General features: G+C 42.5%; 1 protein-coding gene across 3 annotated transcripts; it reads right to left on the bottom strand.

The window, feature by feature from the left end:
- Positions 1-38416: 38416 nt before the first annotated feature.
- Positions 38417-142885, bottom strand: LOC140494704 (phospholipid phosphatase 2-like). 3 transcript variants are annotated; one of them, XM_072594206.1, is made up of 7 exons: positions 142640-142885; positions 142117-142215; positions 69527-69678; positions 67649-67923; positions 59475-59532; positions 44190-44366; positions 38417-41249 (listed from the first exon to the last, which is right to left on the bottom strand). In XM_072594206.1, exons 2-7 carry the CDS (start codon positions 142169-142171, stop codon positions 41109-41111), a joined length of 858 nt encoding a protein of 285 aa, XP_072450307.1. In that variant the 5' UTR covers positions 142172-142215; positions 142640-142885; the 3' UTR covers positions 38417-41108. The 3 variants fall into 3 exon arrangements, with proteins under 3 accessions (XP_072450307.1, XP_072450306.1, XP_072450308.1); XM_072594205.1 differs by lacking the exon at positions 142640-142885 and adding an exon at positions 142352-142620; XM_072594207.1 differs by lacking the exon at positions 142640-142885 and adding an exon at positions 142385-142620.
- Between the last annotated feature and the right edge of the window lie 1294 nt (positions 142886-144179).

Below are 144179 nucleotides of genomic sequence, written 5' to 3'. Positions count from 1 at the left end.
TCTAATGAGCAGAATAAATGTGTACAGTTCAATTGGCAAAGAGTGGGAGCAGATTTAACATGCTGTTGGGAGGCAGGCATGCTGCAGCTTGTGTTAGTTGAGCAGTTTCCTTTTTTTAAAAAAAAGCATTTATTTCAAATATTTTGACATGATTAGCTAATGCACAACTGAATGGGGTTAAAGAGTTAGAAAGCTTGTAAAAATTTACATAACGTGGGAATTAAAAAGTGCAAGTACCATAATCAGGTTCTAATTGTTTAATTGAAATGGCTGTTTGACTAAAGCAGCTCTGCTCTCCTTAATCAACTATTAATCAAAAGCTCCTTCAAATGTGCTCACTGTGTTTCACTCTGTAGCTTGTCACAAATCCAGAACTATATCTTGTTCTGTAAACTAATTAGCTGCATTCAGCACCATTTCTTGCATGCAAATTGAGGAAAATTAGTCATTAATTTCATGCCACCTGGTTGTCTTGCTTGGGAGCTGTCTTAAAACAAAAGTGCTTCTGATTCAATATTCTGCAGGGGTAACAGGCTGTGGGAATGTAGTTCTTGGACTAAATCCAGAGCTCCTCCACATGGCTGAGCTGATGAACCCATAAGTGCTTTTAACAACCTTTTCAGTCTGTGGCACAGTTGGCTTCCACAAGCTCCAAAAGCACCTATGGTCACCATACTCTTGACCTAGGTAATAGAATTTTGACAAGTTAATAGAGTTAATTGCAATTTGGGCATGTGTGTGTGTGTGTGAGAGAATGTGTGTATGTGAACGTGTGTGTGTGTGAACATGTGTGTATAGAATGGGCGTATGTGAGAATGTATGTGTGTGAATTTGTGTGTGGGTTTGTGTACAATGTCTGGAGAGAAGAGAGCACACCTGGAGGTGCAAACCTATCGTGCTCCATCTAGTCCATGGTAGACAGGCAGGTGGCTGGAAGAACACAGCAAGCCAGGCAGCATCAGGAGGTGGGGAAGTCAACGTTTCGGGTGTAACCCTTCTTCGTAGACTTCTCCACCTCCTGATGCTGCCTGGCTTACTGTGTTCTTCCAGCCTCCTGCCTGTCTCCCTTGTATTCCAGCATCTGCAGTTTTTTTGTCTCCTCAGAGTCCACAAGCAAAACTAAAATTAAAATGCAGTTCCTTCCCTTATCTTCTGGCCTCATAATACATTGCCAGGCAGGTTTGTCACTCTTTCTCCAGTCAGGCTTCTCACTAACATTGCAGATCTGTATCTGGCTGAAGTAATTTTACATGTTAAAGAGGACTGTGCTACCTTCCTGTTGTTGTCTCATTCACTGGAGCAGGTTTACATCCAAATGAAGTGAAAAGGTAACAGGACCAGAGTGATAAATGAGTGCTGTGTTGGCCAAACGTCTGGTTTTATTCTGGACAGTCCAGTTTTTAAGCAAGTCCAATCACTGTCTGGTACTGCTGAATTCAAGATCTGAGACGGTTACAGAGAGTGGTGAACTCGTCCCAAACACTCACAAAGGCCAACCTCCCATCTGTAGAATCCATCTACCAGGCCCGCTGTCAAGGAAAGGCCGCCAGCATTCTCAAAGATCCATCCCACTCTGGCAGTGTTTTTCTACAACCTCTACATTAGGGAGAAGGTACAGAAGCCTGAACACATGCACCAGCTAGTTTTGAAACAGTTTCTACCCTACTGTTGTTAGAATCCTGAATGAACGCATAAATGCTTAACATTCGCCTGTACTTGTGTTTTTGTTTTTGCTGCTGTTTACCTATTATTTACTTCTCTATGCTACTTAAGTCTGTGATCTGCCTGTATCACTCGCAAGACAAAGCTTTTCACTGTGCCTCGGTACACGTGGCAATAAATTCAATTCGATCCTCATCCAGTCCTTTGTCCAACTGTTCTTCTCTCTGTTTGGGCTCTGCCTTCACCTATCATTTAATCTTTACCCCCTCCCCCCGACTCTGTCTTTTACACATAATTGCCACTTTAACACCCCACGCTGTTCCCAGGCCAGCATCTCTGTCTCAGGCCTACTGCAGTGCTCCAGCCAAGCCCAGTGTAAGCTGAAAGAACAGCACCTCATTTTCCACTTGCAGACCCTGCAGCCTTCTGAACTCAATATCGAGTTCAACAGCTTTAGGTCTTGCGCTCTCCCATGTCCTTACCCCAACTTCCACAAACCAGTCCTTGCTCTCCCATAGTCTGCCACTCCACACAAATCATTGTTTGCCACTAACAGTCCCCATTAATAGCTACTCACCTCCTTGCTGGATCATTATCCACTTCTTTATGTGTCCAACTGTTCTCTCTCTTTGGGCTCTATCCCCACCTATCGTTTACTCCTTATCCCCTCCCCCCATCCTATCTTCTGCATAATTTTCCTAGCAACCATGAGTTCTGAAGAAGGTTCACTGGATCTGAAGTGACACCTAACAATGACTGGACAAAATAAGATAGAGCCCATTTAAGAGAGAGACGAGGCAGTGTGTTTTTTTTCCTCTCAGAGGGTTCTGTGTCTTTAGAATCCCCTTCTTCAGAAGGCAGTGGATGCAGAGTCGTTAAGTTAGAGAATCCCTACAGTGTAGAAACAGGCCATTCAGCCCATTGAGTCCCCACCACACCCTCTGAAGAGCATCCCACCCAGACCCCCAACCTAACAGTGTAAGCCTGCATTTCCCATGGCTAACACACACACCCTGAACACCATGGGTAATTTAGCATGGCCAATTCACCTAACCTGCACATCTTTGGACTGTGGGAGGAAAGCAGAACATCCTGGAGGGAAACCCATGCAAACATGGGGTGAATGTGCAAACTCGACAAGGACAGTTGCCCAAGGCTGGAATTGAACCCAAATCCCTGGGGCTGTGAGGTAGCAGTGCTAGCTACCCTTATATATTTTAAAGGCAGCGATAGATAGATTCTTAATTACCAAGAGAATGGAAGCTTTTTGGGGATATGTAGGAATGTCGAGTTGAGGTTAAAAGCAGACCAGCCTTATTGAAGCAGGCTCATAGGTCTGAGTGATCTACTCTGCTCCTTATTTGTGTGTTTGTAAATGAAGTAAAAGGTTTGAGAACTGGGCACTGCAATAACGCCAAACCTGTCAAATAAAAAGCAGATGGTATTAAAAGAATATGAAATTACCAGACAACAATGAAAATGGTTAAATATTTGAATTATTGGTTCACTATTCCTCAGTCTGCTGGTTAAAACAAACCTGATCTTTGATGAAATAATAAGTAGACAATTGCCATTGGAATGTTTCTGCTAATGCCAGCAGCAGTCATTTCCAGTTTGTTAAAAATGCAAAGCTTTCAGTTTGTTTTGGAATAGAATCACAGAATTGTTACAGTGCAGCACATGGCCATTCAGCCCATTGTACTTGTGTAGGCTCCTGAGGATTTCGCCAAACTACAACTTTGTAAAATTGGTGTTGATGTTGAGAGCATTGTTGGTTGGCGTAATGGTCCCACAAAGTGTCAGTTGCTTTTCCAGCCTGTTGACGCTGATTTGTGCTGTGGCTCCTATTCCTCTGGACGATGCTGCGCCCATGGACTCAGGTCTGCATTATTCTATCCTCATGAATTCTATCCTAACAATAGGGATTGGGAATTAAGGTAGCTGAGTGTGCATCTCTGCATATCTAAGAGTCATCATCATCATTGGTGGTCTCTCACAGATGAGGTTGACTCTCTTCCACTCTCAGGGTGAGTCTGTAGGTGGGTGTACAGACTGCAGGTTCTGTTACACTTGGGACTGAAGATAGTCACAGGGAGGGGTGGGGGCATTGATATGGCATGTGTGCTCCTTACAGTGTTTTCTCCCAGCTTCCACTTTTTTCCAACAGCAAGTCTTGAGGTGCTTCATGCCTTCCCGGATGCTCCTCCTCTGCTTTGAACAATCTTGGGCTGATGTTCCCAGGTGTCTGTGGGAATGCTGCACTTCAGCAGTGAGGCCTTGACGGTCTCCGTGAGGTGCTTCCTCTGTCCACCTGGGGTTCACCTGCCATTTCGGAGCTGGGAGTAGAGCACCTGACTGGGGAGTCTCGTGTCGGTCATGAGGACGACGTGTCGAACCCACTGTAGCCGATCAAGATGACATCAGTGCCTCGATGTTGGGGCTGTTGGCCTGGTTGAGGATGCTAGTGTTGGCGTATCTGTCTTCCCAGCAGAATCACAGGATCTTGCGCAGGCAGCGTTGGTGATACCGCTCCAGCAGCTTGAGGTGTCTGCTGTCTCAAAACTGTAAGAGTATCTAAGAGTAACTAATGACTGACGCTCAGACATTCCTGGACATTCATTATTTATATTATAATGTGCAAAATATGGATCACATCTCTCTCGTACAGTTCTTCTGTTTATCTCTTTTTAGAGTCTCAGTAGAATGTGATTGTTGATATCAGAGTTACATCGACACATAGACGTTAATTATTAACATACTAATTCACATTGTACCGTAGACACCAGCAATCAGCACCATTTTAAATGTGGCCTATTGTCAATTGTCTAAAGTATCTGATTGTCTCAGGCCAAAGGGCTGTTTCAAATGGAAATGGTGGATCTTTGAGATTAATAGATGCTGATTGCCTATTTAGAAAGAAACTGGTTACATTGCAAACTCTGATCAATTCCAAGGGCAATGGATCCCTGGGAGCTGATCAGAGTTTGCAATGTAACCAGTTTCTTTCTAAATAGGCAATCAGCATCTATTAATCTCAAAGAAGGTGAGTGGTCAATTATTTTTGGGGGCCCTGGAAAAGCAGAAATGACTCTTCATGGCCTGTGACCCCAGGACCTCATTAATTTTGTGATCGCAACGCCAACCCTTTCCTGCATTCTGCTGCTCCCTCTCCAACTCCAAATTGCAGCCTTTAAGCCAGTTAGCTATATCAGGAAGAATGATTTGTACCCTATGAATTGTCTTTTGAACTTAAGTGAAGCCAGTGTTTAAAATCAAAGCATTGTTACATGAAAAAGAAATCAATGCATTGGTAAGATCAATAGTTTAGGTGGAAGTGGGGACTAGAGGTGCTGGAAAAGCACAGTAGGTCAGGCAGCATCTGACAAGCAGGAAAATCGACATTTCAGGCAAAAGCCCTTCATCAGGAATGAAGCTGGGAGCCTCAGGGGTGGAGAGATAAATGGGAGAGGGGTGGGGCTGGGGGGAAGTTAGCTGAGAATGCAATAGGTGGATGGAGGTGGGGGTAAAGGTGATAGGTCAGAGGGGAGGGTGGAGCGGGTATGTGGGAAGCAAGATGGACAAGTAGGACAGGTCATGAGGGCAGTGCTGAGCTGGAAGGTTGGAATTGGGATAATGTGGGGTAGGGGAAATGAGGAAACTGGTGAAATCTACATTGATACCATGGGGTTGGAGGGTACCAAGGTGGAAGATGAGGGGTTCTTCCTTCAGGGGTTGGGTGGTTAGGGAGTGGCGATGGAGGAGGTTCAGGACCTGCATGCCCTAGGTAAAAACTGATGAAGGGCTTTTGCCCGAAATGTTGATTTTCCTGCTCCTTGGATGCTGTCTGAACTGCTGTGCTTTTCCAGCACCATTCTAATCTAGAACCTGCATGCCCTTGGTAGAGTGGGAGGGGGAGTAAAAGTGTTCGGCCACAGGGAGGTGAGGTTGATTGGTGCGGGTTTCCCAGAGATGTTCTCTGAAGCGCTCTGTGAGTAGGCTTCAGAGAACATCTCTGGGACACCCGCACCAATCAACCCCACCACCCTGTGGCCGAACACTTTAACTCCCTCTCCCCCTCTCCTGAGGATATGCAGGTCCTGGGCCGCCTCCATCACCACTCCCTTACCACTCGACGCCTGGAGGAAGAACACCTCATCTTCCACCTCCAACCCCATGGCATCAATGTGGACTTCACCATTTTCTCATTTCCCCTCCCCCCACCTTATCCCAATTCCAACCTTCCAGCTCAGCACTGTCCACATGACCAGTCCTATCTGTCCATCTTCCTTCCCACATACACTCCACCCTCCCCTCTGACCTATCACCTTTACTCCCACCTCTATCCACCTATCGCACTCTCAGCCAACTTCCCCCGAGGCCCACCCAACTCCCATTTATCTCTCCACCTCTGAGGCTCCCAGCCTCATTCCTGATGAAGGGCTTTTGCCCAAAACATCGATTTTTCTGCTCCTTGGATGCTGCCTGACCCACTGTGCTTTTCCAGTACCACTCTAGTCTTGACTCTAATCTCCAGCATCTGCAGTACCAACGTCTGCCTAGCCACCTTGATGGGCTGAATGGTCTACCTCTATTCATATTTCTTATGACAGGTGCCTTCACTTCCCAATATGTACTCCAATCAATCTTTCTTTTTTGCAATTTATATCAGCACTGGGAATAGAGGGATTGAAATATACAAATAGACTAGGTAAACTGAGACCTTTTTAACTGGAGCGTAGGAGGTTGAGGGGTGACTTTCTTGACAGTTATAAAAATCATGCTGGGTATAGATAAGGTGAATGACACAGATCTTTTCCTGAGCGTGAGGGAGTTCCAAACTAGGGGGCATATTTTTAAGGTGAGAGGAGAAGGAGTTAAAAAGGACTTGAGGGCAACATCTTTTACACAGAACGGTTTGTGTGTGCGATGAACTGCCAGAGGAAGTGATGGATGCAGATACGTTTACAACATTCCAAAGTTTTGGATAAGTTTATGAATAGGAAAGATTTGGAGGGATATTGGCCAAGTGTGGGCAAGTGGGAAAAGTTTAGTTTGAGAACCTGGTTGGCGTGGATTGGTTGGACCGAGGGGTCTGTCTTCATGTTGTATGACTCTATGACAATGCCTTCAGCCAACCCAAACTTTCACCAGGATTTAATTTTTTACATTAAAAAAATTCCTGCAAATTATTTTAACTGAGAACAGTAAGAGTCATTGCATTCCAAAGCAATTCATTTTCCAGGGAAAGCACTCAGAGATACTTCTGAAAGATAATGCTGAAAGGGCAAGGGAGTGAGACTAATGGGTTATCTTTACCAAAAATTGACACAGGCTCAATGGGCGAAATGATTTCCTCCTGTGTTGCAACATACACTGAATCGACAACAAGATACTATATAAATGCATATATTTTATTTAATGATCAGATGAATTTGGGTTTTAATCAGCTTGGTCACTAGATGGCATGTTTTACTGAAGAACAGCTAAGTATTCTTTCCTATCTTGAAAGAGGAAAGTCCTTCCCTTCTCAAGCTACAGAATAGCCGAAGGATCACTGACATTATTTTATGGGGCTGATGGGTATGCCTCTGCCTTGCCATTGTAACTTTCCTGGAAGCCCAGCAGAAATTAAATTTACATGACTAAATGGGGTTTCTGTTGACTTTGATCCATGTCAATAGATAGGGGGACCTCTGAGGATGTTTACTGGCAGAAAAGTCTTCTTTTGAAAAATACCTGGTTAGCGACCAATGTTCTGACTAATTCACAGTAGTGTTTGTTTACACCATCTTACCAGCGTTGGGACATTGGTCTGGCTGACTTAGTAATACTCTCATCAGATTCAGGCTGAAGCTCCACTCCAGGACTTGAATTCTAATACACATCATCATATCACTGTTATACTGACAAGAATTCTATGTTGTTGAAGGCATTTGCCTATGGAAGGGCTTATGCTCAAAATGTCGATTCTCCTGCTCCTCGGATGCTGCTTGAATGACTGTGTTTTTACAGCACCACACTCTTCCAGCACCTCCTACAGTCCAGTCTCAGTACTGCATTGGAATATCAGCCCTCGTTCTCCTTTGTGCTCCAACCTCAGAGGGAGATCCAACACCAGACCTTGCCACTTAGGTGCATAAGTGCCAGCAAGTGAGTCCCAGCTGTGACACAAGGGAAGCTCCCCATGTAGCTGCATATGTTCAGCATTATTACAGTGCTTTGCATTGAGATATGGAATTAAGCTCACTCCAGGCCCATCTGACATCAACATTATTCTTACCCTGGTTTTGCTGTAGTTGAATTGAATGAATTTGTTTCAGAAAATAACACTTTGGAATAGGGTGCCTGAACAGTTTCTATATTTATATATTTATATGTGATAAATATAGGATGTCTGCAAGGAACAGGGGCTGCCAGGACTGGTTCCCAAAGCTTTCCAACAGTACTGTTCTCTTCAAGCTCATGTTCGAGTTTGTATTAGACTAATTAGTTAGGATAGATGACTGTGATTTATCGACAACTCTGTTATAGCGTCATATCATGTAAGAAATTGTGTTCTTTTATCATGCAACAATTCCTATGTTCCTCTGAGTCCAGCCATACCATACCATAACAACCAAGTTCACTTTCAATAAGAGTTCCACAGATACTGAGCTGAAGAGCAATGATAAGGGAAGGATGTTGGAATGGAGCAAAGAGGAAAGAAATGGCTGGTGGACAGAGAAGTGAAGGGAAGAAAAGAAATTAAGGAAACTACTTGGGGATAGGAGTGGGGGAGAAAGAAAGGGAAAAAGAGACACATTTGATGGTGAAGGCAAAAGGGAGTAATCATCTCATTAATCTTCTCTGGTAATAGTTTTGTTCAATGACTTGTTCCGTTCATGTCCCTTTACTGATGAAAGGCGTTTGCCCGAAACATCAATTTTCCTGCTCCTCCGATGCTGCCTGATCTGCTGTGCTTTTCCAGCATCACTAAAGTCATACATAAGCCAGGCTAAGTAAGGACACCAGGTTTCTCTCTCTAGAGGACATCACTGAATCAGATAAACTTTTACAACAATCCAGTAGTTTTGTGGTTACCATTTCCAGTAACACTTTTTTGTTCGAGATCTATTTAACTAATTGAATTAAAATGTCCCCAGCTACCATGTCTTACTTGAAGTTATGTCTCTGGAACATAAGTGCAAACCTCTAAATTCAGTAACATAGCCATTACGTGATCACATCCTAACATCTGCAGACACTCCCTTATTAATGATCACTTCAAAAAGATTCAACTAATTTAGCCATAAATACCATGAGCATACCTATACAGCTTACCTCTGCTCAGTTCATATTTGCTCATGGACTTTGTCACTCTTTTCCTTGTGACAGATTCTAATAGTTTTCTACAACTGACAGTCATGAGTCATTGAGTTATGCAGCACAGAAACAGACTCTTCAGTCCAACTCGTCTGTGCTGACTAGATATTCTAAACTGATCTAATCCCATTTGCCAGCATTTGGTTCATATCCCTCTAAACCCTTCTAATTCATGTACCCATCCTGATACCTTTTAAATATTGCAATAGTACCTGTGTCCACCACTTATTCTGGCAGCCTGTTCCATTTGTGCACTATCCCTCTGTCTGAAAAAGTTGCTCATCAGGTCCCTTTTAAATTGTTCCCCTCTCACTTTTAACCTATGCCCTTTAGTTTTGGTCTCCCCTACCCTGGGAAAAAGACGTTGGCTATTCAACCTATTCATGCCCTCATGATCTTATAAATCTATACAAGGTCATCCTCAGCATCTGATACTCGAGGGAAAATAGCCCCAGCTTATTCAGCCTCTCCCTACAGCTCAGACTCTCCAATCCCAGCAAAACCTTGTAAATCTTTTCCGAACCCTTTCACATTTAACAACATCTTTCCTATAGCTGGAAGAACAGAATTGTACACAATCCTCTAAAAGTGGCCTCATCAATGTTCTGTACAGCCACAACATGAAGTCCTAACTCCTATACTCAGGGTCCTGACCAATGAAGGCAAGCATGACAAAGACCTTCTTCAGTAGCCTGTCAACCTGCGACTTCGCTTTCAAGGAACTATGCCCTGTAGTTTCCTCAAATCCTTTGTATGATGGTAACAATTCAAAGATGTGATGCAGAGAGCTTTGGAAGATTCTAGTCAATCCTTCTGCAATTACCTGACCCAATTCTCTTTCCACCCTGGAGATCCATCCACCTCTTTATTCTAGTTCACAATCATTTCACCATTGCAAGTTAAAGAAAAAAACATAGTGAGTCCAGTAAGTTCATCTGCTCATCTGGCATTTTATCACTTTGTTGTACAGGAAAAACAGACACAATCTGCCATTTGCAGATTGCAGCTTTGGCCACTTTGTGAGCTCATCAATGTTGTCTATGTTTAAAAGAAGTAAGATTTCAAACAAAAGAAGGAAATACTATTTACTCTGGGATTTCTCTTCATGTTGTCTGGCCATGACAATTTGTTAGTGGCCAGATTGATTAGCTAGCCCAGAGCGCTGTTAAACTGGACTTGCAGGAGAGTGAGGCTCCAGGCATTAGGGTTTGATGGGGATGGTGTCGAGGAAACTTTATTTTTAGTTGAAAAGAGTAGAAGGAACTTCACTTTCTGCTTAAATGATAAAGGGAGGTTTATTTTCACAGTAAAAGAGTTGACACCCAGGTTATGTTCAAGTGAACATGGGTTTGAATCCATCATTGCAGATGGTGGCATTTGAATTCAATAGAAAATCTGGAATTAAAAGTCTAATGACGAGTATGAAACTGTTGTTAGTTTTCGGGAAAAACCCATCTAGTTCACCAATGTCCTTTAAGGGAGGAAACTGCAGTCATTACCTGGTCTGGCCTATACATGACTCCAGACTCTGCAATCTCGTTGACCCTCTGGGAAATTATGGACATCCAATAAATACTGACCATGCCAGTGAGGCTGACATCCTGTGAATGAATTAAAAACTAACACTCAGCTTTCTTTCTTATCAAACATGGCACGCACACTAATGGTTGGGAAATTTCGATGTGAAATTCAGAGCAGGAACCAGGCAACTTCAGCTTACTGCCAGCTCTGGGGAAGCCTCTATGACGCTCATTCAAATAACATCTCAGGTCACATTCCATAGCCACCAGCTCCATAATCAATGCTCATCATTAATGGATGTTGGCATCTGACATTTGCCAACTGCGCCTGGATATCATGGCACCTCTGATATACTTGCAGGCTGCCTATGAAGTTCAGCGTAACATTTCAAAGCTTACCTGAACATAACATTGAAAAATCGCTGCTGCGAAAATGCTTTGCATGTGCAGACAGATACCCAGCTCACGGACTGGACCAGGCTGCATCTCAGGGCTGCCGGCTCATGTTCTTAGCATTCAGTCACTTAGCGCCTACCTGCGTGCTTGCACTATCAACACTTAGCCAGCCCAGTGTGATGGTAAACTCGACTTGCAGGAGAGTTAGGCTGCAGGCAGTGGAGTTCAACCCTGTTTATTTTGAGAAGGTTGGTGGTTGTAAGAACCCATTATTGGAATCAGTACTGATCCAAATAACAACATGGTAGGCACCGCCAAATCATGCAATTGAAATGCTATCGATCCTTCTTATCTAGCAGCAAGATGCAAGATGCACACTTGTTTTGCTGTGCAATAGAGTCGTGAAATTAGGAAGCACAGAATTGGACCATTTGGTCCATGCTGACCAAATCCTTCCTGATGAAGGGCAATTGACCAAAATGTCGATTTTCCTGTTCTTCAGATGCTGCCTGACCTGCTGTGTTTTTCCAGCACCACTCTAACCTTGACTCTAATCTCTAGCATATGCAGTCCTCCCTTTCGCCTATAATCCCACTCTAATTAGTCACTCCTGTCTGTGCTTGGCTCATATCTCTCCAAACATTTCCTTTTCATGAACTTATCTAAATGCCTTTTAAAAGTTGTAACTGTACCTGCATCCACCACTTCCTCAGCAAGTTCATTCCAGACCCAAAGCACTCTAGTGTAAAAAATTGCTCTCATACCTCTTTTGAATCTTTTAAACTCTGACTGTCAATCAGTGCAGTCAGCAGATAGTCAGGCAGCTTGCCTTGCTGGTCAGCAATCCTCAGGCACTGGAGAACCAGGAGATAGCATTATGGCAGTGTGGTTTGATCCATCTCACCTCTGCACCATTAACCAGCAGCTTACACAGAAAACACAATGAGCTGTGCAGCAAACAAGGAACAAAGACTCTGAGGAGTAGCCCTTAGTGAAGTCCTTGGGGGTACCTCTCAGGAGGTCCCAACACAGTAGGTCAAGGGCAGCCTCTGATACCAGTCCAGGGGACTGGCCACGATTGAAGTGTTTCAATCAGTCGTCAGTTTTGGTCACCAACCTCTGGAACAGGATGGTCTGATAAATTTCTCAGTATTGCCTGCATCATGCAGACGGAATTAAATATATTTTAGTCAGGCAATTTTTTTTGAAGGTATACATAGGTTTATGATTGAGTTTTCAGGAACTTATGTACAAATCTGAAGCGATTTCACAAACAGAAATACAATCACAGATTTTATGCAGCATCAACCTATATTCAAGATGATAATAAGGGAGGAAATTTTATTCAGTTCTTTAATGTACTGTAATATGTTGAGACACTTGAAAATATTTGAACAAGCAGCAGGTTGTGTACAATCGGACAAATCTCCAGAGACCTAGTGTAGGCAAGAGAGATAAGGTCTTCTTGTCCTATCAAATACTGTTTCTGTAACCCAAGAAGAAAATTCTTCTTAAATTTGAACTTGTTGAAAAAACTTGTTAGGAAGACAACGACATAGCAGTATTATCCCTGGACTGTTAATCTGCAGCTCCAGGTAATATTCTGGTGATCTAGGTTCAAATCCTGCAGATGGTGGAATTTGAATTCAGTGACAATTGTATAACCATAAAGATTGCTGGGAAAGTCCCATCTGGTTCACTGATAGCCCTTAGGGAAGGAAACTGCTGTCCTTCTGTAGTCTGGCCTACATGTAACTCCAGACCCACAGCAATGCCATTGACTTTTAACTACTTTCTGGGAAATTAGGGATGGGTAATAAATGCTGGCCTAGCTAGCAACACCACATCCTGTTAATGAATAAAAAATATCTAAGTCACTATGAACCAACACATTGACTTCATCTGATAGTGGAATTAGGCTGACATTGTCTCTTCATTGTCTTACCATTTTGTTCCAAATGTTGGTGTAAAGAGGATTGTTTACCAAGAGGGAATCAAAATGTCAGACTCGTGGGTCATTATGATCCCCAGCGGTATTGTTGTCACCTTGTTAAGTGTTAAATTGAAGAAGCTTCACCTGGGATCACCAACGCTACCCGAGAATGTCGATGTCAGTGTGTTAGCCCCCAGGCTATTCATCCCCAACGTCATTTCAGCACAAGCTACTCAGTAGAATTTGTGGAGCTAACAACCTGGCTGTTTCCTCACTGGGAAATTCTGCCCATGTCAAAATATTATTCATAGCATTTTCATGTAGAATCCATTTATTTTTATGAGTCAGCGCGCAAAGTAGTTCAAGGGAGCTTTGAAGATGTTTAGACTGGGAGGAAAGGGTGAGTGGTATGGGAGGGGAGCTGGAGTGTAAGGGTAAGGGTTCAGGGAAGTTTCATGATACAGTACAGTTCCTGGCATGGCCCCATCTTCTTCCCTAAGCACAGTATTTCACATTAAAGACCCTTGATATTCACTCAAGCACGAACTCTCTATAAAAAGAAATTAAAACATCTGTGAATGCTCATTTTTGTTTTAATACTTGGTTTGCCAGTAATGATGTTAGGAATGGGAGAGTGAGGATTAGCTTGACCTTTCAAAAGGATCTTGATGAACCATCATTCTTCCATTGATTGGATGCGTTTTCTGATGCAGAATGAATGATTTTCCTTCAACACTCCCCTGCTCCATTGCTGTACCTTCTCCAGGAAAGTGGTGGAAAAGGAGCAGGAAAAGTTCCAAGAAAATTCAATCTCATTGCACCTATCTGTAAAGCAATGGATGCTTGAAGCTGTACATAAAGATTTGCACTTATGCAATGCCTTTTATATTCACTTCGCATCCCAAAGCACTCAGAGTCATTAAGTTGTACAACACGGAAACAGACCCTTCGGTCCAATTTGCCCATGCTGACCAATTATCCTATATTAATCTTGAACCATTGCCAGCATTTGGACCCTTCCTATTCACGGACCCATCAGGATGCCTTCTAAATGTTGTATTTGTACCAGCATCCATCACTTCTCTGGCAGCTCAATACATGATAATCAAGTACTCTTTATTTTGATGAGCAGTCACCCTTGTAACATAGGAATTGCAATAAAACCTTTTGCACACGCAAAAACAGCAACATTCTCAAGATAGATCATTTGTTTTTGTGATGTCGATTGGGGGAGGATGGCTAGGGCAATTCTCCTAGATTAGACTAGATTCCCTACCGTGTGGAAACAGGCCCTTCATCTTACCAAGTCCACACTGAACCTCCGAAGAATAACCCACCCAGACCCATTTCCCTCTGACTAATGCTCCGAACATTTTGGGCAATTTTAACACGGCCAATTCACCTGATCTGCACATTTTTCTTTTGAGTTGTGGGAGGAAACCGGATCACCTCGAGGAAACCCATGCAGACACGGGGAGAATGTGCAAACACCACGCAGTCGCCAGAGGCTGGTTAATCACACACCACCAGGTTATAGTCCAACTGGTTTATTTGGAAGCACAATCTTTGGATTGTGGGAGGAAACCGGAGTACTCAGGGGAAACCCACGCAGACACAGGGAGAATGTGCAAATTCTACACTCCTCTTCAAAATATTGCCATGGAACTTTTTTTACTGTTTTCCTTTTGTTTCTTTTGTGAGATGTGAACATTGTTGGCAAAGCCTGTGTTTGTTGCTGACTCCTAATTGCTCTTGTCTTACATCTATCCAAAAGTGCTGATGGGAATGAGCTAAAAAAGGCAGCACTTCCAATAGATAAATGCAGTGAGTCTTGCATTTACATTTCAGTCTACGTTTAGTGCTCTGCAAGGTGTTGCAGAATGGGAAGGTGCTACTCAGCAACAGCTCAGACAAGGGCCTCACTTTTATGTTCTCGCTATTGAAGCTAAAAGCATTACAGTTAGTATTCATAAAAGGCTATGCATGTTGTCTTAGTGATTTTCCGCAAGTAAGAGGATGCAGACAGTCATCAATTCGGAGGTAACTCCCATGTGCATTTTCAAAGCAACCATCATTATTGTAAGCCGTTATACTGCCTTTAACATGGTGAACCAAGCTCCTGCATTGACACAGTTGGCACAATACAGCAGGTATTACTGACCAGTAGGAAGATTACTTCACATGGGATCAGTATTGCTGGGCTCGGAAATGGGGAAGGAAGTAATCAAGATTGAGCCACCACCAAATTAACTTGAATATGCTGGAACTACATGCGTGTTCGCATCAAGACAAGACTTGTAACACTCCTCTGCAGAACAGCCTGCCCTCACTGTGGTATCAGGTCACCTGGGTGAAGTAGCGGAGCAAGGGGACCAACCATTTAAAAGAGATGGGTGACTATATTGACAAACTAAAGGAGAAGGAAAGGGAAAATATAAGGTGTTATTTAGGTCAAGTTTTAATCCAGGAATGGGGAGTAAATCAATAATGGCATCCAGTAATTCTTTATTAACAAACTGACAGACTTTGATCATCAGTTTTACACCTGCATCATAAAAAACAAAAACACACACAGGCTTGAGACTTGAGTAACACCCACTGTATTGAAGCTTTCCATGTTAGCATCAGCTGCCTCAAATCTTTCACCAGTAATCTGCCTTCTCCAATCACTGCGCTACCACAAGTCACCTTTCCTTTTCAAAAAATGGTATTTACAACAAATCACTACTGCCTCCACCACTCCATCAGCTCTGCGACGATCTTCCGAAACCTATCAGAATTGGGCAGCACATGAACTGAAGGGTTTCCATCAGAAGGAGTCTGGCCTGGAACTGGATGAAGCCAACATACTGAAGGACCTTGAAAAAGAAAGGGAAACTGGAGACAGCACATTAGTTGGAACTCTGGCAGTGAGATTAAAGATAGGATCTGAAAAGACTGGTTAATACCCAATTTTGAAAGTCCAAGAAGTATGCATGATCTTCTTGTTCAGGAACTAAATTGTATATTGTTCCTGTTTCAGAATATGCTTGAAGTCACCAGCAACATCCTTTGTGACTTCAATCGCGTGTCTATATTACTTCTTGTTTTGCTTGGGTCCTTCATAGCCTTCAACACAGTAAAATAAGCCAATATCTCTTCACTTCATCTTGTCTGTGACCACAGTTACCATTTCATCTAACCTCCTCCATCACTGCCTGGCATTTTAAATATTCCCGGAGTTGTTCCAAGCCGCAAACTGTGGGACACAAGCTGGAGAGGATACTTTAGCAATGAGTAATAATGTTATTCTGTAATTATTCCCCAACTTCAGGGAACTTCTGAATAGGGCTCTTTGTTCCAACTGTTGAAATTACTATTGGAACTCCAGATAAACTTTCAATCACTCTGCCAAACCCATGTGTTTAAGAAATAATTAACAGTTTTTTTTCTTACATTTAATTTTTGCATTTGACCAATTATTTTAAAAAAAAGAAGAGAAGGAGAAAGGAGACAAGACCACTCATGGCTCAACTAATACAATAGGCATTGACCTTCATGCTCATACTCCCAATTGCCAATAATTATTAATTGCTTGGACCTTGCTTGGGGCAAGCAGAAATAGAAATTTATGAAGGCAATTTCAGGAAAATTCAAAGGCTCTCCTCTGGCTCAATGTTAACTTTTATTTATATAACTCCTTATATCTGGACCAGATAGATTGGTACCTCAGGATAGTGTGCAAAGCAGTAGATGTACAATGGGCTAACTTCAGAAAAGAAATAATTCAGACCCAGTCAAGTATATTCCCTCAAAAGAGAAAGGTAGGATTAACAACTGCAAAGTGCCCTCAAGGACAATTAATGCAAAATTAAATTCATTGAATCCCCTACAGTGTGGAAGCAGGCCATTCAGCCCATTGAGTCAACACTGACTCTCCAAAGAGCATTTCACATAGCCTCACCCCTACCCTCTCCTTGTACCCGACATTTCCCATCATAATCCAGCTATCCTGCATGTCTTTGGATTATGGGAGGAAACCAGAGCACCCAGAGGAAACTCTTGCAGACGCAGGGAGAATGTGAAAACTCCACATAGATAGCTGCCTAAAACTGGGAGCAAACCTGGGTCCCTGGCACTGTGAGGCGACAGTGTTAACCACTCAGCCATCATGCCACCCTTAAGTTAAAAAAAGAAGTGCGCTTGTTACAGGTGTCAGATAGTGCGATTGCGAACTGAGTTGAATGCAGGAAGTTCAGAAAGGAGTTGAAAAAGAAAATAAAAGAAGCCATAAAATGATTCTGAGGAAATAAATTTGGCATTTAATATGAAGGGAAATCCCAAACTTTTCTGTACACACATCAATAATACAAAGGTGACGTAGGAGGAGCAGGGCTGAGTAGGGGCTAAAAAGCAGCAAGATGCTTGGCTGGGGTATTAAATGAAAATTTTTCATCTGTCTTTACCTATTAAGCAGATGCTGCCAGGCCAGGGTAACAGAGGAGGAAATTTAGTCACTGGAAGGGTTTAAACATAATGTGGAGGATGTTTCGGATAAGCTTTCTATACCTAAGGCACCAGATGAGATGCATCCAAAGATATTGAAAGATGTGAGAATGGAAATTGCAGTCACTGAGCATAATCTTTCAATCTTCTCTGCATTCAGAATAGCACTGGAGGATTGGAAAATTACAAACATGACATCTTTGTTCAAAAAAGATTGTGAAGGTCGACCTGATAATTACGACCAATCTGTTTAATTTCAGTAGTGGCAAAACCTCTGGGAACAAGTATTCAGGAAAAAAAAAGTTAATAGTCATATAGAAAAAAAAGAGGATGATTCAGAACAGTCAACATGAATTTGTTAAGGGAAAATCGTAACTAACTAATTTGCTGGAGCTTTCGCAAGGAAATGGTAATGGAAAGGTTGATGAGAAAAGGCTGTTGATGTGGTGGATGTGGACATCCAAAAGCCTGTTTAATATAGTGTCACCAACAAACTTGTGAAGAAAATGTAGGTCATGGAATTAAAGAGACTGCTGCAACATGGACACAAAGTTTAATAGGAACTAGTGAGTAATGTTTAATGGGCATTTTTCTGTCCAGAAGAAGTTTTGTAGTTTTAAAATAGTAATGAAAAAGAATAGACCAGATCTAAAAGTTGAAGTTCTAAATTAGAGGAAGGCTAATTTTGATGGTATTAAGCGAGAACTTTCAACAGCTGATTGGGGGCAGATGTTCGCAGGTAAGGGTACGGCTGGAAAACGCGAAGCCTTCAGAAATGAGATAACGAGAGTCAAGAGACAGTATATTTCTGTTAGGATAAAAGGAAAAGCTGGTAGTTGTAGGGCATGCTGGATGACTAGAGAAATTGAGGGTTTGGTTAAGAAAAAGAAGGGAGCATATGTCGGGAATACACAAGACAGATCGAGGGAATCCTTGGAAGAGTATAAAGGCTGTAAGAGTATACTTAAGAGGGAAATCAGGAGGGCAAAAAGGGGACATGAGATAGAGCAAATAGAGTTAAGGAGAATCCAAAGGGTTTTTACAAATACATTAAGGACAAAAGGGTAATTATGGAGAGAAGAGGGCCCCTCAAAGATCAGCAAAGTGGCCTTTGTGTGGAGCCGCAGGAGATGGGGAGATACTAAATGAGTATTTTGCATCAATGTTTACTGTGGAAAAGGACATGGAAAATATAGAATGCAGGGAAATAGTTGATGACATCTTGAAAAATGTCCATACTACAGAGGAAAAAGTTCTGAATGTCTTGAAATGCATAAAAGTGGGTAAATCCCAAGGACCTGATCAGGTGTATCCTAGAGCTGTGTGGGAAGCTAAGGAAGTGATTGCTGGGCCCCTTTCTGAGATATTTGTATCATTGATAGTCACAGGTGAGGTGCTGGAAGACTGGAGGTTTTTTAACATGGTACGTCTATTTAAGAAAGGTGGTAAAGACAAGCCAAGGTGAGCTTGACATCTGTGGGGGGCAAGTTGTTGGAGGGAATCCTGAGGGAGGATATACATGTGTTTGGAAAGGGAAGGATTGATTAGGGATAGTCAACATGGCTTTGTGCATGGGAAATCATGTCTCACAAACTTCATTGAGTTTTTTTGAAGAAGTAACAAAGAGGATTGATATGGACAGAGCGATGGACGTGATCTATATGGACTTCGGTAAGGCGTTCGCCAAGGTTTCCCATAGGAGACTGGTTAGCAAGGTTAGATTTCATGGAATACAGGGGGAAGTAGCCATTTGGATACAGAACTGGTTCAAAGGTAGAAGACAGAGGGTGGTGTTAGACGGTTGTTTTTCAGACTGGAGGCCTATGATTTGTGGAGTGTCACAAGGATTGGTGCAGGGTCCACTACTTTTCGTCATTTATATAAATGATTTAGATGTGAGCATCAGTGGTATAGTTAGTAAGTTTGCAGATCCCACCAAAATTGGATGTGTAGTGGACAGTGAAGAAGGTTACCTCAGATTACAATGGGGTCTTGATCAGATGGGCCAATGGGCTGAGGAGTGGTAGATAGAGATTAATTTAGATAAATGTGAGGTACTGCATTTTGGGAAAGCAAATCTTAGCAGTGCTGATACACTTAATGGTAAGGTCCTAGGAAGTGTTGCTGAACAGAGGCCTTGGAGTGCAGGTTCATAGTTCCTTGAAAGCAGAGTCACAGATGGATAGGGTAGTGAAAAAGGTGTTTGATATGCTTTCCTTTATTGATCAGAGTATTGAGTATAGGACTTGGGAGGTCATGTTGTAGCTACACAGGACATTGGTTAGGCCACTTTTGGAATATTGTGTGCAACTCTGATCTCTTTCTTATTGGAAGGATGTTGTGAAACTTGAAAAGGTTCAGAAAAGATTTACAAAGATGTTGCCAGGGTTGGAGGATTTGAGCTATAGTGAGAAGTTGAACAGGCTGGGGCTGTTCTCCCTGGAGAGCGGAGGCTGAGGGGTGACCATACACAGATTTATAAAATCATGAGGGGCATGGATAGGGTAATTAGACAAGATCTTTTCCCTGAGGTGAGAAATCCAAATCTAGTGGGCATAGGTTTAGGGTGAGAGGGGAACGATATAAAAGAGACCTAAGGGGCAATTTTTTCACGCAGAGGGTGGTGTGTGTATGGAATAAGCTGCCAGAGGAAATGGCAGAGGCTGATACAATTGCAACATTTAAAAGGCATTTGGATGGGTATATGAATAGGAAGGGTTTGGAGGGATATGGACCGGGTGCTGGCAAGTGGAACTAGATGAGGTTGAGATATCTGGTTGGCATGGACGAGTTGGACCGAAGGGTCTGTTTCTGTGCTGTACATCTCAATGATTCTATGACTCTAAGATCAATGCACCAATAAAAGATTAGTGTCAGGGGTTATGTTGTTCTTGGTCAAATAACAGGAGAAGTATGGATAGGACTGGCTACTTCAATGATCTGGGAAAGACAACAGGGACACCAGCATCAACGGAACCAGTGCAACGTGGAATGAGAAAGTGAACATTGCAAAATGAAAATCTTTGTACAGCACCTAGAGCTACATTCACTAAATTCAGAGGATGGTCTTAAATATTAGTGGTGAGCAAGGTAATGCAGTTCTTCCAGCATAAGATGCAATCAAACTTGAATTCCTCACTCCACTGAAATTCTGATTTCTGCAAGGGTGAGAGATCAGATAGGGAACGTTTCATGTCAAAGCATCAATATGAGCACCATCTTCAGACTGGGATCGTGTGGGCCCATTAACAACTGAAACTATTTTCTTGGCATTGAATCAATGGGCTGGGAACAGATCAGACATGCAAAACCATTGCGAAAAATGGACCCTTTCACAGTTGCTGCCTATATCTGTTCAACTTTGAGGATCAGGATGCCTTTCCAATCTCAAGCGGCTGTCTGATCATCTGGGTTACCCACAGATGTTTAAAACAGGCACAGACCTACATTTTAACCCTAACCACCCAGCATAAAGAGGGTGGGTGAGAAGTTTCAATTGCAAAAATTGAACTTCCAGTCCCATTGCTACTGAGTCACACATGAGTGCCAGTTCAACTGTGGCACTGAAACATGAGAAAGCCACTCACCAGGTACCCAGGTCATGGATCCATTGAGGCCCCATTACTATTTTATCTGGGCAATCTGAAAGTCCTGGATCATGACCAACCCACTGTAAACATTCATACTGTTGGACTCCGAATCTGACTGATCAGGAGCTGCTAAAGCATTTCTTTGGGAACTTCCCTGAAGTTAAAAGTTTGAGGAGGTCCAATGCTACACAAGGTGTTGGTAAGCCAATTTTTACAATTGTTGTCTCATATTTTGGCGTCACTTATTCTGATTAAGCTTTCTTTGCTTTTCATGTGTGTTAGTGTCCTTAATTTACTCCAGTTGGAAGGTTGTATCATAGAATTATAGAATTATAGTGTAGAAGCAGGCCATTCGGCCCATCCAGTCCATACCGACCATCCAAAGAACATACCACTCTATCCCTGTAACCCTAAAGATGAGGGACCTCATCAAATTCTTTAGTAAAGTCCATGCAGACAATATCCACTGCCTTACCCTCATCAATCATCTTTGTCACCTCCTCAATAAGCTCAATCAAGTTTGTGAGACAAATTCTCCCTGCATAAAACCATGTGGACTACCCTTAAAAAGTCTATTCTCCAAATGCCAGTAAGGAAGAGGAGGTGGTGTAGCTTCAGAAACCAGGATGAGCAGAAACCGGGCTGTTAGAGTGCAGCCAAGCAGATCAGGGATCAGTCACCAGTGAAAGCTTTTCACGAATCTTCTCAAGACACTCATCTGAAAACAGATGAAAGGGTCCTCTGTTTTAGTAGTCTTCTTTCCTGCCTTTATTATGCGTTAAACAAACAGTGAAGTCATTCAGCTCATCTCTTCATCATTGGCATCCTGACAATGCAGACTAAACCAGTTGCCATGGAAATGAACCCCCACCCTCACCTCATGTGAACAAGGTGGTGAACTGAAGATTGAACTGAAACGTTTTGACAAACAAGAGCTTAACCCCTTGGCACTTTCCTCCTGCCTCTCTCAATTACCCCAGTCAGAGGTGGGAGCTGAGCTGGTGAAAAGTTGTTCTTATTCATGTTTTGTGCTGTCCAGGAGCTGGTCAATTCTGGCTTCTTGAATTTGAGTCAGCCAGCCAGACACTGACACTTTTGGAACTGTCCTGAATTGACAGGAACGTTGACAATTTCAGATGGTAAACTCTGCCCCGATATTTTCGAATGGCAGCTGTTGGTCATTCTTCTCCTTTGACACTTTCCACTGCCTCTTGATTCATCTGTTTATTTCTTGTTCCATTACCATGTCCTTATGCCTTGCACCACCTCTCATCATCCTGCCTCCTATCCAATCACAGAGCCCTCTCTTTTGTTCCGTCCTCTGTTCCTCCCTTTCACTGTGCCTCTGTGCTTGCTTCAAATCCAATGCATCTTTAACACTTCCCAGTTCTGACAAAAGATCCACCCTGAAACATTCTTTATGTTCCCCTTTCCGTACTTGCTGCTTGACCAACTGAGTATTTGCAACATTTTCTGTTTTTATTTCAGATTTCCAGTGTCTTGTCAGCTGCTTTTGCATTAAATTAGGTGGCTTGATTACACAAGTGTCATGCATTTATTTGCTCTTCTCTGTACTTTCTAACCCCCTTTTGCTCTCCCTAAGGGTAGGTGATGGCCTAGTGGTGTTATCACTAGGCTATTAATCCAGGGACCCCAGGTAATGTTCTGGGGACCTGGATTTGAAAACCCATCATGGTAGATAATGGAATTTGAATTTATTAATAATCTGGAATTAAGAGTCTAATGATGACCATTGTCAGGGGAAAAACCCATCTGGTTCACTAATGTACTTCAGAGAAGGAAATCAGCAATCCTTAGCTGGTCTGGCCTAAACATGACTCCAGACTCATAGCAACGTGTATGACTCTTCACTGCCCTCTGAGCAATAAACGAAGGCTTAGCTAGTGATACTTTCATCTTGCGGATGAATAAAAAACCCCTCTATTTTCCAGCTTATAAAGACACATCACATTGTTTGCAGATGGAAAAGAAACAGAGCTGCTTTTCTAGAGAAACAATCTGATGAGTGGTATGGGATGTTGGGGAGGGAAACTAGTTTTCCAGTGGGGCGGTTTAATGGTGAATGGAACAATGTGGACATGTGACATCCATATGAAGCTTTAGTTGGTTTATAAAATGTGCTTAGGTACCAGAGCACCACAATATTGTGTCGTACGGTTGCCAACATTGTTTTCAGGCTGTCTCATATGCTGTGCAATGCCGACATTGACGCAGTCCATCCATGAGGCATTTACTTATCTCCAGTTAACTCAAGTCCAATACAAAAGTCGTCAGAAACAAAAACAGAAATTGCTGATGCAACTCAGTGGGTCTGGCAGCATCTGTGGAGAGAAAGCAGAATCAATGTCTTGGGTCCAGTTACTCTTCATCAGTATTCCATACCAGTGAGGGGGTCATCGGACTCGCAACATGAGGTTGGTTTCTCTCTCCACAGGCACTGCCAGGCCTTCTGACTTGCCCCAGCAATTTCTATTTTTGTTTCAGTTCTCCTGCACTCACAGTTCTTTGTTTCATTTTTATAGAGAAGTTGCCAGGCCTTGCTGAAACCGGTAGTGTCAGTGTACTGTTCTTAGCATATTGCAGTGGCTTTCTACTTAGAATCATAGTCGTAGAGATGCACAGCATGGAAACAGACCCTTCGGTCCAAACTGTCCATGCCGACCAGATATCCCAACCCAATCTAGTCCCATCTGCCAACACCTGGCCCATGTCCCTCCAAACCCTTCCTCTTCATATACCCTTCGAAATGCCTCTTAAATGTTGCAATTGTACCAGCCTCCACCACTTCCTCTGACAGCTCATTCTATACCCGTACCACCCTCTGTGTGAAAAAGTTGCCCCTTAGGTCTCTTTTATATCTTTCTTTCAGGAGCTGCACATGTGGAACTGGGTTACTACTATAGACTTTGCTCTTTGTGAAAGGAGCTATTTCATTTTGAATTGCTTTCTGATGGATGTACATAGTACTTAAGCACATTATACAGCTATTATCTCTATAAGTATACCTTCAACTTACAAAATCCAAGTCCTTTCTTTATGTTTTATGAATCCATTTTTCATTTCAGTGTGCATTCACACAGTAACGTGTATAATTGAGCATGACAAGTTCTATTAAGTTATTCACTTCTATGGGTAAAATAGTAAATGAGATCTTTTTTTAAATGGTGAGAGGCTGGGAAAATATTCATATTCAGGAGGATTTCATGGCACATTTTGATACAGCAAGCAATTGAGAAAGCAAATAATGTGTTAGCCTTTAATATGAAGCGATTGGATCTAACAGTAACAATGCCTTGCTGTTAAGTGGAACACAGTGATAGTTGAAAATATTTCCCCTGCAGGAGAGTCTAGGACTAGAGGACACAGTTTCAGAATGGTGGGTCTATCAATTTGGATACAAGGAAGAGAAATTACACCACTCAGGGATTATGAATCTTTCAATTTCTCTACACCAGGGAGCTTTGGGTATGTTCAAGACAGAGATTGATAATTTCTTTGATACAAGGAGAATTGAGGGAAATGGAGAGGGTGAAGGAAGGTAGAGCTGAGGTAAAAGATCAGTGACAATCTGATTGAATAAGCAGAATGCTCAACCGGCTGAGTTGCCTACTCCAGCTTTTATTTCTGATCTTACATGTTTTATGAAAAATTTCTGCCCATGGTTTATTAACTTTCATGCTTTTAGAAATATATTCAATAAATAACACAAGGCAAACATCACAGCGGTGACTTTTTTGGGGGAGGCGGGGTATGTGTTGATTGTACCATTACCCAACCCTTAGTCAAAAAGTTGGCTAACTTGAAAGCTGGCTGTCCTGCAATGGTAATAGGCCAAGGTACCAATAAAACCTGCATGAAGGACATCCCGACTCAGGGACAGGAGGTCCCACTCTTGGAAACTGCCAGCCAATGTGAATGACCCCAGCAACTCTGTAGTTTCAGCCTAGCCAGCAGCAAGTAGTGGCCCTTGCTGGGAATTAAACATGTCTCCAGGGTGAAGACTTAGAGTAATAGAGTCCTACAGCACGGAAACAGACCCGTTGGTCCAACTCATCCATGCCAACTAAGTTTCCCAAACTAACATAGTCCCATTTGCCTGCATTTGGCCCATATCTCTCTAAACATTTCCTACTCAACATACCCATTCAAATGTCTTTTAAATATTGTAACTGTACCTGCATCTATCATTTCCTCTGGCAGTTCATTCCATATATGAACAGCCTTCTATGTGAAAAAGTTGTCTCTCAGGTCCCTTTAAATCTTTCTCCTCTTACCTTAAAATTATACCCTTTAGTTTTGAACTTTCCTATCCTGAGGAAAAGGCCTTTGCTATTCACTGTATCTACGCCCCTTATGATTGTATAAACGTCTATAAGCTAACTCCAAAGAGTCCTGTACTTCAGAAAAAAAATCTCCAAGTCTATCCAGCCACTCTTTATAACCAAACTTCCAGCCCCAGTAACATCCTTTAAGATCTTTTCTGTACCTGTTCCAAATTAATAATATCCTTCCTATAGCAGGGCAATCAGAACTGTACTCCGAAAGTGGCCTCATTAATGTTTTGTACAACGTAACATGACGCCCCAACTCCTATATTCAGTGGCCTGAGCTATGAGGAGAAGTGTGCTAAACGCCTTCTTTACCACTCTGTCTACCTGTGACACCACTTTCAAGGAACTATGTACCTAAACCCCTCAATCTCTCTGTTAGACAACATTCCTCAAGGTCCTACCATTATAAGGTAAGTCTGAGCATTGTAGTTCAGGACTGTTTGGAGCTCCCAGCAATGGAGACAGAGAAGCTGGGTGAATTTGGGTTTTCAAAGTCAGAATAGTGGAGGCCACCATCTTGATGAGGTTCCCCCGATGGTCACAGGACAAACTTCCCAAAGGAGGGACCCCACACCCTTCCCTGTACCTTCTCACCTTTACTAATGGATTGAAAACAGCCATTCTGGCCATCTTCCCCAGACACAGGTCTTATTGAGGCAAAGGCAGAAAAAGGCCCTTAAGTTGCTGCTAGTATCATTTGGAGGCCTCAAAAGGCCTAAGGCTAAGCGGGCTGAATGACCCATTACTATCCCCCTCTAATGTGACAGGGCAGGTTACTGGGGGGGATGTTTGGAAGGCAATAGAATGGCCATTTACTTTATTTTGTTTACCCCTCCTCCCCAACTTTTAAACACAGTTTCAGGGTCTGCAAAAATCACCTCCTCGTGTCAAACAAGGCCAGTACCCTCGTGGGTATCAGATATGTCACAGTGCAATGTACTTTAAAGACAACACAGTCTCTTTAAATACAATTTTTTGATGATTCTCTGATGAATGAACTCAAAAAAAAGCCTCAGACTCCACAAGGCAGAACACTGACAATGTAGATAAAAGCAACAGAGTGACACCAAGCCTGGGTTTAATAGCTTGAAGATTTCAATAGACAATAGACAATAGACAATAGATGCAGGAGTAGGCCATTCTGCCCTTCGAGCCTGCACCGCCATTCAATATGATCATGGCTGATCATTCCTAATCAGTATCCTGTTCCAGCCTTATCTCCATACCCCTTGACTCCACTATCTTTAAGAGTTCTATCCAATTCTTTCTTAAATGAATCCAGAGACTGGGCCTCAACTGCCCTCTGGGGCAGAGCATTCCACACAGCCACCACTCTCTGGGTGAAGTAGTTTCTCCTCATCTCTGTCCTAAATGGTCTACCCCGTATTTTTAAGTTGTGTCCTCTGGTTCGGCACTCCCCCATCAACGGAAATATGTTCCCTCCTGCCAGAGTGACCAGTCCTTTCATAATCCTATACGTTTCAATCAGATCCCCTCTCAGTCTTCTAAACTCAAGGGTATACAAGCCCAATCGCTTCAGTCTTTCCGTGTAAGGCAATCCTGCCATTCCAGGAATTGACCTCGTGAACCTACGCTGCACTCCCTCAATAGCCAGAATGTCTTTCCTCAAATTTGGAGACCAGAACTGTACACAGTACTCCAGGTGTGGTCTCACCAGGGCCCTGTACAGCTGCAGAAGCACCTCTTTGCTTCTATACTCAATCCCTCTTGTTATGAAGGCCAGCATGCTATTAGCCTTCTTCACGACCTGCTGTACCTGCATGCTTGCCTTCATTGACTGGTGGACAAGAACACCCAGATCTCTCTGAACAGCCCCTTTACCTAATTTGATACCATTGAGGTAGTAATCTGCCTTCCTGTTCTTGCCACCAAAGTGGATAACCAGACATTTATCCACATTAACCTGCATCTGCCATGCATCTGCCCACTCACCTAACTTGTCCAGGTCACCCTGTAATCCCCTAACATCCTCATCACATTTCACCCTACCACCTAGCTTTGTGTCATCAGCAAATTTGCTAATTTTATTGCTGATACCATCTTCTATATCATTTACATATATTGTAAAAAGCTGCGGTCCCAGCACGGATCCCTGCGGTACCCCACTGGTCACTGCCTGCCATTTCGAAATGGAGCCGTTAATCACTACCCTTTGTTTCCTATTAGCCAACCAATTCTCTATCCAATCTAGTACTTTGCCCCCAATCCCGTGCGCCCTAATTTTACTCACTAACCTCTTGTGTGGGACTTTATCAAAAGCTTTCTGAAAGTCCAGGTACACTACATCCACTGGATCTCCCTCGTCCATCTTCCGAGTTACATCCTCAAAAAATTCAAGAAGTTAGTCAAGCATGATTTCCCCTTCATAAATCCATGCTGACTCTGTCCTATCCTGTTACTATTATCCAGATATGCCGTAATTTCATCCTTTATAATAGACTCCAGCATCTTTCCCACCACTGAGGTCAGACTAACTGGTCTATAATTTCCTGCTTTCTCCCGCCCACCCTTCTTAAAAAGGGGCACAACATTAGCCGCCCTGCAATCCTCAGGAACCGACCCCGATTCTATTGAACTCTGGAAAATAATCACCAGCGCATCCACGATTTCCCGAGCCACCTCCTTCAGTACCCTGGGATGCAGGCCATCAGGTCCCGGAGACTTATCAACCTTCAGACCTAACAGTCTCTCCAACACCAAATCCTGGCAAATAGAAATTCCCTTAAGTTCAGGTCCTTCAGCCACTGTTACCTCAGGGAGATTGCTTGTGTCTTCCCCAGTGAACACAGATCTGAAGTACCCATTTAATTCCTCTGCCATTTCTTCGTTCCCAGTAATATATTCCCCTGCTTCTGTCTTCAAGGGCCCAATTTTTGTCCTAACCATTTTTTTGCCTTGGACATACCTAAAAAAGCTTTTACTATCCTCCTTTATATTCTTGGCCAGTTTACCTTCGTACCTCATTTTTTCTCTGCGTATTTCCTTCTTACTAATCCTCTGTTGTTCTTTAAAAGCTTCCCAGTCCTCAGTTTTCCCGCTTATCTTCGCTAAGTTATACTTTTTCTCTTTTAACCTTATATGTTTCTTTACTTCCCTCGTCAGCCACGGCCGCCCATGTCTCCTCCTGGGATCTTTCTTCCTTTTAGGAGGAAGGAAAGAAGCAGGGCAGTGAGGCGAGATTTTAACTTCTTGTCTGGTTTGTCCTGAGGCAAAGATGAAGATGGGCTTCATCAAATTTGGAGACAACCACCTGATGAAGGAGCAGCGCTCCGGAAGCTAATGCTTCCAAACAAACCTGTTGGACTATAACCTGGTGCTGTGTGATTTTTTAACTTTGTCTCATCAGCGGTGGTTAGTGGTTCTTCACAGGGTACATGGGTGAACGTGAAGGCTGGTTTGCAACTGCTAGGTTCTGATAGGACAGTATAAATGATTGGGTTTTGAATTAGTTGCTGGTTCTTTCTGTTTCTGTTTTGCATGTATTTTAGAGAAGGTAGTGTCATTCTTTATTTGTTTGGACCAAGTGCAGCAATCCCAGGTAGATCACACCTGGCTGTTGACTTCGATGTCAAGGCTCTATGGAGCCTTAATCTTTCATTTGAGTTCATTCATCAGTGAACCAAAAAATTGGATTTAAAGAGGCTCTGTTGTCTTTCAAGTATGTTGCACTTTGATACATGAGACACGAGGGAAGATATTCCTGGTTTGAGATGAGGAGGTGATTTTTTTTATAGCCGCTGAGTGAAGGGTTAGAATGTCAGCGTACTTCCTTTTCACTGTCATGGGAGAACACCCCAGTCTCTTATCGAAGATTTGGTTGGTGAATGTCAGACATTCTGGCTACACGACCAGTCCAATTCAATTGTGTCTGTCCCAATATGGTGTTAATTTGTAGGCGAGAGTTTCACTGCTTGGTATTTCAACTTGTCATATGATTTTCGGAGGGGTCCAAATGCTGTTTAACTGAAAGTGGTTTAGCCTCTCAGTATAATGGTGGTTGACAGGCCCAAGTTTGGCCACTGTGGAGCAGCACTAGCAGGATTATTTGCTCTGTAGACTTGGTGGGTTGTCCTAGAATCTGAATCATAGAGACATACAGCATAGAAAAAGACCCTTCAGTCCAACTTGTGCATACTGACTGGATATCCTGAATTAATCTAGTCCCAGTTACCAGTATTTGACTTATATTCCTATAAACACATCCTATTCATGTACCCATCCAGATGCCTTTTAAATGGTGTAGTTGTACAATTATATGACTTCCTCTGGCATCTCACTGATCACTTTCCAGCATTTGGTCCATAGCCTTCAATGTTATGATATTTCAAGTGCTCATCCAGGTACTTTGTAAAGTGTGAGGTTTCCTGCTTCCACTACCCTACCAGGCCAGGCTTCCAGATTCTCACCAACCTCTGACTGAAAAATATTTTTCTCAAATCCCCTCTATACCTCCTTATAATTATACCCCTTTATGACTGACCTTTCAAATAAGGGGGACATTCACTTTCTATCTATCCTGTCCATGCCCCTCATAATCATCAACAACTCAGTCAAGTCGTCCTTCAACCTTAGCTGTGTTGGCTAGACAGCTGGTTTGCAATGCAAGATGATGCCAATAGCATGGGTTCAGTTCCCACACCAGCTGAGTTTACCATGAAGATTCTGCTTTCTTAGCAGAGGCATGGTAACCCTCCGGTTAAACCCACCTGTCCATTGACAGAACAGTTCCATGAGTGTCTAGGACAATGGTCACACACACAACCTTCTCTGCTCTAAAGAAAACAGCCCAAACCTGTCCAGTCCCTCTTCATAGCTGAAATGTTCCAACCAACATCCTGATAAATCTCCTCTGCACCCCCTTCCAGTGTTTGTTCCTGACATTTAAAAAAAAGATGCAGTGCAAACTTAGAATTGTTCCAGACTTATTGTTCTGTCCTATTCTCGGACATTCAATCTATAAAAAACAAAGAGATGTTTATCTCCAAAGGTGTATGACTCCCAGAGGGTAGAGAAATATATTCTTTATTTCTATGGCATTAAATAAATTGCTTCCTACTGTCCCTGAGATACTGAGCTACTGCTTTGCACAGACTTTGGTCAAATGCTTACTCTATGAAGTGTTTGTTTCTGTGAAATGAATAGATTATTTTGTGCAGCACTCAAGAAAAATAAACTATGCTATTTGGAGATGCTACCATTTCTGGGAAAACAAACCTGCCCTTGTATTGTTTTGGAATGATGCCAATTAAATTTAAGTAAAATAGCTTTTCTCAGAAATATATTTAAGCATAAGCAGACAATCTCACAGATAACATTTACATGCCCTAAACCCTCATTTAAAATGGAGACATGCATGAGGCTAGATAAACACAGTTGTCTGGAAATTGGTGTGTGCCCAAATTTGGTATGAAGGCAGTGGTAGAAATGCCATGGAGCCAAGAGACTGACTTGCTGGGTGTGCTCGACAACAACCTACATTTATATTGCGCCTTTAACTTATCAGAAAGAAATCCCAACGTGCTTCACAGGAGCATTGCAAACTGAAGTCTGACACCAAGCTACATAAGGAAATATTCAATAATTAACAGCTTTATCAAACCTTTCAGGCAAGTTTTAAAATTATGAAAGTGAGAGAGAAAATGAAGAGGTACAGGGGCAGGTGGTACTCCAGACCTTGGCAACTTCAGGAGCAGCCACCAGTAAAGAGGTGACTAATAATGAAATTGTCTTTTGAAGAGGACAAAAGTCAGCCAGTGGATGAGCCTGAGAGAGTGAGGAATGTGTGTGGTTAGGAGTGTGGGAGCGGGGGTGAGTAGCTGATCGTGGCGTTGGCGTAAAGACAGATGAAACTCTCTTTCTCCTCTTCCCCCCAGCTCCGTATCCAGGCAAGTGGAAATGATGCTTTACCTTTGCTTCCATGGCACCTTTCCTGTTGTTAATTATTACTGAGAGCACTCAGTTGGACATTTCCAGTTGGCAGACCTCAATCAAGGGCCAAATCAATATGTGATCAAATTTAATTTAATTTATTATCATGTGTACTGAGGCACAGTGATAAAACTGTCTTGTGAGCAATACAGGTAGATCACAGAGTTAAGAAGTATAGATAAGTAAATAATAGGTAAACAGTGGCAAAAACAAAAACACAGGTACAGACGAATGTTAAGAGTTGGAGAGTCCGTTCAGTATTCTAACAATAGTAGGGTAGAAACTGTTACAAAACTGGCTGGTGCGTGTGTTCAGGTTTCTGTACCTTCTGTGATGCTGTGAATGGTTTTGGAACCAGCCAAATGACACCGAGTATAGCTAGTCTGACTTACAAAGACAACTTAATGGAGCTATATCATAGCATGAGCCAAAGCCTTCAGGTAGGGAGGGGAGTGAGGAACAGGAAAAAAAATAATGAAAAGTGTGTAAAAATAGATATAATCTTATTAGATATGATATGATTGGACTTTTACATTGCTGACTCCAACCTGTCGGGCTTCTTTAGACATGAGCAGAGCTCAGATGTCAAGGAGAATTTTATTGGAATACTGCATTCAATTCTGGTCTCCCTTTGATAGGAAAGATGTTGTGAAACTTGAAAGAGTTCAGAAAAGATTTACAAGGATGTTGCCAAGGTTGGAAGGTTTGAGATATAGGGAGAGGCTGAATGGACTGTGGATGTTTTCCCTGGAGCATCAGAGGCTGAGGGGTGACCTTATAGTGATTTACAAAATTATGAGGGGCATAGATTGGGGGAATAGTCAAGGGTAGGGGAGTCCAAAACTAGAGGGCATAGGTTTAAGGTGAGAGGGGAAAGATATAAAAGGAAAGTGAGGGGCAACGTTTTCACGCAGAGGGTGGTGCGTGTATGGAATGAGCTGCCAGAGGAAGTGGTGGAGGCTGGTACAATTACAACATTTAAAAGGCATCTGGATGAGTATTAAATAGGAAGCGTTTAGAGGAATATGGACCAAATGCCGGCAAATGGGGCTAGATTAATTCAGAAACAAAAACAGAAATTAGTGGAAAAGCATCTGTGAAGAGAAATCAGAGTTAAAGTGCCAGGTCACCAGATCCAAAATATTAACTCTGATTTCTCTTCACAGCTGTTGCCAGACCTGCTGAGCTTTTCCAGCAACTCCTATTTTTGTTGCTGATTTATAGCATCTGCAGTTCTTTCAGTTTTTACTTAAATTAATTTAGGGTCTCTGGTCGGCCTAGAAGTGTTACTTCAAAGGGTCTGTTTCTGTGCTGTACAATTGTATGATTGTATGCAAGGTTTCTTTTCAAATCAAAATACTTTCATTCATATTTGAAAAACGAGATGTACATTGGGTGAGAAAAATGTGACTGGCAATTGGCTGGCCTCCCTGCTTCTGAACCAGGACCTCTAGGTTTGAGTCCCATGCATGGCCTGATGGCCAAGGTGTTTGGAAACTGACTGACAAATCATTCCCATACACACCAATGGCAAGTGGCAGGAGATTCCTGGTCAGCCATGTGGTGGAAAGTAAGCTGGACACTCCACCATCACTCATCTCATAGATCCAGACTTAAACATTTTGTAAAAGTGCATGTTACCATAGCAACTTGGATTCTGAATGAACTGCAACACACCTCCATCATGTACAGGGAGATGTCTCAGTGCATTTTGAGGGCAAATTTAGCAATATGATCCCAGCTGATGGCAATACAGTACATGTCAGATCTCAATATGGATCCTGGCTTTATAGAACAGAAGGTTTTTTTGAGACTATCTTGTGTATTAACTGTCTGGCACTTTATCAAATGCCTTTTAGAACTACAACATCTACTGGTTCTCTTTTACCTGTGTTACAGGTTATATTCTCAGAAAATTCTAATTAATTTGTTAAATAGGATTTAACTTTGACAAAACCATGTTGAGTTTTTCAAATCATATTTTGCTTTTCGAAGACTTCCTTGATCATAAGTCCCAGTACTTTCTCAATGACTGATGCTAGAATAACATGTAGTTATTTTCTATCTCCCAATCTCTCTTGAACAGCAGGAGTTACACTTGTTAAGTTTCAGCTTTCCACAGATCATGCCTTACCTGCTGAGCAGTTCCTGCATTTTCATTTTCTTGGCAATGTGGTGCAGTACATCACCCATACAAGCAATTGGCTGGTGAGGAGGATTAGAATCGACTGATAATATCTCCCCCTTGTGGTCCAAATCACATTAGAGAACCAACAGAGAGATGAAGGAAAATGACTTTGACAATTGACCTGAATAGTACAAGGAAGCTGACATAAGCTTGACCAGTACAGCGATGTTTTCACCTCCCCGAGCCAAGCAAACACTGGCAGCCACAGAAGATGGTGGATTCAAGGCTGGAGGCATGTGCGTGCTTCCAGGAAGTGAAGAGAATGCTTTGGTTTACCAAATAAGTTCGAGGAAGACTTTGCCTTACTTGTAACAGTTACACCTGGAGATGGTAGCAACAGGTTGGGTATCCTAGAGGAGATGGTGAAATTGAGCTGGATGTGAAACAGATGTGAAAGCTGACTCAGCTCCTGGATAGCATCACCAAAATAATAATATTAAAATTAAAGATAGGAGGACGGTATCAAACATAAACCATCTGGAAAACAAATTGACAAATTATAACTGACATTTTATTCTGAGTATACTTGATTCTTCCCCACTTTCTGTCTTTGTTGATATGGAAGACCCTGAATCCTGAGAATAGGATTAATCTGAAGCTCAACTGCTTTTCTCGTAAGGCATAATCCAGAGGGAATCTAATTTAGCAACTGTATTTGTATAACATTTCTAATGTAATAAAACATTACATTTGCAGGAGTGTTATAAATTGAAATTTGATGCTGAACCACATGGATACACTTTGTTGTTTAAGTGGGGAGATCATTGGGGACTTGCAGGGGGTGTGGGAGCTAAGGGGAGTGGATGGGTGAACGGACTTGGTATGATTTCGGACCCAAGCAAGAGTTTTAGATAAGCTGATGTTTCCAGAAGGTAGAATGTGCGATACTGGCCAGAAATGTACTGGCACAGACACTTTAGACATAACAGTGGCATGATTGAGGCTTGCAGCAGCAGGTGAGCTAAGATGGAGTAATTTCACTTGATGTTTCTGAAGTGGAATTAGGTGATGAGGTGGTCAAAACCTCATCTCAAATATGACACCAGGTTTGCAACAAGACCTGGTTCAGCCTCAAGGCAATGGACAGGGACAGAGTAATGTACTGACCAGATGTCAGCAGCAGACAGAGGCGGTGCCTCTTGAATTATTAGGGACTATCTGGGTAGAAGGTAGGAACTAGACAACTAGTCAACCCAGAGATGCTACAGGAATTGCAGGAGCCAAGCCATCAATGGACTGCTCTGTAAATTGAATGTAAATAGTATGTTGGAGGTGAAACTGGGGAGTCCTTGCCAGAACTGCAAACTGAAGCATCCTCTTAGACTTATATTTTAGATTTAGTTGGGGTCCTTGTTGAGAGAATGAAACTAGATGGCATAGTTTAAGACATCAATCTTTAAGACAAAGCTGAGGAGAAATTTATTTTCTCTCTCAGATGGTTGGTCATGAGTGGAATTCTCTTCCCCAGATGGTAGTAAAGACTGGCTCTTCAAATTTATACAAGGCTGAATTAGATAGACAGGGGAGGCAAGAGTCGTGAAGTGCAGACAGGAAAGTGGACTTGAGACAAACATTAATTTCCAATTCTGGAGATCGCTGATGACTTTGGAGGATCTTGCAGCTGGAGAGAAAATGACAGGGAATGCTTGTTGAAACTACAATCAGAACATCATGGCCTATGGCAGCAGCAAATGGTCCCCTCTTCATCCTATATTATGGTGGACTTGGATGGTGGGGGCAATGTGAAGGCTGGAAGAGAAAATGTTTTAAGAGGCCCTCCCATTACTTCACATTCTAAACAAAAACGGACACAACCAGCAGAGAATAGAGAAAAATTTGCATGCATGGATAAGCAAGTCATTATTTCTCTCTAGCTCCAGGCCTGAAATAGTATCTACAGAGAAAGGAATGTAAACAGAATAAAAGGTTCAAATAAGCAGAAATTAAAATTTCTTTTGCAGCAGTGGAAGAAGCCTTTTTGCAATAGGAAAAGAATTGAAGGAATTTGCATCAGCACAGCAACATGACTAGGAGCTGCAAATATGTTAAGTGCATAAAGATAGACACATTAATCTATTTGGAAAGGCAGCATTACTGGCAAAAGGATGACAGGACAGCTATCAAAAAGATGGAAGTAGTAGGAGGGAGAGAGCTGGCAGAAGCAATCAGTAGAGATAAAAGCAATAATTGGCAACTGTCACACCAAGTCAGATCAAGATGAAGGGATCAATGGGGAATTATTCAGGCAACTACAAGAATTGTAATGTGGTGATTACAGGGAATTTCAGACAGTCTGAAAGCAAACGAAGGATGACAGTGAGTAGGGAATGAAAATAAATAACCAGTTATCATTTGAGAGGCAATGGATGATTGAGAGCATGGCACTGGGTGAATAGCCAGCTTTTTGTGCAGGTTTAAGATAAACTTGAGCATTGATTTGCAAGTGGAAGTGCAAGTAGAGGTCTCATCCTATGTAGATGTTGTCTTCATCCTCAGTGTCCAGGCAGGAGGGTCTTGCCCAGATACAACAGTCTCCTTCAGCAGAGGCTACAAGCTCAGTACCCCACAGCCTGGTGTGGCGTTCTCATCCTGGCTGCATCTTCAGAGTATTCCATCGTTCCTTAACTGACTTTCCCTAAACCCAGGAACCGTTTACTGAACTTTTTAAGTCTTGTTAGTTGTTAAAAATTATGACGTGTGACTTGTCAATGATGTAGGTGCCATGGTGGGCTGACTTATGAAACTTTTCACTTGTGTTGTTTATGGAAAAATACACATTTCTATTCTAAGTGTATAAACATCAAAGCTTGGGAGTGAGGCACGACCTACAATTAACTTTAAATAGGAGCTGCTTATAAAAGAAGTGAAGGCAGCATTTGGTACGCTTGCCTTTATTCGTCAGTGCATTGGGTATACGAGTTGGGAGGTCTTGTTGCAGTTGTACAGGACATTGATGAGGCCACTTTTGGAATATTGCATTCAATCCTGGCCTCCCTGCTACAGGAAGGATGTTGTGAAACCTGAAAGGATTCAGAAATGATTTACAAAAACGTTGCCAGGGTTGGAGGGTTTGAGCTATTGGGAGAAGCTGGATAGACTGGGACTATTTTCCCTAGAGTGTCAGAGGCTGAAGGGTGATCTTACAGAAGTTTATAAAATCATTAGGGGCATGGATAAAGTAAATAGACAAGGTCTTTTCCTGGGGTGGGGGACTCCAAAACTAGAGGGCATAGGTTTAAGGTGAGAGGGGAAAGATTTAAAAGGGACCTAGGGGGCAGCTTTATCACACAGAGGGTGATGCGTGTGTGGAATGAGCTGCCAGAGGAAGTGGTGAAGGCTGGCACAATTACTACATTTAAAAGGCTTCCAAATGGGTATATGAATAGGAAGGGTTTACAGGGATATGGGCCAAATGCTGGCAAATGGGAATAGATTAATTTAAGATAGCTGGTCATCATGGATGAATTGGACTGAAGGTCTGTTTCTGTGCTGTATAGCTCTATGACTGCAACAGAGTATGGAGAAAATGTGCTTAGATTAGCAGAGACTAATATCCTCTATTAAAAGTCAGCTCTGAGAATGGGACAAGACCAGAATGCCAACAGCTGACTCAAGGCTGAAGCACCCATGAAGAAACCAGACACTTCATGCCTTGGACAAGTGGTGAACATCAGATCAATGGAGAAGTGAGGTAAGACCATTAAGTGACCACAAACTACTTAAGGGTCTTAACACATCTGAACAGGTGCATTAAAAATGTGTAATGTCACACCTCTGGAAATGGGTGGGATTTCAACCCAGGCCTTTAACCCTGAGGTAAGTACACTACTACTGCACCATAAAACCTTATTTCACTCTTAACTCATAGTAGACCAAGAAGGTCATCGATGGATATTCTTGCCCAGAAATTATTTGGTAAGGTACTAAAAAAGGGATGAGCATCACCATGCGGCCAACCTATCCAATTAGTTCCCCTTCTTGCCCCTTCCAGAGAGGGGAAGATCATGCCCTAGGTGTGATATGATCTTCAGTGATGAAAGCTTCTATGTAATATAAGCTAAATAAAATACATGAGGTTTGGTTACTGTTTCTCTTACCATATTTATCAATTGAGACCTTCATATAAAGGGTTGTAAAGATATGGATGGAAGTGCACCCTGCCAGAAACAAAAAGCTGAAGTTTTAATTTGCCTTAGTCTAGAGACAATCCTGAAAACAAACACACTTACCAAACAGAAAAGTGTATCAGAGGGTGTGAAAATGAAGGTGAGTGGATTTCAGCGAAGATCTCTAAGAGGTCAAGTGTCAGATTTACTCTTTGCCATGGAGTCGTCCAAGGTCATCTGCTGGTCTAGAACTGGATCATGGTGCTCGTCTTTTACCAAGGAGTTATATGTGGAGAGCCCAACGATGCTTTGAATACTAGACTGATGAGCCATATTCTCATTGAATGATGGAACAACTTTCATTAGTTAAATGATGTAACTCTTGCTGCGTTCTGAAAGGAGTTCCATTGTTGAGACTCCTTGAAAAGTCGAGTTATGGTAGGAGATGGTACAATCAATCAATCATTCACAACAATAAAACAGCAAAGATATCTGGAGATGAGGCAGGTGTACTTTGGGACAGACAATATCTTGTATTGGATTGCTAATGCCAGTCTTATTTAAAATATCTAATCTCTTGGAACTCACTGGTGATTGTGCACTAAACAATGGGTTAAATAACCATTTATGAAATAGTAACATCACTCCAAAGAAGCTTCCGTGTACATGTATTTGCAGCCCAAATATTTAACTGTACTGAGCTATCACAAAAGCAGAGAGGTGCAAGACTCAAAACTCGATTCACACTCTCTAGTTTAGCTTTGTGGTAGATTAAATTTCTGAGGTGCGAGTTTCCTCTTGCATTTCAGCCAGACATTCAAAAGTAACCAGAAACAATTCAATTGAGAATATGACCACATTATCACCAAGATGTTAAAAAAAAACACTTTAATGCATCATTAATAAAATCTCTCATCTTTATACTGCATTTATAAACAAGAAAATGAATAAATTTCACCAGAAATACTATTTTTTACCCACAAACCTAAAGTAACTTTACAATTAATTCAGTGAGCTTGACCGCGCTATAAAAATTTGAACTGTACTAATAGTTTTGAAAAAAAGACTGCCTTAAAAAATGCACATAAGCTTGTGAATATTTAGAGGAATTGTGAGACTTTGTTTTTACTTCTTTGATTTTATAAAATAAGCTCTACAAATAACTATTATATATGTCATATTATTTTGTGTATTGGTGAAGTATAATTCTGGACCTGAACAATTTTGCACAACAAGATAAATTTCATTTCCCAAATTAGGTTTGTTAGTGTCTAGAACACATATGTAATTATATACAAAATAAAAAAGGCTTTAAGGTTCAGTTTCAAACCAAACATTTCAAGAGATGTTGACACATCTGCAGTGAATGGGATAAAATAGAGTATGGTTACATCTGCAATACCTGTATATAGACATTTAATGTGCCTATATAAATAGGAACACATGCCCTCTAATTTCATATTTGCTTATTTTATATCCAAATGCACAAGTATAAGCAATGTGGAGCTCAATCTTCTGGAACTCATTTGAGATGAGAGTAGAGACAAGTGGATCATGGTTCTCCTTTGGGCAGAAGACTTGGTACATAGAGGTTAAAATGGCTTGTCGCTCATCTCAATTAGCACCCTATTGGCTTCCTCACTTTGAGAAATTTTGGCAACTCCATTAGGTGTTCAGAAAACAAACGTGCAATATTTATATTTTATATAGGAAACCTTGGCAATGTCTCACTGTAGATCTGGAGCTAGTTAGGTGCCATTACGTCCAAAGTTTTGGAATGTATCTCTCTACTATGCTGTAGCTCTGTCATGATACAAATGCAAGCCTTGTTACAAATGCAAAGTTTGCTCTGAATTCTCATATGGTCTTCATAGAAAATGATTTGAATAGAATTAGCAGTGAACTTTGATCTCATGGCAGTTTGAAATATCCTCACAGTAACATCATACTGGGTATAAAAGCTAGGGTCAGTCCATTACATGTACAAAAGTAACTTGATAAGAGCCTGTCAGGATCAAGATTGTTAAGATGTTTCACTGCCAAATAGCTGCCATTTTCTTTTAATATAGAATAGAGACCACGAAAGGGAAGCTGATCAAGGCAATTCTTTCAGGGAGTCTTCCACCTCCCTGCTTTTGTGTTAGCTCAGCTTCTGTTTATATTAAAGTTAGTGGTTACACTATTGCTTGGATTATTCAGTCTCTTGTCTTAGAACAAGGAATTAATCTTTATTCCAGTTCTCAGTGACTCAACACACTCATTAAACAGCTAAGAAGGGTAAAAGGGTTCACTGAAATAATTTGTCTTGCGTGCTTCAGAAGATATTACTACTTAAAGAGACTGTAGTATTATTGGATTACAAATTGTAAACACATCAGTCCTAGATTTGGAACTTGGCAGTAAAGCATTCAGATTAAAGCATGTGTTCAAAATCCTTATCAATTAAATTCTAATCAGGTTTTATACTTTCAATTTTCTTTCTTCCTCTCCAAAGCTCAGTGAGCAATGCTGAGGATTGTTGCACAGCTATGAGGACCATTCCAAGCTAAGTCTAGTCAGTCAGTGATAGCTCATTATTTGCTTACAGAAGGATGGACATATCAATGTTGAGCTTAATGCTGTCCATAAATGATGACTGTGGAAATCACATAACCATGATCAGGAACAGAAAGGTTAGGCTGCTTTATGTCCGTCCCTAGCTCACCCTGAGCAGTGGGTGCAAACAAAAAGAGAGCAAACACTGAGCAAACGTTGAGTTTACAGAAAGCAGCCAATTCAGCCAAGTCCTGAACAGTCTATTGTACGTTAGAGGAAGGGTGGGGATATCGAAATCTCAGCAGTGCAGGCAATCTAAGTTCCTTTTTTGTTAGTGAATTCTCAATGAGTCGCTTACCAAATCAAAATCGCCCTCAGTGGTGTTTCACAGAATCAGGTACAAGTTCGGTCAAGTTCTCCACTTAAAACATACAATTGCAAGGAACCTGCTGTGTTTTCTCCATCTTTGACTGCACATGAAGTTAGCTAGCGGTCTAGTAAGGGGTAAATAGAAAGACTACAACAAAAAAAAAATGAGGACAGCGGAGAGAAAAATCAGACAGCATTGTCCTGAGTCATGCACACAAACCTTCTAACAGAGAGCAGCATTAGCAATCATCTGGCAACAGATTCAGCTTTCCAACTCTATCTACATCTTGCAATCAAAACACAGCACAGGGCATCAAAAGAATGGGTTTCTTTGTTGTTTGAAAAATGGCAGCCATGCAAATTTTGCAAAATGCCTTTAATATGAAGATAAGGTTAATATGTTCTGGCAAGATGTTTTTGCAGTGATGAATACAGCAACAATATTCATCTGTGAGCCTCTCTGTATCCGGCCTCATTGTCGTAAGTATATAAAAAGTAAGTCAGTGCTCCTTTTACCCCAGAGACTGAAATGTGTCTTCAATGCTGAGCCACAGTAAATAGAACAAAGTTTAAAAACACGAAGGAAGGAAATTCCAGGCTCCCTTTAAATGCTTAATGGGAAAAGCATTGTTTCTGTGGCAATGGAGTGGACATGGATCAGTCAGGGAATGTGTCGTGTTCCATAGTGATTCATAGGCTCAGTTTCAGCTAAAGGAATGTTGGGTTTTCTCTCTGGCTCTGAAGTTTCAAATACATCGTTAGACAGGGGTCTGTCTTTGTAGAAATCTGAAACATATCGCACCTGTTTTGGAAAAAAAAGCATTAAATCAATAATTTTATTTTGGATGATGAGATCATGTACACAAAATCCACAAATACAGCTGTGCTGCTGAGGTCTTCTTTTAATGGAATCTCATTGGAAATGTTGGAAAGCTGTTAGTGAACTATAGTGCAATATCAAGTTAAAAAAAACTATTGTATATAGCCTCAGATTTTAACTGCCAGCTTCCTTCTCTGAACTCAGCAAGTTGAATGATCAAGATTTGACCAGGAAAACATCAATCGGCCCGAGAGATTTCACAGAATGATCAATGTCTGGTCATTCATCAATTAGTGGGACAGGTTTTGTCACTAACATTTATTGCACAGAGAGCTGGTAAATCATAGACTTGAATACCCTGTGGCTCTTCAACAACCTTCCAAAGCCACTGTCACCTGGCTGGCACAGTTGTTAGCACTGCAGCCCTACAATGCCTGGGCCCTGGGTTCAATTCCAGCTGGTTGTGTGGGGTTTGTACATACTCTCAGTGTCTGTGTGGGTTTCTACTGAGTGCTCCAGTTTCCTCCACAGTCCAAATAAATGCAGGTTAGGCTGATTGGCCGTACTAAAATGAGGAGAAAGTGATGCTGGAGATCAGAGTGGGGTGCTGGAAAAGCACAGCAGGTCAGGCAGCAACGGAGGAGCAGGAGAATTGACGTTTCAGGATGAAGGGCTCTTGCCTGAAACGTCAATTCTCCTGCTCCTCGGATGCTGCCTGACCTGCTATGCTTTTCCAGCACCCCACTCTCGTACTAAAATTACTTGTAGAGTGCAGAGATGCGTAGCCTACGTGGATTAGCTATGGAGATTGCAAGGTTACAGGGATCGGGTAGATCTGGGTGGGATGCGCTTTGGAGGGTCAGTGTGAAGTCAATGGGCCAAATGGCTTGCTTCCACACTGTAGGGATTCTAAAGAGAAAGGCAGTGTTGGAATGGGAGTTCCTTTAAAATGGGTTTTTCCCAGTATTTCCTGTGTCCCATGAAATCTCATTTAGAGAGATAAGAGTCAGAGAGATGTACAGCATTGATACAGACCATTCGGTCCAACCCATCCATGCCGACCAGATATCCCAACCCAATCTACTCCCACCTGCCAGCACCCGGCCCATATCCCTCCAAACCCTTCCTATTCATATACCCATCCAAATGCCTCTTAGATGTTGCAATTGTACCAGCCTCCACCACTTCCTCTGGCAGCTCATTCCATATCCGTACCACCCTGTGTGTGAAAATGTTGCCCCTTGGGTCTCTTTTATATCTTTCCCCTCTCACCCTAAACTATGCCCTCTAGTTCTGGACTCCCCGACCCTAGGGAAAAGACTTTGTCTATTTATCCTATCCATGCCCCTCATAACTTTGTAAACCTCTATAAGGTCACCCCTCAGCCTCCGACGCTCCAGGGAAAACAGCCCTAGCCTGTTCAGCCTCTCTCTATAGCTCAAATCCTCCAACCCTGGCAACATCCTTATAAATCTTTTCTGAACCCTTTCAAGTTTCACAACATCTTTCAATAGGAAGGAGACCAGAACTGCATGCAAAATTTCAACAGTGACCTAACCAATGACCTATACAGCCACAACATGAACTTAACTGCTGCTATAGCAGTAACTAGCCCTTGAAATCTAGTAAATAAAGACAAAAAGGTACAAGAAAAGCCAGAAGGATCAGTAGGATCATAAAGGTCCATTAAACCAATGTCAAAGATTTATATGGCATAGTGTGTATCCTTTTATCCTTGCAATATTTGCAAAAAATAGGAAGACTTAGTCTTGGAAATGACAACTAACCTTCAGATGAAAGTGGGCAAGGGGACAACAGTCATGAGTAACTGTCCCACGGTTACTGGCTGAAGAAATTAAAATGGGTCACTGATACAGTGTAAACCAGCCAACCTTAGAAACATGACACATCAAGAGCTCAGAATCAGAGTCTTTGCCTAGGAGCTGTCTTCTTCAGATGGACCAGAAGAGAGTGAAGGAAGAGTTCCCAAAGACTTCAATTAAAGAACGATACGATATGCTGCCTTCACAACTGTAATAAGATAGACATTCTGTGGCAACAGTCTATATGTCCCCCTTTTTTAAAAAACATCCTCAGTTGTCACAGGTTGTATACTCTTTGTCTAATCAACTAATATATCATATTCACACTCCTACTTCTTAATAAACATATTAAACTATCCAAAAGTTCTTTACGAATGTTTGTCTACCAATATTAGGAATCTGTGGTCATGAAACCACTCTCCCCCCCCCACCTCCAAATTTTACAGCTGACACATGCAGAGTATCACCTGCACACTCCCCTCTAAGTTATGCACCGTCCCAACTTGTAACTCTATTGCCATTTTTTTATTGTTGCTGGGTCAAATTCCCAGAACACCCTTCGTAACATTAATGTAACCACGCACCTACTCCCTCATGGATAGCAGGATTTCAAAAGATTTGCTACTGAAGACCAATTACAGATGGCCAATGGATGCTGGTTATGCCAGTGACACCCGCATCCCATGTACAAATAACAAAGAAAACATGAAGGGAGGAGCATGGATGAGATGATCTGTACAGAAGTAGGATTGAAACTATTTGACTGATCTTCAATATAGAGAGAAAGAAGGGCAAAGACATTGGGATCCAGGAAGCAAAAACAAAGTTCTGTATATGTCAGACACTCTTCATGTGCAAAATTCGATTGCTGGCAGAATGTTTCACTGGAGAAGGACTCTAGTAAAAATCTAACTCTTGATGTAATTTAGTATTTGTACACAGATCGGAGCCGGAACAGTAGCTGAACTCTAATGTCTGCTGTTAGGGGCATTACAAAAATCACATGCATGCATAAAACAATTCAATGGGGTAGTGAAGTTAGTACTTCATTTATTTTGAAACCATGAAACATCAGAGCAATTGTGCCTTCAATACTCACAATTAAAATAGCAACAATAGCTCCTTGGAGGAATCCAACTAACACATCACTCCAGTGGTGTCGGTAGTCTGAGACACGGGTATAGCCCACATAAATTGCAAAAGTTAGCAGGAAGAACTGGATGGTTGGTCGCAAAAGCCTGGCCCATTTTACATGCAAGCGGACCTGCAAATACAGCTAGGAGGAAGAACAAAATAAAATATATTAATGAAAGTTGTACATTCTTCTCTATAGGTGAATAAAGAACTTAATATTTCAACAAATAGATTTGTAAACTGTAACAAGTCAGCGCAGGACAGATTGCAGAATCTGCAAATGGTTCAGAATAATGAACAAACTTGTCATTTACATCGTGCTTTCAGTATCCTCAGGGCCATCTTGTTATGTAAAACCAATTCACAAACAGGATGATCCCACACACACTGACTGTTAACAGAACCCAGTGATTATGGCATCTTTGACATCCTACTGAAATTGGCACAACTTTCATTTAATATCTCAAGTGAAAGACTATTTCTGACAGGAAAACACTCCCTTGCTACTGTACTGTAGAGTCACCCTGATTATGTTCTTAAATCCTGAATCACAGTCTGGATCCACCTTCTGACTCAGGAAAATAAGTGATTCCATTGAGATAAGGCTGTTTCCTATTGTGAATTCATGACTGCACTGGTAATGCATTCAGTAGCACTGTGTGTCGTAAGGAGCCAAATAGGTTAACTCCTAAATCATTAAATTAGCAATAACCAAGGCACACCAGGTCCACACAGGTAAGAATTAGTCACATGGTCCAATACTGCAGTGTTGCAAAGGTGAGAATCTATTTACGGTCACCTGTTTTAAAGCCAATACTGGATTTAGTAATTGTGCCAAAGGAAAATCTTCACTAAAGTGGACAGTGAGAGCCGTTTTCCTTGGATGGTGATGGCTAGCGTGAGAGGACATAGCTTTAAATTGAGGGGTGATAGACATAGGACAGATGTTAGAGGTAGTTTCTTTACTCAGAGTAATAGGGGTGTGGTACGCACTGCCTACAAAAGTAGTAGACTCGCCAACTTTAAGGGCGTTTAAATGGTCATTGGATAGACACATGGACGAAAATAGAATAGTGTAGGGCTAGATGGACTTCAGATTGGTTCCACAGATTGGCGCAACATCGAGGGCCGAAGGGCCTGTATTGTGCTGTAATGTTTAGTGTTCTACATTGTGTGTTTGAAGTCACAAGCACCAATTTATCTCTAAAAATGATAATATGTAAACTATACATCTTTCATCACAATTTGTTAATGTACATGGTCAGCAGGAAAGCCTATGAAATGAGAGATTGAGTTCTGACAGTTATACCTGGCATCCATCGTTAAGACACTCCATATTTATTGAGGTTCTTTCCTTTAATCTTCCATTGGATGTGGGCGATGTAGGAAAGGCTAGTATTCATTTTCTATCCCCAATTTTCATTGAAAGGAGTGACTGGCCAAGCCATTTCAGAGGACAGCTAAGAGTCAACTATATTATTGTGGATCTGAAGTCACACACAGGCCAGACGGAACAAGGACAGCAGATTTCCTTCCCTACAGGACATTAGCAAACCAGGTGGGTTTTTACAATGAGTCAATGAAGATTTTCACAGTCACTATGACTGACACTACATGTGTGGATTGCTTGAGAAGTGAAATAAGTACAGACGTCTTTCTGGTGTAACTAGAAAAGTCAGAAGTAGGTTTATTGCATGACCGCAACTATTTACAAGTGACATTAAAAGATCTACATTAATACAGACACTGTCAGGAGCACACTCGCCTCCGATCACTCCCTTACAAACTCCTGGTTGACACTCCCTAAGTCCCTGCAACATGACCAGAGTTCATAATGCCCTCAAAGACATGCTAACCCTTTCAGGCCACACACAAGTAGTCATGAGTGTAAGATGAAAAACTTGGAGTTTGTTAAAGAGAGACACAATGTTTAACTTTTTCTTGCAGATTTATTAATGGAATTTAAATTCCACAGATTCTATTGACAGATTTGACTCTATTCCCCCACATCATTAGCCTGGACCTTTGGATTTGTGTCCTGTAATATTACCATGAAATTGCCATATTCCCCTAACAAAGGGGCACTTTCAACAATTGTAGCAAACACTGACTGAGAATTTAACTAAAAATAAAGCTAAAGACAGTTAATAAATGACAGTACACAAAGAACAATTTGCCTTAACAGCAAAAGGACTACAATCTTCAACACTGTGCTACTCAGAAGTATTGCTGATGTTGACGATTGGCTTCAGGAGTCCAGGAATACGTATGAACACGTTGGAATGTGTTGTTTACCCACATGTGCGCACTCAGGATTTGCTGGCTTTCAATCAAGTTCATGCCTTAGTTAAAATGTACTGAAGAAAACAGGGATTCAGGTTCGCTATTAGATTTGATTTATGTACTGGGTTAAATCCAGCAAGAAAATTATTTAAAGGTCAACTTGAATGGAAGCAAATTCACAACAGAATATATACATCTCAAGCCAACAAGCAGAAAGCATTTAGTGGTCTGGGGAGATGGGCCAGTCTGGGGAAGGTTCCAACCTGCATGTGATAAAATACTCTTTTTTTTCCCCAACAGTTCGTTAACAACACAAAAACGTATTTAAACCCTCACAGAAAGCACACTTTCTATGCCAGGGACAATATTTCCTGTGTGGCAAAAGAAAAATATTGCAGATTCTGAGCATCTGGAATAAAACACAGAAAATACTAAAAAACTTTGGCAGGTCAGCATCTGTGGAGAGTGTTACTGTTGTAGATGAGATCACTGAATTACATTACAGCCTGGTAAGGGACCAGTAAAACAGACGTAGAGAGAGACAGGAGAATTATGAAGAGAATAAAGTCGCAAGATTCCATTGTTTTGATCACAAAACAAAGGACAGATTTGAACAATAAGGCAATCTGCATACATGTGGAACTTATCACAACACCCAGAATTAAAGTGTGGCAAAAAGATGGATTATATCCTGCAACAGAACACCCCACAGCATCTATGCAATTTCAAATGCCACCACAATAAAACCCACGGATTTCTTGGCAACTTCATCTATATAATAACGATATCAAATTTTGTTAAATTTTATATTTGCATTACTATTCTTCATTTTTGCCGATCCAGCCTTCAAATGCTTACTTGAGAGTTATGTTATCATGGACGACCTCAACAACTGCTCCCGTTCTGGCTGATCACATGGTCGGGGGTTCCAGTTGCTCTGGACTCCAATACTGCACTCCAGTACTTATTCAATAGACAATAGACAATAGATGCAGGAGTAGGCCATTCTGCCCTTCGAGCCTGCACCGCCATTCAATATGATCATGGCTGATCATTCCTAATTAGTATCCTGTTCCAGCCTTATCTCCATACCCCTTGACTCCACTATCTTTAAGAGCTCTATCCAATTCTTTCTTAAAAGAATCCAGAGACTGGGCCTCCACTGCCCTCTGGGGCAGAGCATTCCACACAGCCACCACTCTCTGTGTGAAGTAGTTTCTCCTCATCTCTGTCCTAAATGGTCTACCCCGTATTTTTAAGTTGTGTCCTCTGGTTCGGCACTCCCCCATCAACGGAAATATGTTCCCTCCTGCCAGAGTGTCCAGTCCTTTCATAAGCCTATACGTTTCAATCAGATCCCCTCTCAGTCTTCTAAACTCAAGGGTATACAAGCCCAGTCGCTTCAGTCTTTCCGTGTAAGGCAATCCTGCCATTCCAGGAATTGACCTCGTGAACCTACGCTGCACTCCCTCAATAGCCAGAATGTCTTTCCTCAAATTTGGAGACCAGAACTGTACACAGTACTCCAGGTGTGGTCTCACCAGGGCCCTGTACAGCTGCAGAAGCACCTCTTTGCTTCTATACTCAATCCCTCTTGTTATGAAGGCCAGCATGCTATTAGCCTTCTTCACGACCTGCTGTACCTGCATGCTTGCCTTCATTGACTGGTGGACAAGAACACCCAGATCTCTCTGAACAGCCCCTTTACCTAATTTGATACCATTGAGGTAGTAATCTGCCTTCCTGTTCTTGCCACCAAAGTGGATAACCAGACATTTATCCACATTAAACTGCATCTGCCATGCATCTGCCCACTCACCTAACTTGTCCAGGTCACCCTGTAATCCCCTAACATCCTCATCACATTTCACCCTACCACCTAGCTTTGTGTCATCAGCAAATTTGCTAATGTTATTGCTGATACCATCTTCTATATCATTTACATATATTGTAAAAAGCTGCGGTCCCAGCACGGATCCCTGCGGTACCCCACTGGTCACTGCCTGCCATTTCGAAATGGAGCCGTTAATCACTACCCTTTGTTTCCTGTTAGCCAACCAATTCTCTATCCAATCTAGTACTTTGCCCCCAATCCCGTGCGCCCTAATTTTACTCACTAACCTCTTGTGTGGGACTTTATCAAAAGCTTTCTGAAAGTCCAGGTACACTACATCCACTGGATCTCCCTCGTCCATCTTCCGAGTTACATCCTCAAAAAATTCAAGAAGATTAGTCAAGCATGATTTCCCCTTCATAAATCCATGCTGACTCTGTCCTATCCTGTTACTATTATCCAGATGTGCCGTAATTTCATCCTTTATAATAGACTCCAGCATCTTTCCCACCACTGAGGTCAGACTAACTGGTCTATAATTTCCTGCTTTCTCCCGCCCACCCTTCTTAAAAAGTGGCACAACATTAGCCGCCCTCCAATCCTCAGGAACCAACCCCGATTCTATTGAACTCTGGAAAATAATCACCAGCGCATCCACGATTTCCCGAGCCACCTCCTTCAGTACCCTGGGATGCAGGCCATCAGGTCCCGGAGACTTATCAACCTTCAGACCTAACAGTCTCTCCAACACCAAATCCTGGCAAATAGAAATTCCCTTAAGTTCAGGTCCTTCAGCCACTGTTACCTCAGGGAGATTGCTTGTGTCTTCCCCAGTGAACACAGATCTGAAGTACCCATTTAATTCCTCTGCCATTTCTTCGTTCCCAGTAATATATTCCCCTGCTTCTGTCTTCAAGGGCCCAATTCACTGGAACAATTCCAGCTTTTCATTAACAACTAGTTTCACCAAACTGGATACGCCCACAGTCTTTTCTCTGAGCTCTAATCCGAGGCAAACACTTTCTTAGCTGCACTGAACGTCACACCGCTTCCACTAACATTGAGCCAGAAAGCCATCCCATTTTTTTCATTGCCAGTCAACTGCTGGTCCCCCTGCTATAGGAAAAACGCCGTTCAGCTTGAAAGGGTGCAGAAAAGATTTACAAAGGTGTTGCCTGGTGTTATGGACTAAGTCAGACCACTCAAAACATTCTTAAGCAGACAGCCCCAGATCATACCTTTGCAATTTGTTTCGGTAAGTGTACAATGAACATTACCCAGGGTAAGATAGCTAGGTTGACTGCTAGATTTTAAAACAGACAAAGAATTATTCACAAAATTACACAATGAAATATAACAGAATAAAGAACCCCTACAGAACTCAGTCTATCCAACTTAATTATGCTGTACCGAACATATACAACAGTCCCAATTTATATTTTTTTAAAAAAGCATAAATGGAACACATGCTTACAGGTTGAAGGCCTGAAAAGAGAGAGAGAGTTTCCACACAGCTCCCTGATAACTTCCAACCAGTTCAAGACTAAACTAAAACTGCTCAGCTCAGCTAGAGAGTTGACCACTCTCCTTTCTTTATACAGGTCACTTCTAAAACATGACCACTTTGGCTTGAAGTCTCATCTGTTTGCATATAAACAAAAGGCCTCTCAAAATCCTTTTCATCTCTGTACCAGACCAGACAGATCAGAGCTTGGCCTGGTTTATTACCCCTCTGAGAAAAATCAAGGACAGAGTATCCTTGAGATAGAGAGAAAATCCTTTTTAGAGAGAATAAAAAAAGAGACTTGCTTCGGTGACACTGGGTTGGAGGGTTTGAGCTATAGGGAGAGGCTAAATAGGCTGAGGCTATTTTCCATGGAGCATTGGAGGCTGAGAGATGACCTTATCGAGGTTTACAAAATCATGAGGGGCATGGATAGGGTGAATGGTCAGGGTCTTTTTCCTGGAGTGGGGGTGGAGGGGAGTCCAAAGCCAGAGGACATAGTTTTACGGTGAGACAGGAAAGATTTAAAAAAGGGACCTAAGGGACAACGTTTTCATGCAGAGGGTGGTGCGTATATGGAATGAAAAGAAAACAACACCCCAAACACTGAGCTGACTCCTGTTTCTGTCCAACTAAACGGTGTCTCCAGAACTGGTCATCAATGACCTTTAAACAGTTCTGGATGACCTAATGTAAAAACAGGGTGCGAGGCCTGCCCCTATTGTACGGCTGAACTAAGGATTGCTATCCAACTAATTGGAACTCCACGTTCTAAAGTACAACATTGTTCCAGAATGTGGGAAGTGGATTTTGTCAGAAGAGTAATAGTGTTTGCATTTCAGGTTGAGGGCCTGAAGGGCTCTGGTGAAAGGATTTCTCTCTCTCCACACAGATGCTGCCAAACCTGCTGAGCATTTCCAACATTTTTCTTTCCCCCACCCCCACAACAGCATTGCTGTATTTCTACAGCCGTCGGCAACGCAGACTTGTCAATGAATTTTCTGAACTGCCAATGTAATGTTTTTCGGATTTATGGAAGAAAAATCACAATATGCTTGCTATTCAGGGAAATACACATTAAAAGCCAGAGTAACAGAAGAGGACAAAGTAAACTTGAGGTGGTGACAAAAGCCATTGACAGAGAAATACAGCAACAATGGGGGATGAAGACAACATGTCTGGTGATTTTAACGGAAAGAAAGAAGAGGAAAAAAGTAAACATACATCTCTTTTCATTGTCACAGAGTATTGGTTGAAAAGAATTTTACAATTAAGTACTTTTGAAGTGTAGTCACTGTTGGAGGACCCACAAACAGCAATGAGATAGTATCAAAGGGATAACAGGGATTACAGGGTAGACAAGGCAAATGCAGAGAATATATTTACCCTCACGGGAGAGTTTAGGAACTGAGGATATAGTTTCAGGGTAAAAGGGTGCCAAGTGAAGACTGAGATAAGGAAGAATTTCCTCTCTCAGTGGGTTGAGTGTCTCTGCAACCTCTTGACAGAGAGAGCTGTGGGAGGCAGAGTCTTTGTGTATGTTTAAAGCTGAGATAAATGGACTTTTGATCAACCAGAGAATCAAGAGTTAATGGAAAAGGGCAGCAAGTGGATGTGATGAATGTCAGGTCAGCCTTGTTCATACTAAATGGTGGAACAGGTTTAAGTGGCTACACTCCAGTTTCTATGGTCTTATAATGATTGGATTGTCTGTCCTGAGAGATGCTAATTGGAGCCTGGAGATGGAGACCAGCTTTACTCTCTTTCAAAATAGCACCATGGGATCTTTTCCATTCAGAGGCAGCAGATAGACAATAGACAATAGGTGCAGGAGGCCATTCTGCCCTTCGAGTCTGCACCACAATTCATTATGATCATGGCTGATCATCCTTAATCAGTATCCTGTTCCTGCCTTATCTCCATAACCCTTGATTCCACAATCCTTGAGAGCTCTATCCAACTCCTTAAGTGAATCCAGAGACTGGGCCTCCACACAGACACCACTCTCTGGGTGAAGAAGTTTCTCCTCATCTCAGTCCTAAATGGTCTACCCTGTATTTTTAAGCTGTGTCCTCTGGTTTGGCACTCACCCATCAGCGGAAACATGTTTCCTGCCTCCAGAATGTCCAATCCTTTAATAATCTTATATGTCTCAATCAGATCCCCTCTCAGTCTTCTAAACTCAAGGGTATAAAAGCCCAGTCACTTCAGTCTTTCAGTGTAAGGTAATCCCGCCATTCCAGGAATTGACCTTGTGAACATACTCTGCACTCCCTCAATAGCCAGAATGTCTTTCCTCAAATTCGGAGACCAGAACTGCACATAGTACTCCAGGTGTGGTCTCACCAGGGCCCTGTACAGCTGCAGAAGAACCTCTTTGCTTCTATACTCAATTCCTCTTGTTATGAAGGCCAGCATGCTATTAGCCTTCTTCACGACCTGCTGTACTTGCATGCTTACCTTCATTGACTGGTGTACAAGAACATCCAGATCTCTCTGTACTGCCCCTTTACCTAAATTGATTCCATTTAGGTAGTAATCTGCCTTCCTGTTCTTTCCATCAAAGTGGATAACCATACATTTATCTACATTAAACTGCATCTGCCCACTCACCTAACTTGTCCAGGTCACCCTGTAATCTCCTAACATCCTCATCACATTTCACCCTGCCACCCAGCTTAGTATCATCAGCAAATTTGCTAATGTTATTGCTCATACCACCTTCTACATCATTAACATATATTGTAAAAAGCTGCGGTCCCAGTACTGATCCCTGCAATACCCCACTAGTCACTGCCTGCCATTCCGTAATGGAGCCGTTTATCACTACTCTTTGTTTCCTATCAGCCAACCAACTTTCAATCCAAGTTAGTACTTTGCCCCCAATACCATGCGCCCTAATTATGTGCACTAACCTCCTATGTGGGACTTTATCAAAAGCTTTCTGAAAGTCCAGGTACACTACATCTACTGGATCTCCCTCATCCATCTTCAGAGTTACATCCTCAAAAAATTCCAGAAGATTAGTCAAGCATGATTTCACCTTCATAAATCCATGCTGACTCTGACCTATCCTGTTACTACTATCCAGATGTGTCGTAATTTCATCCTTTATAATAGACTCCAGCATCTTTCCCACCACTGAGGTCAGACTAACTGGTCTATAATTTCCGGTTTTCTCTCTCCCACCTTTCTTAAAAAGTGGTACAACATTAACCACCCTCCAATCTGCAGGAACTGATCCCGAATCTATCGAACTCTGGAAAATAATCACCAACGCATCCACGATTTCTTGAGCCACCTCCCTCAGTACCCTGGGATGTAGACCATCAAGCCCCGGGGACTTATCAACCTTCAGACCTAACAGTCTCTCCAACACCAATTCCTGGCAAATATAAATTCCCTTAAGTTCAGGTCCTTCAGCCACTGTTACCTCAGGGAGATTGCTTGTGTCTTCCTCAGTGAACACTGATCTGAAGTACCAATTCAATTCTTCTGCCATTTCTTTGTTTCCCGTAATATATTCCCCTGTTTCTGTCTTCAAGGGCCCAATTTTAGTCTTAACCATTTTTTCACATACCTAAAAAAACTTTTACTATCTATCCTCCTTTATATTATTGGCTAGTTTACCTTCGTACCTCATTTTTTCTCTGCGTATTTCCTTCTTAGTAATCCTCTGTTGTTCTTTAAAAGCTTCCCAGTCCTCCGTTTTCCCACTTATCTTTGCTATGTTATACTTTTTCTCTTTTAACTTTATATGTTTCTTAACTTCCCTCATCAGCCACGGCCACCCATGCCTCCTCCGAGGATCTTTTTTCCTTTTTGGAATGAACTGATCCTGCAACTTCTGCATAATACACAGAAATATCTGCCATTGTTCCTCCACTGTCATCCCTGCTAAGGTATTGCACCATTGAACATAGGACCTTGACGTAGCTCCTCAGCCTAACAGCTGGCAGAGCAGCACACTCACCACTGCACAGAAGGGATTGTGTGTTCAAGTCTGCAGAGCATGGACTGAACCTACAACATTTCTCGCTCAAGAGACAAAAAAATACAATCGACTGAATAGAGGTTCACACAAAAGAGAATACATCCAAGGACAGGGTTCAAAGACAGCCACATCCTGACTAATAAAAGGTGGAAGAGCGCAAATGTGGTGGGGGGGTATTGGGGTGATTGAGAGAAATGTGAAGGAGGCTAAAGAAGCTGAGGACGGACAACACACAGTGCACTGAAATCTAATAGTGACACCAAAACAGAAACTCAACCTCGTTGAGATCCATAAATTCCAAAGTTGCATCATTTTAATCTGTATCAGAATCAGGGTTAATCTGTATAATTAATTATACTACATATGTGGACTCAGATAATTAAAGTGGATTGGAATTGGAACATGGGGAAAATGGCATTACTGCCTATTTTGTGTCTTTGAAAAACTGATTGATTTCTTGCTAACATTTCAAAAACAATAGTTGCTCAATCAGGATCAGTTACAACCTTTCTGCCAACTCCAACAGTGGCCTAACCAATGTCCTGTATAACTGCAACATGACCTCCCAACTCCTATACTCAATACTCTGATCAATAAAGTAAAGCATATCAAAAACCCTCTTCACTATCCTATCTATCTGTGACTCTACTTTTAAGGAGCTATGAACCTGCACTCTCAGGTCTCTTTGTTCAGCAACACTCCCTCGGACCTTACCATTAAGTGTATAAATCCTGCTAAGATTTGCTTTCCCAAAATGCAACACCTTGCATTTATCTAAATTAAACTCCATCTGCCACTCCTCAGCCCATTGGCTCATCTGATCAAGATCTCATGCTAATCTGAGGTAAACTTCTTCACCGTCCACAACACCTCCAATTTTGGTGTCATCTGCAAACTTACCAACTATACCTCCTATGTTCACATCCAAATTATTTATATAAATGACAAAAAGTAGAGGACTCCAGGACCAAATCTCGTGGCACTTCACTGGTCACAGGCCTCCAGTCTGAAAAATTATCCTCCACAACCACACTCTGCCTTCTACCTTTGAGCCAGTCCTGTATCCAAATGGCTAGTTCTCCCTGTATTCCATGAGATCTAACTTTGCTAACCATGGGGAATTTTGTCGAACGCCTTTCTGAAGTCCATATAAATCACGTCTACCGCTCTGCCTGCCTCAATAGTCTTTGTTACTTCTTCAAAAAAAGACTTGATCAAGTTTGTGAGACATGATTTCCCAAGCACAAAGCCTTGTCGACTATCCCTAATCAGTCCTTGCCTTTCCAAACACATGTACATCCTGTCCCTCAGGATTCCCTCCAACAATTTGCCCACCGCTGACGTCAGGCTCACTGGTCTATAGTTCCCTGATTTGTCCTTACCACCTCTCTTAAATAGTGGCACCACGTTAGCCAAACTCCAGTCTTCCGGCACCTCACCTATGACTATCGATGATACAATATCTCAGCAAGAGGCCCAGCAATCACTTCGCTAGCTTCCCACAGAGTTCTCAGGTAAACCTGATCAGGTCCTGGGGATTTATCCACTTTTATGCATTTCAAGACATCTAGCACTTCCTCCTCTGTAATATGGACATTTTTCAAGATGTCACCATCTATTTCCCTACATTGTATACCTTCCATATCCTGTCTCCACATTAAACACTGAAGCAAAATATTTGTTTAGTATCTCCTCCATCTCTTGTGGCTCCACACAAAGGCTGCCTTGCTGGTCTTTGAGGGGCCCTATTCTCTCCCTAGTTACCCTTTTGTCCTTAATGTATTTGTAAAAACCCTTTGGATTCCCCTTAACTCTACTTGCCAAAGCTATCTCATGACCCCTTTTTGCCCTCTTGATTTCCCTCTGAAGTATATTCCTACTGCCAATTTACACTTCTAAGGATTCACAATCTATCCTGTCACTTCCTGACACATGCTTCCTTCTTTTCCTTAACCAACCCTCAATTTCGTTAGTCATCTAGCATTCTCTATACCTACCAGCCTTTCCTTTCATCCTAACAGTTATAATATACTGTCTCTGGACTCTCATTATCTCATTTCTGAAGGCTTTCCATTTTCCAACCGTCCCTATACCTGCGAACATCTGCGCCCAATCAGCTTTTGAAAGTTCTTGCCTAATACCGTCAAAATTGGCCTTTCTCCAATTCAGGACTTCAACTTTTAGATCTGGTCTATTCTTTTCCATCACTATTTTAAAACTAATAGAATTATGGTCACTGGCCCCAAAGTGCTCCCTCACTGTCACCTCAGTCACTGCCCTCCTTATTTCCCCAAGAGTAGGTCAAGTTTTTCACCTTCTCTAGCAGGTACATCCACATACTGAATCAGAAAATCTTCTTATACACACTGAACAAATTCCTCTCCATCTAAACCCTGAACACTATGGCAGTCCCAGTCTTTGTTTGGAAAGTTAAAATCCCCTACCATGGTGTGAAGGTTGGCAATAATTCTCTCAACTGGGATGAGTTTCAACAGTTCTTGAATAGCTCACACATTGCCTCAATTGGAACTTGATGCTACCTTGAAAAAGGAATTACAAAAGGCTAAGACCACATGAGTCAAGTCACAAACTATCCCAAGGGTGTTGCTGAGGTTCAGGGTAAACTTGCCCTTTGTTTACTTCGCCACTAGTGACAGCACCTTTCCTGACTCTGACACTAGAAATTCCATCTCTTCTCTGCTTTCCCCATCATTAAAATCTTCCTTCAAACTCTTACTTTTCAGCCAGGTGCTCGGTCAGAGCATCTAATATCTTCCACTGTGATTAGTTATTTCTTCTTTTACACATTTATATTTACTGCAACCTCTTCAACTACAGAAGCCCAGCCAATTTCTGGACTAAAGTGGACATGAGTTGATGAAAGTGATGGGCAGGAAAAGTGCAGTAAAAATGAATATAGAACCATTGCAGGGTTATAGGTCCAAGCAGAGCCAGGGGGAGACATCATTGGCCCTTGTGGTTCTCTCATCCATGGAAACTTTGTCTCTCTTCTCCCACCTTGCCCCAACCCCTTTTAACTCTCAGGTCAGATTCAGTTAAGCACCTTGGCAGTGGGTGCTAGGTCCAACAGAATAGTGTAGCACAGATAGGGGAGGATTGGCCGAGTGGTATTATTGTTAGGCTATTAATCCAGAGACAGTGAGGTCTGCAGATGCTTGAGATCATAGCTGAAAGGGCGTTATTGGAAAAGCACAGCAGGTCAGGCAGCATCCGAGGCGTAGGACCTATGTAATATTTGGGAACCTTGGTTTGAATCGTACCCATGGCAGATAGTGAAGTTTAAATTCAATAAAAATCAAGAGTCTAATGATAACCATGAAACCATTGTTGATTTTTGGGGAAAACCCCATCTGGTTCACTAATGTCCTTTAGGCAAGGTAACTATCATCCTTAGCTGATCCCACCTACATGTGACTCCGGACACACAAATATGGTTGACTCTTAACTGCTCTCTGGGCAATTAGGGATGGCCAATAAATGTCAGTGACACCGATATCCCATGAACGAAGAGGAAAAGAGAAACCATTCACTCCACTGAGTCTGAGTAAGTCCTTTCAAAAGAGAAATCCAGCCACATCTACCATTGACAACCGCTCCCTTCCACCTCAGAAAATAATTCTTGTTCTTTCGGTATTTTGGTTTCTCCAAGTACTTATCCAATTTCCTTTTGATCACTAACTTAAACCTGTGCCCACCTCAATTTCAGGAAGAGAGTGCATTCCACCTCCAAACCACTCTTTAGGTAAACATTTCTCTTCATGTTGACCTCAGTTTCTTTTGCCAATTAATTTAAATGAAGTTAATTCTGGGTCATCCAACTAACAATCCTTCTGCTACTGGAAACACAGTTTCTACTTATTCTACTTAAACCTTTCATAAATTTTATCCACCTCCGTCAAATCCCTTTGGGCTTCTTGGTTTTTAGGAAAGCAACCTCAACGTCTGTAATCCTTTATCCCTTGAGCCAATCTAATAAAACTCCTTAAATCTTCACATATTCCTGGAGCCTGGAATTGGAAACCAGAGTCAGAGTGTGTTTGGACACTTTTATATTGCGTCCAAGAGTAGGACTCAAGCTAGAATTTGTAACCCTCAACATGGCAATTGTTCAGTTAGCCTGGAACCAAAACACTCACCCCTTGAATCCAAACCTGTTCTGCACATTTCAATTAAGTGGAAACGAGCAAACAATGCGTTTGAAACTATTTGCAAACTGGGAAATATTTTAATTGCCCACTGTACCAATGATTTAGAATTTCATGGAATGCACGGTCAGGAAATATAGTGGGGATTGGTTCAATTGAGACATTTAAGAGAGCACCAGGTGATTATTTGGATAGAAATGGTGTGCAGGAGATATGGAGGAAAAAGGCAGGAGATTGGCACTAGGTAACCACTGGTGCAGTTATAGTGGGCTGAATGGCCTCTTTCTACATTGTAACAATATGCTGATTCTGAGTTCATGGCAGATAGATGCACATTTCTAGTGTGTGTCGTACTATACAGTACACAAGTCTCTTAGCCTAGACGTCTGGTCATGCAGTGAATTGTCAACTGGTGTTTCCACCCTATATTTGAACCCTGATGGGACACCAGATTTCTGGCTCTGTCTCCTTATCCTAACTCCTTAAGAAACAGAAAGCAGCAGTGCACTGGAGAGTTCAATACAACAAAGTAGCACTATGATGGGGGTGCAAAGTGTGGACTTGGCTTGTTTCAACAGCATTAGCTGCCTGAAGGCAAGTGAAAAATATCCATTATGAATAGGGAAGTGGATAAATGAGGGACCTGGTGGTGAGATAAGCAGACAAAGTAGGAGAAATGCATTAAGTTAAAACAAAAGAAAAAATACAGATATATAATACTGCTCAAAATGAACATGGGTAGTTGGCACTGATTGAAGGACGTAAATGGCTACTGGTGGTTAATTAGCTAAGGTCAGGAGAGAGGTTATTAGGAAATGGGAGATGGTACGGTCAATTGTAAATAGGCATTATATACAAGCATTTCTGCCTATTGTATTTCCTGGATAACTACTCAGCTAAGCGGCACGGTGGCACAGTGGTTAGCACTGCTGCCTCACAGCACCAGAGACCCGGGTTCAATTCCCGACTCAGGCGACTGACTGTGTGGCGTTCGCACAGTGTCTGCGTGGGTTTCCTCCGGGTGCTCCGGTTTCCTCCCACAGTCCAAAGATGTGCAGGTCAGGCAAATTGGCCATGCTAAATTGCCCATAGTGTTAGGTAAAAAGGGGTACATGTAGGGGTATGGGTGGGTTGCGTTTCGACGGGCCAGTGTGGACTTGTTGGGGCCGAAGGGCCTGTTTCCACACTGTAAGTAATCTAATCTAATCTAATCTAAGCAAATCAGAACTATTTGAGTCTCTCTCAGTCCTGGGGCGCAGGGGCTTGCTGAGTGGGCATTGAATTTCTGATGTGCAATTCTTCCAGAACCAGTGTGTCTGGACTGCAAAGGGGTCGCAAAGCACAGTTTGGGTGTGCTCGGTCTTGTTTGTGTGTACAAAATTAAGTTAGGGTGAACCACACAACATAAAACAAACAGCTGATTGAAATTACTGGTTTGTATTAAATGAAGAAATCATGTGGGTACTTACTGAAATAAATACCACGCAGTACATTCCAAATGATGAGTGACCAGAATAAAACGATAACCTGCAAAACATTCAACGGTTAGTTAATCAGCTGAATTCAATATCACGGTTTCATGTGTAACAGCTAGGGGATAGGACTGTGCAACTATGAGCTCCTAGCTATTATTATACATATGCAAGATCTATATAGTTCTTAATAATGAAATTACAGTAACAAGCCATCAATTAATGCATAGAGCATTTGGAGTTAGCATCTAGAAGCAACTTTGAGCCTCTTCCCAAAAAAATAATCAGATTCCAGTTTTCTGCCCATCTCATGAAGCTGTGCATTTATGGTTGGTGCACTATTCAATGACAGCTGGCTCCTGTACCATATTTCATCCAACATTAAACCTCAATAGGGAGTATTAATGGTCCCTTTACTGAGGCGTTTAACCCAATCTCGTTGATGCACATTCCAACAAAGGTCATCGAATAATAATTAAGAGTTGGAGCCTTAATTTTTTATTGCCTTGTCTGATCCAAGGACATTGGGGTCATTATAACATCACTTGTGTTGCATCCCACCTCAGACATACTAAATTTACACAGACAGCAAGAGGGAGCTAACTATAGGTGTCCTTGAGGCATATTTCGATCAGGATCTCTGCATCAATCCAAGATTTAATCCCATGTGTTGGCACTGGTATCTCAAAAAAGGTGGAGCGCAAAGCATTGCATTAGAGTGGATAGCAATTCGGATCCTCAAAATAGATAATTCTCAGGCACCCTCAAATAATAAGCCACTTTGTTATATTCAAGGCTGCAGTTCACGAACACCTTCACAGGAGCAATTAGGATTGCACAATCAATGCTGACTTTGCCTGCAAGTCTCAAATCCTATGAAGTAAAGGAAGGTCGGCTACATGTTTATTCAAAAGCAAAAATACTGTGAATGATGAAATCGGATACAAACAAAAACAAATAGTGGAACAATTCAGGCAGCATCAACACAGAGGTAACTTTTTAGGTTGATGGCCTTTCCTCAACTAGAGATGCAAGAGTTTTTAAGCCAGTAGAAAGCAGAGAGGAAGGTATGTGATAGGGGGAGAATAAGTAAGTCTCCAAGGTACAACAGCCAAAGAGTGGCACCGGATATAGTGAAGAAAAGAGGTTGTGCCCAAATCAGGCATGAATTGTTGCATAAAAACCACCAGAATGCGACAAGTCGGGATAAAGGAAGAATCAAAAGACAACCAACTCAGTAAGGCAAAAGAAAATCCCCACACGTACACAGAATAAGATGTAGGCTGAGGTTATGATCTAAGCTTGTTAAACTCAATGTAAGCCCACAGATGAAATGTAAGTTGCGCGTTGGTGAGCTTTCATTGTGCATCACTGGCAGTTCGTATCAAGTGCACACAGCAACTTTTCAGATGAATACGTTGCCGTGAAAAGCTCAACATAGCCTTTGATTCCCAAAACACACTGTTAGTCACTTGGAAACATCAGGCTTATGGCTGGTTACAGCTTTCAGATGGCAGCTGTTGGCTGTCTGAGGCAAGATGCTGGCCTTGTAATTTAGGGCGATTGCCAAGTTCAAGTGGGATGTTTTCTTGAAAAAAAGAGTCTGTTCTATGAATGAGATGGAGCCAGGGTGTTTAGTCCCAAGTAGGTGATTGCAGAACACAAAGCCTGGAGCAAGGTCAATACAATTGTTGGGCAGAGTCAACAGCAAATAGCGAGGCAATTGATTTCCTTGCCAGTGCAGCTGAAAGATAATCTGAAGTCTGAGCCTGGCAGGAGCTCATCCTCTCAGCAGCATCCTGTAAAAGTAACTTGCATTTGTTGAAGACAGGCAGTCTGTGAAATTACTGAATTAAGCTTTCATTTGTTGATGGCTGTTTCGAACAATGAAGAAATGTTACAAATATTTTTGGGAAGGGGAGAGGTGTGGTCTATGATGCAGTACATCACAAAGCCAGGAATGCTAGAACATACTAAATAATTGCAAATTCCTGTCGTTTCATTAAAGTGGTGAGACAGAATCCTTTGTAAGTAACAGATAAAATACTCCCAAATTATTTCCCATCCCTGATGAAGCACTTATGCCAGAAACGTCAATTCTCCTGTTCCTCGGATGCTGCCTGACCTGCTGTTCTTTTCCAGCAACACATTCTCGACTCTGATCTCCAGCATCTGCAGTCTTCACTCTCTCCAAATTATCTTCCCATTGATTTAAGTCCTTGAGGCACGGCCTATAGAATTCTTCTAGTACAACGGTAATGTCCCTACCACTGAGCCAGGAGGCCCAGGTTCAAGTCCCACCTGCTCCAAAACGTATGCAATAACACCTTGAAAAAGGTGGATAAGAAAATAAAATAGAGAACACTTCTGAATCAATGCCGGAAAGTGATGCCGTGACAATAGTGCTCCGCAGCCAATGCGTGAGGTCTATCCCATGGAAACAAATTAAAGCACATATGATCATAGAGATGTACGGCATGGAAACATACCCTTCAGTCCAACCCGTCCATGCTGACCAGATACCCCAACCCAATCTAGTCCCACCTGCCAGCACCCAGCCCACATCTGTCCAAACCCTTCCTATTCACAAACCCATCCAAATGCCTTTTAAATGTTGCAATTGTACCAGCCTCTACCACTTCCTCTGGCAGTTCATTCCATACCCGTACCACCTTCTGTGTGAAAAAGTTGCCCCTAGGTCTCTCTTATATCTTTCCCCTCTCACCCTAAACGTATGGTCTCTAGTCCTGGACTTCCCGACCCTAGGGAAAAGACTTTGTCTATTTATCCTGTCCATGCCCCTCGTGATTTTGTAAACCTCTGTAAGGTCACCCCCTCAGCCTCCACGTTCCGGGAAAACAGCCCCAGCCTGTTCAGCCTCTCCCGATAGCTCAAATCCTCCAACCCTGGCAACACCCTTGTAAGTCTTTTCTGAACCCTTTCAAGTTTCACAACATCTTTCCAACAGGAAGGTGAACAGAATTGCACGCAATATTCCAACAGTGGTCTAACCAATGTCCTGTACAGCCGCAGCATGACCTCCCAACTCCTGTACTAAATACTCTGACCAATAAAGGAAAGCATACCAAACACCTTCTTCACTATCCTATCTACCTGCGACTCCATTTTCAAGGAGCTATGTACCTGCACTCCAAGGTCTCTTTGCTCAGCAATACTCTCTAGGACCTTTTCACTTAAGTGTAAAAGTCCTGCTAAGACTTGCTTTCCCAAATTGCAGCACCTCGCATTTATCTGAGTTAGACTCCATCTGCCACTTCTCAGCCCATTGGCCCATCTGGTCAATCTGTAATTTGAGGTAACCTTTTTTGCTATCCACTACACCTCCAATTTTGGTGTCATCTGCAAACTTACTAACTGTACCTCTCATGCTCGCATCCAAATCATTTATGTAAATGACAAAAAGTAGAGGGCCCAGCACCGATCCTTGTGGCACTCCACTGGTCACAGGTCTCCAGTCTGAAAAACAACCCTCCACCACCACCCTCTGTCTTGTACCTTTGAGCCAGTTCTATATCCAAATGGCTAGTTCTCCCTGTATTCTGGAAGACCTAACCTTGCTCATCAGTCTCCCATGGGGAACCTTGTCGAACACCTTACTGAAGTCCATACACCTACCTTCCGGAGCCTGACCTAATAAAATGCAATGTGAAATAAATATCTACATGGTGACTGGGGGAAAAATAAACAACTGTGCTGCTCAAAGCAACTAGATTGACCAGGCTGACAATGAAATTAGCTCATTATTTCAGGTCACTTGGATATAACAAAGAGCCCCTCATTGAATTCAGGCATGCAGACATTAGCCAATCTAGCTAAAGGCAGAATGGACAGGCTTGGATGTTGGCACTATTTCCCAGAACAGGTTTTAGATGTTTAAGTATGGCCGTCTAAAATATCTGACCCTGTTCAGTATCTTCAATCTCAGCTTAACAGCAAGACACCAAGAATGTCAGTTGCAGCATCTCTGTAATTGTGGCTTTGTGGTTTTTTTTTAAAAACAGGTAGCCTTGGAGGTCACCTGGATGCCGAGTGAGTTAATACCTCACATTGAGCAGTGGGATTGCTCAGTGGCATACACATGTGTGCTTCTCCAAGTATTTTCCCCAGGTATAAACATTCCAGAGTGAGGTCAAAAATACTGTTCCACAAAAAGGGCAAGAAGGGCCTACAAGTTATGGACCTGCTGCAATATCTTGGAAACTTTTATTTTTTATTTAACACTATTTTCCTAATCAAACTGTCCAGAGACATTATTACATACCTCTACAGGCGGTGGGACTTAAGGTGAAATTCCGTTCAGTATTTGAATTATCTTTAATCCTTACCTGCATTAATCTTTACGTGCTATGTTTACTTAAATGTTTAATACTACCTAATATATTAAATGACTCTTATGGTGCAGAGGTATTACCCCCACCAGGAGGACTAGGTTCAAGTCCCATCTGCTCTGAGGATCTAGCAGATCTGAACAGAAAATATCAAAACAATTCAGCTGCAAACGTTACAATAAATGGCAGAACAGTTTGAAGCACTGGGATTCAGAGGGACCTGGATGTCCAGGTGTCCAGATCCCTGGAAGGTGATCAAGAAGGCATACAGCATGGCTGCCTGCATTGGCTGGGACATCGAATTGGCAAGTTATGTTACAGCTGTATAAAACTTTAGTTTGGCAACATTTGGAATATTGCGCGCATTCTGGTCACCACACTACCAGAGGATGTGCATGCTTTAGAGAGGGTGCAGAGAAGGTTTACTAGGATGTTGCCTGGTCTAGAGAGTTTTAGTTATGAGGAAAGTTTGGATAAACTTGGATTGTTTTCACAGTGGAAAGACAGAGGCTGAGAGGCAACCTGATAGAGGTCGACAAAATTATGAAAGGGTGGATAGTTAGAGGCTTTTTCCCCCAGGGTGGATGGTCAACTACAAGATGGCATAGAGGCAGAGGTAATGTGAGAAGGGGAAAGTTTAGGGGAAGGAAAATTTTTCACACAGACACACTGCCAGTGCAAGTGGCAGAAACAGGCACATTAGTAGTGTTTAAGGCATATCTTAAGAGACACATGAACAGGAGGTGAACAGAGGGTTAGAAACTGCACATGGACAATAAGTAGCGGGTCTAAATAGGGATTAGAAATCAGTGTAGGCTTGGTGGGTGGAAGGCCTGCTCCTGTAATGTATTGAGTTGAGAAATTACATGTTTTGCTTCAATACTAAAGTTTTGCAGCTGCTTTATTTTAAAATTGAACTTGGTGGAAATGAAAAATAAACAAGGTTACTTGTGGCCACCATCTAAATCCTTAGCTCATGTGTCACTGAGAATCAAACCAAAGGACAGTGGATGTAGGATATCTAAAATAAAAATGAAAGGTGCTGGAAAAACTCAACACATCCAGCAGCATCTGTGGAGAGAGAACCAGAGTAACATGTCAGCTCTTGATTTTTCTTCGACACTGACAAACCACTGAGGAAATGTCTTAAATTGTGTTTGTGAGAAAGCCAGAATGTCTTAATTATTGAAGTGCATCAAATCGAGCTTCGATTGAGTAATTGGTGATGAATATGCTTGGAATGTGACACCGTGCTTCCTGCGATTAAAGCATCAGGTAGGCTGAAGGTGTACAAGATGCATCATCAGGTTGAAGGTAGCTGCCCGCATAATCAAGAAGTTCAAACCTTGTACATTCTTGGTGTTAAGGCTAGATACAAGAAGAAGCATCTCAATTCCAGGGCTCAACCTAATGGGATGAGCAGGAAGACAGCTGGCAGGAGGGTGGGGGAAAAAGCCTAGGAGGGATAAGATTCTCTGATGGTTGCAAGACAATGTCCCCACCAATGGAAGCTCAGGAGCCATGCCTTACTCGCTGCAATCTAAAATGAGGAGCGGGCAGGTGTACAGGCCTCGAAGACAACGTTAATAGATAACCAGACCTGTTCAGTAATGGAACCAGGGGGCCAACACTCTTAAGGACAGAGGTTTTCTTCCCAATTTATTTCAGACAATCCTGAAAGCCAATTTCCAAACAGAAATGGAAACTCTATTTTGGCCTTCAGAGCCAGAACAGCAGATTTGATAGGCCAAGTAGCCTAATTCTGCTGCTTTTCTTAAGTTGTAGCTGCTTAAATTCCACTGATACCCCTAGTTTTGAAGGTGGGGTTGTGCTGCAGAATGACGAACATCCCAAACCTTGTTCATTCTGGCGCCAGACAAGAACCTTTGGGGACGCATTTCAAAGCTGAAAACAGAAACTCCACTTGAATCATTTCCTCAGCAGCTTTGTTTGGAGACTCTTAAAATTAGTAAAGAAATTGCGAGTGTTTGTCAGACATATAACTGACCCAGGTAATTAAAAAAAGTACATACTGTGGACTGGATTGGAGACTCCTGGGCCTGCAGAGATCTAGAATTTAGCCACTAAATCACTGATCCAGTATTTACAGACAAAACTGTCCATAAAGAGCAAATTGCATCACCATTTCAACATCATGGATTATGGAATAATTGAGCCAAATATGAAAATGTAATGGATTCACTTCAAGGAAAGTATTCATTGTTCTTTCCATACAAGCTGTTCCAAAACTATGCTCATTATGACAGCCAGTTTGATTTGGCAAATAAGCATAGGGTTAAAGTTAACCAGCAGTATTTCCTAACAGAAGGATGCACTGACAGCTATTAAAGTGGCAGAGGTAGAAGTGAACAAGTGAAGAAAAAATGGAACTGGTCTCAGTTCACAGAATTAATACATTGGCAAAATAACATTGTCCATTTTTCCTGATCATACTTGCCAAAGGCAGTGAGAAATATCAATTACAGTATTCATAGCTGTTCAGGCAAAGAAATATAATCAGCTCATACTCAAAATGCAAATTGACAACAACAGCAGAAACAAGTCAAAAGACATTAACAAACTGTTTATTTTATAATGGACCAGAACTCAGACAATACATTACAGCATTGTTAATATTTTCTTAAGGCAAATTGATGTTGTTTAATAAAAAAGAATTGCCACTATCTTTAAAACACCCAGCAGCTTAAAATATTAAAAATAGAAATTGCTGGAAAAGCTCAGCAGGTCTGGCAGCATCTGTGGAGAGAAATCAGTGTTAACATTTCGGGTCGAGTCACTGGAACTGAAAAATGTAAACTCCAATTTCTCTCCACAGATGCTGCCAGACCTGCTGAGCTTTTCCAGCAATTTCTATTTTTCTCTGATTTACAGGGTCCGCAGTTCTTTTGGTTTTTAACTTAAAAATATTAAGCAAGTTTCTTTTTCCTTTTGTAATTGCCCCTGAACGTGTGTTGGAATTGGAATTCAATATCAAATGTGGAAATTTTAAAAAAAAGTGTTCCATGAGATCAGTGACAAATGCAGGTTCCAAAGATTCCTAATTTGAATTGCAAGTACTATTGTGTTCTGAGACTTAGTCCATTTTGATGTGGACGACCTCGTACAGCGTGGAAACAGACCCTTCGGTCCAACTCACCCATGCCGACCAGATATCCTAAATCAATCCAGTCCCACTTACTAGCTTTTGGCCCATATCCCTCTAAACCCCTCCTATTCATATACCCATCCAGATGCCTTTTAAATATTGTAATTGTACCAACCTCCACCACTCCTTTTACAGCTCATCCCATACAAATACCACCCTATGCGTAAAAGAACTGCCCCTTTAGGTCCCTTTTAAATCTTTCCCCTCTCACCCTAAACCCAAGCCCTCTAGTGCTGGACTCCCCCACCACAGGGAAAGGAACTTGTCTATTATTGGCTGAATGTTAGTTCTATGAAAAGGTTAATGGAAGTGACCAGTACTCCAGAAGGAGGTTGGAAGAATACTTTTAATTCAGTGAACTCGGTGATCACAATTACCATATGTACATCAAAAATAGCTGAATATTTCATTTCTAAAATAAGAAAGTTTTCAATTATTTCCTGAGTGGAAAGGATAGTCACCATTTTAGCTGATGTATTTGAATTCATTTATAATCTACTACTATACACCCAACAAAAGGCTGGCAATTCTTCTGCTTTTGCTGAAATGTTAACTCAAGGTTCAGCATTTGGTAAAAATCAAACTACTTCCTTTTTTTGTTTGGTTATGGATGGAGTAAAGTTTTACTGTGGCTTACATATTGATGAGCTACATACCTTGCCTCTGTGACATCTGCAGCTGGCCCTGTGCAACTGTATGACTGGACATACTGTGAGCAGTTCACCGATGACATATTCAGTTTACACAATGCCAAAAAGTTTGGCCGAAGACGTCCAACGGTGTATTTTGCAATGCAAGTCAATGACAGGCTCAATGAAGCCCCAAACACGAAGGTTCCTACCACCTTGTACAAGGCAGCCAGATAGTTATTGAATTCAGATCTTGAATACAATAGTTTTAGGTGAACCATAAATGCTTCTCCAACAGCAACCTAGATAAAGAAAACAAACAAGTGAGATACAACTGAGGGACAAGACTTTTACAGTATTGCAAGATGCGAGCTTTCTGGGTCCAACAGCCTGAAAACAATTTAACATTAACAGAATGTGTATGAAAATCACTGACTAGAGGTTCCACAATATCTCACCAACTTGATCCATTCAATGGGACGGCTCCCTGATTCTAATTGGAGATAATGAGGACTGCAGATGCTTGAAAGTCAGATTCAATAAAAGTGTGGAGCTGGAAAAAGCTCAACAGATCAAGCAGCATAAGAGTAGCAGAGGAGTCAAAATTTCACGTCGGGACCTTTCATCAGGAGGGTCCCAATCTGAAACATCGACTCCCTCACTCAACCAATACTGGTCACGGCCAGCAAAGTGACAGGAGTGCACAAGGTGATTCTGAGCTTGGGAGAAGTTAAAGCAACCAGGGATAGCATTATCACTAGTGACTGCTGCCCAGGTAAAGCTTGGTCCTGACTCTAAACGTTCATCCACCTGCCCCCCCTAACTCCAAACCCCAGTGAATAAATTGCTACCACTCATTACAAGAATGCCACATGAATAACAGCCAATTGGGCCATGTATCAGAGGGCAGAAGCGGATGGTGGAATTTTCCTAAAGCAAACTAAGTACATTCTTGAAAAGCAGAGGGGAGAAGATGGAGCCAAAAATAAACTACCAGCCAACAGTCAACATCGATGGTCATTCTTTTGTTGAATTGTGTTGAGTGTTGTTCTCAACAGCAGTTGGCTTATCATCCTTTTTTATTGATTACAAAAGATTGGCCAAATTGTATACAATTCAAAAAAAATCAGCATACTTTTCCCAAATTCCAAGAATCATGTTCAATTAATGATGCCTTCCATTCATATCCACTTGTTGTTCACTTATGTCCTTTAGCGATGGAAATCTGTCACCCTTACTTGGTCTGACCAATAGCAATCTACTTGGCTTTTAACTGCCCTCAGAAATAGCCTATCAAGATGCTCAGTTCAAAAGCAGTAAGGGATGAGAAAAACAGTTTGTTTCGTCAATGATGCTCACATCCCATGGAAACAAAATAAAACAACTCAAAGGCAGAGCTTAGAATGAGATTGTCTCATTATTGTATTGTAAGGGCATATCCAGCTGGAGTCACCAGACAGTGAACAGAAGCAAAAAACTGTTGTCAAATTTATTTTCCCTTCCCCAGCCCAGACACGACAATGGCCAAATGCAATGCTGCAGTGACCTGTGACCAAGGTTTAATTAACATAGCATTCCTCTAGTCTGAATTCAAGACCTTCTGGTCCACCTCATCAAGTTCCATACCAATGTTTTACTTTTATTTATTACTATCGTATGTATGACCTCTGTCATTGATGGAGGCATCATGGTTGGGCAACTTACAAAACTTTTCACTCTATTTTTCAAGTAAAAGTACATCTAACAATACAGTTCTATTGTATTTGAATTGATGCTTATCACCACTGAGCTATAGGGAGTAGCTGCCAGATTTTCAAATATTTTCTGGCAAGAATTTATTACTGATTTGTATAAAAGAATGCACTCCAGTGGAATTTATCACAAGTAGCAAATGCAGTCACTTACAATGATGATGGAGACTGGAATAAGAACTGCTGCCATCAGCCAGTGTGAAATGGTATCCTTTTTATACGGATATTTTATGCTGTCGTCATCACAATAAAATCCTTGCATATTTGGTTTAGCCTTTAGCGTCAATATGACAAATGGTAACAATGCTGTGGACAGGAAAATTAAAAAAAAAGAAAGAGTCAAAGAATCATCAGAGACAATTGTGCATTCTTGTCCATTACATCACCGTGGTACACCAGGCATATAGGTGAAGCCCTGTATCATCACCTCTTCAGAGATGTACTCAGACATGTTATCAACCTCTGTAGGTTGAGCATGTGCACACTTCAGTAAGTTCAGATCAATATTCAAGCAAGAGAACGTTAACAAGCTTTAACATACCAGAACTATATACAAGCAATAAAAGAGACCAACTCTGGAATCCATAGGCTCAGGCCTTAGTTCCATGAGACCTGGCACTTTAGAAACAGCGCTTCAAGTGTTAGCAATGTAATTATGTTCAAGCCAACACATGTCTAATATGTTTGCATTGTAGAAACAGCATCCCCAATTCCTCTTTCGCTTTACAGCAAGTTTGCGTTGATGAAACGCAGGTTATAGTAGAATGACCTGTAGCTGACACCCAAATGCAACTTACCATGAAACTTTGCCATATTTATATCTACCATGACTTAACCTAGAAGCAGATGGATTTACATAAGAATAATTTGAACCTAAAACAACTACACAGAAACTGGTATCCCATCACCAAGTAACCCTTTATTTACATCTGCACTTTACATGGGCTCTGATCAGCCAGCTCAAAGCCAATGCCTACACTGAAGAGACTGTTCGAATCTCCTGTCTATATCTGTCAGCCAGAGCTCCCTGATTGGGATTGTTAACCTGGACCAATCTACAATCTTCGTCAATGAGATCCACCTGGCCCTGGTTCTAATCACTAAAGACATTAGAGACAGGAACCGGCAAGGTGAGAGCATGAGAAAGTTCGATGGAAGTCAGGAAAGCGAAAGTAAAAACGAGTGTTTGTGAAGACAGAATGCTACTTTAATGATTTTACTATGCCTCAGCAAAACAAAGACCAAATCCGCAATTCTACAATATACTATACAGCAATTCATCTTCTGGAGAAAGGAAACTAAATAACCAAATGGTTATGCTATGTATCCACCGATGGTATCAGTCATTTGTCTGAATTATAGTAGGTACTGCGATTATCAGGGACACTAGAGAACATTAAGCCCATTCAATGGAAGTGGAGATTAGATTGTTCAATATGACCGGAGACTTCTGCTCAAAGAACATTTAAAAAAAAACACTGGCAGAATACAGGAAACACTGGCAATGTTAAGAAATCGTTTTTCTTGGATCCATTTCATGATTTATATTGACAACCTTTCAAAGTTTACACATTTCTGGAATGCTCTTCAAAGCCTCAGTAAAAAAAAAACGCAGATTCTGCAGAGTTTTGTTCCTTAACAGACCTCAATGGCAGGCTGTTTGAGAACCCCACGGAAAAACTCACAGTTTAGTTTTGTCTCTTCTATTGTCTAGTTTGATCTTAAAAACAAAACTGCGTACGTATTTTCTGGTTGATTAACTGCTCAATTTTAAGATTTTTATCATTGCTTTAAAATCCATTCTTGGCTACACTCCTCGGATCTTTGCACTCCTCCATGGCCCCTTTTCCCTTCATTCCATCATTGGCACCAAGCCTTTTGCTTCACAGGCCCCAAGCTCTCGAATTCCTTCCTTAAATCTCTGCATCTATTCTCCTCTTTCCCTAAAACTGTGGATCAAAGTTTTAGACATAGTCCAATATTATCTTGTGTGGCTCTTTGCTAAAAACATTAATATTATGCTGCAAAATGCTTTAAGATATTTGACAATAAATGGGATAAAATAAAAACGAAAAACATTGTTAAGCAATGAGCAGATGCAATTTTTTAAAAATATATTAGAAGATGACTTTGATAAAGTTGATCTGATTGCTGTGTTAGGAGATCATGGGCAAGGTTAACTCTGGAGTAATTTGAGAAAAAAATGCAAGAAATTCACATCAAGTTGGTTTAAGCTTATGCCTGGAGAACCCAGAGAGAAAAGAAAACTTCTTGCATCCAAGAACAAAACGGATTTCGTGATGGTTCTAAGCCAAATAAGGTGACCAAACCTGTACCTTTATCAGCAACAAGATGAGTGGGAAATCTATAATATGATGCACCTTCCCACTAATGCATACACCCGATACGGGTAGATTTGGGAGCTCAGCTTTCAGAGTCCGTCATCCACAAGGTAAGTGCACGAAAGACTGTCTTTTCCAATCCTGCAGACCCATAGAAAATAAGCAGGACACAATAGAAAATAAAGTAGAACTGCAAGGAAGCTAGACTTGACAGTGCTCCAGGTTTTGATTGACCTGGGTTTGGGTTGTGGAAGGGGTTAGGAGGAGGCAGGAGGTGCATGCACATGCCTTGATTAAACACAAAATCTGCAATTAGATTAAAGCCTCAGGCTTCTATAACACTTCATAAGACCCCATGTTTTGGCTTTAATTGATTCAAGCAACCTAGTTACATAGTCAACTGGCGCAATTAAGCATTAATATTTTCCATTCACTTGCTATCGCAGCCAATATTTCTCCTTTTCTGCCAATCTGGAGAAAGAGACTTGGCATATTAATTGTTACCTTCATCCAACCTTGATGCTTCTTCTGTTAAGACCAGCATTAACAAAGAATTTAATCTCAGAACCTCTGATACCATTACTCAGCCAGTGCTGGAAATCACTAGGCCATTGTTGGGAGGATTCAAAAGGAATCTATTTTTAAAATATATGTATGACCCTAGACAATACGTGTTGAAGGAAAATCCGTTTGGACAAAGTATCTGCACCAGAGTTGTTAACCTGGGTTTGTCTTTTCTTGATCCATTAGATCTACTGTGAATTTCCACCCATTTTTCTTCCAATTTTTAGCAATTTTCCAGCTTCTCATTCAGTCGGAAGTCCTAAGAGAAGGATGTAACTTTTCCTTAGCATCAGAAGAAAATTGTTGATGTTGTAATGCAACAAGGCTGGAAAGGTTCAAGCCGTGAGCAGTGAGGCAACATATCCTGACTGTCAATGAAGGTGTCACATTTCAGTATAATTAACAAATCAAGAACAGAACCACATTTGCGGAAATAAAATTCACTTTGGGGGAAAAGAAAATCAGACTGGAAACAAGAACTCTCTGTCTATCTCATAGTCATTAATTCCTGAGAGGAGGCAGGAGTGCCTCCGTTGATATGACGAAAGATTTGGCAATTAAATATTCTCATCACAAGTTTCCTTCTTTGTACGCTATGCTCCTATATCTATGTCACCGAGACATTGCTTCACATTCTCCATTGAAAATGATCTAAGATTTCTGTACCAGTATGTTTGCTTGCTATTCCAGTTTCTCAATTGTTAAATACACTGCTCAGTTTACAATATGGAATCTTGATCAAGTTCATCTCTGGTTTGTGTTGTGCAGACATGCTAAAATTGGCCTCAGTCAACAAATTACAGTGGAGCAGGAAGGATAAAACAGTTAGAAAGCTAACAGTTTGCATTGCAAAGTTGGGTAGAGTAGTTGTAGATTGAGAGACAGGAAGCTAGAATTTGGTGTTTGTAAAATTGTAAAATGGGGAAAGCATTGTGTGGTCTCTTGTAAAAGATGACATTTTTTTCTATGCTTAGAGATTTTAAAAATTGCATGTCTGTGAGCAGCAGCGTGAGTTTGCCAGTACACCGAGAGCTTGAACTGAAATATTTGTATCGAAAGGCCATGCAGTTAACAGTCTGAGCTGCATTTTCTTCCAAGGCAACAGGCTTTGAATTTAGGCAATCAATTTGAACCAGGCACTTAGATACCAAAAGCCTAATTTAAATCTGATGGTTTTGACAACATTGGACTAATCATATGTAAGAAATATTATTATGTCATCAGAAAAGAAGTGGCATGGTGGCTCAGTGGTTAGCACTGCTGCCTCATAGCGCCAGGCACTCAGGTTCGATTCCAGCCCCAGGGTGACTGTCTGTGAGGAGTTTGCACATTTGCCCTGTGTTTGTGTGGGTTTCCTTTTAATTGCAGCGAGGGTGGAGAGAATGAGGACCAGGGAGCTGCCACGAAGGTAAACAAACCGTTTAAAAAGCTGATATGTTCAGGCAGTGGCTGAGCCCGAGACACTACCACCCACCCTCCTCCTCCTCTTACTCTGTGGTATGTTCAGGTAAGCATTTTGGTAAGTAAGTTTAAAAAAAAAACTTTTCTTTAGTCTCAACTGAAGTAAAGTTTAAGATTAAAAGTGGCAGGAGATCTCAAAACCGTGTTATGCTCCTCTTGCTCAATGTGGGAGCTCAGGGACATGGTTGATTTGCAAGAAGTGTGTCCAGTTGCAGCTCCTGTTAGACCACACGACGGCTCTGCAGCTGCAGATGGACTCACTTTGGAGCATATGCGATGCTGAGGGGGTCATGAATAGCACGTTTAGTGAATTGGTCACATCATAGATTAGGATTGCTGAGGGAGAAAGAGAATGGGTGACCAAAAGGCAGAGAAGGAACAGGAAGGCAGTGCAGGTGTCCCCTGCTGTCATCTCCATCCAAAGCTGGTGTACTGCTTTGGATACTGTTGGAGGAGATGACTCACCAGGAAAGACAGCAGTAGCAACCGTGGCTGGCTCTGCTGTACAGAAGGGCGCGAAAGAGTGGTAGGGCTACAGTCATAGGGGATTCAATTGTAAGGGGAGTAGTTAGGTGGTTCAGTGGTCGAAAACAAATGGTATGTTGCCTCCCAGGTGCATGGGTCAGGGATGTCTCAGATTGACTGCAGAAAATTCTCAAGGGGGAGGGTGAACAGCCAGTTGTGGTAGTGCATGTAGGCACCAATGATATAGGCAAAAAATGGGATGAGGGCCTACACAAAGAAATTAGGGAGTTAGGAACCAAGTTCGAAAGTGGGACCTCAGAGGTAATAATCTCAGGATTGCTACCAGTGCCACGTGCAAGTCAGAGTAGGAATGATAGAATACTCAGGCTGAATGCATGGCTTGAGAGATGTTGCAGGAGGGCAGGGTTCAGAGATTTGGGACATTGGGACCGGTTCTGGGGGGAGGTGTGACAATTACAAATTGGATGGTCTACACTTGGGCCAGACTGGAACCAACGTCCTTGGGGATGCTTTTGCTAATGCTGTTGGGGAGAGTTTCAACTAATGTGGAAAAAGTGAGGGCTGCAGATGCTGGAGATTAGAGTCATTCCTGATGAAGGGCTTTTGCCCGAAACGTCGATTCTCCTGCTCCTCAGATGCTGCCTGACCTGCTGTACTTTTCCAAAACTACACACTCTACTTTAAACTAATGTGGCAGGGGTATGGGAACCAAATGAGGTGGTTAGTGGACAGGTAGGAGGTAGTAATTAAAGCATAGAAGGAACTAGATAATGAGGTCAGCATAACTAAGGGGAAGAGTAGGCAAGAGGCAGCAGATGAATGCAGAAGGACTGGTGGTCTGAGGTGCATTTGTTTTAGTGCAAATAGTAGATAAGGCAGATGAACTTAGGTCTTGGATTAGTACCTGGGAGCATGATGTTATTGCAATTACTGAGACTTGGTTGAGGGAAGGGCATGATTGGCAACTAAATGGCCCAGGATATCGATGCTTCAGGCAGGAAAGAGAGGGAGATAAAAGGGATGGAGGAGTTGCATTACTGCTCAGAGAGAATATCACAGCTGTGCTGAAGGAGGGCACCATGAGAGACTCGAGCAGTCGGGCAAAAGGGGCAGAGCTCAGAAATAGCAGGGGTGGGGTAACAATGTTGGGGCTGTATTGCAGGCCTCCCAACAGTGAACGTGAGATAGAGGTACAAATATGTAGAGAGATCACTGAAAGATGTAGAAGTAACAGGGTGGTGGTGATTGGAGATGTTAAATTTTCCCAACTTGGACTGGGATTCACTGAGTGCGAGAGGAATGGATGGAGCAGAATTTGAAAGGAGCATCCAGTATGGTTTTCCAGAACAGTGTGTAGGTAGCCCAACTTACTAGGCCTGAGGTTAGGAAATGGGCCTGGCCAGGTGATTGAAGTTTCAGTGGGGGATTACTTTGGGAATAGTGATCATAATTCCACAAGTTTTAGTTTACTCATGGTCAAAGACGAGAGTGGCCCTAAAGGAAGAGTACAAAATTGGGGGAAGGCCAACTATACCAAAATTTGGCATGAGCTAGGGAATATTGATTGGGAGCAGCTGTTTGAAGGGAAATTCACATTCGATATGTGGGAGGCTTTTATAAAGCGGTTGATTAGAGTTTAGGAGAGATATGTTCCTGTGAAAATGAGGGACAGAAATGGCAAGATTAGGGAACCATGGATGAGAAGTAAAATTGTGAGACTTGCTTAGAGGAAAAAGGAGGTGTATATAAGGTCTGAACAACTGAAGTCAGATGAAGCTTTGGAAGAATATCGGGAATGTAGGACCAGTCTGAAATGAGGAACTGAGAGGGCTAAAAGAGGTCCTGAGAAATCCTTAGCGAGCAGGGTTAAGGAAAACCCCAAGGCCTTTTATTCATCTATAATGAGCAAGAGGGTAACGAGGGAAAAGGTTGGCCCACTCAAGGACCAAGGAGGAAAGATATGCGTGGAGCCAGAGAAAATGGATGAGATTCTTAATGAGTACTTTGCATCAGTATTCACAGAGGAGAGGAACATGCAGATGTTGAGGTTAGGGATAGATCTTTGATTACTCTAGGTCAAGTCAGCATAAGGAGGGAGGAAGCATTGTGTATTCTCAAAGGCATTAAGGTGGACAAGTCCATAGGACCAGATGGGATCTATCCCAGGTTACTGAGGGAAGCAAGAGAGGAAATAGCTGGTGCTTTAACGGATACCTTTGTAGCATCCTTGGAAATGGGTGAGGAGTGAAAAATTGCTAAAGTTGCCCCTTTGTTTAAGAAGGTAGCAGGGATAACCCAGGTAATTACAGACCTGAGCCTGACATCAGTGGTAGGGAAGCTACTGGAGAAGATACTCAGGATAAGATATATACCCATTTGGAAGAAAATGGCTTATCAGTGATAGGCAACATGGTTTTGTGGAGAGAAGGTAATGTCTTACAAACCTAATAGAATTCTTTGAAGAGGTGACAAAGTTGAGTGATGAGGGAAGGGATGTAGATGTCGTATACATGGACTTTAGTAAGGCATTTAACAAGGTTCCCTATGGTAGGCTGATGAAGGAGGTGAAGTCGCATGGGGTCCAGGGTGTTCGAGCTAGATGAATAAAGAACTGGTTAGGAACAGGAGACAGAGTGTAGTAGTGTGAGAGAGCTTCTCAAAATGGTGATCTGTGACCAGTGGTGTCCTACAGGGATTCATACTGGGACCACTGTTGTTTGTGATATACAGAAATGATTTTGAGGAAGGTGTAGGTTGCCTCATTAGCAAGTTTGCAGATGACACTAAGACTGGTGGAGCAGCAGATAATGAAGGGGACTGTGAGAATACAGCAGAATATAGCTAGATTGGCAAGTTGGACAGAGAAATGGCAGATGGATTCATGTGGACAAATGAGAGGTGATGCATTTTGGAAGATGCAATTCCAGAACGAACTTTACAGTAAATGGAAAAGTCCTGGGGAAAACTGATGTACAGAGAGATCTGGGTGTTCAGGTCCATTTTTCCTTTAAAGTGGCAATGCAGGTCAGTAGAGTGGTCAAGAAGGCATACAGCATGCTTTCCTTCATCGGACGGGTGTTGGCAGGTCATGTTATAATTGTATATGGTTTGGTTAGGCCACATTTGGAATACTGCGTACGGTTCTGGTCTTCATAACCAAAAGGACGTGGATGTTTTGGAGAGGGTGCAGAGGAGGTTCACCAGGATGTTCCCTGGTATGGAGGATACCAGCTATGAGGTCAGGTTGAGTAGAGTAGGATTATTTTCATTTGAAAGGAGGTGGTTGAGGGGAGATGTGATTGAAGCCTACAAAGTCATGAGAGTTGTAGACAGGGTGAATAGTAAGAAATGTCCTCCTAGAATGGAGGACTCAATTACTAGGGATCAGGAGTTCAAAGTGAGAGGGGAAACGTTTAGAGGAATTCTAGGAGGAAAACTCTTTATGTAGAGGGTGGTGGGTACCTGGAATGCCTTGCCAGCGAATGTGGTGGGGGCAGGAACGATAGTATTATTTAAGATGTATCTAGACAGATACATGAATGGGTGGGGAGGAAAGAGATACAAATCTTTAGAAAATACACAGCAGGTTTCGATAGACGATATGGATCGGTGCAGGTTTGGAGGGGTGAAGGGCCTGTTCCTGCACTGTAGTGTTCTTTGTTCCTTGGGTGTTCCAGTTTCTTCCCACAATCTAAAAATGTGCCGGTTAGGTGAATAGACCATGCTAAATTGCCCAGAATGTTCAGGGCTGTGTAGGTTAGGTGCATTAGTCAGGGGTAAATGTAGGGTAGGAGAATGGGTATGGGTGGGTTATTCTTTGAGGATCAGTGTGGACTTGTTGGGCTGAAGGGCCTCATTCCATACCGTAGAGATTTTAAGATTCTACAAAAGGGATAGTGAGACTGAGACTCCAGAGCTAGCTGCCACTCGCCAGAGCTAATGGCCCTCAGCTCTTGAAAGTTAATCATTGGTTTCTCAGTCATCTATGTATTAGAGCAGGGCTTCTTCATTCCTGAAGAAGGGCTTATGCCCGAAACGTCGATTCTCCTGCTCCTTGGATGCTGCCTGACCTGCTGCGTTTTTCCAGCAACACATTTTTCAGCTCTGATCTCCAACATCTGCAGTCCTCACTTTCTCCTATGTATTAGAGAAAGCAGCATTTAAATAATAACGGTACCAAAAATGAAGAATTGGCAGAAGAGGCACTCCTGAGAGAAGACTCAAGAGAAGAAGGCAGAGAATGCTTTGGAAGACATGTAACCTAATTGTAATTTGAAGATTACATTCTATATTTTTGATATAAGTTTGACTTTTATTTATTGGAACAGCATACCAGTAGAATATTGTTTTATTTTCAGGAATAGTTAGTAGTTAGAAGGGATTTATTCTATTTGTTAATTTGCTCACCATTAGAGGATTGGAATGTTAAACCCCACAAGCTGGCTCTGAAAGTGTGCAAGACCTGTTTCGGTGGGCTTCCAAATCACCAGTTGACTGTATTTCATAGACTCCGATCATTTACTTCTTCACTGCCACCACCTCCACCCCCCCAGTAGATTTCTGATATGTATCATGCAGTAATGTGCATCTGTTTGAATAACAAATTGCCAACTTTGGTTCTGTTTCTCCAGGTTGGATATCAGGTTTGATGGAACTCAGAGGTTCAACTTAGTCACACATTTCGGTGAAAACGTAAATTCCCAGAAGTTTACAAATAACTCTGACCAATACTTTAACGTTTTACTTTAAATGATTGCATTTTGCGTTCATTGACTTTTAGCAATGCAAAGCTAGAATGCTTACATTGCATAATTGCAGAACATGATTCTTGAATCTGATGGGATCCTGCAAACTTGCATCTATAACTGGTTACTACAGAAATGAGAGCTCAATTTGGACTTGTGCTTTCTTAAAAAGCACAAAAAATCTTTGTTGTTAAGACAAATTTTCTTAAAATGTTGTTAAACAGGTGACCTTTCCTAATGGTGGTGACAAGTGTTATAAAGTGGAGGATGACCCCTCTCTTGAAAACTAAAATCTAAACACCCAAAGATGAGCGCCTCACCCTATAATCTGTTTAAAAAAAATGTGAAAAGTGCTGTGACCTGTTCTTCAGCAACTTCTAGTAGTTAAATAAAATAAATCCCTGACACTCACTCTAAAATCAACAAGTGATAAATTTGTTTATCTATCTCTAACAGTGAACAAATTAACGAAAGTATTAACTTCCTATCCCCCTGTTGTCCTGTTGTCTCCCACCCCCCCCCCTCCCTGAGTTGAAGCAAAACGCTCAGAGACACAGTATATCTTTACCTCCTTCATCTTTATTCTGGGCCTAAAGGGAGAGAGAATGATTGCCCATGTGCACAGGGACATGAGTTCACGGTCTTCTCTGGAATAGCAGTTTCTTAATGAATTATATAGTCACTTCACAGAGAGGAGCATCCAGGTAAGGTAACATAGATATTGATTCGGTGACCATTACAATCAGCGAGCATCAACAGTAAAGATTAAGCCATCTGCTGTTACACAATTAATGTTCTTAACTTTAACTGGCTTCACGTAATGAACACTTTCCATCTTGTTAACTAACCTTACATACTGAATGTTTTCAATATTGTTAAATGGCTCTACATAATAAATGCTTTTCCACCTTGTTAATCCATTACCTTGTCTCCAGCACCCCATTGTTAATTGCAAGTTCTTATCTGATCTGAGTCATGCTCAGCTGAACCTCTCATTTCATAAAACTCAAAACTTAACTCTTTCTCTACTTGCTCATATCCAATACACATTCTCACCCCAAACTCCCTACCCAGCCCCTCCCCTTCCCTTCCATTGCTCTTAGCCACCTACCAATGCAATCCTCTCATTGACAAACCAGGTCGTACCCTCTACCAATCTTCACCTATCCCCACCTTACCAACCTGCCTGCCTCCCCCCTCCCCTTTTACCTGTAGCTCCCCTTCTACCCACCCCCTTCCTGAAGAAGGGTTACACCGAAAAGTTGAGTTCTTCACCTCCTGATGCTGCCTGGTTTGCTATGCTTTCCCAGCCTCTTGTTTGTCTACCCTGGATTCCAGCATCTGCAGTTTTATTGTCTCTAATAAAAAAGACTGGCAAAAAATAACAGTAGAATTGGAGTTTTTCAACTTCAGCTCCAGCACAGATTATTACCATATGCATCTGGGCAATGAATGGGGAATAATAAATTTGTGTTGCTATATTTAGAGTTGGATGGGTACAAGTAGTAAGGACTTGGACTAATTTGGTGACATTCAGCTGAAATGAAGCATCAGTGTTAACACTGGCTGGCAAGCGATAGAGTGGCATTTCAACAAGCAATGAGGGAGCCAAGGATGGCAGTATGGAGAACACAAGTGATTGAGAGCACAGGAACAAAACCCTTGTGTAGACATGGGAGATAAGCCAAAGAAGAGGTGGTCAATGCCAAAGATTTCAGAAGCAGAGAAATTTCTCACACACAACTATCCAAGGACCTAAAGCCTCTTTCATTGAGAGAACATCCAACTTTTCTAATCTACTGTACAAAATTATAGGATACCACAATCCTACATAAAGTGGAGACATTAATTGCAGATTTAGAAACTACTTGCATTATGACATCATGTCACCTGTGACTTACCACTTCAAACCCCCTTCCATTTCCACTCTGACCTCAGCCATTTACAGTGGCTCAGTAGTTAGCACTGCTGTTTCACCTCACCAGGGACTCTAGTTCAATTCCAGCCTCGGGTGACTGTCTGCATGGAGTTTGCACATTCTCCTGTGTCTGTGTGGGTTTCCTCCAGGTGTCCCGGTTCAGTCGCACAGTGTAAGGATGTGCAAGTTAGGTGGATTGGTCATGCTAAATTGCCCATAGTGTCCAGGGACGTGTAGGTAGGTGGATTAGCCATGGGAAATGCAGGGTTACAGGGATGGGCTGAGTCTGGGTAGGATGTTGTTTGGAGAGTCGAAGTGGACTTTTGGGCTGAATGGCCTGTTTCCACACTGTAGGGATTCCACGATGATTCATTGGCATCACACTTTTCTCACATAGATTGTTCTCAAAAGCTTTAGTCAAATACTCAGGATTTTTCCTCAACCCTCTAGTCTGAAGACTGAACTCAGCATTTAGCCATGCACTGTTTCGATTTTATACTGGAATAAAGTTCTCCCTATTCTCCCCCTTTCTTCTTGAGCTGACTAGCCTTTATTAGTGTTTTTTTCTAATACTTGACGTAGTTAATATGTTGCAGTGGTTTCTCTCAATTCTTCATACAAAAAGAAACAAGCTAAGCAAGGAAAGTATATTTAGGTATCAACCAGCTTCTTACTTCTTCATGAGAAGGAATTTGCAGTCAATGTAATTTTAGTCAACCATTGAGATTGTACTTGACTATATTATTCACAGTAAAATACAAGTGACAATAGATCATACAATTCAGTATGCTACGTCAACTCTGCAACAGGTGGGATTTAACCCAGAGGTGCGGACACTATCACTGTGCCACAAACAGGCTAAAAGCAAGTGTGAGGAGAAGCATTTGAACTCCCACCCCTAGGGAGGGACACAAATTCACCAGGCTTTAGCTAGATAATGAATGGCATGCCTTGCATCTAGTCCCTTGGATTTGACAGCCATCCGAGGCATTGCCACAGCCACTGACTGAACTATAAATGGGATTAATTTTAACCTAACCAGTCCACTCGAAAATTGGTGGGACTGGCTTCACACCTTTCCCAATTTCAGTCTCCACTGAAGTCACTGGATAATTAAATTTCAGCAAGATGCAAAAGCAGCATTCATCTAATCCTGAGAGCTTCCTGCGTGCCAAGTAAAGCAAAAACATCAAATATGGAAACAGCCGAGATCTTCAGCATCTGTTGTATTTCAATTTTGGGTTGTACTTTAAGACTCATTTACAAACAAACATACTTCATAAAAATTATTTTTCAAAAAAAAAATCATGAATTTCACAATAAATATCAAGACAAAGGGAACACCATATCCAAAGAAATTAAGCTGTTTTACTGCAAAACATGGATATAGCAAACATATTGTAGAGTGTAATCGGTCAATGGTTTTGGCAAGGGGAGGGGAAATTGCTGGGAAAGAGGATGAGGGGAACTGCAAATCCATTAATACGCTCGACGTGTCAAAATATATTTTGATTTTTTTTGTGTTTCACCTTTTAGGCAAGGTCATTTTGAGACAGAAGTATTGTCACTGTGTCCCGGAAATAGGAACTGCAATGTAAATAAATGCTGGGAGTACAAGTTAGCAGAATGATACCAAGTGGCATATCCTGTTGGCTGATTGATAAAAGACTGTCAGTACAGAATGCACAAATAACAGTGTATTCTCTTGACAGTTACTCACAATTTATAGCATTTTTAGTGAGAAGGCTTGTGAAGGTCATTGTCAAATATTTCCTGCACAGAAAAACATTACTGTTTTTTTCCACCCATCCCCATGGAATTATTTGCCTCAGATCCTCAAATTGGTAATGTCTTGGGTCAAGATTAATGGAGTGAAGCAAACCTCAGCACTGAGAGGCAACATGAACCACTTGGCATATTGGAAAACTGCAGCCACACCCGGCATCATCTTCTACTCCATAGACTAAAGACTGGTTTACTGAATGATCCAGAGTGAATTGGTGTGAATAGCAATAGACAGATGAAAACAAAGGTTATCGGTGAAAGAAGAAAAATCAGCCAAAGTTCCTACACTTTGCTTTTCAGTCACTGCCAAAGTCCCAAGATACAGAGAGTGAGCAGAACTACATCTGGAGAGACAACACAAACTACTCCCAATTGCTTTCAAAGATTCAAATGAAAGCAAAATACTACAAATGCAGGATCCCTGAAATAAAAATAGAAAGTGCTAAGCAAATGTGGCAGTACCTGGAAACAAATAGTTGGTGGATGTGAAGATGGAAGAGACAGCGTCAGGACTCGAGGACGGGTTTCTGCCCAAAACATTGTTTTTCCTGCTCCTCAGAGTTTAAAAAAAAATCACACAATACTGGGTTATAGTCCAACAGGTCGATTAGGAAGCACACCCATGTGGCCACGCTCCACACGAGAATCAAACGGCACTATGCACCGAACGGAGTTGGTTATCCCAGGGCAACCAATGATCCGTGGCACTAGGATCTGCTCATCAGAAGCTGTCTGACCTGCTGTGCTCTCTCAGTTTTATCATCTACCAACTCGGGACTTCCAGCATCTGCAGTCCTTACTGTCTGCTAGTGACAGAAAGAGAGTTAATGCTTTGAGTCTGATAATGCCAGTTCTGAGGTAAATGTGTGGTTTTGGAAAAAAGTTGTCAGACTCAAAACATTGACTTTTTCTTTCTACACAGATGATGCCGAACCTGCTGAGTTGCCCCAGCAATTTCTCTTTTAATGTTACTTTAAAAAATCTTCTTCTACTGTTTTATTTCTCCCTTCTAATCAACATCGGATCTAATTTGTTTTTCCTTCCCTAATTTCTCAGTCCTTCAATCTTCTCTGACAATCTCCTGGATGGTATCTTCTCAAAAGGTTTTTGTAAAGTTTATGTACATCATAACCATGGCATTTTGATTACCATTTTCTTTGAGGATCATTAGCTGCCACTTCCACCATCTCCAGTGATACGCCACCAACAGATACATAGTTTCCCCCCGCCCCCCTCCCTTGTCAGCCTTCCACAAGGTCGGTTCCCTCTGGGACATCCTGGTTCACTCCTAACACCACAACCCACATTCTTAGGGCACCTTTACCTGCAACTGCAGGTGTAACACTTGTCCATTTACTTCTTCCCTCCTCAGTATCCAAGGGCTCTCGACTAAATTGTGTGAAGGGCAGGCAAAGCGCTACTTAGATCACCTGGAAAATACGTTTGAGAGCTGCATTCAGTACTCACAATGTGGTCTCCTCTACACTGGGGAAATTAAGCAGAGGCTGGGTGACTGCTTTAGCAGAACACTCGTGTTCTGTTTGCAAAAAAAGACCCTGAGCTTCCCGCAGCCTGCCACTTGTTCCTTCGCCAATATCTCTGCTGCAGTGCTCCAGCAAAGCTCAGTGCTGGAGAAACAGCAACCCAGTTTTCACCTGGGGACCCTGCAGCCCTCCAGACTCAGTATCAAGTTCAATACGTTTAGGATTTGAGCTCTCCCATGTCCTTACCCCAAAACCAGACCGCTGCTCGTTGGATGCTGCCTGAACTGCTGTGCTCTTCCAGCACCACTAATCCAGTACTTGTTATCACACAGTCTGCTATTACAACCACGAATTATTAGCCACTAACAGTCCCCATTAACAGCTAGTCACCCTGTAGCCAGATCATTACCCATGCCTTTGTCTGTCCCAACTGTCCTTTTCTGTCATTGGGCTCTATCCTCACCTATCATTTACTCCTTAACCCCTCCCCCCACCCTATTTCTGCAGATAGTCTGAAATTTTCCAAGCTACCATCAGTTTTGAGGAAGGGTCACTTGACCCAAAACGTTAACTCTGATTTCTCTCCACAGATGCTGCCTGACCTGCTGAGCTCATCCAGGATCTCCATTCCTGATAAAAGGGCTTTTGCCCGAAACATCAATTCTTCCTGCTCCTCAGATGCTGCCTGACCTGCTGCGCTTTTCCAGCACCACTAATCTTGACCCCAGGCTCTATTTTTGTCTACCATTTTCTTCACTTTCTAAAAGAGCTCTATGAGATGTTCTATATACAATGGTCTTTATTTAGGCAAGTCACAACTGCATACTTAAACACAGAGTGAAGGCACAGGGCTAGTTCAAAGATACAGACAGGAATAAAGTAATGTGGTGCCACCTTACTAGGTGGGGAAGTCAGATCCTTCACAGCACAGTCGGAAGGACTGAACTTTTTTTCCCTCAAAGGATTATGACCCTTGAGAAAATACTTTGGTAATCTTATCACTTGGGTGCAGCACAATTCGTAAACCAGTTTCAGTTTACTCTTTAAAAATAGCTGTACTTTGTGATCGCTGTGGTTTGAATGGGCTACACCTTTTACAAATGCAAACAAGCTCTAGAAACAAAGAGGAAGCTTACGTACAGGTTTACAAAAAGGTGATCATAATGCTTAACCTTAAATCAGGGATTGGCTACAATTTGTATGTTTACATTATTCATCATGCATTTAACATAACAACAAAATAGACCAAGAGGGGAACACATAATTGACAGGAGGTTTTACTGTAGTCAAAAGGTCAATGAACAGAAAGAGAAGGCAAGGCAACAGTGAACAAAGCTGCATTTATATTATAGCCAGTAGTTCCTTCAATAATATGTACTCCACAATCATGAGGACATAATAACATCGACAGTTGGACCATGGGATTAACTGTTGCCATGCTGGGATCAGAGACGTGCAGGCATTAAAAATAACAAAGTTAAAAATCACACAGCACCAGGTTATATTCCAACAGGTTTAATTGTAAGCACTAGCTTTCAGAGCACTGCTCCGTCGTCAGATGGTTGTCTGGGAGTGGGAGTGGGGTGGAGTTTGAATGTGGTGCTTCCAATTAAACTGCTGGATTATAACCTCGTGCTATGTGATTTTTTAAAAACTTTGTACACCCCAGTCCAACACCGGCATCTCCAAATCTTAAAAATAACAGGATTCCTTAGCATAGCTATTCCCTAGCTCGAGATAATCTCAGCTATTCCTGGAGGCATGGTAGATATTGATGTGTCTGTGTGATTTCGGGAAGGTTACAAATTGGGAAAATGCTTCAGATAGCTTGCCTGGTTAGCACACAAGCAGGGAGGCCCAGCCCAACACAGAAACCACAGCCAATTTTGCAAAGGGGATCCTGCCCCACTCCAAAAGGCACCACACTGTGGCAAGGTCTAGATTTTAAAAACTGGTTTAGAAAAAAATGCATAGCGACAAAAAAAAACTGCAGGTGATGGAATCCGAAGTAGACAGACAGGAGGCTGGAAGAACACAGCAAGGAGGGAAGCATCGGGAGTTGGAGAAGTCGACATTTCAGGACTAGGGGTGCTTCTTCAGGACTAGGGGTGAGTGGAAGGGGAGCTGCAGATAAAGGGCATGGCGGGGGCAGGATGGTGAAGTGAGGATAGGTGAAGACAGGTCGAGGGTACAACCTGGTTGGTCAGTGGGAGGAATGAATCCGGTTGCTGGCAGGGAGAACTGGAAGGGAGGAGGACGGGCTGGGAGAGAGTCGGGGCTTGGGCGGAGGTTATTTGAAATTGGAGAACTCAAAATGTGGAGTCCTTTGGACTGTAGGCTGACCAGGAGGAAGATAAGGTATTGTTTCTCCAATAGGAGCTGTGGTTTGTTTTGGCAGTGGAAGAGGCTAAGGATGGTCATGTCAAGAAAGGCAGTGGTTGGGGGATTGAAATGGGCAGCAATGGGAGGTCTGGTCAATCCCTGCAGGCCCGACTGAGATACTCGGTGAACCGTTCCCTAAGTTTACATTCAGTCTCCCTGATGTAGAGGAGGCCACATCGGGAGCACCTAATGCAGTAAACTAGGTTGGAAGAGAGGTAGGTGAACCTCTGTCTCACCTGGAAGGACTGTTTGGGGCCCTGGATGGAGGTTTTGCATCTTTTCTGGTTGTGGGGGAAGGTACCTGGGGTTCGGTGGCGTGAACCAAAGACTATCAGAAGGAATGGTCCTTGCGGAAGGCAGCGAGGGGTGGGGACCAGAAGATGTTCTTGGTAGTGGGATCTATTTGGAGTTGGTGGAAGTGCTTGAGGATGATGCGATGGATGTCAGGACTGATGGGTGATAGGTGAGGACAAGGAGGACTCTGTCATTATTGCATGGGGGGGTGGAGGGGTGGTTTAGAGCAGTGGAATGGGGAATGGAGGTGGTGCGGCTGCCTGGATGAAGGGACGAAAAGCACTTTGTTCAAAATAGGTGGACATCTGGGATGCTTGCATGTGGAAGTCTCCTCATCCGAGCAGATGTGATGTAGGCAGAGAAATTAGGAGAATGGGATGGAGTTCTTGCAGGATACTCAGTGGGAGGAGGAGTAGTCCAGGTAGTTATGGGAGTCTGTAGGTTTCTAATAAACGTCCATCTGGAGACTGTCACTGGAGATGGAAAGAGTGAGGTCAAGAAAGGGGAGAGAGGTGTCTGAGATGGACCAAGTGAATGTGAGGACGGGATGGAAGTTAAGGGCGAAGTTAGCAGATGAGGTGTCTCGATTCTTATTTTCTCTTGTCACCAGGTTCCTCCACTCCCACCTTTAACCTCAGTCTTTAGTATTGGGAATGATGTCAAAGTATCTCCTGTGACCAACCCCCAGCCCCCCACTGAGATATTTCAGGGGCTACTTTTTCATTCTCATCAACTCGTTTATTAAGTCATGCTGTCACACAATAACACATTCTGCTTTTGTGTTGACGTGGGGAATTTAAACTCAAATAAAGCAGAATTAAAACAATCCATCAATGTTCTCAATAATAATTAACCTTCCATAAGATGTAAAGCCACAATATACAAAGGAAAGCATTAATGTCCTATATCCCTCAGGACTTGAATTGTCACAAGACAACAAGCCCAAATTCGCAACAGGGTTATTTCAGAAAAAGGATTTTACACACCAAGTTATCCCCTGAAAAACACTTTCTAAAGAGTGGTGAGACCATTGCTAGTCTTTTCCATCGCACATCGACAAAGATGGAAGCTTTTAACCAAGTATTTACTAAAATTTTTAGTGCATCTCAAATCTCAATCCCAGATTTAAAATTAACAATTAACATTGTTCTTGACAATGGTATTTGCTAGATTCCTAATATTGCCTCCTCCTGTCCCATGAAGCATGCAACTTTAAGCTAGAGATTCCTTGTTCATTTGCAAATACTTTGTTGCTTTTGTAGCTCCGAGTTAGCAGAGTATTCCTTTGTTGCCAGGTTTAAAATTGCTCATTTCTTTTCACAGCCTTCAGTTCTAACCAATAACTGCCCTCCCTAACCTTTGCACACCTGCTTTCTTCTTCCCATCAATTTCTGCAGCATTCCCTCTCTTCCCTTTAACCCCTGTTGCCTGTGCTCCCTCACTCCAGTTTATCAGTTTGCACCACTTTGCCCTCTGACTTGACACTACTGCTACATAAATTCTCCAGTCACTGCTGCTTCTCACCTCATGCTTGCTGCAGAATGATTCATCATTAAACCTGCAATCAGCAGCAAGCCTGGGAAAGAACATGCCTGTGGTTAGAGTAGGAGCTCCTCAGGGAGTCTGTCTGTTCAACTTCAGGCACCCCCATGACTGGATTTTCCCGGATTTATTTTCTCCCGGACAACTTCCGAAATAATTGCATGTGCAAACTAATGGACACCTGGAGACAGTAATTGCTCAAACAAATCCATGGCTGGTGGGCAAAAATCTCCAGGCTCCTCCTGTTATTCAGTGGTCTGATTTGAGGTGAATTTGCCTTCAGTTCCCATGTATTTTGAGTGTCGAATAAGCCAGGGACCCCAATGACATAATGCCAGTCAACAGAACACACACTTCCCTTTGGCCCCTACTGCAGCTTCTTCCTCCTTCACTGGCCTCCAGTTTGGGAGTCCCACTACCGTCCTTAATCGAATGCTGAATCTACCCTCTGGACATCAACTGTCCACCTGACTGAAGAAATGTGAACGAGTTGAATTTAGGACCCAACCTCAGTTTGCCTAGAGGGAAAGATCTTGCCCTTCCTTTCCAAATTCAGTCTAAATTCACTCTCTTTTTTTAAAATAGGGCATCATCTTTAGGAGTTAAAATTGTACCTGCAATACACATAATACTCACAACTGTAAAATACAAAGCGAGAATTGGAGAAACTAAACTGGACCTTTTCACAACACAAGTCTGTGCCAAGTACTAATTCAGATGTGACAATGGACACTTAAAGTACAGGCATTTAATGGGCCTTTTGCAATTGAACTACATTAATGATGACACAATACACTTCATTCTACAGGTCAAAAATATAGATATTTTAAAAAGGGAAAAAAAAAGTGAAAGCAGTGGTGGATAAGCTAAAATAAACATCTGCAGGTGTTGGAAATCTAAACCAGAAATCGTCAAATGTGAAGAAAGGAGAGAGTTGGGTCAATTTTGAGTACTCTCTAACAAAAGACATTTGATCTCTCTACAAATGCTGACTAGCTTACCATAACAACACTTGCTTTTTATTGTTTTGGAGAATTATGCAACACCAACTGTTGCAAAAGGATTTAGGGACAATGACTAACAACAGTGCCATCAGTTTGTCTATTCCTCTCTATTTACTGAAACCTATTCTTGCTGTTCTTCCCCAGCTAAAACTAAAAGCTATTGCCCAATAACGCCAGACAGCAGAACCTGCAAGATTATGATCTTTCTGCAGAGTTGTCACCCATGTATTTAACTGCACTGGTTTATACAGACGGAATGATTATCCATCATGCAAAAAAATGGCTCGTGCATGACTGCATGTGGCCCAGGACAAACACTGGAGTCGACAGCCCATAGGAAGTATCTGCCTGTGTAGGTGCTACACCCAGGCTGGGAAGGACGTAACTGTGGAGGCGAGAGGTGAAGGGGAGAGGGGAGTTAGAGCTGGGCCAACAAAGCAGAGCTTCCCGGCCCCAGTGTCTGAACAATAGGTCTCCTTGGCTGCTGCTCTCTCACCATGTTTCCCATACACCATCATCTGGCCCCACCATGGAGTGACCCACCCCCTTGCCAGGCCATAGCTGGAGTACTGCATTATTGTGGGTGTTGCATTATAGGAAAGATGTGAACGTACTGGAGACACTGCAGATGTAATTTACAAAAATGGTTCCAGGAATCAGAAACTTCAATGACAAGGGCAGGAGTTGGGACAGTTCTCCTTGGCCAAGAGAAGGCAGCTGAAAGGAGATTTGATAGAAGCTTTCAAAATAATGGAGTGGGCCAGGTAGAATAGATAGGGAGAAGCTATTAGGCGGAAGTGGGTACTGCAGATGCTAGAGATTAGAGTCAAGATTAGAGTGGTGCTGGAAAAGCACAGCAGGCCAGGCAGCATCAGAGGAGCGGGAAAAATCAACGTTTTGGGCAAAAGCTTTTCATCAGGAATGAGGGAGAACCTATTCCCTCTCAGGAAAGGTAAAAAAGAACAAGGAGGCAAAGATTTAAAGCGATGCGCAAAGCAAGCAAGCGTGATGTGTGAAAAAACATTTTCCATGTGGCGTATAGTTTCGATAGGCGATGCACTGTCTGAAAAGGCGAGGGAGGTAGGTTCAACTGAGGCATTCAGGAGTGCATTGGATGGTTGCTTAGACAGAAATGGTGTGTAGGATACAGGGAAAAGCAGTAGATTGGCAATAGGTGATAGAGCTAGTGCGGACATAATGGGCTGAATGGCCTCCTTCAGCAGCAGAACAATTCTGTGACTTTGACCCGTCCAGAGGCCTGATTGTGACACCATGTTTCTGTAAGTGCGCACCTGTTGCTCCATCTGGTGGTGGTGTCCACAATAAACAGCCCATATATTTGCATTTGTATAGCACCTTTCATAACCCTAGCACTTCTTAAAAGTGCTTGAGTGAACTGATTGATCAAATTATCTACTGCAAAAATGGAAATTGCTGGAGAAACTCAGCAGGTCTGGAGAGAAAACAGAGATAGTGTTTCTGGTTCAGTGACCTTTCTTCAGAACTAAAGTCATGTTTGTTTAATAATAATGGTTTAGAGATAAACATTGGCTTAAAAATGGGGAAAACTGTCAAATTACATATTTAGACAGACACAGTGTAGTCATCAGGATTAGAGTATTGATGCGCCTTAGGGAAAAATTTCACTTTCTGACATCATTGATGTTTTAATTTATCATTTCAAAGAATGTATTTTAGATACTGCTACCCTGTCTTGATAATGCCACACTTCAATGTTCTCTCCAGACACAATAAAAGTTCAGAGGGAGGACAGTCTGGAGTTATACTGCTGGGTGTTTCAAAATTCAAATCAGATATTTTCTCAGACTCATGGTTCAACTGGAGATTGTAATTCTAGCATCTACAGTTTATCTCTATACATGATTTGGAGCTGCCGGTGTTGGACTGGGGTGTACAAAGTTAAAAATCACACAACACCTGGTTATAGTCCAACAGGTTTAATTGGAAGCACACTAGCTTTCGGAGCACTGCTCCTTCATCAGATGGCGATCACCTTCATCACCTGATGAAGGAGCGTCGCTCCAAAAGCTAGTGTGCTTCCAATAAACCTGTTGGACTATAACCTGGTGTTGTGTGATTTTTAACTATCTCTATACAAATTCTCTGGTAATTCAGAGTCTCACAAGGAACTTACTGTTGTTCCACATAGCATAGGCAAAAGCAATATTCAACAATATTTAAATTGTAGTTTTTGTTTCGAAAGGGTAAAAATGAGTTGAAAGTCGAAGCTGAAACCTGTACTTAAATAAAAGATGCTGTGTTTTTGCATTTCTAAGGTTAGCATCCATTAACCATAATGACCTGCTAATGTGGTCCTAACGGCTGGACCATAGTTATTTAAATAATTAATGTCTCTGTCCTAAGAAAGACATAGCTGCAGACTAGAGAAGGAAAAAAATCAAGATTGCTACCCAGTGTTTGGCTCCAGTCTCCAGGTTTGTGGATGTACAGAGGAATCTCAATCATCCAGATATCAATTATCCGAATTTCAGATTATCCGAACGAGATCACAAGGTCTGCACTGAAACATTACGTCAAAAGAGGTGTTTCAACAATGATCGTGTCTTTTGTTTACGATGATTAAAAATGAACCCAGCTGACTGAAATGCTGCCGGGAACAGTCCTGGACATCAATGGGAGCCCAGGCACCGTCACCAAATGACTGAACACCCGCCCTCTCTCTCTCCCCACACTTTTCCTGGAGTTCTACACATGGTATACCCTAACCCCGCGTTCCCCAAATAATCTCTCCAACATTGTCTTGTACAGGGCAAAGGTGGAACTTGTCCAGAAGTTGCAGTAAAAAGTTGTGTGGCTGCGTGCGTGCGCGTGCGTGCATATGGCTGCGTGTGGCTGCATATGTACATGTGCATATGGCTGCGTGCATTGCATGTGTGGCTGTGTGCGGTTGCATGCATGAGTGTGTGGCTGCATGCCTGTGTGGCTGCGTGCATGTGCGCGGCTGCATGCATGCGCGCTTTTCAGAGACTCACCCTCCAAAGGCAGCAGCAGTCTTACCGTCCGTGTCCAGGTGCCCCGGAAAGGGTGTGAAGTGCGGGTGGGAGGCTCATGGGTGCTGACAGGAACGGGGCACACGGTGGGGGGGGGGGGGGGCAGGCGGGCGGGATGTGGCAGTGTGGTCTGGTCAGTCAAGGGCAAGGGCGTGAACGGGGAGGAGGGAGAGCCAGTGGGTAAAGGCAGATGGAGGGGCCGGTCTTGGACAGGGATGGCAGGGGCAGGCAGGGGGAAGGGGCTCACGCGTGGTATGCTACTGCCTTGTCTCCTGAATGGGGAGCACATTTAGCAAGTGCTCGCTGTGTCAATCCCATTGAACTGACTGGGGGTGGGTGGGGCTTCAGCAATGCTGTAGGTCCCTTACGTACAACTATGTATCTGCTCAGATCCAAACTCTGAGACAGAGAGAGGCAGCAAGGCAGACAGAGCCAGGAACAAAGGAAACTTCAGAAAACTTTGAGCTCCAGAGACATTGAATCAATTAACTGAATTATTAATTATCCAATCAAAATAGTGCCCACCTATCTCGTTCGGACATTGAGGTTCCTCTGTAATTGGGCTCAGTTGCGTTACCTCTGCAGCAAATAAATGTCCAGCTAATACACACTAATAAAACTCACATACGAGGAATGGCCATTGAGGAAGTTGATAGTATGTGGTTAAATGTATGATGATTTGGAGATGCTGGTGTTGGACTGGGGTGGACAAAACAAAACAAAAATCACAATACCAGGTTATAGTCCAACAGGTTTATTGGAAGCACACTACTTTTGGAGCGACGCTCCTTCATCAGGTGATGAAGATGATCACCATTTGATGAAGGAGCAGTGCTCCGAAAGCTAGTGTGCTTCCAATTAAACCTGTTGGACTATAACCTGGTGTTGTGTGATTTTTAATGTTAAATATGTGGATAGTATAGTTGCTAGTTTCAGGAAAAGAGGAAAAGAACTTGCAACACACTCAAAGAATATAGTCTTGCGATTAGAAAAGTATAGTATGATCAGGGAGGTTTTTGGAAATAAAACTCCATTACAATAGGTCTCCCAATACAACTTGATAAACGGAAACTAATAGATGCAACATATCTCGATTTCCCAAAGACATCTGATAAAGTGCTGTTCCAAAGATTAATTGACAAGCTCGTGGAGTTGGAGTTACAAGAGTGCTGTCAAACAGTTTTTAACACTGAGCAACATAAAGAGATATTAAGACTTGTGTCGATAAGCAAGAGACAAGTTTTAAATGGAGTTAAAATGTAGTTAAAAAGATGTTTAGGGAGAGAATTTCATAGATTAGATTTTAAACTGCCAATGGTGGCAAATTGAAATCAGGGATGTGCAGGAAACAGATTTTGTGTCGCTGCTTGCTTTGTGTTGGGATCAGAGATCAGGGAGGAGTATGGAAACATCCATGACATTATAATTGGTGTTCAGAATCCTATATAGAGGCAAGAAAAGTGGGCACATATTACCACTGCTGTTGAGTGTCAGAAATTACTGCAGGGAACTATCAAGCAAATGCTAGGGATATGGTTATTTTTACCATCAATGACAATAGTTAATAAATAGAGCCTTCAGGCTGTTCAGTGAAAGGCCTCGTTAATGACTGAAATGTGAAAAATGACGACGTTAAAGCGTTCATCACGTTTTGACCCTAATCTGCAGCCACAAACAGGATCTGCTGCTTTAACTCCAGTACCACCCATCTTGAACTGTAATCATGCTGAAACACGTTAGCCGGGTGTGTCCACACCCTTTTAATAGCAAACCAATCCAGCACAAATATCCTGCTTCTGAGCAGTGTCATCCACTGATGGGTGAGTTCAATTTCCTGGTGTACTACGGGCAGCCCTGTAAGATATTGAGACACAGAGTGAATTGAGAGGAGCTTTGTGGGTCAACAAAGTTACCTCAGGACTCTCAATTCCAAACCTTTTGACTGGAGCCATACTTCTTCCAATACATGCCTCAACAGTTACAGAACTTGATCTAGATATTAGTAACAATCAGAAATAGAAATGGCACCTCTGCATGTTAGGACAAATCTGAGGTAGTTGCTAAATGGAAGATTTCAGTTCCTCTTTTTTCATGTGAATTTTAAAATCTGATCTTTTTCTCAGAAGTCCAGAATCAAGCAATGTTAACATATACCCCAACTGAAATATCCTGACCTTCCTCTCTGCTGAAAGAATTATGGTATTCAGGGTTATAAGGAAACAAATGGCCAAATGTGGGGTTATATAACAGACGTTAATGCTGTGGGAATACACCAATGAAGAACAGATACATTCATAATGTGGCCAAAGAAATTATGCATCGATCTGCAAATCCTTCCAATATTTCAAACCTGGGAATCAAACCTGGGCACCACGGTGGCACTGTGGTTAGCACTGCTGCCTCACAGCGCCAGAGACCCGGGTTCAATTTCCACTTCAGGCGACTGACTGTGTGGAGTTTGCACATTCTCCCAGTGTCTGTGTGTTTTTCCTCCGGGTACTCCGGTTTCCTCCCACAGTCCAAAAACGTGCAGCTTAGGTGAATTGGCCATGCTATTTGGCAATCTCAGGCAGTAAGAGCAGGAAAGACTCCTCGTCAACCATCTTATGGCGTGCAAATTGAAGCCTTTATCATCATTATCCATAGCTCTAGACTATAGAGTGAAGTAAAACTCCATGTTGCCACAGTCCTAGTGAACTGTAGCAGCTCACCACATCAGCAAATGTTTCAAAGATGGAATAAATGTCATCATTTGCAAAATATTTCAGAAGCTAGAAATCCAAATTCTGACCCACTCAAACAGGTTGGGCAGCATCGAGGAAACAGAGATAGTGTTAACATTTCAGGTCATGAACCTTCACAAACATGTGAATTAGGAGTAGGCGACTGGACCTAGAGATGACTCCACCATGCAAAAAAAAGATCGTGATTGATTGAATTACTCTAAATACCCATCTAACCTGAAAACCTTCTCTGCTTCCACTCCATTTCCAACCTAACTTAGATAAGGAGACAAATACTGTAAATACTACTCCAGATGTGGTCTCACCAATGCATTGTATAAATGTAGCATAGCCTCCCTACTTCTGTTCTCAATTCCTCTCACAATGAACTGTAACATCCAACAGATTTCCGAAATACTTGCTGTAGCTGTGTACTAACTCCCTGTGATTCATGTATGAAGTCACTTAGATTCCTCTACACGTCAGAATTCTGCAATGTCTTACCATTTGTGCCTTTTCTGTATTATCATAGAATCACAGAATCCCTACAGTGTGCAATCAGGCCATTCAGCCCAAGTGGTCCACACTGATCCTCCAAAGAACATCCAATCCAGAACTACTCCCCCTACCTTATCCCTGTAACCTGCAATATTCTTCAAAGTGGAACTATATATTATACTTCATTTGCCAGACCTTTGTCCACTCACTTAATCAATTTACATCTCTTCATAGCCTTCTGACATCTTATATAACTCAATTCCCTACTTATTTTTGTGTCACCAGCAAAGTTAGCAATTATACCTTTGGTCTTTTCATCCACAGCACTGATGTAAAATTTGTAAGTAGTGGTGGGCCCAGCTCTGATCCTGATAACACATGACCTGTCACATCTGACCAACCTAAGATGATCCGTGTATATCGGTTTCATATGAATTAGCCAATCTTCAGTTAATGCTGATATGTTATCCCTCAATGAACTTTTATTTTCTGCAGTAAGCAATGATGTCGCACTTTATCAATTACCTTCAGGAAATTAATTACTGGAAGTTCATGGGTTTCTCTTTCTCCACAACATGAGTTACTTTGTCAAAAAAACTATCAGAAGGATGTTGTGAAATTTGCAAGGGTTCAGGAAAGAATTTTAAGGATTTTGCCAGAGTTGGAGGATTTGAGTTAGAGGGAGATGTTGAACAGGCTGGGGCTGTTTTCCCTGGAGCGTTGGAGGCTGAGGGGTGACCTCAGAGGTTTATAAAATTATGAGGGGCATGGATAGAATAAATAAACAAAGTCTTTTCCCTGGGGTGTGGGGGTGGTGGGTGGTGGGGGTGGTGGGTGTGGGGGGTGGTGTATGTGCGTGTGCACGTGTGGAATGAGCTGCCAGGGGAAGTGGAAGTGGAGGAGGCTGGTACAATTGCAGCATTTAAAAAGCATCTGGATGGGTATATGAATAGGAAAGGTTTAGAGGAATATGGGCCAGGTGCACGCAAATAGGACTAGATTAGGTTAGGATATCTAGTTGGCATGGACAATTTGGACCAAAGGGTCTGTTTCTGTGTTGTACATCTCTATGACTCTACAGTTGGTTAAACAGGATTTCCCTCACACCAAACCAGGCTAACTCTGCCTGTTTATTGAGCTTTCCTCAGTGGCTTGCTATAACAGCATCTAACATTTTCCAAAGATGCTGTTGAGTTAGCTGTAGTTTCCAGCTTTCAGTCTCCTTCAGATTTTCCATAAAAGAGTTATATTCACCACCTTCCTCTGAAAGTTTGGAAAATGAAACCAATGCATCAATGAATCTCATCAGTCAGTCACTGCTTTTGACATCCTAAGATGAGGTCATCAGGATCCTAGGGACTTCACTTGTCGTTCCAGCGATTTCCTCAGTACCTCTTCCCTGATGATTGCAATTTTCTTTCTTTCCTCCCTCCCTTCAATTTCTGTGATGTTAGTTGCATCCTCTACAGCAAAGGACAGCTGGCTTGTGGCTGAATGATGGCAATTGGGTTCAATTTCTGCACCAGCTGGGGCTACCATGAAGATCTCCATTCTCCACCATTCCCTGGGCCTGAGGCATGGTGACCTCAAGGTTAAGTAACCATTAGTCTTCATTCTCTAAATGAGAAGGCAACACTATCGTTTTCTGGGACTATGGCAACTTTACCAGTAAAGGTGTATGCAAAATACCTGCTCAATTTATTTGCTATCTCCTTTCTCATTACTAATTCCCCAGATCCACTTTGAACGCTCATTTTAATAACTTTTTTTTTTAAAAGAAAGAGTCTTTATAGAAATTCTTCTGTTTATGTTTCTTGTTAGCTTTCTCTCATATTCTAATGGTTCTACTCCTTATTCATCTTTCACTCATTCTTAGCTGGCTTTAATATTCTGTTCAATCTTTGGACTTGCCACTCATCTTGGACTAATTATATATTTGTTTTATTCCTTCAAGGTCAATACTATTTACAAGCTTTTTTAGTTAATCACATGCAGTGGGTCCTTTCCCTTAAAATCTGTCTCACATTGGAATGCATCAACTACATGCACACAGAGATATCCCATTTCATCTAGGTCATTACATTTTTATTGACCTCTCTTAACCGAACTTGCCAGTTCACTTCCGCTCTGCTTCCATCCCCTCCAAATTGCTCTCATATCAGTTTCAGAAACTTGTCTCGTACCCAACTTCCTCACCTTCATCAGTAAATTTAATGATAGCTGCAGTGTTGAACAAAAACAGCAAGAAAAAGAAGGACCTTAAAATTTTAATTTTTGGCAAGAGGACATAACCATTTCAGAAAACAAAATGCACAATAAAAATTCCACCATGTACTGGGTTTTACAATTATTTCCACCGAAAATCTTAACTTGGAAGAGAATATAAATACACAGCAGGTCCCTGATTTCTTGATAAAAGCAAAAGAGGGAACTACATAACAGCACAGTTGCATTCCTACAAGGCCCCCCCTTGTGTAAATCTGCTGACAGCGTTTAATTTTAGTTTCTGTTAGGTTTTACACACATCCACGTTGGTTTTAAATTCACACTGTTATCAGCATAGTTCTTTCCTGCAAAAATCGCCCAATAGTATTTCTAAATATTCCAGCTCTGATAAGAAGGAACTCCTACATGAGAACCAGCATAAACATTAAAGATACACTAATTTGGAAGTAATGGTTTGTGCTCATTAATAAAAAGAATACTCTACTCAATTATTTCTTTTTGTGGTTGATGGCAAGTCTTTCAGCAGGTGCCATCAATGCAACCATGGAACGGACAGCAACTCTGGCATCTACACACGTGGACTTAAATGTAGACGTTTCGATCAGAGTTCCCTAATTCCTCCACGGGGTACACTGCTGAAGACCTCAAAAATAGAAGTCTTGAGAAATATAATGATATGGCTTGAACTTTCATTATTGTTACACTATTGGTCTCACAGTTAAAAGACCTTAAAAGTAATACCCGCTTAAATAAGGTGCAACTGCATTTTGCATTTACTATTGAACAGACCCAGCTGGCATTTAAAATCCAATGTTAATTTTGTAGATTTTCAAATTCTCCCTGTAACATATGTTGCCATTGATCTAATGACTTGGATGTGAACATCGGAGGTATGGTTAATAAGTTTGCAGATGACACCAAAATTAGAGGTGTAGTTATCTCAGTGAAGGTTATCTCAGAGCATGCCTGAGATCTTGACCAGATGGGCCAATAGGCTGAGGAGTGGCTGATAGAGTTTAATGTAGATAAATAGGAGGTGCTGCATTTTGGAAACGCAAATCAGGGCAGGACTTATGCACTTAATGGTAAGGTCCTGGCGAGTGTTGCTGAACAAAGAGACCTCAAAGTGCAAATTCACAGTTCCTTGAGTGGATTCGCAGGTAGATAGGATAGTGAAGGTGGCGCTTGGTATGTTTGCCCTTATTAGTCAGTGCATTGAGTATGAGAGCTGGTAGGTCATGTTGTAGCTGTATAGGACATTGGTTAGGTCACTATTATGGTCAACTCCTTGCAAGCTCCTGCATGCAGATCTAAGTTTCCTATTTCCTACAATCATTCTACCGATTATTTACTTATCTATGCTATTTAACTCTGCAATCTGCCTGTATTGCACGCAAGGCAAAGATTTTCACTGTGCCTGGTACACATGACAATAAATTCAATTCAATTAGAATACTGCATGCAAGTCTGGTCTCCCTGCTATAGGAAGGATGTTGTGAAACTTGAAAGGGTTCAGAAAATATTTACAAGGATATGGCCAGGATTGGAGGATTTGAGCTACAGGGAGAGGCTGAATAGGCTGGGACATTTTTCCTTGGAGCATTGCAGACTGAGGGGTGATGTTATATAGCGGTTTATAAAAATCACAAAGGACATAGATAGGGTAAATAGACAAGGTCCCTGGACCCCCCCACTCCCATCCCACCCCCCCCCCCCCCCCCCCCAGGGTAGGGGAGTCCCAACCTAGACAGCATAGGTTTACGGTGAAAGGGGAAAGATTTAAAAGGGTTCTGAGGGGCAATGTCTTCAGGCATTGGATGGTGGTGCATATATGGAACGATCTTCCAGAGGAAGTGGTGGAGGAGGTGGGTGCTGTACAACATTTAAGAGGTATCTGAGTGGGTATATGAATAGGAAGGGTTTGGAGGGAAATTGGTCAAATGCTGGCAAATGGGCCTAGATTTATTTAGAATATCTGGTCGGCCTGATCAAGTTGGTTTTGTTTCCGCACTGTATAACTCTACGCCGAGTTCATGAAGCGGGCTATGTAAATGTAGCCCAGTCTTAACATCCTTTGAAAAAGTCAACATTTTTGTGAAACCTATCGGGTTGCTGTTTGTCCAGTTTTGAATCAGATGGCTTAGCTCCAGAGATGATTTTCAAAATTCTTAAAAATCACGATATTAGCTGGATAGGTGTCCCCTGAAAAAATAAATTAGCTTGCTTTTAACCCCAGAGGAGGGTGAAAACTCTGTGGTAGGCTTGAGATTTAAAGGCCCCAAAGACTGAATACGTAGTTCACAATGAGAGAGAGACTCAACTTTTCACCCAAGCTGTAACTAGCAACTTCTAGTAAATTCCTTTTGGGCAACTGAAGGGGGCAGGGGCGTTGGGAGTTGGGATTATCAGTCAGACCTTGCACTGCCTGCCAATTCATTGTGTTCAAATGGATATTTTTGCATCCTGTTTTCCAAAGTAATGTTCTTTAAAAGGAATTTAAAGAGTACATGGAAGTTAAGTTCAAAACAGAGACTGAGGAACAAATGAACTTGCACAGTGTGCCTTTCACATCCTCAGGATGCTCCAGAACATTTTACAGCCAATTAAATTACCTTTGAAGTATAGGTGTTTTGTTGGAAAATGTGGGACAATAAGGTCACACAAACAACATTAAGTTGAACAAAACATTTATTCTGTTTTGATGATGTACGTTGAGCAAGAGCTCAGTGAACTGTCAATCCCAAGAAATCTGGAATGTTTTTACAAACTGAGCCAGCCAGCAACAAAAGGAAAACAAAATGAGACAATTTGGGAAAGAAAATTCTCCCTTTTGGTCCAGAGGTGCTATAGGAATCAACTGAAAACACTTCTTTCCTGTGCACATGCCAGGGAAAAACAAACCAGGATTTCTAAATAACAGAGCTGCGGGATAGCAGATCAGTGAAGACAGTGAGTTCTGCCAATTATAAAGTCGGGTAACTCAATTGGTTCAGCACTAGATTTAAGTAAGGAGAGTTATCAGAATAGGATCCTCCCACCTATCATTTTGTCCTGAGGCAATGAAAAATATTAAAACTGAGGTGCTGAGTGGTCCTGTCTTACAAAGCATCACTTGACCATTAACCAATTGAAGACATTGCACACATCCTGATGGAGACTCACTTGTGGGCAATGTCTCTATTTAATGCCATTTGAGTTGCATAACAATTTAATACTTGAGAGGAATTGGTCAGTGCTTCTGCCAAGAAAGGATAGGGGAAGGGGAGGGTGTGAGTGGAGGAGGATGAAAAATTCTTTGATCATAGGCATAAGGAATTGCAGCTTTGGAATTGCTGCATTGTTTCATATTGTTAAAGCTGCAGTTACAAAGTAGCACTTACTGCACAGACACAGACCACTCAGCCCAAGTCCATGCTGATTTGTATGTTCCACATATGCTCACTAAAAGTCATATAGCACAGAAATAGACCCTTCGATCCAACCAGTCCACGTTGAACATAACGCCAAACTGAACTTCTCCCACTTGCCCGCTCCTGGTCAATGTTCTTGGAATCCATCACTGTTGTAATGTGGGCAAGTTCAGGCAAAGGTTTATTGGTATTTAAGTGTTGCCTTTAATTTATTTCAAGGAAGTTGGCAATTGCAGTCTTAAAAAGTACCCACTACACTACTTCAGACAATCCCACTTATATTATTTGAATATGTGGGTTAGGTTCAATAAAAAGCTGTGAGTAATCATTGATCTGTAAGAAATTCAGAGCAAATTCTCTTTATAAATTTACTTTCCTCCCTCAATATTTTTATGTTACTGTTTTCCTAAAGAGAAAAATATAAAGTTTATGCACTTTATATTTATACACACAGAACTGCCAATTCTGGGTAGATGCAGATGTAATCTTGAAAATTTCATGATTTATGTGAGCTCACGCCTTTAAAGCTATTCACCTGATGTTTCCTTAATTGGTCACTCTATGCAACCATTCTTTTCACAATGCCTGCACTCCCAAAATAAAAAAAGAGAGACACTCATACCCAATGAGATGATTGATGACAATCAAATATTGTTCCAGTTCCCCAACTTCAACATCATTTCTACTAATAAACAGTAAAGTGTTTCAAGAAAGAAAATCTACTTTAGATAATGTCCCGTTTTGCTCCAAAAGCAATGTCTGAGAGATTAGCAATGGAGGTGCGACACACACCCACACACACACTCTATCAGTACTGGTCACAAAACCGACAATATCCTATAACCCCTGTTCATGGGAAAGAGCAATATGACCACTGAAAACACAGGTGAGCAATACAGATTGCAACAAATTGATTCTTTTCTTCCCTGAACCTTTGCTGCATTCCAAAAAAAAAGTCACTCTGATCTTACCTGGAATAGAATGTTGGAACATTACAGTTGTTCTCAGTTTCTAAGCTGGGTTAAGAAAATAAATCTATTGTGTCAATGTGCTACTGTTTCCAAATACTAAACTATTCTCAAGTACAATTTGGAGATGACAGTGTTGGACTGGTGTGTACAAAGTTAAAAATCACAACACCAGGTTCTAGTCCAACAGGGTTGATTGGAAGCACTGCTCCTTCATCAGGTGGTTGTGAGACAGCTATCTGATGAAGGAACAGCGTTCTGAAAGCTCGTGCTTCCAATCAACCCTGTTGGACTAGAACCTGGTGTTGTGCAATTTTTAACATTGTAAAGTACATCACTGTAGAAGGGATTGGATTCAACTGTAGTGAATACACCTGGTACAGACACACAAAATTTACTTTTCTTGTTAATGCTTGCGGATGGTGAGGAAATTATAACCCTACCCATTAGACAGAAAACCGAAGGATCGATTCAATTGCTGGTTTTACAACTCAGGAAACAGCACCAGATTCCGATTCAATTTGCTTGCCTCGACATAAAGATTAGGTTACATTTGTCCTCTGGGTGCCTATAGCCTAAATATGTAAGTGGTCAGTTGACAGAGGTACCTACATTGGACGACACAGTGTAACCAGACATCTGCCAGCATTAAGGAAGCAGAGACCACTGGGAGGGAATTTGAAACAATTTTGAACATTCACTGGTGATTATTTGCCTCTGGTCGACCAGACAAATCAGTTCCAGAACATTCATGGCACATACAGACATGGAACTCAACCATAAGAGAAAAGTCTCATATGTTGGTATGCCTCCAGTCAGCAGTTCAACACGAGAGTGTGCAGCATGTGCGTTGTTGGGTCAATTCTGGAATGCAAGTCTAAATTAATTCCAGAGCTGAAAAATGTGTTGCTGGAAAAGCGCAGGAGGTCAGGCAGCATCAAAGGAGCAGGAGAATCGACGTTTCGGGCAGAAACCCTTCTTCAGGAATGAGGAAGGTGTGCCAAGCAGGCTAAGATAAAAGGTAGGGAGGAGGGACTTAGGAGAGGGGCGTTGGGAATGCGATAGGTGGAAGGAGGTTAAGGTGAGGGTGATAGGCCGGAGAGGGGGTGGGGGCAGAGAGGTCAGGAAGATTGCAGGTCAAGAAGGCAGTGCTGAGTCCAAGGGTTGGGACTGAGAAAAGGTGGGGGGTGGGGGAGGAATGAGGAAGCTGGAGAAATCTGCATTCATCCCTTGTGGTTGGAGGGTTCCTAGGCAGAAGATGAGGCGCTCTTCCTCCAGGCGTCATGTTGCCATGGTCTGCTGATGGAGGTGGCCAAGGACCTGCATGTCCTTGACGGAGGAGGAGGGGGAGGGGGAGTTAAAGTGTTCAGCCACGGGGTGGTTGGGTTGGTTGGTGCAGGTGTCCCAGAGGTGTTCTCTGAAACGTTCCGCAAGTAGGCGGCCTGTCTCTCCATTGTAGAAGAGGCCACATCGGGTGCAGCGGATGCAGTAAATGATGTGTGTGGAGGTGCACCACCCCGACCTTTCACCCGACCTCAAATTTACTAACACCTTCCACCCCGACCTCAAATCTGCAGCTGCACTGGCACCACCCCCCACCTTTTCCTCTGCTACATTGATGACTGTATGGGCGCTACCTCGTGCCCCCACGAGGAGGTTGAACAGTTCATCCACTTTACTAACACCTTCCACCCAGACCTCAAACTCGGACTCTGCACTGCCTTCTTAACCTGCAATCTTCTTCCTGACCTCTCTGCCCCCACCCTCTCTCCGGCCTATTACCCTCACCTTAACCTCCTTCCACCTATCGCATTCCCAACGCCCCTTCCCAAGTTCCTCCTCCCTACCTTTTATCTTAGCCTGCTTGGCACACCTTCCTCATTCCTGAAGAAGGGCTTATGCCTGAAACGTCCATTCTCCTGCTCCTCGGATGCTGCCTGACCTGCTGCACTTTTCCAGCAACACATTTTTCAGCTCTTATCTCCAGCATCTGCAGTCCTCACTTTCTCCTAAATTAATTCCAGCACAAACTATTTGAATAGTGTAAAATTAATTTGCATTTGCTTGTTAAATATTGTTATGCACAATATTTAACATTTCATGCATTTAATAAAACTTTTTTTATTTGCTTAGCTTCCCTCGAAATCTCATTACACCAAAGCAGATGACCCATGTGGCTTCCAATGTCCTCACTGGAAAAAGAAATGACATATGTCGAAGGGTAGGAAGAATAAGCGATGCAATAAAATCCTGGCTGTAATTCACAGAGTATTGTTTCTGGATCAGTGCCACAATGAATATGACTCAATTGTGGGGAGATAAACAAACATACTCTTTGGTAAAAGATCTTGAGGCTTTTTCTTCTTAGGCACAACATAAATGTAAGTTTGTTATGGCTCTAGATTACTTTCCCTCTAAATGGGCAGAGTTCAGGAGAAATGAGTTACAATAGATCATTGCTGGCCTATCCCTTCTCACTTCCTTGTAAGGATTGGACCCAGGACTTCCACTCGATTGGTCCAAGTTTATGGGGAAAGTCCTGAAGTGATTTTTTTATTGTCTCCTATAGAATGGCAGACGAGGAAACTCTCCTGCTCTTACCATCTGTTTTCAAGCATATCAGGAAGAATTGAGAGGGGCTCATAATTAAACTGTTTGGCCACAACCTCCATAGCCAACACATCCAGCTGTGGAACTCACACTCAGAGCTTCCAACCCAGAGAGTGAGAGAAAAAAGCGCAAGGGAGAGATTTTGAAATCTGGGATTAGAGGCATGTGCGTGATTGCACCTTCAAATTTTAGTCACTGATTCCAGGTTATTACAAAGCAGCAAATGTCAAAATAGAGGAGAGCTTCTTTTCACTGTTAATTACACAACAGTGCTGTTGTGTAATTAACCACAGTGATATCAAGTAATCACCAACAGATGGAATTCCTGAAGCTTTAGCTTTCTTTCAGGTTCAGATTTCCTGTGCCGACTGTAATATTGCTTTGAGGTGTACAGCTCAGACTAATATCATTATGTGGACATTTATAACTTAGTTCTGGCATATTCTCCCTCAGGTAACCCCTTCCGAGAACAGACTGACTTGGAGAATCAGATTGCATCTGTAAAAAGTGCATCTTCCAGATTTCCCAATGTCATTCATTTCCAGTGAATTCCATGTGAAAGTGTCATCATCACTCCTCCACCGCTAAGTGCTCAATTTACATACAACATTTCAGAAACAACACTCATTCTTTGGTCATGAAGACAGAGGCAATAGGACATCTATAGACATCACAGCATGGTATGGCAACCGGTCTTTCAAGACCGCAAGAAACTACAGAGAATTGTGAACACAGCCCAGTCCATCCCACAAAACAGCCTTCCATCCACTGACTCCTGCTGAATCAGAAAAGCACCATCATCAAAGACCCCTCCCACCCTGGTTAGACTCTCTTCCATTGCTTCCATGGGGCAGAAAATATAAAAAAGTTTAAATAAACTTACAAACAGATTCAAGAACAGCTTTTCCCCCCACTGTTATCAGACGCTTGAATGGACTGCTTAAATGTTAATATTGATCTCTGTCTCTGCATCTGTTTGGCAGCTTAACACTGTATCTTGCACTCTGTTCTGTTACTCTGATGCATGTGTATACTATGATCTGCCTGTAAAGCATGCTAAGACAACATTTTTCACTGTGCCTCGAAACATGTAACAGTAATAAAATCAAATCTCCAAGCATACTGGATCATATCCATGTGAGCAGGTGGACGTGACCTTCAAATACAAGCCAAAACAAAATAAAAAAATGACTGGAGGTCTGTGACCAGCGGAGTGCCACAAGGATCAGTTCTGGGTCCACTACTTTTCATCATTCATATAAATGATTTGGATGCGAGCATAAGAAATACAGTTAGTAAGTTTGCAGATAACACCAAAATTGGAGGTGTACTGGACAGCAAAGGAGGTTACCTTAGATTACAATGGGACCTTGATCAGATGGGCTAATGGGCTGAGAAGTGGCAGATAGAGTTTAATTTAGAGAAAGGAGACGTGCTGCAGTTTGGGAAAGCAAATCTCAGCAGGATTTATACACTTATGGTAAGGTCCTTGGGAGTGTTGCTGAACAAATTAACCTTGGTTTACAGGTTTACAGCTCCTTGAAAGCGGAGTCACAGGTAGACAGGATAGTGAAGAAGGTGGTTGGTAAGCTTTCCTTTCTTGGTCAGAGTACTGAGTACAGGAGTTGGGAGGTCATGTTGCGGCTGTACAGGACATTGGTTAGGCCATTGTTGGAATATTGTGTGCAAATCTGGTCTACTTCCTATTGGAAAGATGTTGTGAAACTTGAAAGGGTTCAGAAAAGATTTACAAGGATGTTGCCAGGGTTGGAGGACTTGAGTTATTGGGAGAGATTGAATAGGCTGTTTTCCCTAGAGTGTCTTAGGCCTAACAGCACTGTGGGTATGCCCATGCCACATAACTTCAGACCATCGCCTTCACATGAAGGATGGACAATAAATATTACCTTGGCAGCAATGCTCCCATTCGAAGAAAGTAGTAAAAAGATCACAGCATCCTCAAACAAATTCCCGATTTTCAGAATTCCATAATGGACTCTGAACACATTGGTCATATGTGTTTATATGCACAGCAAGTGAGTGAGGTAAAGCTGTTTGGTGCAGGGGTCCCGATAAAGGAAGATTCAACCATTAACCATCAATCATAATGAACCATTTAACTAATCTAACATTATTTAGTTTGAAGTTGCTGTTGGTTGCACAACATCTGCAATTTAGGATCTGGCAACACACAAACTTCAGAATATTAATGACACAATCAAAAAGGCCTTTGTATGAGGAAATTTTTATCAGATCCAAGCATAGCTTTTTCTACTTTGAACTTGTTGCTGTGTTGACTCCAAAGTTCTGTTAAAGCTTATGATAATCACTCATAGTATCAAGCAATAAAGGAATAGACATACAGGCAGATCATTGTCATGACGTGCTTGAATGGTGCAGCAAACTCAACAGCGAGAGAGAGGCTGCAGTAGTGAATATAGTGGATTCTTTCCTAATTATATGTTTTTGGAGATAAGTGTCTTGATTAAACTTAAAATATAAGCCATAGCTATTAATTTAACCTGGGGCAGTGTTTGTAATGTTTGTAAGACGATGTTGTTTTCTGGGTCTGTAGATTGTGAAAGAGCAAAAATGGCCTTTGCAGTGATATGTATTTCTTGTCAGATGTGGGAGTTTAAACAGAGTTTAAGGGTTATTGCAGATTATATCTGCCATAAATGCTGTTGGATGCGAATCTGATCAGATCGAGTGGATCGGTTGGAGAGACAGATAGAAGCGATGAGGAATTTGCAACAGCATGTGATGGATGGCAATTATAGGAAGGGGGGAAAAGGCTCAGATACAGTCACAGAGATGGGTTAACTCCAGGAAGGGTAAGAGAGGTAGGCAGCTAGTGCAGGAGTCTTTTGTGGATATACCCATATCAAACAGGTATGCTGTTTTGGAAAATGTAGGGGGTGGTGGATTCTCAGGGGAACGTAGCACGAACAGCCAAGCTTCTTGTGTTGAGATTGGCTCTAAAGCAATGAGGGGTACGTCAGCTTCCAAGAGATCAATTGTGTTAGGGGATTCCGTAGTCAGAGGTACAGACAGGCGTTTCTGTGGCCAGCAGAGAAAAAGCAGAATGGTGCGCTGTTTCGCTGGTGCCAGGATCAAGGATGTCTCAGAGAGGGTGCAGAATGTTCTCACGGGGGAGAGGGGCCAGCAGGAGGTCATTGTCCACATTGGAACCAATGACATTGGAAGGTAAAAGGTTGAGATTCTGAAGGGGAATTACAGAGAGTTAGGCAAAAATTTAAAAAGGAGGTCCTCAAGGGTAGTAATATCTGGATTACTCCCAGTGCTCCGAGCTAGTGAGGGCAGGAATAGGAGGAAAGAGCAGATGAATGCATGGCTGAGGAGCTGGTATATGGGAGAAGAATTCACATTTCTGGATCATTGGAACCTCTTTTGGGGTAGAAGTGACCTGTACAAGAAGGACGGATTGCACCTAAATTGGAAAGGGACTAATATACTGGCAGGGAAATTTGCTAGAACTGTTTGGGAGGATTTAAACTAGTAAGATGGACCCAGAGAGATAGTGAGGAAAGAGATTGATCCGAGACGGGTATAGCTGAGAACAGAAGGTGAGTCAAACAAACAGTCAGGGCAGGCAGGGACAAGGTAGGACCAATACATTAAACTGCATTTATTACAATACAAGGGGCCTAACAGGGAAGGCAGATGAACTCAGGGCATGGTTAGGAACATGGGACTAGGATATCATAGCAGTTACGGAAACATGGCTCAGGGATGGGCAAGACCGGCAGCTTATTGTTCCAGGATACAAATGCTACAGGAAGGATAGAAAGGGAGCCAAGAGAGGAGGGAGAGTGGCATTTTTGATAAGGGATAGCATTACAGCTGTGCTGAGGGAGGATATTCCTGGAAATACATCCAGGGGAACTGAGAAATAAGAAAGGGATAATCACATTATTGGGATTGTATTACAGACCCCCCAATAGTCAAATTTGTAAGATGATCTCAGCTATCTGTAAGAATAATAGGGTAGTTATGGTCATGGATTTAAACTTTCCAAACATAGACTGGGACTGCCATAGTATTAAAGGTTTAGATGGAGAGGAATTTGTTAAGTGTGTACAAGACAATTTTCTGATTCAGTGTGTGGATGTACCCACTTGAGAAGGTGCAAAAGCTGACCTACTCTTGGGAAATAAGGCAGGGCAGGTGACTGAGGTGTCAGTGGGGGAGCACTTTGGGGCCAGCGACCATAATTCTATTCGTTTTAAAATAGTGATGGAAAAGGATAGACCAGATCTAAAAGTTGAAGTTCTAAATTGCAAAAAAAGGCCAATTTTGACAGTATTAGGCAAGAACTTTTGAAAGCTGATTGGAGGCAGATGTTCGCAGGTAAAGGGACGGCTGGAAAATGGGAAGCCTTCAGAAATGAGATAATGAGAATCCAGAGAAAGTATATTCCTGTCAGGGTGAAAGGAAAGGCTGGTAGGTATAGGGAATGCTGGATGACTAAAGAAATTGAGGGTTTGGTTAAGAAAAAGAAGGTATAGACAGGATAGATCGAATGAATCCTTAGAAGAGTATAAAGAAAGTAGGAGTATAATTAAGAGGGAAATCAGGAGGGCAAAATGGGGACATACGATAGCGTTGGCAAATAGAATTAAGGAGAATCCAAAGGGTTTTTACAAATATATTAAGGACAAAAGGGTAACTAGGGAGAGAATAGGGCCCCTCAAAGATCAGCAAGGCAGCCTTTGTGTGGGGCCACAAAAAAAATGGGGGAGATACTAAATGAATATTTTGCATCAGCACTTACTGTGGAAAAGGATATGGAAGATATAGACTGTGGGGAAATAGATGGTGACATCTTGCAAAATGTCCAGATTACAGAGGAAGAAGTGCTGGATGTGGTTAAAGGTGGATAAATTCCCAGGACCTGATCAGGTGTACCCGAGAACTCTGTGGGAAGCTAGAGAAGTGATTGCTGGGCCTCTTGTTGAAATATTTGTATCATTGATAGTCACAGGTGAGGTGCCAGAAGACTGGAGATTGGCTAACGTGGTGCCACTGTTTAAAAAGGGTGGTAAGGACAAGCCAGGGAACTATAGACCAGTGAACCTGACCTCGGAGGTGGGCAAGTTGTTGGAGGGAATCCAGAGGGACAGGATGTACATGTATTTGGAAAGGCAAAGGACTGATTAGGGATAGTCAACATGGCTTTGTGCGTGGGAAATCATGTCTCACAAACTTCATTGAGTTTTTTGAAGAAGTAACAAAGAGGACTGATGAAGGCAGAGCAGTAGATATGATCTGCATGGACTTCAGTAAGGCGTTCGACAAGGTTCCCCATGGGAGACTGATGAGCAAGGTTAGGTCTCCCAGAATACAGGGAGAACGAGCCATTTGGATACAGAACTGGCTCAAAGGTACAAGACAGAGGGTGGTGGTGGAGGGTTGTTTTTCAAACTGGAGGCCTGTGACCAGTGGAGTGCCACAAGGATCGGTGCTGGGCCCTCTACATTTTGTCATTTACATAAATGATTTGGATGTGAGCATAAGAGGTATAGTTAGTAAGTTTGCAGATAACACCAAAATTGGATGTGCAGTGAATAGCGAAGAGGGTTACCTCCGATTACAACAGAATCTGGACCAGATGGGGCCAAATGTGCTGAGAAGTGGCAGATGGAGTTTAATTCAGATAAATGCGAGGTGCTGCATTTTGGGAAAGCAAATCTTAGCAGGAATTATTCACTTAATGGTAAGGTCCTTGGGAGTGTTGCTGAACAAAGACTCCTTGGTGTGCAGGTTCATAGCTCCTTGAAAGTGGAGTCGCAGGTAGATAGGATAGTGAAGGCAGCGTTTGGTATGCTTTCTTTTATTGGTTAGAGTATCGAGTACAGAAGACGGGAGGTCATGTTGCGGCTGTACAGGACGTTGGTTAGGCCACTGTTGGAATATTGTGTGCAATTCTGGTCTCCTTCCTATCGGAAAGATGTTATGAAACTTGAAGTGGTTCAGAAAAGATTTACAAGGATGTTGCCAGGGTTGGAGGATCTGAGCTACTGGGAAGAGGCTGAACAGGCTTGGGGCTGTTTTCCCTGAAGAGTCAGAGGCTGAGGGGTGACCTTACAAAGGTTTACAAAATTTTTATGAGGGGCATGGATACGATAAATAGACAAAGTCTTTTCCCTGGGGTCGGGGAATCCAGAATTAGAAGGCATAGGTTTAGGGCGAGGGTGGAAAGATGTAAAAAAGACCAAAGGGGCAACTTTTTCATGCAGAGGGTGGTATGTGTATGGAATGAGCTGCCAGAGGATGTGGTGGAGGCTAGTACAATTGCAACATGTAAGAGGCATTTGGATGGGTGTATGAATAGGAAGGGTTTGGAGGGATATGGGCCGGGTGCTGGTAAGTGGGACTAGATTGGGTTGGGATATTTATTCGGCATGGACGGGTTGGACGAAGGGTCTGTTTCCATGCTGTACATCTCTATGACTATCTTTGACATTGAAGCAAAGTTACAGAAAGGCATTGGGATTATAAACCCTACATTTCCCTATGTTTCCCCCACTATATCCCAAGTATTGAAGGTCTGAGTTGAGCAACTTTTCTGTGTGTGGTCTTCAGAGCTTAATTATTTGCTTTAGACCTCAGAAGGTAGACAAGCAGGAGGCTGGAAAAACACAGCAAGCTAGGTGGCAGCAGGAAAACCAGAACAGGACACAGTCATCCATAAAGTCTTATTGTACTGAAGACACCGTGTTCTCAGTTAGGTGAGAGTTTAACTTAATAAGTGCAGCTCCTCCAAGGCAGCCTGGGCAGCATGGTGGCTCAGTGGTTAGCACTGCTGCTTCACAGTGCCTGGGACCCGGGTTGGATTTCTGCCTTGGGTGACTGTGTGGAGTTTGCACATTCTCCCTATATCTGCGTGGGTTTCCTCTGGGTGCGTGGGTTTCCTCCCACAATCCAAAGTTGTGTAGGTCAGGTGAATTGGCCATGCCAAATTGTCCATTGTGTTAGGCGTATTAGTCTGGGGTAAATGTAGTGGAATGAGTCTGGGTAGGTCACGCTTCGAAAGGTTGGTGTGGACTTGTTGGGCCTAAGGGCCTGTTTCCATACTGTAGGGAATCAAATCTACATTGTAGCACAACGTTCGAACTACACCAGAGAGCATGCTATTTGCTTTGTTTAATCCTATTGACTTCCAAGTTATCAAAGATACCTCACAGGATATGAACAGGGCAAATATGCCAATCTAGGTATAAGTTCAAGATCAGCTTTGAAATGCAAGCTGACATCTGTACTTACACAAATTTTGCATACAAAATATCAAATACAAATTTCCTGTGGGCACAAAAATATTCTTTAAAAAGAATGGAACTCTTTATTAAATTTCTTTCAAATGGGTATCATTCAGCTCTCCTCTCATTTACAGTCATGCTGTCATCATCACCTTTTTCAATATTGATGTCTTTTGCTCGCCAGTCCAATTTACACTTACATAGCTTGTTTAACAGAGCAAAATGACCTAATCTTCCTTCGCATGACAAAATATAATACGAAGGAAAAGGAAAGATTAGGACAAATAACCAAAAGCTTGGTCAGAGGTAGGTTTTAAATATCATAAGAAGAGAGTGGTAGAGGAGGTAATCTCCAAGCTCAAAGCATAAATGACAGAGAGCATAGCCACCAATGGGAGTGCCAAGGAATAGGAGGGTGTACAGGACAGCAGAACTTGGACAGGGTTGTAGTAGAGTTGGAGGAGGTTCATATTAACACTTTACCACTACAATTCAATCCCAACATTCAGTTTTCCGCTGCTCATTGTTCACCAGCTCTCAGCAGAATGACTTACTGGTGGACAAAAAATCCTGCCAAACCCGACAACTAAATGCCAGTTAGATTAAAGCACAGTTCAAATCCCTGAAACAGCAGCATCAGCTACAAACCAAAGATTGCATGGATTTTGCCGTCGTTGCAGACTTGAACCAAGAATCCAAACCACTGTGAAATTTTAATGTTTGGCTTGCAATGTCTCAGTCAACAGTAACAACCTCATCTGGGGCAGTACAGTGGCTCAATGGTTAGCACTGCTGCCTCACAGCAACAAGGACCTGGGTTTGATTCCACCCTTGGACAACTGTCTGTGGGGACTTTGAACATTTTCCCAGTGTCTGTGCGGGTTTCCTCTGGGTGCTTCAGTTTCCTCCCACAATTCAAAGATGTTCAGGTTCGGAGGATTGGCCATGGTAAATTGCCCATATAACGTCCAGGGGTGTGTAGGCAAGGTGGATTGGCCATGGTAAATGCTAGGTTAGGGGGTGTGGTGGGTTTCGGTGAAATGCCCTTTGAAGGGTTGGTGTGAACTTGATGGACCAAATGGCCTGCTTCCATACTGTAGGGATTCTTTATTAATAAGATGCTTATCTAGCAAGGTTATGACTTTTCAGAGTACTAATGTAACTGAGCTTTCACAGGTGCATCTCGCACCAAAAATATCAGAAAATCTATTTTTAACAATCTATTCAGTCAGGAAGTCAAATTAATCTATCTTACAAGCAGTTGAGTGGAGACTAATTTAATACATTGCTTGGTATCAGTGTAAAAAGAAACTACACCAAGAGAGTGTATTTTAGTGCAATATGCAGAGATGTACAATTCGGAATTTCAACATTTTTTTGCCCCAAACACAACTCAAGTTTGGGAGGTCAGAGGTTGAGTATCTTTCATGGCTCAAGCACTTTAAATGTGACATATGAACTCTACACATAACCACTATACTTAACGGGTTTTATTTTCTGAAATTGTAGTGATTAATGAGAGGAAGGGGCTTCATTAAAGCGATTGTCCTCTCAGAATAGCACAGACCACACCATCCCATAACTTTGTCTATTGTATTCTTACGAGTCAGAGTGAGAGGTGGTGAACTGAAGCATCGCTGGTAATTGATCATGGTAGGTGACACAAGGTTGTGACAACGGGTCTAATGTCCTGGCATTCAACTTCCCTCCTTCCCCATCTCGTCTGCAACCCCCTCCATGCAACGCTATCCCTCCCTCAACTCACCTCTGTCGGGATCCTAGAGTAATCTCTGGTGAAGGCCTCACTGTAGTTCCAGCAGCAGCCACCAACTCAGGTGGCGCTGTTTTAGTGACCCTCTGGTGGGATTTTCACCACTGGATGATGCAGCTTTGGCCCTCCAGCAAAGTATTTTCATTTGATGCGACAATGCTTTTGTTATCCCTAATAATGAAAGCAACTAGGCATGGCGATTGTTTGTTGAAGAATCCAACAAACATTGCATCTGGCTGTTGCATACCAACACTACATTCACAGGAACAGTGTCTGAGCTAAACTGAGGTTATAAAGAGCAGCATACCCCCATTAGCACATCAAGCATCACATGCTCACCACTGAGCAGCATGGTGGCTCAGTGGTTAGCACTGCTGCCTCAGAGCACCAGGGTCCCAGGTTCGATTCCAGCCTTGGGCGACCGTCTGTGTGGAGTTTGCACATTCTCCCTGTGTCTGCGTGGGCTTCCTCAGGCACTCCGGTTTCCTCCCACAGTCCAAAGATGTGCAGGTCAGGTGAACTGACCATGCTAAATTGACCATAGTTGTTAGGTGCATTAGTCGGGGGGGGGTGGGTTACTCTTCGGAAGGTCAGTGTGGACTTGTTGGGCCGAAGGGCCTTTTCCACACTGTAGGGAATCCAATCTAATCATTAAGATGGAATTTAAGATCATTCTAGTGTCAGGACACATGCGATGATACCACGACCATGTCTCTTAAAAAGGTGTGCTGATAGAGACATAATTCAAAATAAATCCCAAAGAAGACCAGGGGCTAGCCACAAAAGATGCCTGACAGGCAATTACTTGGGTCACAACTGCCACTAGTTTTTCTAGCAGTGGGTGGGACCTGCATCAGGAATGCCAAATCCAGTCCAGTGTGGGCATGGATTCCTGAAGACGGGCTCATGCCCGAAACGTCGATTCTCCTGCTCCTTGGATGCTGCCTGACCTGCTGCGCTTTTCCACCAACACATTTTCAGCTCTGATCTCCAGCATCTGCAGTCCTCACTTTCTCCATGGATTACATCAGCAGTATAAGGCAGTCTGGTGTATGGACAGCAATCTGCACGGTGGCACAGTGGTTAGCACTGCTGTCTCACAGCGCCAGAGACCCGGGTTCAATTCCCGCCTCAGGCGACTGACTGTGTGGAGTTTGCACATTCTCCCCGTGTCTGCGTGGGTTTCCTCCGGGTGCTCCGGTTTCCTCCCACAGTCCAAAGATGTGCAGGTCAGGTGAATTGGCCATGCTAAATTGCCCGTAGTGTCAGGTAAAGGGTAGATGTAGATGTAGATGTCGGGGTATGGGTGGGTTGCGCTTCGGCGGGGCGGTGTGGACTTGTTGGGCCGAAGGGCCTGTTTCCACACTGTAAGTAATCTAATCTAATCTAATCTAATCTAATCTAATCTAATCTAATCTAATCTAATCAAATCTAATCAAATCAATCTCCTCCAATTGAATCAAATGTTTGCAAATGGAAAACAATTTCATCGAGGTCTTTAATGTGTGAATGAACAGAGGATTTGCACAAGTGATAAATGGTTTGCTTAGTTGCAAATAAAAATCTACCTGTGAATCATTTTCTTACACTACTTCAGGTCACATTTTTCATTTGGGAAGTTAGGAATGCTGGGACAAACCCAAGTGTTTTCCAGGATGCAGGTTATTCTGCTGTAATGTGACAGTTGTGTTCATCTGCAACTTCACACTATAGAACATTGCACTATACCCGTGCAGTAGAAAGCTCACATTATCCAAACACCATCCACAATTCATCAATTGAGTTAAAATCAATTCATGCTGATGAAACTTGTGTTATCATGGAACAACCTGTCCGTGTAACAAACACTGACCTGACACGCTGCATCCAAAAAAGCTAAGAGCATTGTGGAAGACCCCACACACCCCTCACTCAAACTCTTTTCCCTCCTGCCATATGGCAGAAGATACTGGAGCATTCGGTCTCTCACAACCAGAATGTGCAACATGTAGCACCCTCGGTCCTGGAGGAATGCGGTCTCATTTTTTCTGTATCAGTTGTATATGGTAGAAATGACAAGTTAAAACTCCGAATCATTCCTCTGGTTTCACAAGAGTGCGTAAGTTGCTTAGCCTTGACGTTGTCGCTATGCCACAAGGGCCCATTGACCGACCTGCAGGGTTTGAGCTACATGGGGAAGCTGAATAGACTGGGACAACTTTCCCTGGAGTGGCAGAGTGGTGACGTTATACAAGTTTTTCAAATCATGAGGGGCATGGATACATTAAACAGACAAGGTCTTTTCCCTGGGGGGAGGGCAGGAAAAGAGTCCAAAACTCGAGGATGAAGGTTTAAGGTGAGAGGAGAATAATTTTAAAAGGGATGGGAGGGTCAATTTTTTCACGTAGAGTGTGATGTGTATATGGAATGAGCTGCCAGAGGAAGTGGTGGAAGCTGATACAATAACAACATTTAAAAAGGCATCTGGATGGGAAGGATTTAGAGGGATGTGGGCCAAATGCTAGTGAACAGGACTAGATTGCTTCAGGATAGCTGGCTGATATGGACCAGCTGGACCGAAGGGTCTGTTTTCATGTTATACATCTTTATCACTCTATAACTCTACCCTGTCAGTTTTTAAAAAAATAAATTAACTAAATCCAGGGGATGGAAAATAAATTTCAACTAAGCTGTATGACCTAATTGCACAGTTGTCTTCCTCCACCCTCTGTCACATTGTTAGGCTATCTACAGACTTGATTGCAAGACAAAGAAAAAGAAAAGAAATTTTGCGCACTTTGTCTTTGATGCAACCAAGACTCAGTTGGTCACACTCTGACGCCATGAGGTTTTGGGGTTGGCTGTGTGTGTGTGTGTGTGTGTGTGTGTGTGTTTGCACATTTTCCTCATGCCTGTGGGGGGGTTTTCTCCAGCTACTCCAGTTTCCACCCGCAGTCCAACAATGTGCAGGTTAGGTGGACTGGCCATGCAAAGTTGTCCATAGTGTCCAGGGATGTGCCAGTTATGTGGGTTAACCATGGGAAATGTAGGTAAAAACAATAACTGCAGATGCTGGAAACCAGATTCTGGATTAGTGGTGCTGGAAGAGCACAGCAGTTCAGGCAGCATCCAAGGAGCAGCAAAATCGACGTTTCGGGCAAAAGCCCTTCATCAGGAATAAAGGCAGTGAGCCTGAAGCGTGGAGAGATAAGCTAGAGGAGGGTGGGGGTGGGGAGAGAGTAGCATAGAGTACAATGGGTGAGAGTGGCTCATGCCTCCACCCCCATTCCCCCCCACCATCACACCCACTCCAGGTACAGGCTGCAACCCCACTCCCAGCTCCACACCCACACCAGATCCCGGCTCCCGGCCCTGCCGAGTTTTCACCATCCCTCCAGACCTCCCCCTCACTGAGGACGAACGATCAGTCCTCAGCAAAGGACTCACCTTCATCCCCCTCCGTCCACGCATCAATGAATTTAACACACGCTGTGACATCGAACACTTCTTCCGACGCCTCCACCTCAGAGCTTACTTTCACAATCAGGACTCCCGCCCACCTTCCGAGGACCCCTTCGCCCACCTCCAACACACTGCATCCACCTGGACACCCCGCGCTGGCCTATTACCTGCCCTCGACCTCTTCATTTCCAACTGACGTCGGGATATTAACCGCCTCAACCTGTCGACCCCCCTCCCCCACTCCAACCTCTCACCCTCACAACGCGCAGCCCTCCAATCCCTCTGCTCCAAATCCAACCTCACCATCAAGCCAGTGGATAAAGGGGGCGCAGTGGTAGTCTGGCGCACTGACCTCTACACCGCTGAATCCAAATGCCAACTCGAGGACACCTCTTCCTACTGCCCCCTCGACCATGACCCCACCCCCCATCACCAAACCATCATCTCCCAGACCATACAGAACCTCATCACCTCAGGAGATCTCCCACCCACAGCTTCCAACCTCATAGTCCGGGAACCCCTCACTGCCCGGTTCTACCTCCTTCCCAAGATCCACAAGCCTGACCACCCTGGCCGACTCATTGCCTCAGCATGCTCCTGTCCCACTGAACTCATCTCTACCTACCTCAACACTGTCCTATCCCCCCTAGTCAGGAAACTACCCCCGCCCTCCACCTCCTCCAAGACTTCAGTTTCCCCGGCCCCCAATGCCTCATCTTCACCATGGATATCCAATCCCTCTACACCTCCATCCGCCATGACCAGGGCCTCCAAGCCCTCCGTTTTTTCCTCTCCAGACGTCCCAACAGTACCCTTCCACCGACACTCTCATTCGTTTGGCCGAACTGGTCCTCACCCTTAACAATTTCTCCTTTGAATCCTCCCACTTCCTCCAGACCAAAGGGGTAGCCATGGGCACACGTTTGGGCCCCAGCTATGCCTGACTCTTTGTTGGCTACGTAGAACAGTTGATCTTCCGTAATTACACCGGCACCACTCCCCACCTCTTCCTCCGCTACATTGATGACTGCATTGGCACCACCTCGTGCTCCTGCGAAGAGGTTGAGCAATTCATCAACTTCACCAACACATTCCACCCTGACCTTAAATTTACCTGGACCATCTCTGACACCTCCCTCCCCTTCCTGGACCTCTCCATCTCCATTAGTGATGACCGACTTGACAGACATTTTTTTTTACAAACCCACAGACTCCCACAGCTACCTGGATTACACCTCTTCCCACCCTATCTCTTGCAAAAATGCCATCCCATATTCCCAATACGCCTCCGCCGTATCTGTTCCCTATGGAGTTCCACCACAGAACACACGAGATGGCCTCCTTCTTTAGAGACCACAATTTCCCTTCCCATGTGGTTAAAGATGCCCTCCAACGCATCTCGTCCACATCCCACACCTCCGCCCTCAGACCCCACCCCTCCAACCGTAACAAGGACAGAAAGCCCCTGGTGCTCACCTTCCACCCTACAAACCTTTGAATAAACCAAATCATCCGCCGACATTTCCGCCAGCTCCAAAAAGACCCCACCACCAGGGATATATTTCCCTCCCTACCCCTTTCCGCCTTCCGCAAAGACCGTTCCCTCTGTGACTACCTGGTCAGGTCCACGCCCCCCTGCAACCCACCCTCCAATCCTGGCACTTTCCCCTGCCACCGCAGGAACTGTAAAACCTGCACCCACACCTCCTCCCTCACCTCTATCCAAGGCCCTAAAGGAGCCTTCCACATCCATCAAAGTTTTACCTGCACATCCACTAATGTCATTTATTATATCCGTTGCTCCCGATCTAGTCTCCTCTACATTGGGGAGACTGGGCGCCTCCTAGCAGAGCGCTTTAGGGAACATCTCCGAGACACCCGCACCAATCAACCAAACCGCCCCGTGGCCCAACATTTTAACTCCCCCTCCCACTCTGCTGAGGACATGGAGGTCCTGGGCCTCCTTCACCGCTGCTCCCTCACCACCAGACGCCTGGAGGAAGAACGCCTCATTTTCCGCGTCGGAACACTTCAACCCCAGGGCATCAATGTGGACTTCAACAGCTTCCTCATTTCCCCTTCCCCCACCTCATCCTAGTTTCAAACTTCCAGCTCAGCTCTCCTTGACTTGTCTGGACTTGTCCTACCTGCATATCTCCTTTTCCACCTATCCACTCCACCCTCTCCTCCTTGACCTGTCACCTTCATCCCCTCCCCCACTCACCCATTGTACTCTATGCTACTCTCTCCCCACCCCCACCCTCCTCTAGCTTATCTCACCATGCTTCAGGTTCACTGCCTTTATTCCTGATGAAGGGCTTTTGCCTGAAACATCGATTTTGCTGCTCCTTGGATGCTGCCTGAACTGCTGTGCTCTTCCAGCACCACTAATCCAGAACATGGGAAATGTAGCGTGAGGCATGGGGGTGGGCTAAGTCTGAGCGGGTGCTCTTCAGAGGGTCAGTGTGGACTCAAATGGGTCTAATGACCTGCTTCCACACTGTAAGGAATAAAAAAAAGGGTGCTTCTAAACATAGGTCTGTAAAGTCCCATCACTTAAAATGTCTATTTTTAAAACGGACAACAACATATGCATTAAAGATAACATGAAATTTACTGGTTCCATTATCTTTCAGGCTCCAGTTATTTCAGGCATAGCAGTGATTTTACTGGCTGTTATGTATACATATTGAAAACCTCATCCTTAATCCTTCACATAAACTCAATGTGTAAAAAGATTGCAAAGATTATCAAGCCGACAATGATTCAGCCCATACCTTCATAACCTTAAAATATATTGCATTTTTTCATTGTTTTTATTTTACATTGAAGACAGAAAAAAAATTTATAAAGGAAATTGATCTATTATTCAAAAACAGCATCAAAATTTTAGTTGTTCACTATCTGGCAGTCTTTAAGACACATTCTTCGAATTTTTTTTCATCTCATCAAAATTGTCTTGGCTATAATTTCAAATTATGGGATGGAGTTTCTCATGGAACAAAACAGATATGGTTATAGACAATGCAAGATTCTCCAAGAGGAACTAAACTTAATGACTTTTAACTTTGTTAATGCTACTATGTATGCTAGCCATGACACAGAGTATCAATTTCCCTTACACAAACACACTCACTGTAAGCAGTGGGGACTGTGATTCCCAGGTTCCGGTGCAAACATATGCGTTAAAATTAATTCTAAATGAGTGCATTCAGTTGGGTAGGGAAGAATTGTGCTAATATAAATATTTAGGGTTTATTAAAATGGTGAAGCAACTAAATATTTATAACAGGGAAGAGTTTTTTGGATTTTGAACTGGCCCACTTCCCTGTTCTTGCCCCAGAACACAAATATTAAATGTTCGCAAGTGGGGTGGGAGGCAGTCGTCATTATAATCAACATTAATTACACTTTTAAAAGAAACAATTACAGCTGATTTCAACCTAAAAAGTTAAGTGCAAAGAACCATGCTTTCAGATTCATGAATTGAATTTTGAATACATGCTTTGAAATACTATTGTAAGAATTCAAATTTCAGGATTTCATAAAATCACCTTTTGTAAATGGCCCTTATCCCTCCTGTCCTGGAAGCTTTTCTTCTTTTAAAAGATTTATATATTCTATTTAATAGTAGTAAAAAAGGACTTGCATTTATATAGCATCTTTCCCAACCACAAAATACCCCAAATACTTCACAACTGGTGAAATATTTTGCAAGTGCAGTCACTGTAATAAATGTAGAAAACATGGCAGCCAATTTGCATACAGCAAGCTCCAAAACAAATGTTCATCACATGTCCATGGACGAGAAAATATTGGTCAATCCACTGGAGATAACATCCTACACTTCCTTAAAGCAGTGCTGAGAGATCTATAACTTCCATCTAAGGAGACAAACTGGAACATCCCTACAATCGGTTAATTACTCAGTCAGAGTATGGAAACAGGCCCTTCGGTCCAACTTATCCATGCCAACCAGATATCCTAAAGCAATCTATTCCCATTTGCCAGCACTTGGCCCATATGTCTCCAAACCCTTTCTATACATATACCCATCCAAATGCCTTTTAAATGTTGCAATTGTGTCAACCTCCACCACTTCCTCTGGCATCTCACTCCATACACACACCACCCTCTACATGAAAATGTCATCCCTTAAATCTTTCCCCTCTCACCTTAAACCAAATCCTCTAGTTTTGGACTCCCTCACTCAGAGAAAAAAACTGCCTATTTATCCTTTCCATTCCCTTTGTGTTTTTATCAACCTCTATGAGGTCACCCATCCGCGCTCCAGGGAAAATAACTCCAGTTTATCCAGCCTCTCCTAATACGCAAACCTTCAAAACCTGGCAACATCCTTGTAAATTTTTTTCTGAACCCTTTTAAGTTTTACAATATCCTTCAGACATGATGGAGACCAGAATTGAGTGCAGTATTCCAATAGTGGCTCAATTAATGTCTGGTCTGGTCACAACATGACCTCTCAACTCCTACACTCAGTGTACTAACCAGTAAAGGCAAGCATCCCAAATGCCTTCTTCATTATTCTATCTACCTTCACAACTACTTTCAAGGAAATATGAACCTACACTCTAAGGTCTCTTTGTTCAGCAACACTAGCCAGAACCTTACCATGAAGTGTGTAAGTCCTGCCCTGATTTGCCATTCCAAAATGTAGCAAATCACATTTATATAAATTAAACTTCATCTGGCACTCTTTGGCCCATCTGATCAAGATTCCATTGTAATCAGAGGTAACCTTCTTCACTGTCTCTACACCTCCAATTTTGATTAGATTAGATTACTTACAACATGGAAACAGGCCCTACGGCCCAACAAGTCCACACCGACCTGCCGAAGTGCAACCCACCCAGACCCATTCTCCTACATTTACCCCTTCACCTAACACTACGGGCAATTCAGCACAGCCAATTTACCTAACCTGCACATTTTTGGATTGTGGGAGGAAACCGGAGCACCCGGAGGAAACCCACGCAGACATGGGGAGAATGTGCAAACTCCACACAGGTGGGAGGTGGGGAGGTGGGAAATGAACCCGGGTCTCTGGCGCTGTGAGGCAGCAGTGCTAACCACTGTGCCACCGTGACGCCCACTAATTTCAATCTGCGCTACAAGCACATTTACCTGGTTTTGTGTACTGCATGCATTTAACACCCCCCAATCCTGCATGACTGTCCCCCTTCTCATAATGATTTAGATTAGACTCCCTACAGTGTGGAAATAGGCCCTTTGGCCCAACCAGTCCACACTGACCCTCCGAAGAGTAACCCATTTCCCTCTGACTAATGCACCTAACACTATGGGCAACTTAGCATGGTCAATCCACCTGATCTGCACATCTTTGGACTGTGGGAGGAAACCCACGGAGGCACGGGGAGAACGTGCAAACTCCACACAGACAGTCTGCCCGAGGCTGGATTCGAACCAGGGACCCTAGAGCTGTGAGGCAGCAGTGCTAACCACTGTGCCACCCTGTCCCCTTGTCATCTGCAATCTTACTAACCATACCTCTTACGTTCACATCCAAGTTAGTTATATAAAAAGAAAACCAGGCGACCCAGCACCAATCCTTGTGGCACACTACTGATCACAGGCCTCTAGTCTGAAAAGCAACCCTCCACCACCACACTCTGAATACAGAACTGGCTCAAAGGTAGAAGACAAATAGCTAGTTCTCCCTTTATTCTGTGTTATCTAACCTTGCTAACCACACTACCATGAGGAACCTTGTCAAATGCCTTACTGAAGTCCATATAGGTCATGGACATCACTCTGCCCTCATCAATTCTCTTTGTTACTTCAAACTACCGAATCAAGTTAGTGAGACAGGATTTCTCATGCACAAAGCCATGCTGACTACCCCTAATCAGTCCTTGCCTTTCCAAATTCATGTAAATCCTGTCCTTCAGATTTCCCTCCAACAACCTGCCCACCACCTATGTGAAGCTCACCAGTCTATAGATCCCTGGTTTTCCCTTATCACCTTTAAGTAATGGCACCACATTAGCCAACTTCCAGTCTTCTGGCACCCTCGCCTGCGGCTATTGATGATACAAGTATCTCAGCAAGGGGCCCAGCAGTCACTTCCCTAGCTCCCCACAGAGCTCTAGAGTACACCCTATTAGCTGCTGAGGATTTACCCAGTTTTATGTATTTTAAGACATCCAGCACCTTCTCCTCTGTAACACAGATTTTTCAAGACATCATTGCAAGAATGTTGATGTGGCTGTTTGTGCACCTTCTCTGCAGCTGTAACATTATATTCCTTGCTCTGTTCCATTTCCATTACACACTTTGCTTGGTGTGGTCTGCCTGTACTGCACACAAAACAAAAAACTTTTCACTAGACTTAGGTAAATAAATCAAAATATATATTTTAAAAAATTTGAGGTCTATGCTTAATAGATTTTCTTGAGCCTATCCTGAACTAAAGTAGATATTTCCAGTTAATGAGATGTCCACAGCAGAATCACAAAGAGCAGAATGCCCTAAGGTACTGTCATTTCCAAACAAAATTGACAAGTCAATAATTTCTGCAGATGTCACTACCTCCGCACTGAATATTTTATATTACTCAAACCTTCAGAAAAACTGAACATTTACCAGAATTTGGATGAGCTGTTAGCTCTGTTTTGTATTTCAACATTTTAAAAAATCCACACTCGTCAACTCCCTTTGAAGTTAAAGTTTTCCAAACGAATACAACCAAATACCATGCATGAATACAATTTACAATAGAGAACAGATGTCGAAAGTACAATGACAGCAAACCCAACGGTTCTGGACCTTTTCATATGTAGAGATATGTACACATACACAACGTCTGTACAACGGGGAAATAAATCTCAAAATGGACACGGTTAATTGAACAGAGGAAACAAACCCATTTTATCTTCTGATCAAAAGAAACAGAGCAGTGCAATCTTTAAGTAAATAAAAGAAGCTATTCAATAAAACTTTGTTCAGTCAGAATTCCACCTCCATTGCTCAACAACCACAGCCACAATCTGGCTCATCTTCAGCCTCAAGATCCAACATCTGCAGTTACCCTGTTACTGAACAACACAAAAAGGTCAATTTTCAGATACTTCTCTTTCTTAGATTGTTTGGTGAAATGGGAAAAATCCATTGCATTTGATATGTGATCTTTGGTGTGCCTTGTACAACCATATTGGTTCCACATATCACATTGGTCTAAGCTGCAAACTACACTGGGTCAGCCTGTGGCTCAGGAGGTAGCATCTATACAACGAAGTCAGAATATTGTGGGTTCAAGGCTCACTCCAACAGCTGACCTTCCAGCACAGTAGTGACTTTGGCTCTGCTGGAAGTGCTCTCTGTCTTCTGTCATCAACATAAAAGATTCCAAGACACTGAAAATGCAAGGGAACTACTTCATGGTGCTACAACTTGTGGTGGTGTCTCTCTCAGCCCGATCTCTCAGTAGCTCATAGTGGTGTCTTGGCATCTCAGTGTGAGAGTGGGTCCTGCTCAGACATGTTCAGGAGGCACCAGGGAGAGACTGGGGAAGTGGCAGCTTCAGCAGCAGCAATGGCTTTGAGGTTCAACTCGGGAAGAGCGAGCAGTGACGGAACTGCCCTGGTATCGGCAGCAAGCACAGATACCAGAGATCTTCTGGAGAGCGAGGTAAGCAGAGGACTCAAAGACTGCTGATCTTTTAACTTAATTCCTTTATTTTTCTATTTAAAATTAAAAAGGACTTTAAACCTTATTTCTTTACTTTCCTGCTTGTTTTACAAAGGCAATGCTTAACCTTTTTAAACGTTTTGTTCTCTTACTATTTTATACTTGAGCAATTTTGTACCTAGCTGAAAATGTGTTGCTGGAAAAGCGCAGCAGGTCAGGCAGCATCCAAAGAGCAGGAGAATCGATGTTTCGGGCATGAGCCCTTCTTCAGGAATGAGGAAAGTGTGCCAAGCAGGCTAAGATAAAAAGGTAGGGAGGAGGGACTGAGGGGAAATGCGATAGGAGGATGGAGGTTAAGGTGAGGGGGATAGGCCTGAGTGGGGGTGGGGGTGGAGAGGTCAGGAAGAAGATTGCGGGTTAGGAAGGTGGTGCTGAGTTCGAGGGTTGGGACTGAGACAAGGTGGGCGGAGGGGAAATTAGGAAACTGGAGAAATCTGAGTTCATCCCTTGTGGTTGGAGGGTTCAGAGGGTCTGGCGATGGAGGGGTCCAAGGACCTGCATGTCCTTGGAGGAGTGGGAGGGGGAGTTGAAGTGCTGAGCTACGGGGGTGGTTGGTCCGGGTGTCCCAGAGGTGTTCTTTGAAACGTTCCGCAAGTAGGCGGCCTGTCTCCCCAATATAAAGGAGGCCACATCGGGTGCAGCGGATGCAGTAAATGATGTGTGTGGAGGTGCAGGTGAATTTGTGGCGGATATGGAAGGATCCCTTGGGGCCTTGGAGGGAAGTAAGGGGGGAGGTATGGGCGCAAGTTTTGCATTTCTTGCGGTTGCAGGGGAAGGTGCCGGGAGTGGAGTTTGGGTTGGTGGGGGTGTGTGGACCTGACGAGGGAGTCACGGAGGGAGTGGTCTTTTCGGAACGCTGATAGAGGAGGGGAGGGAAATATATCCCTGGTGGTGGGGTCCGTTTGGAGGTGGCGGAAATGACGGCGGATGATACGCTGTACATGGAGGTTTGTGGGGTGGTAGGTGAGGACCAGTGGGGTTCTGTCCTGGTGGCGGTTGGAGGGGCAGGGCTCAAGGGCAGAGGAGCGGGAAGTGGAGGAGATGCGGTGGAGAGCATCGTTGACCACTTCTGGGGGGAAAGTGCAGTCTTTGAAGAAGGAGGCCATCTGGGTTGTTTGGTATTGGAACTGGTGCCCCTGGGAGCAGATGTGGCAGAGATGAAGGAATTGGGAATATGGGATGGCGTTTTTACAGGGGGCCGGATGGGGGTAGGTGTAGTCTAGGTAGCTGTGGGAGTCGGGTGGTTTATAGTAAATGTCAGTGTTGATTCGGTCGCCCGAGATAGAAATGGAGAGGTCTAGGAAGGGGAGGGAGGAGTCTGAGTCAGTCCAGGTAAATTTGAGGTCGGGGTGTAAGATGTTAGTAAAGTTGATGAACTATTCAACCTCCTCGTGGGAGAACGAGGCAGCGTTGATACAGTCATCGATGTAGCGGAGGAAAAGGTGGGGGGTGGTGCCAGTGTAGCTGCGGAAAATGGACTGTTCCACATATCCGACGAAGAGGCAGGCATAGCTGTGGCTCCATGCAGGTGCCCATGGCTACTCCTTTGGTTTGGAGGAAGTGGGAGGATTGGAAAGAGAAGTTATTCAGAGTGAGGACCAGTTTAGTCAGTCGAAGGAGGATGCCAGTGGAAGGGTACTGGTTGGTACAGCGGGAAAGGAAGAAGCAGAGGGCTTTGAGTCCTTCATGATGGGGGATGGAGGTGTACAGGGACTGGATGTCCTTGGTGAAGATAAGGCGTTGGGGACCGGGTAAGCAAAAATCATGGAGATGGAGGAGGACGTGGGCGGTGTCCCAAACGTAGGTGGGGAGTTCTTGGACTAAGGGGGACAGGACCGTGTCGAGGTATGCAGAGAGGAGTTCGGTGGGGCAGGAGCAGGCTGAGATAATGGGTCGGCCGGGGCAGTCGGGTTTGTGGATTTTGGGCAGAAGGTAGAAACAGGCGGTGCGGGGTTGTGGGACTATGAGGTTGGAGGCGGTGGATGGGAGATCCCCTGAGGTGATGAGGTTATGGATGATCTGGGAGAAGATGGTTTGGTGGTGGGAGGTGGGGTCATGGTCAAGGGGGCAGTAGGAGGAGGTGTCCGCGAGCTGGCGTTTAGCTTCAGCGGTGTAAAGATCGGTGCGCCAAACTACCATCGTGTCACCCTTGTCTGCCGGTTTGATGGTGAGGTTGGGGTTGGAACGGAGGGAGTGGAGTTACCTTTGTATCTAAGGTGTTCCCATGTGTGGTGCCATTATACACTTTTCACTATACTCTGTACTTGGGTACATAACAATAAAAAAAATCTGAATCTTAGTCAATATTTATCCTTCAAAATCACACAAGTTACCTGTTCATTATTACATTAGTCTATAGGAGTTTGCTACATGCAAATTGGTTGCTTCAATTTGTTATAGGTAGATTGAAATCAGGGGTCAGTCATTTAGCCCCTCCAGCCAGTCTCACCATTCAATTAGATCCGAGCTGATGTGTTACAACAGTAAATGCACTTCAGAAGCAACTGGCTGCTGAGAATCTTTTGAGTTCTTGCATTTTGAAAGATGCTTCATAAGTGCAAGCTTCGTTGTTTGTTTGTAGAAGCAATGTTGACTTGAAATTCACCCTGCAGCCAAAAAGACTTATCCTTCAAATCAACACCACTGAAAATAAATTACCTGGCCATTATCATTTACTATGGGACCTTGTTGAGTGCAACTTGTTGCACATTTCCTACAGCAGTTAGTACATTCAAAAATATTTCATTGGCTCTAATGATTTGACAGTCTACAGATCATGGAAGTTGCTAGTCAAAATGCAATTGATTTTTTTGAAAAGGATGTCTGCATCAATTGGTACATTGACATTCCTTCTTGAAGCACAGCTGCAGAACAATTCTGTAAACAAAGTCAAAGTCAGTGGGAGTCAGATCAGTCTACCTTCGACTGCAACTCAATACCTGACATTGAGAGACGAACATCATAATAAACATGCTCTTCTAACTTGCATCCCAAAAATGTTAGAATTTTGCAGTAATGAGAAAAAAGTTCAACTTTCAAACATTATTTTGTACTGTTCCCCCAGAGAAAAAGCTGAGTTGGGAGTTTTTGTTTTAAAAATAAAGAATGAAACCATTCTGTGTAGTGTACTCTAGTGTCACTTCACTGCCACAGGGAAACCCAGCAATCAAAAGTATGCTTATTGGAAGCTCCCATTTCAAATGGAAAACTCCCAAACTCAGATGCAGACAGAACATGAACATGATTTAAAAAAAAAAGGAGTTGTAGATACAAGCCCTCAAATAACGTGCAAGAGAAGCAGCAAATATATAGATTATATAGACTGGAAGATGTGCTGATATGACCACTGATGTGACCAATTCGAAAATGATAAGTTAATTTATCAACCAACACCAATAGCAACTTCCTTCAACATTAAGCAGTTGAGCACGTCAGCGAAGAGGTGAAAATGATCCTTCCTTGACCTCAACTTCTCATAGAACTGTTAAAAACTGCACAGAATTTGTATTTGTATGGGTCAACATCAACAAAGCCCAATGTGCGTCAGTTAGTGTAGGATTGAAGATTAAATTTCTTGTCTGATGCAGTTTTGATCTCCAGTTGAAAGCAAGAGATTCGCATCAGAGCTTCACATTAATCTGCATCCCTGGCAACTGAGAGGTCAAACAGTGGGAGTCTTGCACTTAATATTCAAACGCTTCTGCAAGGTTTTCAAAAAGTTTTACAATGACTCAAATGGAGTCAACCAGAACAAGTAGAGAATTCCAGTAAAAGTTCACAGAATATGTAAACAATGCTCCTCCCCACCAGAACAATATAAACACAAACAGAACCATTTATTGATTCAGATAGAAACCTTTTGTTAAAGGGTTACAGATAGTCCTGCACTGTTTTTACTGTAGATTGGTGTAGCAGTGTAATCCAGATTGTAATATGCAGCACACGTGGAACTGAGCTCATTCCAACCGCAGGACAATAGTGCCCCACTTGAATCAGATCTTTGTTGCTAACCAATTTCCCCTCATGTTTTCCAGTCAGTTGCAAAACTCAGAATGATCAACATTTGAAAACAAAACAAACTAAAGAAAAGTTTAAATAAATTAAGAAAAAAAGTCAGATCCCCTTCCCAATTCCGAAAACCTTATCAGAGAAACTTAACAGAGAAGAGCACATTTAGCCCAATGCGTTCATTCCAGCTCTCAGGTAGAGCTTTCCGATTCCTTCCACTCCCTATAAAATGGTACATGTGCTTCCCCTCAAAAATATTTATCCAATCTCCTTTTAACCATCATTATTGGATATGCTTCCATCACCCATTTTGGCTGCGCATTTCAGATCTTAACTTTCTGTGTAAATAAATGTTTCCTCTTTTTCTATTGCCAACATGTGTGCCCATTGCTTTAGTATGTTCTAGTAACGGGAATTACCACTAAAAGACTAACTCTTTCCAAAATACAAGTCAGTCTTTGAGCTCCTCACTGTGAAGATACAACACTTGGCTACCAGTCTCCTTTTTTAGAACAGTTTCAGAAGTCACTTTAGATATATTTTGGTTTTGTTTTAAGAAAAAAGCAACATAATTTGCCTATCCTGGCAAGATAATTGCAACAAGAATCCTTGCCAGAATTGGTCTAAGCCACAGAAAACTGACTGACCATATCGAATTCATTAAAGAGGTATTAAGTAGGCAGAGCAGGGAAAGATTGTACAGTCACAATTGATAGTTTTGGTGTTGTTGCCAGCCCTGGACAAACGCGAGATCACTGCCTGTTCAAACAACCAGAATTTAATTCAAAAGAACAGAATTGCCAGATTTATTGAAGTCTGCCAAAAGAGAAAATTTCAAAGATCCCACAAAATCATTGCAATGTCATCAGCAGTGGCTCAGTGGGTAATACTTTCACTTCTGGGATCAGAAGATCATTAACACGTATTGGACTCCCATGACTTAAAAGGTACAATCCAGGCTAACACTTCAGTTTCAGGACTGAGGGCGTTGCATTGCAGGACATATTGCTTTTCAAATGAGATGTGAAACCAGATGGTGGGGGAATGGGGGAAAAGAGCTCATGGAAACTTATAAAATTCTAATAGGACTACATAGTGTTAACATAGCAAGATGTTTCTCATGATTGGGGAGCCCAGAACCAAGGGTCACAGTGTAAAGATACAGGGAGGTCATTTAGAACTGAGATGAAGAGAAATTTCTTCACCCAGGGAGCCTGTGGAATTCTCTGTGACAGAAAGTGGTTGAGGTCAAAACACTGAATGCTGTTAAGAAGGAGTTAGTTAAAGTTCTTAGAACCAAAGGGATCAGGAGGATATGAGAAGAAAACTTGAACAGGGCCCTGAGTCAGCCATGGTCATATTGAATAGTAGTGCAGGTACAAAGGGCCAAATAATCTTCTGTTTTCTATGTTTTTATGTTAAGCCATAAATGCCCTATTTTCTTTCTTTAGACCAACAGAGAGGCTCCCAAAGCACAATTTCAAAGAAGAGCATGGGCATTTTCCCTGTTGCCCTGGCCAATCATTACCCTTCAACCAACACCACAAAAGGAAGGTTCACTGGATGTGAAACATTAACTCAAATTTCTTTCCGTAGACGCTGCCAGACCTGTTCTTATATCACTAACATTGACTGATTATTATAACATTGCTGGTTGTAGGGTACCCATATAAATGCATGCTGTTGCCACTCTATTGAAAATGGAATGATTCAAATGGCTGATGTTTTTGTTGGGTCTCAGAATCTGTTGCTGGAACTCTAACCCTCATTAACCCTATAATTTGGTGAAAAGCGCCTGCATATTTGGAGTTCCATACAAATTGGGTAAACACATTGTTGCAACTTACAGACTGAGTCATGTATTATTAATTTGCATACACATAGAAAGGAAAAAGGGGGTCATGGACATCAGTTTCTCTTTGCAAAGTGATCCACACAGAATGAGTTCACGAACAGATCATTATTTGGACTCTTTCAAGAAAGAAAAAATGTGCCAGATCTGTAGCCCTCTTTATCAAGGTCTGAATATCATAACTCCTGGGATACCTACACTGTTATTTCATGACATTACGACTTGGTAGTGTCATATTTGGATGTTAAACAATGACTCCAACGGCTTCTCAGGTGATCATGGAAGATCTCTTTTGCTGTAAGAACAGAAATGGATTTCTCCCTCTGTCATGATCAATACTTCACACTCAAACCACAAGAGAAAAACTGATGTTCTGACCTTCCCGAGCACCGAAAGAGTACCGTGTTTCCAGAGTTTTCAAAATGCTTTTAGAAATAATTCCCTGTCTGAGAGAAACTGATTTACAGAAAGCAAGTAAATCACTCTAGAAAATCAAGTTCCTTCTTAAAGGTTGCTGCTTATGGCAACTGGTATTGAACTGATCTCAATAATTCAATCACTGAAGCTTCTTTATCACCAGAGTCAAGAGGAAAAGCCACAGCAACATACCAAATGTGAATCTCTATTCTAGGATCCACTGTTCATAAAAAGTACTTTGCGCAGTGACTTTAAAATCAGGTCGCTCAGTCACAAATACATTCGTGACTTCATTAAGAATTTCACAGTTAGATTTTCAGCAACTCCTTTCCAGTTAAAATGGCAATGCTCTGTTACTGTTTGAATCATAGCTCAAGTTGCTACAGCACAAGCACCCTGCACAAGCTCAGACAACTCTCAGATGTATATATAGTGTAATTAGATTACACCAGCAGAAAAACCACATCGTGAAACAGCAGAACGATCAAGAGAGAGGGAATTCAGTGTGAAGAATTGACTCAGTGCAGTGAACAACTGTTCGCCTTAACAAGAGATAGGTTCACAGTAACAACTGAACAAATGCTAGTTAGTTTATTCCAAATACGCACAGTAAGGTCATTGACACATAGTGACATCTTTCAAAGTTATGCAAATAGTGTAATGAGAAGAAAGACATTTTATACCAGGTTTCCATGAGACCCATTAAAGTATTAATGCACAAATTTTTTTTTGTCACAAAGTAAATATAGGCCAACTATAAAAAAGTTTAGGAACGCAAAATTGTGGACAGGTAGTAATACGGGCTTGATTTTAACTCCTCTTGCCTGTTTTCTGCCAAACATTAAGGGCAATTAAAATGGAAAAAGGGATTTATTACTCTTAGTTTCTGCGTTGAGCTGGTTTACTGCAATTTCAAATTGCAAGTAGCAGGGACACCTCACCCAAATGGGCCAGGTCCTCTTCAAATGGATACGCCTGGCTCTGATGTCAACCCAGTTTGTAACTCTAACCTGAGGGTGAAGCTGCAGAAGGACAAGTTCTTCCATGTCAGCCAACTAAACAAACAGCAACAACAGCCAGGGCTGTACACAAGCCAAAGTACACTTTGAAGTTTCCTTGCAAGCTAATGCACATACATAAATTTCTGAAGGAAACTTTTGGGCCTACACTGGCCCAACTTGGTTCACATACTTCCCTCCGCCCCCACACAACTGCCACCACCACCCCTGTCTCCCCCAGGCTTTCTTCACCAACTGTGACACGCTTAAAACACTTTGATGGGATGTGGCCATTGCTGGCAAGGCCAACATTTGTTGTCAATCCTCATTCTGTCCTTGAGAATAGCCAGGAGAATCTGAAGTCACAAGTAGGCCAGACTGAGTAAAGGTGGCAGATTTCCTTCTCTAAAGGACAACAACAAACACAGCAATTTTAAAAGTTTTGTGGCACCATTATTTAGAGGAGGGCCAAATTCCAAACTTTCCTACATTTATTAACTGAGTTGAAAATTCCAACTGCTCCAGTGGTGGGTCACCAGGCCTTCTGGATTGTTGGCCTAGTTACATTACCACCATCTTTCCATTCATTCGCCATGTCCCCCACGGAACAGTTACTGCGTGCTTGGGGACCATAGCCTTGGGTTACTGCTGCCCAACTTGATTGGTCATGCAACCACGCCACACCAAGATTAATGGCTGGTTCAATCTGGAAGTCAGCAATTGAGAGGAGCTTTAACATGACTGCCATTAAAATAACTGCCATATTCCCTCCACGACATCAAAATAAAGTACAATATTTCAAAAAGAAAATCAACTGTGCTTGTTGGTTTCTAAGTTAAGCAAGTCCATATTAAACCACACAACTTCATGTCAAACCTTATTCTACCCACTGAACATAAATCATTAGTCCACTTTAGGAAGTTTGCTTTTGGAGACATGTACAACCATAAAGTGCATTCAGTTATTTGTATGCAGCCCAAGGGTTCTCTAAAAGGATTAGTGTGGTGCTGGAAAAGCACAGCAGGTCAAGCAGCATCCGAGGAGCAGGAAAATGAAAAGAAAACCGACGTTGTGGGCAAAAGCCCTTCATTAGGATTCCTGATGAAGTGCTTTCGCCTGAAACATTGATTTTATTTCCTGCTCCTCAGATATTGCCTGACCTGCTGTGCTTTTCCAGCAACACTCTAATCTTGACTCTAATCTCCAGCATCTGGAGTACTCACTTTCACCTAATTCTCCATGAGGATCCCCATACCTCACTACCATTTACCCAGACAATTAGAAAAGCTGCACTCCAGGTTTTGCTGACAGCAGCCACTGCTGAGGCTAACTATCAAAACACCTTACATTTGTCATCTAATTCATAATGGAATTTATTAGCATCTGTCAATGGAATATTAGAAGCTACTGATGAAAGTGATTATATTTTCTTCTATCAGTTCCCAACCCCACCCAGGACATGAGTGAACAATTCATATTAATGTACACGAACATTACTAGGAACTCTAGTCAACAGTAAAGTTACGACTTGACAAGATGATCACAGGAACCAAAATATTGCCATTTAGCCTCAAGTCTGTATCACTGTCAAATTAGTACATGGTCAGTCTGCATCTCAAGTCTACCTACCTACTTTGAATGCCCCGGCCTATCAAGAATCTGCTATTCTTATTTTTAAAGTTTTTAACTGGTTGAGCCTCAGAAACATTTGGAGGAGTGTACAGACGAGCATTCCAGGATTTAAATGCTGCTCCATCGCAGTGAATTCCAGCCATTAAATTTTTATAAAGGTTGGATCAGAAACAATTTCCTAACGGACAGAAATTCACAGCTTTAAAATCTCTAACCTCATTCAAAGCAAGCATTACAAATAAAACTCAAGATTATTTACACATAGTGTTCTGTGGGGCACCAAGCTGTGTGGACCCTGACAACAAGAGAAACGTTTCTTTCTTTCTTCAGCGTTGACATCTCTCACTTTGGGAGAATTCAAGCATACGTGCAGGCACAAACAGTTTCATGATGTTCCAGAGGCTAAAGAAAGTAGGAATCTAAAAATCTAGGACCTCGATGGCAAAAGGGAATTTTCTTAACATCTCAATGCAATCTCAAACATAGTGCCCTTTTTGATCTGCCTGTATATGAAAGTATCCAAGTAAAGCCGTCTCCATTCTACTCCGACGAACAAACACTAACCGTTATTAAATACAGTGGGGCTAGCAGACCCAACTCTTCTGTATGTTGGCAAAACTTCTTTCTGTGACAACAGAAAACTGTTGTTTAAAAGTGAGACAGCAAACGAGAGAGAGAGAGAAAAGAAGTGCTTATAATTAGTCAACTGCTCCCTAATACTGAAACAGAATGTCAGGGAAGGTGAACTGCCAACCAGAAATTAAATTTCTTGTTGATGTGTGCACTCATCCAGGAGAACAGTTCCATGGGCACTAGCCAACTTTCTGTACCTCATCTAATTGGCTGTTCTCCATATAGGCTCAGTCTTACTGTCAGCACACTGAAGATGGATGAGATGCAAGGACAAAGGGTCGATTTATTCTTCTCTAACCAGGATGATGTGACCAAATATAACACAAGTTACTACGCTGATTAAAAATGTGCACAAGGCGTTGTGCCACTCAGGGCAGCAATTCTACCAATCTGAACAATATAGGGCACCCACAAAGAAAACCTTACCATCAGCAAGGAAAGAGGAAAGAAATCAACTTTGCACAAAACAAACATGAACTGGATAATAGGGACAAAGTGAGGGCTGCAGATGCTGGAGATCAGAGTCAGGACTGTGGTGCTGGGAAGGCACAGCAAGCCAGACAGCACCCGAGGAGCAGGAGAATCAACATTTCGGGCATAAGGTCTACATCAGGAATGAGGCTTCTGGGCTGTGGGGCTGAAAGATAAATGGAAGGGGGGTGGTGGGGCTGGGAGTAGGGAAGATAGGTGAGAATGCATGGGGCGGTACGGTGGCTCAGTGGTTAGCACTGCTGCCTCACAGCACCAGGGACCCAGGTTCCATTCCAGCATTGGGTGACTGTCTGGTGTGGAGTTTGCACATTCTCCCTGTGTCTGCGTGGGTTTCCTTTGGGTGCTCCGCTTTCCTCCGACAATCCAAAGATGTGCAGGTCAGGTGAATTGGCCGTGCTAAATTGCCCATAATGTTAGGTACGTTAATCAGAGGGAATGGGTCTGGATGGGTTACTCTTCGGAGGGTCGGTGTGGGGAATTTAATCAAATGCAATAGGTATATGAATGTGGGGGAGAAGGTGATAGGTCGGAGAGGAGTGTGGAGCAGATTTGTCTACTGCATTCTCAACTACCTTCCTCCCCACCCCTCCCCAAGCCCCACCCCACCTCCCATTTATCTCTCAGCCCCCTGGCCCAGAAGCCTCATTCCTAATGAGATGCTTATGCCCAAAACGTCAATTATCTGCTTCTTGGATGCTGCTGACCTGCTGTGCTTTTCCAGCACCACACTCTCGTGAACTGCATAATCGCCAGGAAGAAAGAAAAAAAAGACTTTCATGGGTATTACACTTTTCATAACAACTGGACATCCCAAGGTTCTTCACAGACATAGTAGCACATTTGAAGTGTAATTACTCTGCAATATAAGAAACAAATACATACACCACTCACCACGTTAAAAGAAAAACAGAAATATAAGTTTGATGCTGTGATGTTTGCACCATAATACAGTACAGTACATACCAGCACTATTATTGTTGAAGAAGGATGAGTTACATTAAAAAGGTGTATTGTTGTCATTTTAATGTTGCTTACTACAGCTGCTAGGATGTCTAACAGCTGGCATCATTGTGCACATGCTTTGTGTTAAATTACATTGGTCTAAAACAACCAGCAAGAGTGAGTCAGTTAGTGATTTTTGCTCAAAAAGAAAGCAAACACTTCAAAAAGTAAATGAACTTAATGTTAATTGTATTTTGTAGTATTACGTGTCCACATATTGAGAACAATGAATTTGCCTATGAGTGACAATATGATAGCACCTCATGATCAGAGGCAGGCTCATACAAGTACTCTTTATAAGTCAAGAATAACTGGCATCAACCCGTAGACTTGATAAAATGAAAGAATGCATGCAAGGGAACTCGAAAAAAAATGCTGAGCACACAAAACCAAATGCTAAAAATCTTTTAAAAGGGAAAGGCTGCAGCAAAAAGTTAACGCTTTATCTTCCAGCATGTGAACTTGAGACATGACCACTATGCGATGCGAAACCCTACACATTGTGGTTACTGATGTACTAGTGATCTGCCACAATCATACTGTTGTATTGGCGTGAGCTTTCATATCAAGGAGATGAGGGTAATTTAGTACTGCAGAATGTGACAAACCTATATTACACTTCCTTGTATCTATGCAAGTTCATTATACCACAGGCACTTGCATATTTGGGTTCAAGCCCTGCACTGTAGCAAGTTCCCTCAGCATGGCAAGCTGCAAGCGAACAGAGGTCAGTAAGACGGAGACAGATTTTTATACCATTGGGTCATTTGATGAAACAGGCATGCCCATTAAAAGGTATAATGCAACTCTGCAGTGAGACATAACAATGCAGCATGCTTCTACTCTACATGCTTAGCATTTATGGGTGAAGCAGTGTCAACTCTGAAGAGATTTTAAACTTTCAGTATAATTCAGAAATCAAACCCCTTTTTGAGATTGAAGAGAAGTGGCTGCAAATGTTAGTGGAGGCAGGATTTTAACTACAGCATGAAGTACAGTGCCTCAATCTCAAATCTAATTAAAAAGTACTGGAGTGGTATTTTAAAACTCCACGGTACTTCTAAAGTTTATTTACTTGGGTGTCAACTTAAAAGTTCAGCATATACTTGTTTCTACTGTGCTCCCTAAAATATATACAATGTTTAATCACTGGCATTGGCAGACTGTTCATACCTGAAACCAGATGAGTTGTGTTTTATACAAGCCCTGGAGAACTGCAGTTCAAGCTAAGGTATAAACATGTTGTTAACACTGTACTGATGGGTTAATGCCAGCCATTGAAATATGTTAGCAAATGGTGACTAACTTGCTGTTTATTTTAAATCATTTACATTTCAAACTTTTTCAGAGTCTTGCATTCCTCTAAAAATGGTTTCAGTATCATCTCAACTTGTCAAATATTTTTCACTTATAAAGTCATGGTCTGAGCTGCAGTTTTACATTCTGAAGCCATAAAAGTTTTGAAATAGCAGATAAAAATGTCAAACTACTAAAAACATTAATTAAATATAAACATTTAAAGTAGCTGACTTCTCTAACACACAACATACAAGCTGCCTTAATGAGCAGTTGCTGAACTGATTCTCAATGTGGTTTCATAAAAAAGATCAGAATGGCTGTGAACTTGAATTAGCACCATAAACCTGACCACCCAAATTTCCTCTTGCTACAAACAAATTTACGATCATTAAACTGAAACCCTGAAGTTTCAGTGATTGAACAATTTTAAAAATTTTCCATCCTCATTTGCAAATCTATCTTTGGTCTTGTCTCTTCCCATCTCTATTCTTCCCCAATCTCCTTATCTGTGCAAACGCACACGTGAATTTGGCCCCTCAAGCCTGACTGCCATTCAATAAGATCATGGATGATCTGATTTATTCCATATACTGGACAAACCACACACCAATCCCCAACCCTGATGACCTTACATCTCTTTCCTTCTCTAAGTTGGACATCTTGTAATTGTAATGCTCCACATTGGTGCACATGCATTGAGAAGCCTTTGGCTCAGCCTCTTGAATTCCCCTCCCCACCACTCTCCTTGCTTTGCTCCTTTAAGATACTTCTTAAAACCTACCTCTTTCACCTAGCTTTTGGTCATCTGAACTGGTATCTATATATGTCACATAGCATCATACTTTGTTTCGTAATTTTCCTGTGAAATCCACTGAGATGTTTCATTATGTTAAACTGTGCTAATAAGTCATTAGTTAATCTGCAGACTTCAGTGGCTCAAAATGCAACTTAGTAATTTCAGTTTGATATCAATACAAGTCTAAATATAGTTATTAATCTGTTTGGACATGTTATGACGAACGCTTATGGCAGCCGGGTCTTGAATTCAAACTTTTGGCCCAGAGGAAATGACACTACCACTGCACCCTAAGACAATTATAAATCTCATTATAGCAATGGATAAAATAGAGTTGGCCTTGCTACTTTGTGCTAATGGAGGCCCTTAAGTGAATAATAAACACACTAGACTAACACATGAAACTTCTACCACACCAAAAATTAAATGTTCCCAATCCTACACTATTTGAGTTAAGCTGATTGTGTGCATTTTAATCTTTGGCCCCAGTAATAGCTAATTGAACTTGACTATGTGTACAGACAAACTCTTAAAAGAATAAGTGTTGAGAGGTGGGACTACTTGAAATAAAAACACTTTCCTGAAGACCTTCCTTCAAATCACTTTGTGCAAGACACATCAGGATTGGCCTTGATAGAGGTTTCTACTTCCAGCAAACTGTGTGGCAAGCAGCTCTTCCCGAGATCCAGCAGTACAACCAACTAAAAGACATAACTTCACCAAAAGTATGTCATTAACCTCAAATCTCAACCCCATTCTGCACAAACTCAAACTTCTCCACTCCCAGCAGGAAAACCTCCCAATCTTTCGGCCATTTACATCTGCAATTCTATACTCATCAACAATTGCACTGTAATTGCTGAACACAAGTTTAACTCGGTCATTTCAAGACAATAAGACTCAAACCTGGTTGTGTCTGAGCACAGAACTAGACTTTTATTAAAAATTATATTCAAAAAAGGGCAGAAATTATTATACATTCTGCTAACCCTAGATTAATGTCATTGGTTTAGCATTGCAGATCCTGGTCCTAATATTACTACTTAAATATTATTGAAAACACATTTAAATAGTTGTGGCTACTATTAAGTATTATTATTGGCTGATCTGCTCCAGCTTCAGGCAAAAATCCAAAATGCCACAAAAAAGGAAAATAGACTAAATTAAAAAGGCCCAAGTCAGGAATAATGGTGGAAAGTTTCGCCTGAGTTGTGCAGCTATAAATGGCACTCAAAGTTCAGAACCATCCACAGCAATACAATCCACTTCACTGGTAGCCAATTTGCGACTATGGCAGCAACATACATTACATATAGGTGCATTACAACCATGTATCAACACGTCTCCCGAACTAATGACTTCCACCACTTAGAAGGGCAAGGACAGCAGGGGCATGACCCAAAAATCACAGATTATTCAAACTTTTCCATTCTTTACTTGTTTCCAGATCAAGCCCTCCAGCTCCCTACTTAACAATGTTATGGGAGTACCTACACGGTGTGGTATGCAGTAACTGGAGAGCCCAGCTCACCATTATCTTGAAAAGAACAATGAGCACAGGCAACAGAAACTGGCCAGGTCTCTTGCTGGGCTGAAATTCCTTTGCTTCTTTTAAGGCCAACTTTAATCATTTAGGAGCTTTCAGAAAACCCACCATAGATGCTGGCAGACCTGCTAAATACACTGACAATATTTTCTTTTCTTTGTATTAGAGTTTATGACACGACACTCCAGTGCAGACACAAGTTTTGTCACTAGACCTCAAGGACGACTTTACAGGGTCAACAGAGCTAAATTTGCTATTGTCATTTCTGGTGCCTTAGTTGATGCCAGACAATTCATCCAATTCCATTTTTTTGGCCTTTCTAGCATTTGTTACAACTAAATGGTGGTTTCCTTCTCTTTAACAAAAGGAACCCTTCTTCCTTACCTGGTCTGGCTTCTGTGTGACTCCAGACCCACAGTAATACTGTTGACAATTAACTACTCTCAAATGGTCTGGAAAGCCATTCAGTTATAACATTGACTGTGTGGAGTTTGCACGTTCTCCCCGTGTCTGCGGGGGTTTCCTCCGGGTGCTCCGGTTTCCTCCCACAGTCCAAAGATGTGCAGGTTAGGTGAATTGGCCAAGCTAAATTGCCCATAGTGTTAGGTAAGGGGTAGATGTAGATGTAGATGTAGATGTAGATGTAGGGGTATGGGTGGGTACGCTTCGGCGGGGCGGTGTGGACTTGTTGGGCCGAAGGGCCTGTTTCCACACTGTAAGTAATCTAATCTAATCTATAATCTAATCTAATCTATTTGCTGGAAAGAAAAATTGGATTGAAAGCAGACTGGTCACCAGGCATCAACTGAGGCAGTAGAATGACAGCAGGAGACACAACCCTGTTGTGAACTCTACAAAGTCCTCCTTACTGGCATCTGGAGCTGGTGCCAGAACTGGGAGAGCTGTCTCAGACTAGTCAAGCAACAACCTGTAAGAGTCTCCTTAGACTGCACCTTACAAACTCACAATCACTTTCATCTAGAAGGTCAAGGGCAGCAGAAACATAAACACTATCACCTGCAACTTCCCTTCTAAGCCACTCTCCACCCTGACTTGGAAGAATGTAGTCGTTCCTCCAGTGTCACTGGGTCAAAATGTTAGAGCACTCTCTCTAATGGCATCGTGGGTTTACAGACAGTAAATGGACGACAACAGTTCAAGGAGCAAACTCACCAGCACCTCTCAAGGACAACTCCAAATGGTCAATGAATACTGGCTCAGCCAGCGACCCTCAAGTTCCATGAATTTTAAAAAAATCATGGCACCCTCCAAAACCTTTCCCAATGCAACTCCACTTCATGGGAGACCCCAGAGTGAAAATTGTGAGGGAGGAGGGTGCTTTGAGCGTTGCTTTGGGGTGAGGTGTGATGTCCATTACTGCTATCAAGTGGGGGGGCGGGGGAAGTGAGGTGGGGTGGTGGTGAAGGGGGTTTCTTGACTTCACCTGCTTGAGGGGCAGGGGTCACAACACAAACCTGGACCAAGACTTGTCAACCAAGATGGGCAATTAAAAAAAGTCCACTTCAAACCATCCCACAGCACTTGGCAGCCACAGAGGTACTTAAAGTCACCATTGGGAAATTTAATTCAACATGTCAGCAACCTTGAAACAACTTAAAGCCTGTGTCCCAACAGTCAGTCATCCAACATCCCCCACCCAACAAATACACCCATTTACAGTGCTTTAAATTGTCACAAAGTTTAAAAACCACACAACACCAGGTGTTGTGGAGTGTAACACAACCACCTGATGAAGGAGCAGTGCTCCGAAAGTAAGTGCTTCCAAATAAACCTGTTGGAATATAACCTAGTGTTGTGATTTTTAATTTTGTCCACACAGTCAAACACCGGCACCTCCAAGTCATTAAACTGTGACACTTCAGAAAGGTATAAAATCCAGCTCGGATATGTGGACGGATACCTCTCCACCCATTGCAACCCTCAAATAAATAAAAATCTTCCTGCACCAATGAGTTTTTACAAATATATATTCCACAGCATTGGAGAAGTCTGTGAGTGTGCCTTTAACTAAGACGTGGATCCGCCTATACCGCACTCCCCTTGTGTTTCAAGGGAAAGACTGGAATGTAGAAACACGGTTTCCATCAGTTTTACTTACCTGATGTTTATTCTCCCTCCCAACTCACTCTCTGCATGCACCCTTACGCAGAGCTCTTCCCCCCCCCCCAAAAAAAACTTAGCAAATCCTCAAAATTAAAGTCACGCCGTGCATATTCAAATAAATTACAACGAGTCTCTGGGGCGGGAAAAGAAAGTGATATTTTCCGCAGATAAAAATTCAAAAATCACCAGCAAACCTCTCAGTAAATTGTTATGAACTATACACACACACACACTATGAGAGAGACACTTACCCACAATCACACACAGGACATCCACCAGGACGAGAACAATCCTTTTTTCAAACATCCTGACACGGAAAGGTTTACAATTCTCTCTGGGTTTTTCCGGAGCTATTTCGATAGGGAATATGAAGAGAACAAGAGGATTAAAAAGAACAGGGAGTAGGAACAAACTATTGAAGATCGCGCATTAAAAACAACAACAGCAGCAGCAGCAAACATACACAAAAAAAAAACGAGCTGCAACCTGAATTTCCAGTTCTTCCGGAATCTTAAGTACCTGTCCCGATCTGCAATGCCACACGGACTAATGTTGGAATATTTGTTTTCCCTTGGTTGCCTGTGCTTCCCTTCTTCTTCCTCTCCCTCTCCCTCTCTGCTGGTCACTTTCACCAGGAGTGGGAGCACGGCTGAAATTCACACGTTGCAACTGAAGAGGAGTTGCTTTCTGCTCGCTGGCTGAACTCACTGGCTTTGTCCTCTACCTTTGCGCGCACACACACACACAAACAACTGCATGAATGAGTTAACGAACCTTTAGTTCGCTCTTGTCCCAATCCAAAATGTTATGGAGGGGAAAGACATCTGACGTCAGGCGCCGCCGAGGAATTGGCACAAACACAGGATGCTCCTGAGTGGACAGAAAGTTCAGTTCGAGCTGAATGGTTAAACCTACAGCCCACCCAGCCAAACCAAAACGATGCTTTTTTCCTCCTCGCTTCCCCTTAAAGCTTGAAGGCAAAACTTTTGAAGAAAGTGACCGCAAAGTTTCTCCAAACCTCCGCAATCAGCGGTTGCACCCGGTACTGGGCTGCACCTTAAATTCAGTCCAAAGTCTATCCGTGCAGCACTTTCGTTGTGTTTTGGTTTGAAAATGACCGTGGAGTGTACCAGCTGCCACCCGCAGAATGTTCAAAATCTCATGCCCCCCCGTCTTTTCCACACTGACATATCTCTCACCACCACCCCCACTTATAAATTTCCATGTGCACGTTTATAAAAGACATTGGTTTATCTGAATCTGCTACTTTACCATTGCACCCTTTTGCTCTGTTTTGCATTGTCCATCGCCTCAGTCTCTATTTTTGTTTAGGAGTTGGGAGGTCATGTTGCGGCTGTACAGGACATTGGTTACCTCAGGACATTGGTTAGGCCACTGTTGGAATATTGCGCAATTTTGGGCTATTGGAAGGATGTTGTGAAACTTGAAAGGGTTCAGAAAAGATTTACAAGGATGTTGCCAGAGGTGGAGGATTTGAGCTACAGGGAAAGGCTGAACAGGCCGGGACTGTATTCCCTGGAGCATCAGAGGCTGAGGGGAGGCCTTATAGGCGTTTATAAAATCGTGAGACACATGGATAGGGTAAATAGACAAAGTCTTTTCCCTGGGGTGGGGAGTCCAGAACTAGAGGACATAGGTTTAGGGTGAAAGGGGAAAGATATAAAAGGGACCTAAGAGGAAACTTTTCACACAGAGGAATGAGCTGCCAGAGGATGTGGTGGAGGCTGATACAATTACAACATTTAAAAGGCATCTGGATGCGTATATGAATATGAAGAGTTTAGAGGGATATGGGCCAGGTGCTGGCAAATGGGACTAGATTACGTTAGGATATCTGGTTGGCATGGACAGGTTGTACCAAAGGGTCTGTTTCCGTGCTGTACTTCTCTATGATTTTATGACTCTATGCTTTAAAATATGTATGGTAGGAATGTGGGACTTCAAATGGGGACCATTTAAGATTTGTCAGAAGTATTACCATATTCTAATCTCTGAAAATTATGCTTGATCTTCTCATCCTCCTCCAATTTTCATGGTCACAAAGGTTGAGGACTATCAGTATTTTTACATTCAATGGGAAAATGCATCTGGATGGGTATATGAATAGGATGGGATATGGGCTATGTGCTGACAAATGGGACTAATTTAATTTAGGATATCTGATTGGCATGGACAAGTTGGACTGAAGGGTCTGTTTCCATGCTGTACATCTCTATGACTGTATGTGGGTGTCTCTGACAATGCCACCATTTGTTGCCTGTTCCTAGCTGCCCTTGCACTGACTGAATTCCCT

This window comes from Chiloscyllium punctatum, chromosome 24 (assembly GCF_047496795.1).
Source record: "Chiloscyllium punctatum isolate Juve2018m chromosome 24, sChiPun1.3, whole genome shotgun sequence".
NCBI lineage: Eukaryota > Metazoa > Chordata > Chondrichthyes > Orectolobiformes > Hemiscylliidae > Chiloscyllium > Chiloscyllium punctatum.
Note: the sequence above shows the minus strand (reverse complement) of the source record. Positions and strands in the feature narration are given on the sequence as shown.

Coding starts and splice junctions, on each gene's coding strand:
- LOC140494704 (XM_072594206.1), bottom strand. CDS start 142,171: ATGTTTGAAAAAAGGATTGTTCTCGTCCTGGTGGATGTCCTGTGTGTG. Junction 69,679..142,116: donor TGTCCTGTGTGTGATTGTGG/GTAAGTGTCTCT, acceptor TCCTGTCCACAG/CATTGTTACCATTTGTCATA. Junction 41,250..44,189: donor CTATTGTTGCTATTTTAATT/GTGAGTATTGAA, acceptor TTTCCAAAACAG/GTGCGATATGTTTCAGATTT.